Source organism: Phacochoerus africanus, chromosome 3 (assembly GCF_016906955.1).
Source record: "Phacochoerus africanus isolate WHEZ1 chromosome 3, ROS_Pafr_v1, whole genome shotgun sequence".
Classification (NCBI taxonomy): domain Eukaryota; kingdom Metazoa; phylum Chordata; class Mammalia; order Artiodactyla; family Suidae; genus Phacochoerus; species Phacochoerus africanus.
Genome location: NC_062546.1, coordinates 80,248,864 through 80,375,938, shown reverse-complemented (window position 1 = coordinate 80,375,938; position 127,075 = coordinate 80,248,864). Strand labels below are relative to the sequence as shown.

The 127,075-nt window shown below is 39.3% G+C and overlaps 1 protein-coding gene across 1 annotated transcript; it reads right to left on the bottom strand.

Moving 5' to 3' along the window:
* Nucleotides 1-35,717: 35,717 nt before the first annotated feature.
* On the bottom strand, nt 35,718-112,953 carry DARS1 (aspartyl-tRNA synthetase 1). The gene is made up of 16 exons (XM_047772027.1): nt 112,721-112,953; nt 110,384-110,441; nt 105,504-105,596; nt 82,979-83,081; nt 63,294-63,396; nt 59,194-59,274; nt 58,147-58,206; nt 56,019-56,130; nt 54,487-54,621; nt 49,952-50,099; nt 43,495-43,641; nt 42,108-42,150; nt 40,502-40,582; nt 39,470-39,581; nt 38,949-39,020; nt 35,718-36,367 (listed from the first exon to the last, which is right to left on the bottom strand). Exons 1-16 carry the CDS (start codon nt 112,784-112,786, stop codon nt 36,276-36,278), a joined length of 1,506 nt encoding a protein of 501 aa, XP_047627983.1. The 5' UTR covers nt 112,787-112,953; the 3' UTR covers nt 35,718-36,275.
* Between the last annotated feature and the right edge of the window lie 14,122 nt (nt 112,954-127,075).

The window sequence follows — 127,075 nt, the reverse complement described above, 5'->3', positions numbered from 1 at the left end:
CCAAAAAAAAAGAAAAAGAAAAAAGAAAGAAAGAAAGAAAGAAAGGTTTCCTTGCAAGATTGGCTTTTGGCTGGCATTTGGGAACTTGACTGGTAAACAGTTCCCTACACTGATATGATACTTTCTCTAAATGATAAGGATGGCTCACTGTGCCTAAAAGGTTTTTACAATGTGGTTGATGGGGAATATCTTCTGAGAGTCTGGAATCTTGACATGTGGTAGGTAGAGGGTGCATATGTGACCAGCCCCCAGTAACAATTCTGGGCTTCTCTAATGAGCTTTCCTGGCAGATACTATGACATGTGTGTTGTCACACTTTGGTGCTAGGGAGGAATTTAGTGCATTCTGTATGACTCCATATAGAGAGGACTCCAGGAAGCTTGTGCCTGGTCTCCTCTGGACTTTGACCTCTATGCCTTTTCCTTTTTTTTTTTATTTTATTGTCTATCCTTTTGCTGGAATAAATCATAGTTGTAAAAGTTGTAAGTATGATTAGATGCTGAGTCCTGGACTCTTCCAGCCAAATCACTGAACCTGAGGATGGCTTTGAGGACCTCCAACACAAAATAGATATTTTTTAACCTTAAGAATAGAGAATTTTGGAGTTCCTGTCATGGCGCAGTGGTTAGCGAATCCGACTAGGAACCATGAGGTTGGGAGTTCGATCCCTGCCCTTGATCAGTGGGTTAAGGATCCGGCGTTGCTGTGAGCTGTGGTGTAGGTTGCAGATGCGGCTCAGATCCCGAGTTGCTGTGGCTCTGGCGTAGGCTGGCAGCTACAGCTCCGATTAGACCACTAGCTTGGGAACCTCCATATGCCTCGGGAGCAGCTCAAGAAATGGCAAAAAGACAAAAAATAAATAAATAAATAAATAAATAAATAAATAAATAAATAAAGAGTAGAGAATTTCAAACATACATAAATGCAGACAGAATAGTATTATGAACTTCCATTATATAGCCCCAATAACCAACAACTGGTGGCCAGTCCAGTACCAACCATGCACCCCATCTGTTTTTCCCACTCCATTATGATTATCTTGAAAATTTTATTTTAGAATAATATCTTAGAGTAGTCCTGCAAACGGTAGTACAGAGTTGTATATTTTTGTGCCCCTTTTTCCCTGTTGAGAACATCTTATATTACTGTAGTACTTTGTCACAGCTAAAGAACCAACTTTGGTACTTTGGTAACCAACTTTTGGTAAACTCTTTACTTTGTTTGGATTTCACTAGTTTTCCCCTAATGTCCTTTTCCTCTTCCAGGATTTCACTCAGGCTACCACGTTACACTAAGTTGCTCTGTCTCCTTAGTCTTTTCTGGTCTGTGACAGTTTCTCAGACTTTTCTTGGTTTTGATGACATTGATAGTTTTCAGGCATACTGCTCAGGTAATTTGCAAAGAAAACTTCAATTGGGATTTGTCTGATATTTTTCTTATGTTCAGATTCCAGTTAAGAGGTTTTGGGAGGAAGACTACAGAAGTAAGGTACAATTCTCACCACTCCCTTATGATTTTGAAGCAAATCCTAGATGTACCATATCAAATGTAGATATTTCAGAATAAATCTCTAGGAGTTCCCGTCGTGGCGCAGTGATTAATGAATCCGACTAGGAACCATGAGGTTGCGGGTTCGATTCCTGCCTTTGCTCAGTGGGTTAAGGAGCTGGCATTGCCGTGAGCTGTGGTGTAGGTTGCAGATGTGGCTCGGATCCCACGTTGCTGTGGCTCTGGCATAGGCTGGCAGCTACGGCTCTGATTAGACCCCCTAGCCTGGGAACCTCCATATGCCGCGAGAGCGGCCCAAGAAATGGCAAAAAGACAAAAAAAAAAATCTCTGAAAGATAAGGGCTCTTTTTCCTGAGACATATCTTTAGCTGGACTGTAGCAATAAGAGTTGAGGATGCTGATCCTTTTAAAGCTTACTGTAGTGTTTTCCTGGATTACCAACACTTCAACTTATTTATTTATTTATTTTTTGTCTTTTTGCCATTTCTTTGGGCCGCTCCCACGGCATATGGAGGTTCCCAGGCTAGGGGTTGAATCGGAACTGTAGCCACTGGCCTACGCCAGAGCCACAGCAACGCAGGATCCGAGCCGAGTCTGCAACCTACACCACAGCTCACGGCAACACCGGATCGTTAACCCACTGAGCAAGGGCAGGGACCGAACCCGAAACCTCATGGTTCCTAGTCGGATTCGTTAACCACTGCGCCACAACGGGAACTCCTCAACTTATTTTAAATAAAACCAGCAGGTTAAAATTTTGCATGGTTTAAGTGGTGTACAATATTCAATAAGATATTTGCCAAATCACATAATGAAATATTTTTGTTCATATAAAGTCACTCCTCATCTAAAAAAATATTTAATATATATAGCCTCTTATTAGCAAAATCAGAAAACTATATGTTAGCTTCTGACCTATGTAGGGCTGATTTGGTGAAACTCCCATTTCCAGAGACCCAGAGACCCCTTGCCCATGAGGCCTATGTGTCCATTATGATTAGACCTGTCTCCTTGCTAGTCCCAACTCCTCTGTGAGGCTTTCTGGCCTCTCCACCTATGGTTTTCTCTTCTTTCTCTGACCTCTGGAAACATTCCATCTCCCAGTTGGCACATGTAGTTTTCTGCCTTGATTAGATTGGTTTTCTTTTCAGGCTGTTATCTTTTGGCTTGATAGCAAAGATTATTATTGACTGACTAAAACTGAGAATTTGGGGAGACTTAACAGCTTCTAAGAAACTAACGGGCACTATTTCTTTATTTTTTATTTTTTTGCTTTTTAGGACTGCACCTGCAGCATATGGAGGTTCCCAGGCTAGGGGTCTGATTGGAGCTGTACCCACCAGCCTACACCACAGCCACAGCAATTTGGGGTCTGAGCCACGTCTGCGACCTACACCACAGCTCATGGCAATGCTGCTGGATTCTTAACCCACTGATCAGGGCCAGGGATCCAACCAGCGTCCTCATAGATACTAGTTGGGTTAGTTACCACTGACCCAAGATGGGAACTCCAGCTTTTTTTCTTTTCTTTTTTTTTTTTTCCTTTTCATTTTTGACTACCCCATGACATATGGAGCTCCTGGGCCAGAAGTCAGATCTGAACTACAGTTGTGACCTATGCCAAATCTGCAGCAATGCCGGATCCTTAACTCACGGTGCCTGGATGGGAATCGAACTCATATCCCAGTACTCCCAAGACATCATCGATCCCAGTGCACCACAGCTGGAGCTTCTAAAAGACAGGCATTCTTTTTTTTTTTTTTTTTTGGTCTTTTTAGGATCGTATCCAGGCACATGGAGATTCCCAGGCTATGGGTCCAATCGAAGCTGTAGCTGCCAGCCTACACCACAACCACAGAAACTCAAGCTCTGAGCTACATTTGCGACCTACACCACAGCTCGCAGCAACACCAGATCCTTAACTCACTGAGTGAAGCCAGGGTTCGAATCTGCGTCCTCATGGATACTAATCAGGTTCATTTCTGCTGAGCCGCAATGGGAACTCCAAAGACAAGCGTTCTTTTTTTTATATATATATCATTGAACTTTATGTACAAAATCATTTGATTTCAAATAAACATTTAATGTAAAAACAAACGTTCTTTTAAACTGAATTTTTTTTTTACATCTACTGTACCATTCAAATGCTTTATCATCTTACATGATTTCTTCAAAATCTCTTATCAAGGGTACATATAGAAAAGCATTTTTTTTATAAATAGAAACAAAAGGATTTTTTTCAGCTTTTATTATAAGATGACATAAAAAGTTTACTCAACAGAAGTAATTTCATTACATTTGGGGGAGGGAATCACCAACCTTTTGTGCAAACAATGCTAGCCTTCTTTTAAGAATTAAGAGCATAACTGCTTAAGAAATGACATAAGCAATAATTCTACACCTACATCTCCCCTAAAATAATCTATTTTTTTCTTTTTTTACATATGTGCACAGCAAATTAAAGCCCGAGAGAAATGCTCGAAATCCACTATCCAGAGGCATAAACGGAGTTTACTGGAACTCATCATTTGGAGAGCTTACTAATCAGGGAGTCTGTAATGAAAGCTGTAGTTTCCCTCTCTCCTGTTTTTTTAACACAAAAATCAATGACTAAGAACTTACTATTGGATGACAAATCACATCCACACCATTAGTTAAATAGCCTCACAGTTAAACACATCTTAAAGACCAACCAAATCAGTATTTACATTTTATAAATTTCTGGACACCATTTCTGCCTGCCTACACCACAACCACAGAAACGCAAGCTCCGAGCCATGTTTTTGACCTACACCACAGCTCACAGCAACACCGGATCCTTAACCCACTGAGTGAAGCCAGGGTTTGAACCTGCGTCCTCACGGATACTAATCAGATTCATTTCCGCTGAGCCACAATGGGAACTCTGAAGATAAGCATTCTTTAAAAAAAAAAAAAAATTACAGGTAGTTCCTGTTGTGGCTCAGGAGAAATGAACCTGACTAGTATCCATGAGGATTCAGGTTCAATCCCTGGCCTTGCTCAGTGGGTTACGGATCCGGTGTTGCCGTGAGCTGTGGTGTAGGTCACAGATGTGGCTTAGATCTGGCGTTGCTGTGGTGTAGGCTGGCAGCTGCAGCTGAGATTCCACCCCTAGCCTGGGAACTTCCATATGCTGCACATGCCGCCCCAAAAAAAGACAACCTCTCCCCACAAAACCAGCCTCTATTAGATGCTCTTATGCACCCCTTCAGAGCCTCACCTGTCTTTCATTCCAGTACCCTGAGGGCTCTGAGCTGCTCTATGGTGTCTTCTGCCCTTTGTGGCCCTGAGGTTTCCCTGTTGTCACCTCTGAGGAATCAGCTCATGCCTCTTAGAAGCACCTTGGAGGACAGAGGGAGTCAAGGCCACAGAGAATCTTTGATGGTTGGAAGAGAAAAGTTAGTCAGTGGTTAAATTGTTTCCCCCTATGCAAACTATTATATTTTAGAATGGATAAGCAATGAGCCCCTGCTGTGTATAGCACAGGGAACTATATCTAATCACTTGTGATAGAAAATGATAGAAGATAACATGAGAAAAAGAACATATATATATATATGTATTACTGAGTCACTTCGCTGTACAGCAGAAATTGACAGAACATTGTAAATCAACTATAATAAAAATTTTTAATAAATAATTTTCCCCTTAATCAATCCCTTACATATGAGTCTTCAACTCAGGTTAGATTTTCTTATCCCCCTTTCTTCCCCTTGCCGCCCCCCCCCCCATTAGAAAAAACAGTGTAATAACTATCTTTGTATGGGTGTATTTATGGGGGATAAATTTCTGGAAGGGCTGGTTCTAGGTAAAAGGGAATGACTATTTTACATTTTCACGAACTGCCAAATTGCTTCTCAATAAGGTTGTACCAATTAATATTCTTATTAACACACAAGGCATTTTCATTTTAAGTGAAATAAAAACCTTAAGGCAAATGGATTAATTTCTGATCTTAGAATTACAGGTTGCAGCTGGCCAATGGGGAATGATTATTTGGGTAACAGAAGCTACTTGGTACCCCCAAAATTTCAGCAATCCCCAAACTTTGCTCCATTCATTCATTTATTTAATCATGCAACCACTATTTAGTGAGAACCTACTATGTGTCAATACCAAAGTGTTAGGTGGTATCTGTAATCTGGAGGGAGAATACAAAATAGAGAACGTAAAACAACCATACCATCAAGATTCCACCCAGGCTCCAGACACGATTTTAGCTGACCAAACCAACAGGAAACAGACTCCAGTATGGATGAAGGCCCCTGGACCAAGATAATTTAAGGAGCTGTTAAACCTCAAAATAAACAGAGCCAAAAGGACTGTTAAAATTCACACTTAATGATCTAAATCCTCCTTTCCTGTTTCCAAAGCCCCCTTCCCTTTTTTCCTTGAGACTATGTGGCCTAATATATGAAACCCTAATTATAAAGAAGCCTTTGCCCCAATAGCAGGAAGCCTGAGTTCCTTCCAATCAGCTCTCCTGGCCACTCTGTTGGTCGGTAAAGCTGCTTGCAATCTCATTGCTCCAGCTTCTGTTTCTCTCAACTCGGACTCCACCGACCTAACACAAGGGACTAGTGAAACTGAAGGGCCTGTTTGTTGTGGAGCTTACATTCTAGAGGGCCAGGCAGAAGTGGAACACAGTGAAGACTTGGATATAACTCACTCCTCTTGCTATTGAGCCTCAGTTTCTGTTACAGTTTAAGGTCCAATAATTACCCAATGTTTTATAAAGAGATAAAATCCATCTCCTTGGCTTGAAATTGAAAAAGGAAATTTCACAACCCATTCTTCAAGACAAAAAAAGATTCATACTCCTCATGAGTAGTTGTGACAGGCTGTGCAGTCGTCATGGGGCCAATCATCCATCTTTTATTGGCCCCAGGAGACTCATCCTGGACCTAGCAGACAGGTGGGTTGACAGACAGCTCAGAAAGAGGCACTTACAAGCAGCTCAGATGGAACCAAATGAAATACTTTTCTGATCTGCATGCAAGTCCACCAGGTTATCCTAAATAATTAAACAAAATAAAACCAAAAAACAAACACAAAATCCAAAAGAGCTCATGCTTTTTTCAGCTGTTATAGAGGATTTTATGACTGATAGCAATATTTTAGAAAGCATTGGGTTGCACAGTATGTGGGAGGCAATAAGGACAGCTAGTCTAGTTCCTAGCATGATTTCAATTAGAATATCTGATGGTGTGGGGCATGTGTGGGTTTTGTTACATTTTTAATTAACAAGAACAAAGGTCTGTCGTGCCTCATGCTGCCACTGGTTCCTTCTGTGCTTTGGCTCAGTGTATGCATCCCGTCCTTCAGTCATTAGTCTGCTGGGGTATCTTGCAGTGGGCAGACATTTTTGTAGCCAGCTCTCTTACAAACTTACAACCTAATGATGAAGGCAGGATACAAATACACTACAAACTGCAGAAAAATCCAAGTATACCAAAATACATAATGTATAAAGTGATACGAAAGGGAGGTTTTTTGTTTTTTTGTTTTTTTTTTTTTTTTGCTTTTTAGGGCTGCATTTGCAGCACATGGAAGTTCCCAGGCCAGGGGTCAAATTGGAGCTACAGCTGCTGGCCTACACCACAGCCACAGCAACGTGGGATCCAAGCCGTGTCTGCAATCTACAACACAGCTCACGACAATGCCAGATCCCCAACCTACTGAGTGAGGTCAGGGATCGAACCCGAATCCTCATGGGTCCTAGTTGGATTCATTAACCACTGAGCCACGAAGGGAATTCCAAATGGAGGATTCCAGTTAGGATATTTTCTGTAAAATGAGGTAACTTATTAGGAGACAAGAATCATTGATTCCTTATTTTGTAGTAAATTACAATTTTAACAATTGCAATTAATACATAGTCAGAGGGGTATAGATAAATAAAGGCAGATAAATGAAAAGATTTGATACAAACCACCCCAAACTATATCACACAGAAATATTATTGGTTAATCTTTTTTTTTCTGCACCTATGGCATGCTAAAGTTCTGGGCAAGGGATTGAACCCATGCATGGCAATGACCTGGACTGTTGCAGTGACAGCACCATGTACTTAACCCACTGCATGACAAGGGAACACCTCAGTTCATATTTTCATGATGTAGGAGTTCCCTTCGTGGCGCAACAGAAACACATCCGACTAGGAACCATGAGGTTGCAGGTTCAATCCCTGGCCTTGCTCAGTGTGTTAACAATCCGGCGTTGCCATGAGCTGTGGTGCAGGATGGTGGCAACAGCCCCAATTAGACCCCTAGCCTGGAAACCTTCATATGCCACCGGTGAGCCATAAAAAGACAAAAAAAACCCACATATATATATATATTTTTTTCATGATGTATATCCTTCCATGTGAAATATATGATTTTACAAACAGGTTTTTTTAAACAGCTCAGCAATATATCATTAACATCTTTTCAGTTGATAAATGTATTTCAGTATTTTTTTAATAGCTATCTAGATTACTATAAATTTCAGTCACACAACATTGTAAATCAACTATACTTCAATAAAATAAATGTTTTTCTTCTTTTCTTTTTACAGCCGCACCTGCAGCATATGGAAGTTCTCAGGCCAGGGGTTGAATTAGAGCCGCAGCTGCTGTCCTACACCACAGCCATGGCAACATCAGATCGAGGAGCCTCTGTAACCTATGCAGCAGCTTGTGGCAATGCTAGATCCTTAACCCATTGAGCAAGGCCAAGGATCGAACCCAAATCCCCATGGACACAATGACAGGTTCTGCTGAGCCATAACGGGAACTCCTCAAAAAATTAATTTTTTTTTTTTTGCTTTGCTTTTTAGGGCTGCACCCATGCCATATGGACGTTTCCAGGCTAGGAGTTGAATTGGAGCTATGGCTCATGGCTTACACCACAGCCACAGCAACACCAGATCTTAGCCGCATCTGTGACCTACACCACAGCACATGGCAACGCCGGATCCTTAGCCCACTGACCGAGGTCAGAGATCAAACCCAAAATCTCATGGATCCTAGTTGGGTTCATTAACCCCTGAACCACAAAGGAAACTCCCTCCAATAAAATTAATTTTTAAAATATATTAAAAATAAATCTATCCATGTAATATATTTTTACAAATTTAATTTAAATCTTTAGATAATTCTTTTTTTTTGTCTTTTTGCCATTTCTTGGGCTGCTACTGCGGCATATAGAGATTCCCAGGCTAGGGGTCCAATCAGAGCTGTAGCCACCGGCCTACACCAGAGCCACAGCAACTCGGGATCCAAGCCACGTCTGCAACCTACACCACAGCTCTTGGCAATGCCGGATCCTTAACCCACCAAGCAAGGCCAGGGATTGAACCCACAACCTCATGGTTCTTAGTTGGATTCATTAACCACTGCGCCACGATGGGAACTCCATTAAATCTTTAGATAATTTTTTGATGAAGAAATTAATGAGGAGGTCCCATCGTGGCTCAAGTTAACAAATACTCTTGATACTGCTGCCGAACTATCCTCTAGAAAAATTATACACTCTCTCCAGCATTATGGTAGTATCACTGCAATTTTTTCCCTCCTTGCCAATTTAAAAATGAAATAAACGAGATCGTAGTTTAGTTTCTACACGTTTTCTAACAATTTCCTAGGGCACTTTACCAGCTTTCAAAAACTGGTTAGTTCAGTGGATTGCACTAAACCTGGATTTCTTTGTTCCATTATGGCTTATGCAAGGGTGTGTTCTCCTGTTGAATTTCACACAGAGGGAGAAACTCTTGAGACTACAACTTCCTTATTGTCTTTGTCCTCAGAAAAGGACTGTGGCACATAGATTTCTGTGCAAGGGATTTATGGGGGATTGCTCTTGGGATCAACACTTAGTGGAGTCACAGAAAGCACACCTGGGTAGAGGGAGAAGTTAAACTGTGATGCAGAGACCTCAACTGATCCCTCAGGGAGCCCTGGGAGTTAGATGGTCCCTCAGAGTTGTACCAAATCAAGGCAGGGGACTGGGCCTCTGATCGCAGCATCAAGCACTCATTGGATGCATGCTTCCCTTGGGGAGGCAGTGTAAATTTAGGCGAAGCCACTTCCTTGCATCAAGGGCAATTCTTAGAAAGGGTTAAGGAAATGAGCCTTCAATAGCCAGCACTCCTGCCACCGGTGATTAGGGTTTGTGTTGGGGTGTGTGGTGGCACATCACAGCATCCACTACAGCCCACGCTTGCACCTCTCAGCTGCACTTGCTTCGTGTTGTAAACTCTGCTTCTGGGAACAGCACCTCCAGGATCCTGGTTGGCTCTTTTCCTGGGAAAACTTATGAGAGGAAGGTTAGTAGGATGAAAGATAGTCCTTAGAGCTGAAGCTGATCTTGAGGCCACAACTGATATTCATCATGATCCCTCCTCTACCACTCATTCTAGATTCCCCTCGCTCTCAGCCAGTGCCGTTGCTACAGGTGGCTTACTTCGTGGGGTAACACAGACCTGGTGGGGTAATGTGCCTGAGGGGCCTGAACTTTGGTCACCATACCTTTTTCAGGTCATGGCTGAAACTGGTTAGTAGATGTATGAGGAGAAACCCTACTGGATTATCTGACATTGGACATTTTCTTCCATCCCACTGTATGACGGCTGCTTTCATTACTCCTGCCAATCAGATCAAGTAAACCTGCCAATACTGTGACTCTCCCTTGCCTCCTGGTTTCTGGCATGAGGAGCCTGAAATGGCAGAATAGCAGCCATAATTTCAAGTTTATGGGGCTCTACTGTGTCTCCTGGTGGAAGTGTTAACTCTCTGGGAACCAGGACATCTAGATCCACACAGTCTCATTCTGTGGGGAAGGGATTACTAATTTCCTAGGTGGACTGCTGGAAGAGATTGTGAGCAGGGTCACGCCTCATACCTCTTGTATCCTGGGCCCTTGTGTTCCACTGTACATCTTACAGTGCTTGCTGATTTAAGGTATATAACATGTCCTGGATGTGGCGTCCCCTCCTCGTACAATATCTCCACACTAGCACCTTGGTCAAGCATTCAAAAGGCCCCTTTATCGTTCTATGGGCTTGAAGATTCTAGGGGGCGAAGTATGTCATAGATCAATGTCAGGAGCTCAGCTGAGTTGGGAAAGAGCTAAACTGTCAAGTGTCTGAGCTGCTGATTAATTAGATAAGCCAAAAAATGAAAGAGCTAAAACTTTAAGCACTTTGCCTCAATGGTACAAGCAAGAAGCTAAAACCAGAGTAAGCAGATTCCTCTGTTCCTTTTCCCCCATGGAATGATGAGTGGTGGATGGTCAGGTGCAGGCAGTAAGGTCTCCCTCATTGTTGAGGGAAATACGGACAAAAAGCTCTGGTAGTTTTAGGACCCTGAGGTGGAGGGTGGGATTGGGGAAGGGCTAGGAGGGAAAAAGTCCTGAGTACTGAGTCGGAGTGGAAAAAGATATCTTCTTTGTCCTCACAATTTTCTACAAGATTTCAGCAAAGCTGCCTAAAGATTTCTGCCCAAGGCCTCAGGTAGTGAGACTTAGGAATGGAGGTGCCTGGACTAGGTATGTAAATATGTGAAGAATATGACCAGCTAAACGCTCTGTATCCTTGACTGCATATCCCTTTAGAGACTACAGTGCATTCACCATGGACCAAGTCTAGCTGAAGGTAAATCTATGGGCCTAAAAAACCACCCATAGATTAATTCAGTTCAATTTAATTTAATTCTATTCCAATTTTTTCTTTTTAGGCCATGCCTGGGGCATATGTAAGTTCCCAGGCTAGGAGTCAAATTGTAGCTGTGGCTGCTAGTTTACACCACAGCCACAGCAACACCAGATCTGAGTTATGTCTGTGACCTATACTGCAGCTCATGACAACACTGGATCCTTAACCCACTGAATGAGGCCAGGGATCAAACCTGTGTTCTTGGGGACACTGTGCAGGGTTCTTAACCCACTGAGCTACAACACAAATTCCATGATTTTAAAACAGCAGCCATACTCCTCAATCAGCAGATCCTGTGGTGTTGTGCCTAATGCTTTGCTGTAAAGTAGGATCCTTACTTTGAGTTGTAGTGTGGGACTCAGTGTTGGTAGATCAAACTTTATAAGCCCCTGGATACTGCTACTAGATGCCATGTGGGTAGGAAAGGAAAACCCATAAACTGATGTACGCATTGAATCAAGTTAAGGTGAACTGCTGCCCTTCACAAGGTAGAAAGGTCTAAATGAAACTGACTTGCTAGAAAGTAAATGGCACTCCAAGATATGGTGCCATACTGGGGCTCAGTGTTGATTTCTGTGCTGCCATATAGGACATTTAGCTTAGCAGTGATTTACAGGACAATTAGATCAGCCTTGGTGAGTGAAAACTCATGCTGGGCTCAAAGCATCTCCCTGCCACCTGGCTACTCGTTCATGAACCTACTGTGTCAGACTTGCAATGACTGATGACAGAAGCTGGCTCTAATCAAGTGGCCAAAACAGTCTGTCTACTAATGCGTCTTCCATGGTGAAATGTTCTCTGGTAGGCATTAACTTCTGATACTAAGATTTTTACACTTTTGTGCCTACTCCCACAGATCTATCCATATACCTTTTCTGTAAACCTCCTTATTCTCAAACTTCTCATCTTTCTTCCTTGCTTCTGACTGATCAGCCTAGGCATTCACTAATGCCCATGAATGTTATGTATGGTATTACCTTGGATCACCTCTCTTTCTGTACAAAATGGAGAGCCGCAGGTACTGTCCATTGGGAGGATTTCAAGCCTGTACAGACCAAACTTGAGTGGTAGTAGTGCGCCAGCAGCAGCCACTGGCCAAGTCCGCCAACCATGAACCAAACATGGCCCCTTTCCTCCTCTGCCAGCTGGTCCTAAGGAAGTTCCCTCATACATGGCCATAAATTTCAGAGAGGAGAAGCAATGAAGCAACAATGGTGGGGGTCCTGCTTACTCAGCCTACTTGGCCTTTTTTCTATTCATGCCTAGTCCCACACATACCAACCAAAGTCTTATGATGGGTTGCCTTGACTCTTATGATTTGGTGGCTCTGATAAGACTCAGCACATAATAGGAAGGTCTGGCTACATGGTCACTTGATGTTCTATAGTCAGGTGCTCTATCTCCACCAGGGCCCTGTAGCAAGCCAGGGGCTGGTAATTGAATGGTGTGTAGTTCTCTGCTGCAGATGGCATGGCCTTGCTCCAGAAGCTAACAGATTGTGATTCTCCTACTGGGTCCTCCTATAAACTCCACATGGCACTTTTCTCCTCATTGATACATACCATTACAACCACAGGTTCTGCTGCTTGAACCACAGCATGGACCTGCTTTAGAGCCCTCCCCTGTTTTAGGCACCACTCAAACCTGACAGCATTCCATTTAAATGGGTCAGAGTGGTATTCTGTGAAGTATTTTGTTCAATAATTATTAGTTTCAGGTATTCTAGACTTGGAAAGTAAAAATGAACTAGGATATTACTGTTATTATTACGCTTTCTGAATGTCTTATAAAAAGTGGGGCAAACATAAAAAATGTTATGGAGGAGGAAATCTCTCTTTAATCTACAATCATAAATCCAGCACAGAGCCTTCTTCAAGTACTGCTGTATAAACTGTCAGGGCAAAGGGAAGGAATTCCAGTGAACAGATCTCCTTTTAGGAACTTCTCTGATAGGTTTCTTTTTCTTTTTCTTCTTCTTTTTTTTTTTGGTCTCTTTTTGTCTTTCTAAGGCTGCACCCATGGCATATGAAGGTTCCCAGGCTAGGGGTCCAATCAGAGCTGTGGTCACCGGTCTACACCAGAGCCACGGCAACGCAGGATCTGAGCCGCATCTTCAACCTACATCACAGCTCATGGCAACGCCGGATCCTTAAAACACTGAGTGAGGCCAGGGATCGAACCTGTGTCCTCATGGATGCCAGTCAGGTTCATTAACCACTGAGCCACAACAGTAACTCCCCTGATAGGTTTCCTTAAAAACATTCAAGAGGGAGTTCCTGTTGTGGCTCAGCACTAATGAACGTGAATAGTATCCATGAAGATGAGGGTTCGATCCCTGGCCTTGCTCAGTGGGTTAAGGATTCCCAGTTGCCCTGAACTGTGGTGTAGGTCGCAGACTTGGCTCAGATCCCGCATTGCAGTGGCTGTGGGATAGGCTGGCTTGGGGTAGGCCGGCAGCTGTAGCTCTGATTCGACCCCTAGCCTGGGAACTCCCATATACCTGTGGCCCTAAACAAACAAACATAAACAAAAACAACCTCCCCAAACCCCACATTCAATAAAGTTTTTACTTTCTTATCAACTTAAAATAAAAATTTAAAAGACCCCAATTCGAACTTTCAGCATTTCAAATGATAAAGTCACACATGCACTTTCAAAATCCATTTTGTGTACGTGTTTAGCTTCACCACGGTCTACTTTGCCTTGTTAAATATTCTGGCAACAGCAATAAGAAAACAAAAGAACTTTGGAATTAGCATTTTAATGCTTCTCACAAGAGGAAAATTCAATTAGGTGTGGTTCTGAGGTAAATATTAAGTTGGATATGTGGAAACTATGATTAATAACTAGTCAGAGCAGCAACAAAGCTATGTGTGCAAGTCAATGTTTTCCTACAAATTGGAAAGCATTAGCTATCCCAGATTGGATGGAGTCTTGGTGCAGGCATCTGTTAGGGCATAAAGCATGATCTGAGTTACCCTATTTAAGAATACAGACAACTAATATCATTTAATTTTAAAACTTGTCTCTGTTCAGCAACTTCTTAATATGAACTACTGCATGATCAACTAACTCTTTGTTAGAAGAGCTTTAAAGAACACTCATACAAAGATATGTCTGGCTGGGTATGTTAAAAAATAGACTGGCTAAATTGGAAACATCTATAAAGATATGATTAAATTAGAAAAATGAGTAACTACTTTGAAGTTCAATGCATGTAATCCACTTATTTCTAAAAGCAGACAGGAGAAAGGCCAAGGGCTAAAAATGGTATTGTTCATATCCTTTAGGACTTCTCATTGAATGCATATACATATTTGGATAAATACATATGATTTTCCATAAACAGTGTGACATGGTATCTAGCTTAGGGTCTTGATGGGAAACATGATACATTTTGCAGAGAGGCCATAAACAAAGGTTGGGAAGCTTTAAAGGAAACCAGAAGGGATTGGGAAGCACCCAAGAGCCAGCAACTGTAGGAAGCTATTATCACCTTTAGGCATGAAGGGGCAAAGACAAGGAGCAGCAATGGGATCTAAGAAGCAGCTGCGGTTGTAGAGAGGGAGCTGTGACCTACTGCTCCATGGACGCTGTAGACTTCATGTACAAAATGTGGCCCAAGAGAGATGAGAAGTAAATAAAATGATCTTTCTCTTCTCCCTCCATCTGACCTCCATAAGGGGCAAGTAACGTCCAGCTCACATGAAGAGCTTTCAATAACAATGAATATACATATCTATATACAGTCCTAATTGTGTGATTCTGATAAATACGACTTTCAGTTTGCACCATCTTGTTAAATTATACCAGTCCCCTAACAACATGGTTCAAATTTTTGTTACTGTAAAATACAAACGTGGAGTTCCCATTGTGGCACAGTGTAAATGACTCTGACTAGGAACCATGAGGTTGTGGGTTTGATCCCTGGCCTTGCTCAGTGGGTTAAGAATCTGCCATTGCCATGAGCTGTGGTGTAGGTCACAGACATCGATCAGATCTGATGTTGCTGTGGCTATAGCATAGGCTGGCAGCTATAGCTCCCTAGCCTGGGTCCCTCCATATGCTGAGAGTGTGGCCCTAAAAAGCAAAACAAAACAAAAACAAAAGTCACTGTCAGTGCTGGCTCTTCAGTCCATACATCATTCTGTAAATAACAGATGTTTATCACGATCACCAGTAATGATAAGTAACACAATCATGTCACTTCCTTCAAAGTTTGTCAGTAACTGATCACTGCATGTTACTGAGTTCAGACAGATAACAAAGCATGTAGTTGTGTCGCTTCCTTGTCTCCTATTGATGAACCCAGGTGACATTTTACAAAGATAGATAATTGAAAGAGGGAATGGTCAAAAAAAAAAAAAAAAAAAAGAAAGTGCAGCAAAGAAACAAAAAGCAAAATCTCAATCAAATGTAAAAGGATTTAAGAGGAAAAAAGAACATGGGAGTGTTGACACTGCCACTGTTTGAGAAGCTCCAGATATGCAGCCAGATGAATTTGACATCAGTGAGGAAAGTGGCTGTGATGGAAGGGATGAAACTATTTCAGAAGTGACAACTACAAAAAACTTCACAGTAAGGAACTCTTGGCCATGTTTCATGATGTTAAAAGTGCAAAGGGTAGTATCAAAAGCTTATCTGAACTTCAGAAGTATGACAATTCAACAAAGTGAAATGTTTACTTCATACTGAAAGTTATACAAGAGGGGAAACATTGTTCAAATTACTTGATAAATTTTTTTTTACAAAGGACTAAAACACTTTAATTCTTAATGTTTCTAATTTTTTCTTTCTTTCTTTCTTTTCTTTTTTTTTTTTTCCCGCAACATGCAGTGGCTTGATGTGGGATCTCACTTCCCAGACCAAGGAATGAACCCAGGTTGCAGCAGGGAAAGCGCTGAGGCCTAACCACTAGACTATCCCAGAACCCTTCTAATGTTTTAAATTATAATGTAAAATAAATATTGGTTTTACTATTTTTTATTTACCTATGCACTTATAACCAATACTAAGAGAATTTTTCTCTCTCTTTTTTTTAAGGGGCACACCTGGGGCATATGGATGTTCCCAGACTAGGAGACAAATCAGAGCTATAGCTGGTGGCCTATACCACAGCCACAGCAACGCCAGATCTGAGCCATGTCTGCGACCTACACTACAACTCACAGCAACACTGGATCTTTCACCCACTGAGTGGGGCCAGGGATCAAACCCATGGATACTAGTTGGATTCTTACCACACTGAGCCACAAAGGGAACTCCTTTAGAATAAATTATAAGGAGTTCCTGTTGTGGCGCAGTGGTTAACGAATCTGACTAGGAACCATGAGGTTGCGGGTTCGGTCCCTGCCCTTGCTCAGTGGGTTAACGATCCGGCGTTGCTGTGGCTCTGGCGTAGGCTGGTGGCTACAGCTCCGATTCGTCCCCTGGCCTGGGAACCTCCATATGCCATGGGAGTGGCCCAAAGAAATAGCAAAAAGACAAAAAGACAAAAAAAAAGAATAAATTATAAGAGTGTATAGGCTCATAGACTCTGCACATTCACATCTTGATGTATATAGCTATACAGCTTTCCAGAAAGGCAGGCTGAGTGCCAGTTTACACTCCACCAACAGTGCCTCAAAGTTCCCAATTCTCCATCCTGTTGCAAACAGTAAACATGTCTTATCATCATTGCCAGTTTGTTATCTCCCTGGTGTTTCAATTTGATTGCCAGTGAATTTGAACATCTTTAAGAGATAAGGTTTTTAAAAGTTATCTGGAAAAAGAGTTCCCTAAAGATATTTGTAAGTAGAGCATTTACTTGCTCTAGGGACATGGTAACATCTTAATCTATGATAAGCAGCAGCTACTAGTCCAACTTTCTGGGCAGCAAATAAGAGTCCAGCTCATTTTGGTTAAGCAAAGTACTAACAAACAATGATTTAAAGAGAGAGTACGTAAAAAATTAGTAACTCTTTGCAAACTGATGGCTACCACTGTTAGCCAGATGGCTAGTCTTTATTTTTAATTTTTTTCTTAGAAAAAGATTCCTTTTATTTGCTTAAAGAACACCATCCAGGAGTTCCCATTGTGGCTCAGTGGTTAACAAACCCGACTAGTAACCATAGGGTTGCGGGTTCGATCCCTGGCCTTCCTCAGTGGGTTAAGGAACCAGTGTTGCTGTGGCATAGGCTGTCAGCTGTAGCTCCGATTAGACCCCTAGCTTGGGAACCTCCATATGCCGTAATTTCGGCCCTAAAATGACAAAAGACAAAAAAAAAAAAAAAAGAACACCATCCATTCCAGTTCTTATGAACGTTGGCCTGAACCTCAGATGCATTTTGAAATTCAGTAGTCTTGAGGCAACAGAAATTTTAAAAATTAAGCCATTACAAACTGGAAGAAAATAAAGGTAATTATTTAACTGGTAACTAGATGGAAAAATGCATTCTAGCTATAAAGTAATAAGAAACTATACAACATATATGTACATATGCATACATATTCCTTACACAAACACATATAAGGAAATATATATCTATATATTAGACTAAGTAAAATTTAAAACTCATATCAAAATATAAACAAAATTATTAACTCTTTGGTGGATTTGTTGTAAATATGAAAGACAACAAGTATGACAAAAAACTATTTTTTTTTTTTTTTTTAGGGCCGCACCCACGGCACCCATGGCATATGGAGGTCCCCAGGCTGGGGATCCAATCAGAGCTATAGCTGCTGGCCTACACCACAGCCACAGCGACACAGGATCCGAGCCGCCTCTGAGACCTACACCACAGCTCATGGCAACACCAGATCCTTACCCACTGGAAGAGGCCAGGAATAGAATCTGCAACCCCATGGTTCCTAGTCAGATTCGTTTATGCTGAGCCACAACGGGAACTTCACAAAAAACTATTCTTGTTGTATAATAAACCCATACAAATCATGAAGAGAAATACTAAAATTGAATTAAAAATATGCAAAACACACATACACAAAACACTGACAAAGAATTATAGATGTCCATGGTACATTTTCTAAGAACACTTTCCCAAAATGATGTGGCATTTTTTTCATAAGGATCCACATGAGGACTCTTTCCCAGGTCTCCAATTTTTCTAAGCAAATTTCTCTGTGGACTATATAGCTGATCTTGTGTCCTTGTTTTTCAGTGATTACTGAGGAGGTCAAAAATTATCCTTAGAATGGGTAAAAGATCTTAATACCACAGCAGCCACAATAGGGAAAAAACAGTATTTTCAATAAATGATGGTGGGAAAACTAGATAGCTAAATCTAAAAGAATCAAACTGGACTACTTTCTCACACCATATACAAAAATAAATTCAAAATGCTTTAAAGACTTAAATCTAAGACATGAAGCCATAAAACTAGAAGAAAACAAGGACAGTATACTCCATGACAATGGCCTTAGCAATATTTTTTTGGGGATCTGTCTCCTCAGGCAAGGGCAAAAAAGCAAAACTAAAGAAATGAAACTACATCCATTAAAAGGAACGAAATACCGGCATTTTTAGCATCATGGATGGACTTAGAAATTATCATGCTAAATGAAGTCAGTCAGACAATGAGACACCAACATCAAATGCTTTCACTGACATGTGCAATCTGAAAAAAGGACAGATGAACTTCTTTGCAGAACAGATATTGACTCACAGACTTTGAAAAACTTATAGTTGCCAAAGGAGACAGTTCGGGGTGGGGGGGATGTGCTGGGGTTGTGGGATGGAAATCCTATAAAATTGGATTGTGATGATCATTGTACAACTATAAATGTAATAAATTCATTGAGTAATAACAAAAAATCTAAACAAGGCAAAAAAACAATAAAGAAATGAAACTACTTCAAACTAAAAAGTTTTGCACAACAAAGGAAACTCTTAAGACGGTAAGGCTGCCTACTAATGGGAGAAGATAATCGCAAACGATATATTGATAAGGGATTAATACTTAAAATATACAAAAACTCATACAGCAACAAAAAAATCTGATTAAAAAATGGAGAGGGGAGTTCCCATTTTAGCTCAGTGGTTAACGAACCCAACTAATATCCGAGAGGATATGGAGGTTTGATCCCTGGCCTTGCTTAGTGGGTTAAGGATCTGGCATTGCTGTGAGCTGTGGTCTAGGTTGCAGATGAAGCTTGGACCCCATGTTGCTGTGGTTGTGGTATAGGCTGGCAGCTACAGCTCTGATTCAACCCCTAACTTGGGAACATCCATATGCCGCGGGTACAGCTCTAAAAAGACAAAAAGACCAAAAAAGAAAAGAAAAGAAAAAAGCAGAGGATCTCAACATTTTTCTAAGACACACAGATGGCCAACAGACACATGAAAAGATGCGCCACATCTCTAATAATCAGGGAAATGCAAATCAAAACCACAATGAGGGGTTCCTGTCATGACACAGTGGAAACGAATCCAACTAGGAACCATGAGGTTGCGGGTTCAATCCCTGGCCTTGCTCAGTGGTTAAGGATCTGGCATTGCTGTGAGCTATGGTATAGGTCGCAGATGCGGCTTGGATCCAGAGTTGCTGTGGCTGTGGTGTAGGCCGGCAGCAATAGCTCCTATTAGACCTCTAGCCTGGGAACCTCCATATGCTGCAGGTGCAGCCCTATAAAGACAAAAGACCAAAAAAAAAAACCCCAAAAAACCCCCCAAAAACCAAAAACCAAAAACAAACCAAAAAACCAAAAACAAACCACAATGAGACATCATCTCATACCTGTGAGAATGGCTATTATCAAAAAGACAACAAACAACAATGTTGGAGAGGATATGGAGGAGAGGAAACCCTTGTGCACTGTTGGCAGGAATGTAAATTATATAGCCACCATGGAAAGTATAAAGTTTCCTCAAAAAATTAAAAACAGCGAAGTTCTCTTGCAGTGCAGTGGGTTAATGATCTGGCATTATCACTTTAGTGGCCATAGTGGCTTAGGTTGCTGCAGTGGCATGAGTTCAATTCTTGGCCTGGGAATTTCTATGTGCTATAGGCACAGACAAAAAACAAATTGATAAATAAAATTGAACCACCACATGATCCAGCAATTCTACTTTCGGATATTTCCCCAGTGAAAACAACACCAGATTGAAGAGATATATACATCACTATGTTCACTGCAGTGTTATTTATAATAGTGATGATATGGAAGCAACCTAAGTGTCCATCAAAAGATGAATGGATAAAGAAGATGTGGTATATATACACGATGGAATATTAGCCAGAAAAAGGAATAAAATCTTGCAATTTATGACATGATTGGACCTGGAAGATATTATGCTAAGTTAAGTGAAATAAATGAAACAGAGAAAGACAAATACCATATGATTTCACTTATATGTGAAATCTAAAAAACAAAATGAATGAACAAAAAACAGAAACGGACTCAGACAACTGAGAACAAACTGGTGGTTGTCACAGGAAAGGGGATGGAATGGTGAGTAAAACAGTTGATGGAAATTAAGAGGTAAAAAATTTGTTATACATGTATTTTAAAAAATTTTTATTTATTTATTTATTGCTTTTTTTGGGGGGGAGGGCTGCACCTGTGGCATATGGAAGTTCCCAGACTAGGGGTCAAATTATTGGAGTAGCTTCCAGCAACACTGGATCCTTAATTCATTGAGGGAGGCCAGAAAGTGAACCCACATCCTCATGGACACTATGTCTGGTTCTTAACCCGGAAATCACAATGGGAACTACCACTAGTTTCTTTGCATTTCATCTGGGTTCACTTTTCTTCTTACTCAAGTACCTTCCTTTAATATTTCTTTAAGTTAAGATATGTTTATTATAAATTCTAAAGTCTTATACTCTTGAATGATACTTTGGCTCAGTATAAAATTCAAGGTTAGCACAAATTTTCCCTTACCACTTTGAAATATTACACCATTAAGTTTTCTTATTGCCTATGAGCAGTTTGCTGTAGTTTTTTCCTTTAAAGATAATCTGGCCTTTTTCCTTAGAGTTAACATCTAAGTTACCTCTTTATCTTTGATATTCTATTAATTCTTTATGATCTGTTTGACAGTTAATCATCTTGTTGAGTATTCAGTGTGCTTTTTGTCTAGGACTCATGTCTATTTTCAATTTACCATTTTATCCATTTTAAAAAAACCTCCAAAAAGCTGATATTGGGCCTCTAACCATTTTATTATGTCTCGTATTTTTCAACTTTGTCTGTTTTATAGATGAGCTCCTTAATCCTGTCTTCTAATGTACTTAAATATTTTTCAAATATACCTAGTCTAGGCTGTGATGATGGTTGTACAACCATAAATATAATAAAATTAATTGAATTAAAAAACCCAAATATACCTAGTCTAAAATTAACTTCATTTGTTGCATTTTTTATTTTAATGACTTATTTTCTAATTAGTTTTTTTCTAATTTATGTCTATTTTTGTTCATTCATTCTTTGGTGGAGATTATCCATTTATATCTTTAATTTTTTTTTTTTTTGTCTTTTTTGAGGACTGCACCTGCGGCATATGGAGGTTCCCAGGCTAGGGGTCTAATTGGAGCTATAGCTACCAGCCTATGCCAGAGCCACAGCAACACCAGATCCTTAACCCACTGAGTGAGGCCAGGAGTTGAACCCACAACCTCATGGTTCCTGGTTGGATTTGTTTCCACTGCACTACAATGGGAACTCCTTCTTTCAGGAAATTTTGTATTATGTTACTCTACAAAATACTTTTGCCTTTCTCCTTTTTTGTTTTTGTCTGTTCTTGACATGTGTTCACATAGAAGGGGTTATCACATGCAAACTCACAGGACCATCTTTAGGAAGAGGATTATATATGAAAGAAGAAAATAATATTTAAACAATGAGTAGATGCTATCTCCTAGTCTAGTAGTTTTTGTACTAAATGTTACAATTAGACATTTGCACTGTCTGAGTGTAGCAGGCTCAACAGGAAGTTCTCTTTAACTGTTGCATGGAGAACAAAGGGTTCTGCTACAGTAAAGCCAAATTTGATTCAGGCTTTGTCATGGACCATCTCTTGCATTGCATAACTTCCTGTACTTGAGACTTTTTTTCTTCTTCTCTTTAACTTATTTATAGTAACAGCATGTTCTGAAGTAAAATTTTGTTAACTGAAGCTGAAACGTGCTTGAGACTTAAAAAAATGTTTTTATTTTTAAATTTTAGTTTTTAAAATTTATCACTGACATATTAGTTTCAGAGGTACAACATACTAAATATTTTCATAGATTACAAAATGATCACCAAGATGTCTCGTTACTATCTGTCACAATAAAAGGTTATTATATTCCATATGCTACACATTACATCCTCATGACTTATTCACTTTATAAATCAAAGTCTGGAGTTCCCATTGCAGCTCAGCAGTAACGAACCTGACTAGTATTCATGAGGTTGCAGTTTTGATCCTTGGTCCTGCCCAGTGGCTTAAGTATCTGGTGTTGCTGTGTGCTGTGGAGTAGGTCACAGACAAGGCTCGGATTCAGCTTTGCTGTGGCTGTGGCTAGCAGCTGCTACTCTGATTTGACCCCTAGCCTGGGAACTTACATATGTCATAGGTGCAGCCATAAAAAGAAAGAAGGGAAAAAAAGGATGTTTCAGAAGTTCTCTTCTGGTGGAGGGTGTTAAGGGTCTGGTGTTGCTCCAGTTGTGTTGCAGGTTGCAACTGTGGTACAAGTTTGAGCTCAGGAACTTCCATATGTTGTGGGTGCTGGAAAAAAAAAAAAGGGTGCAGGGGGAAGAGGGGTATCTCATTTCATGAACTGGAAGACTCATTACTATTAAAATAGCAATTGTCAGGAGTTCCCGTCGTGGCGCAGTGGTTAATGAATCTGACTAGGAACCGTGAGGTTGCGGGTTTGGTCCCTGCCCTTGCTCAGTGGGTTAACGATCCGGCGTTGCCGTGAGCTGTGGTGTAGGTCGCAGACGCGGCTCGGATCCTGTGTTGCTGTGGCTCTGGTGTAGGCCGGTGGCTACAGCTCTGATTGGACCACTAGCCTGGGAATCTCCATATGCCGCAGGAGTGGCCCAATAAATAGAAAAAGACAAAAAAAAAAAAAAAAAAGCAATTGTCACCAATCAATCAACAGAGTCACTGGTATCCAAATCTAAACCTTAGTAGGCTTTTCTAAAGAAACTGACAAGATGATAAAACAGGGAAAGGATAGTCTTTTCAACAAATGGTCTGGATCTATATGGGGGTGGGGCAGAACATGGGCCCTTGAAAATACCGTGGACAAAAGTTAACTTGAAATGGATCATAGATCTAAATGTAAGAGTTCAAATTACTAAAATTATGTATGATAACATAAGAAAAAATACTTGTAACACTGGATTAGTCAGATATTTCTGTAAACAACAATAAAATTAAATCTTCTGCTCTTTGAAAGGCAATTAAAAAAATAAGAAAAGGAAAGTCACAGACAGGAAGAAGCTAGCTGTCAAAAATACATCTGATGAAGGCCTCATATTCAGGATGTATAAAGAGCTCTTATAACTAAAGTAGAAGAAAATCAAACTGATAAAACAAGCAAAAGATATGAAGACACTTCAAAGGTAAACAAGTGGCCAATATGCACATGAAAAGATGCTCATTGTCATTAATCACTTGGGAAATGCAAATGAAAGCCATAATGAGACACTACTACAGAAGTACAAGATTAGTTTAAATTTAAAAAGACTGACAATTTGGAGTTCCCTGGTGGCTCATCTGGTTAGGGATCTGGCATTGTTACAGCTGTGGTGTGATTTCACTCTCTGGCCCCAGAACATCCCCATGACCTGGGTGTGGCCAAAAAAAGACTGACATCACTATGGTGATGATGTGGTCTAGCTTAAACTCTTATTTACTGTTCATGGAAATGCAAAATGATACAGCGATTTAGAAAACCAATATGGCACTACCTTATAAAATTATATATACTTGTAATGTTTTTCAGAATTTTCACTCCTAAGTATCTACACAAGAGAATTAAAACATGCCAGTACAAAGACCTATAAGCAAATGTTCATAGCACTGTCATTCACTACAGACTAAAAACTGGATGCTGGAGTTCCTGTTGCGGCACATCGGAAATGAAGCTGACTAGTATCCATGAGGATGTGGGCTCAATCCCTGGCCTCAGTCAGTGTTTCAGGGATCTGGTGCAGCCTTGAGTGATGGTAAAGGCTGACAGTTGTAGCTCTGATTTCACCCTCTAGCCTGGGAATATCCATGTACCATGGGTGTGGCCCTAAAAGCAAAAACAAATAAATAAATAAAAACAAAGCTATTTGCACTGCGTTTTTTTTTTTTTTGTCTTTTTGTCTTTTCTAGGGCTGCTTCTGCAGCATATGGAGGTTCCTGGGCTAGGGGTCTAATAGGAGCTGTAGCTGCCGGCCTACACCAGCCCACAGCAATGCTGAATCTGAGCGACATCTGCGACCTACACCACAACTCATGGCAATGCCGGATCCTTAACCCAGTGAGCGAGGCCAGGGATCTAACCTGCAACCTCGTGGATACTAGTCGGATTTGTTTCTGCTGCACCATGACAGGAACTCCTGTGCTGTCTTCTTTTCAAAAAAAACAAAAAACAAAAAACAAAAACCAAAACACCTGGAGATGGGATTACCATGGTGGAATAGAAGGACTGGAGTTCAATTTCTCTCCTAAAAACAACAAAATTCACAACTAAAGCCTGAGCAATCTTCAACCAAATGGACCGGAAACCTTAAAAAAGATATCCTAATCCACAAAACAAAGAGGAGGCCACATCAAGAGGTAGGAGGGGTGATTATGCGATATAAGAAACCCCATCCTTCCCAGTTGGGAAGCCCCACAGACTGGAAACGAACTGGTTCACAGAAACCTACAGGAGTGAGAGTTCTGAGCGCCACACCAAACTCCCACGTGTGGGGATCTGGCACTGGGAGGAAGAGCCCCTGGAGCATCTGGCATTGAAGGCCAGTGGGGCTTGTGTACAGGAGCTCCACGGGACTGGGGGAAACAAACACCCCATTCTAAAACGGTGCACACAGACGTCACCCTGGGTCCTAGGGCAAAGCAAAGTCTCCATAGGAATCTGGGTCAAACATGACTGCAGTTCTTGGAGGACCTCCTGGGAAAACAGGGGTAAATGTGGCTTGTGGTGGGAAAAGGACACTGGAAGCAAAGCTCTTGCGAATATTCAGCAGCAAGCCTTTCTCTGGAGGTGGCCATTTTGGGAAAATCTGGCCCCAGCCATCAGCACTGAGAAGCCCCAGGCCAAACAGCAATCCAAATGGGATCACAGCCCTGCCCCTCAGTAAACAGACTGGCTAACCCCTCAGGCACACAGCCACCTCTAATCCCATCCAGATACAAAGCCCCACCCACCAGAGGGATAGGAATCAGCTCCACCTACCAGTGGGCAGGCATCAGTCCCTCCTATCAGGAAGTGTACGCAAGATGCCATACTAACTTCAGCCACAAGGGGGGCAGACACCAGAACTAAGAGAGGCTACAACTCTATTATCTGTAAAAAACATGACCACACCAAAAACCTACCAAAATGAAAAGACAGAGAACTATCACATGAGGGAGAAAGAAAAAAAACCCAGAAAATCAGCTAAGTGATGAGATTCTCAGCCTCAAGGAAAAAGACTTTAGACTGTTGATGCTGAAGATGATGTAAGACATTGGCAATAAACTGGAGGCAAAGATGTATAACTTACAGGAAACACTAAGCAAAGAGATACAAGATATAAAACTTAAACAAACAAGAAGAGATGCAAAATACAATAACTGAAATATAAAATTCACAAGCAGCAGCTAACAAAGAATACAGGAAGCAGAAGAATGAATAAGCAAGGTGGAGGACAGATTAGTAGAAATTACCAATGTGGAACAGAAAAGAGAAAAAAGATTGAAAACAAATGAAAAGTCTCAGAGAACTCTGGGACAACATTAAATGCATGAACATCCATATTATAGGGGTGCCAGAAGGAGAAGAGAGAGAGAAGGGGACAGAAAAAATATTCCAAGAGATAATAGCCAAAAACTTCCCTAACATGGGAAATTTGAACCACTCACTCAAATCCAGGAAGCACAACGAGTACCATACAAAATAAACCCAATGAGGAATACCCCAAGACACATAGTAATCAAACTGACCAAAAGTAAAGACAAAGAGAAAATCTTGAGAGGAGCTAGGGAAAAGAAACAAATAACATACAAGGAAACCCCGATGAGGTTATCAGCAGATTTTTCAGTAGAAAATCTTGCAAGCCAGAAGGGAGTGGCATGGTATACTTAACTTAATGAAAGGAAAAAAACTCCAACCAAGATGACTTGACCCAGCAAGGCTCTCATTCAGATTTGAAGGAGAAATCAAAACCTTCACAGAGAGAATTCAGCAACACTAAACCAGCTTTACAACACATACTAAAGGAACTTCTCTAGGCAGAAAAGAAAAGACAGCAACAGGAAACAAAAATACCGCAAATGACAAGGCTCACCAGTAAAGACATATATATACTATAAAGATATGAAATCATCATGCACAATTACACCACCGAAATCAGAAATCATGAGAAGAGGTGGTACAAATGCAGGACACCAGAGATGAACTTACAATTAAGAGAACAACAACTTAAAACAATCTCACATACATATAGACTTTTATATCAAAACTTCAGAATAACTGCAAACCAAAAATCTACATTTGATATACAAACAAATAAGAAAAATCAACTCAAATACAGAACTAAAGATACTCATCAAACCAGAAGAGGAGAAAACAAGAAAAGAAGGGAAGAAAAAAGAGCAATAAAAACAAATCCAAAGCAATTAATAAAATGGCAATAAGAACATACATATCAGTAATTACCTTAAATGTGAATGGACTAAACTCCCCAACCAAAAGACACAGACTGGAGTTCCCGTCATGGCTCAGCGGTTAACAAATCCGACTAGGAACCATGAGGTTGCGGGTTCAATCCCTGGCCTCACTCAGTGAGTTAAGGATCTGGCGTTGCTGTGAGCTGTGGTGTAGGTCACAGACATGGCTCAGATCCCGCATGGCTGTGGCTGTGGCTGTGGCGTAGGCTGGCGGCTATAGCTCCGATTAGACCCCTAGCCTGAGAACCTCCATATGCTGTGGGTATCGCCCTAGGAAAAAAAAAAAGACACAGACTGGCTGAATGGATACAAAAACAAGACCCATATACATGCTGTCTTCACAGAGAGACCCACTTCACTTCTAGGGACACATACAAATTGAAAGTGAGAGGATGAAAGAAAATATTTCACGCAAACGGGGATCAAAAGAAAGCTGGAGTAGCAACACTCCTATCAGACAAAATAGACTTTAAAATGAAGAATATTTTAAGTGACAAAGAAGGTCATTACATAATGGTCAAAGGATCAATCCAAGAAGAAGATAGAACAATGTTAAATATCTACGCACCCAACATAGGTTCACCACAATATATAAGGCAACTGCTAACAACCTTAAAAGGACAAATCGACAAAAACACTATTATAGTGGGGGACTTTAACACCCCACTTACAGCAATGGACAGATCATCCAGACAGAAAATCAATAGGAAACACAGGCCCTGAAGGAAGCATTAGACCAGGTGGACTTCACAGATATTTATAGGATATTCCATCCAAAAGCAACAGAATACACTTTCTTCTCAAGTGCACATGGAACATTCTCTAAAATGGATCACATCCTGGGCTACAAATCCAACCTCGGTAACTTGAAATCATATCAAGCATCTTTTCCAACCACAACGCTATATGATTGGAAATCAACAAGAAAAAATCTGCAAAAAACACAAACACGTGGAGAATAAACAACATGCTACTAAACAACCAATGGATCACTGAAAAAATCAAAGAGGAAATTAAAAAATACCTGGCCGCAAATGACAACAAAAATACAACACTCCAAAACCTATGGGATGAAGCAAACACCGTTCTAAGAGGAAAGTTTATAGCAATACAAACCCACATCAGGAAACAAGAAAAAGCTCAAATAAACAAGCTAACTTTACATCTAAAGCAGCTAGAGAGAGAAGAATAGACAAGACCTAAAGTTAGTAGAAGGAAAGAAATCATAAAGATCAGAGCAGAAATCAATGAAATAGAAATGAAGAATACCATAGAAAAGATCAATGAAATGAAAAGATGGTTCTTTGAATAGATTTAAAAAAATGGATAAACCCTTAGCCAGACTGATCAAGAAAAAAGAGAGAGGACTCAAATCAATAAAATTAGAAATGAAAAAGGAGAAGCAAGAATGGACATCACAGAAATACAAAGGATCATAAGAGACTACCATATGCAACTATACGCCAATGAAATGGAAAACCTAGAAGAAATGGATAAATTCTTAGAAAAGTACAATCTTCCAAGACTAAACCAAGATGAAATAGAAAAGATGAATGGGCCAATCACAAGAACGGAAATTGAAACTGTGATTAAAAAACTTCCAACAGGGAGTTTCCATCATGGCTCAGTGGTGAACAAATCTGACCAGGAAACATGAGGCTACAGGTACGATCCCTGGCCTTGCTCAGAGGGTTAAGGATCCGGCATTGCTGTGAGCTGTGGTGTAGGTTGCAGATGTGCCTCGGATCCCACGTTGCTGTGGCAGTGGCATAGGCCAGTGGCCACAGCTCCACTTAGACTCCTAGCCTGGGAACTTCCATATGCCGCAAGGAGCTGCCCTAGAAATGACAAAAAGACAACAACAACAACAACAACAAACTTCCAACAAACAAAAGTCCAGGACCAGATGGCTTCATAGACAAATTCTATCAAACATTTAGAGAAGAGCTACCACCTCGCCTTCTGAAACTATTTCAAAAAATTGGAGAGGAAGGTATACTCCCAAACTCATTCTATGAGGCCACCATCATCCTCATAACAAAACCAGACAAAGATACCACAACAAAAGAAAAATACAGGCCCATTTCACTGATGAACATGGATGCAAGAATCCTCAACAAAATACTAGCAAACTGCATCCAACAATACATTAAAAGGATTGTACATCATGACCAAGTGGGATTTATCCCAGGGATGCAAGTTTTCTTCAATATCCTCAAATCCATCAGTGTGACACACCACATAAACTAAGGATAAAAACCATATGATCCTCTCAATAGATGTGGTAAAAGCCTTTGACAAAATCCAACACCCATTTCTCATAAAAAAACCCTTTAGAAAGTGGGCATAGCGGGAACCTACCTCAAGATAAAGAAGGCCATCTATGACAAACCCACAGCAAACATCATTCTCAATGGTGAAAAGCTGAAAGAATTCCCGCTGAGATCAGGAACAAGACAAGGATGTCCACTCTCGCCACTACTCTTCAACACAGTTTTGGAAGTCCTAGCCACGGCAATCAGAGAAGAAAAAGAGATAAAAGGAATCCAAATTGGAAAGGGAGAAGTAAAACTATCACTATTTGCAGATGACATGATACTATGCCTAGAGAATCCTAAAGAATCTACCAGAAAACTGTTAGAGCTCATCCATGAATTTGGCAAAACTGCAGGATACAAAGTTAATACACAGAAATCGATGGCATTTCTATACACTAACAATGAAAGAACAGAAAGAGAAATTAGGGAAGCAATCCCATTTACCATCACATCCAAAAGAATAAAATACCTAGGTGTAAACCTACCTAACGAGACAAAAGACCTGTACTCTGAAAACTACAAGACACTGATGAAAGAAATCAAAGATGACACAAATAGATGCAAAGACATACCATGCTCGTGGACTGGAAGAGTTAATGTTATCAAAATGACTATACTACCCAAGGCAATCTACAGATTCAATGCAATCCCTATCACATTACCAAGGACATTTTTCATAGAACTCGAACAAAATATTTTAAGGATTGTGTGGAAGCACCAAAGACCCAGAATAGCCAAAGACATCCTGAAAAAGAAACATGGAGCTGGAGGAATCAGGCTCCCGGACTTCACACCATACTACAAAGCAACAATCATCAAAACCGTATGGTACTGGCACAAAGACAGACATATAGATCAGTGGAACAGGAGAGAAAGCCCAGAATTAAACCCACGCACCTACAGCCAACTCATCTATGACAAAGGAGGCAAGAATATACAATGGAGAAAGGACAGCTTGTTCAATAAGTGGTGCTGGGAAAACTGGACAGCCACATGGAAAAGAATGAAATTAGAACACTCCCTAACACCATACACAAAAATAAACTCCAAACGGATTAAAGACCTAGATTAAGACCAGATACTATAAAACTCTGAGAGGAAAACCTGGGCCGAACACTCTCTGACATAAACAACAGCAACATCTTCTCAGATCCATCTCTTAGAGTACTGACAGTGAAAACAAAAGTAAACAAATGGGACCTAATCAAACTTAAAAGTTTCTGCACAGCAAAGGAAACCCTAAACAACACAAAATGACAACCCACAGAATTGGAGAACATCTTTGCAAATCAATCAACTGACAAGGGATTCATCTCCAAAATTTATAAACAACTTCTGCAGCTCCATACCAAAAAAACAAACAACCCCCATCAAAACATGGGCAGAAGAGCTAAACAGACAATTCTCCAAAGAATACATTTGGATGGCCAAAAAACACATGAAAAGATGTTCAATATCACTCATCATTAGAGATATGCACATCAAAACCACGATGAGGTACCACCTTACACAAGCCAGAATGGCCATCATCAGAAAGTCTTACAAACAAGAAGTGCTGGAGAGGGTGTGGAGAACAAGGAACCCTATTACACTGCTGGTGGGATTGTAAATTGGTGCAACCACTGTGGAAAACACTATGGGGATTCCTCAGAAAACTAAACATAGAACTACCATTTGATCCAGCAATCCCACTCCTGGGCATCTATCCAGAGAAAACCATGGCTCCCAATGACACGTACTCCGATGTTCACTGCAGCACTATTTGCAATAGCCAAGACATGGAAACAACCTAAATGTCCATCGACAGAGGAGTGGATGAAGAAGAGGTGGTACATATACACAGTGGAATATTAGCCATTAAAAGGAATGAAATACCGGCATCTTTAGCAACATGGATGAACCTAGAAATTATCATGCTAAGTGAAGTCAGCCATACAATGAGACACCAACATCAAATGCATTCACTGTCATGTGGCATGTGAAAAAAGGGCAGAATGAACTTCTTTGCAGAACAGATACTGACTCACAGACATTGAAAAACTTATGGTCTCCTGAGGAGACAGTTTGGGGGGTGGGGGTTGTGGGATGGAAATTCTATAAAATTGGATTGTGATGATCATTGTACAACTACAAATGTAATAAATTCATTGAGTAATAAAAAAACAATAAAACTGGATGGTGTTTATATGTACATCAACTGGTGAAGAAAGCAAATTATGGCATATCCATTCTATGGAATATTACTGATCAATAAAAACACATTCTATTAATACATGCAACGGCATGGATGAATCTCAAAACATCAAGCTTAAGAAAGAAATCAATTTGTTCTCGTTGTTGCTCAGCCGTTAACATAACTGAATCACATCCATGAGGATGTGAGTTCGACCCCTGGCCTCGCTCAGTGGGCTAAGGATCTGGTATTGCTGTAAGCTGTAGTGCACGTCGCATATTTGGCTTGGATCCCGAGTTGCTGTTGCTGTGGCAAAGGCCAACTGGTGTAGTTCAGATTCAACCACTAGCCTGGGAACCTCCATATACCCCAAGTGTAGCCCCCCAAAAACAAACAAAAAGAACAAAAAAAAAAAAAGAAAAAGAAATCAAGACTATACACTGTTCTATTTATATCAGTTCTTGAAAATGCAACATAATAGTGACAAAAGTAGACCTTTTGCCAGAGGTTGAGAATGCACTCTGGAACTTTCTAGGGCAATGGAAATGGTCTCTGCTCTGATTATGGTGGAAGTTACTGACTATATAAAATTACCAAAATTCATCCAACTACACACTTAAGATGAATGGATTTTGTTGTATATATTACCAAGTTGAATTCAGGAGTACATACACAAAATACATCATGATCAAGTAGTATTTATTCCAGAAAAATATCAAGAATTTCTATTACTGTCATCTATCATATTCAAAACTAAAAGGAAAAAAAAAATTGCAGCAAATACAGAAAAAGTGCTTGACAAATTCAAGTCATTCTTAACAAAAACTCAACAAATGGAACCTTCATTAACCTGATAAACGGCTTCTTTTATATATTCATAGCAAATAACACACTTAATCTTGAGACTTTAGGAGTGTTTAAAATTAAGTCAGAAACAAGAAAAGCATGCCCCCACCACTGCTTTTATTCAATATTTTACTGAAGAGGAGTTCCCACTGTAACACAGCAGAAATGAATCCAACTAGAAACCATGAGATTGCAGGTTCGATCTCTGGCCTCACTCAGTGAGTTAAGGATTGAGCATTGCCATGAAACGTGGTGTAGGTGCAGATGTGGCTTGGATCCCGAGTTGCCATGGCTGTGGTGTAGGCCGGCAGCTTGGGAACCTCCATATGCTGCGGGTGCAGCCCTAAAAAGCAAAAAAAAAAAAAATCTACTGAAGGAAGTAAGTAATACAATAAATAAATATGACATAAGAACTAAGAGTTCCCATTGTGGTGCAGTGGAAATGAATCAGACTGGTATCCATGAGAATGTGGGTTTGATCCCTGGACTTGCTGAGAGGGTCAGGGATGTGGCATTGCCATGAGCTGCAACTGCAGATGAAGCTCGGATCCCCAGCTGCTGTGGCTGTGGTGTAGACTGGCAGATGAAGCTCTGATTCAACCCCTAGCCTGGAAATTACATATGCCTTGGGTTCGGCCCTAAAAAAAAAAGATAGGAAAAGTTAAGACTCTTCTTTATTTGCCAGACACTATTCTATGAGCCAAGCACTGTTCCGTGTGTTTCAGCTTTTTAAATTTCACAATAGTCTCATTAAGATAGAATTATGCAAATTGAGGATAAGCAAATTACTCAAGGTTATATAGTTGGTAAATAGCAAAATCAAGATTTGAATCCAGGTAGCAGAGCCACAGAATCCACACTTTTTTTTTTTTTTTTTTAATGGCCAAACGCATAGCATATGGAAGTTTCTGGGCCAGGGATTGAATCTGAGCCTCAGTGACTTATGCCATAATTACGGCAACAATGGTTTCTTTAATTCACTGTGCTGGGCCAAGGATCAAAACTGTGCCTCAGCAGTGACCCTAGCTGCTGCAGTTGGACTCTTAACCCTCTGCACCACAGTGGGAACTCTATACTTTTTACTATTATGCTAGTCTTTCTCACGTGTCTGTTTACCTTGAAAATACAAGACATTTGGAGTTCCCATTGTGGTGCAGTGGAAACGAATCCAACTGAGGTTGCAGGTTCAATCCCTGGCCTTGCTCAGTGGGTTAAGGATCCAGCGTCTGTGAGCTGTGGTGTAGGTCGAAGGCATGGCTCAGATCTGGAGTTGCTATGGCTGTGGCGTAGCTGCAATTCAACCCCTAACCTGGGCCCCTCCATATGCCATGGGTGTGGTCTTAAAAAATTGAAAAACAAACAAACAAACAAAAAAAAACCACCACCACCAACAAAAAAGAAAATACAAGATACTTAATAGAAACTTTAGAAGTAATAAGAATTCAGGAATGTTGCTGCATAAAAAAAGCAATAAATAAAAACTGATAACTGATAGCCTCTCAACAGGTTAAGAACCTAAGGCAAGCTCTGGGAGGATGTGGGTTTGATCCCTGGCCTCACTCAATGGTTTAAGGATCTGATGTTGCTGTGAGCTGTTGTGTAGGTTGCAGACACAGCTCGGATCCCAAGTTACTATGGCTGTGGTGTAGGCTAGTAGCTGTGGCTGTGATTCGACCCCTAGCCTGGGAACTTCTATATGTCCTAAAAAAAAAAAAGCCAAAAAAAGAGAAATATTTAGTTAAAATATAAAAACTTGGAAAAACTTGCAAAAGAATAAACACCCAATTTATATAGTAGTTAACACTATGGTAGGAAGGAATAGGAACAGGGTACACACACTATATTTTCCCTAAAAAAGAAAAATATTTGAAGCAAATATGGCAATGTTAAGATTTGATAAAGCCTGGTGGCAAGTACAGGGGTGTCCTTTATATCATGGTTCTATTTGGTTGGCCTGCTTGAAATACTTAATAATAAAAATAATTAAATAAAAAATTACATCATTCTAAGACTTTAAACAAATAATTTATTTTGAAAGAAGCTATAATTCTCTGTACTTCAGAATAGCTCCAGGGCTATTATTATCATACTATTTTGGGGTTTGGAGATTATGCAATACAGAAAAAGATAGTAGACTATTTTATTCTTGGTGTGGCTTAAATGTTTTTAACTATTTTGGGGTACCTACCAAACTCAAGATACTTGGGAAGGTTATGAAAGAAAGATAAAAATTAAGTCTCTACACTTAAAAGACCTCATAATCTAGATGGTAACATAATTAACTTTCAAAAATAATGGGCAGATGTTCTTGATCCACAGGTAATGTCCTACCTTTCTGACCCTCTTTCTTTGCTGTATTGTTTTTCCTTTTCCTGTAAGGAAAAATATTTGCATTACATTGTTTTGTTCCTGACCATTACATGTGGATCACCATAAAATTAACATGAACATCAACATATTTAATAATTGAGAGTTGAGAGGTAAAGTGTTTCTAACTGTAATTCTTTTTTTTTTTTTTTGGTCTTTTTGGCATTTCTTGGGCCACTCTCATGGCATATGGAGGTTCCCAGGCAAGGGGCTGAATCGGAGCTGTAGCCACCAGCCTACGCCAGAGCCACAGCAACTCGGTCCGAGCCAAGTCTGTGACCTGCACCACAGCTCACGGCAACGCCGGATCCTCAACCCACTGAGCAAGGCCAGGGATCGAACTCACAATCTCCTAGTTGGATTCATTAACCACTGCGCCACGACAGCAACTCCCTAACTGTAATTCTTATATAAAAATTTATTTCGGGGAGGGAAACAGGAGTGCATTTTAGTGACTTCACTAAATACTAGTACCAGTTAAAAACAAAAAGAGAAAATTATGGAGTTCCTGTTAGGGCCCAACATTGTCTCTGTGAGGATGCGGGTTTGATCCTTGGCCTGGCTCAGTGGCTTAAGAATCTGGTGTTGCTGTGGCTGTGGTGCAGTTGTAGCTCCGATTAAGACGGCTGGCCTGGGAACTTCCATATACCACAGGTGCAGCCATAACAACAACAACAACAACAACAACAACAAAATTCTGCAGTGTTTTGTAATCTATGTAAAATAAACAATTAAGCAACCCAAGCTGTCAGCTTTAAGAACTTTCTGAACTTATACCTTAGTATGAATACATGTTATGAATATATCAGTTTTCATTTGCTCTTAGGCATTTACATAAACTGTTTGTCAATTTTTTCTTTTCCCAAATTATAAATGGCAAGAACCAGTTGTAAAATCATATTGCCATGAAGTTGCACAGAGACTATAATTAGTTTTAAAATTTTATTGAAATTCAGGTTCAGAATTAAACAATTTAATACAGTATATTATTTTCTAACCAGTATTCTCACCTGCTTTACATGATTCCTAGGCACGATTTTTAAAATTGATTATCTGCTGTCTAATTTTCCATGATATGCCAATTATACACTCATTAAAATCTCAGATATTTCTCCAAAATTGTTCTATCTCCATGTCAGAATTAAAAAAAAGACCAAATATTGAAAATTTAATATATTAATATTGTAGCCACTGTAATATAGAAAAGAAAATTTATACAATATTATCTGTTTAAAACTGTTAACATTTATTGTGGTAATGCAATACGAACTTTTAACAGTATGAATTTTTCATTAAAATGTTCAACCATTTCCTACTGAAGCATGTCCAAGGTTATAAAAATCTTCTCTTTTAGTGACCTATACTGAATGAATCCAAAGGTAATTGTGGCACTTTAGATAAGACATTTATTCTATTGCATATTTTGAGTTATCTAAGGTACAGCCTGATCAATAGCAGGTTACTGGAAAGAATACAAAGCAACACTTTAAGGAGTGAGTCTTTTGGGATCACGGGGAAACATTGAGGTCTGACGAACATTGTGCAAGCCCAAAAACAGCATAGTTACTCGCTCCAACCCTAAGGAAAACAAAATAATTATTAATTCATTTTTTGAAAACCTCTCGGGGTCTTAACTTATTGAAAACTATCAAAATAATATCACTGATCAACAAAATACTTTTCTTTGTTAGGAAGGAATATAACTTCTATTAAACATGGTGTTTCCTAGCATAAAAGATTCTGTAACACAGTACTATACTAAATGTTTTGAGTGCAGAAGAGTCTTACTTTGATATGTGACTTAAATACTATATACTTAAGCAATGAGATCCTGCTGTATAGCACTGGGAACTATATCTAGTCACTTGTGATGGAGCATGACAATGTGAGAAAAAACAATGTATACATGTATGTGTAACTGGGTCCACCTTGCTGTACAATAGAAAATTGACAGAACACTGTAAACCAGCTATAATGGGAAAAAATTAAAATCATTTAAAAAATTACTATATTACTGACAAGAATGAAGAAAAGTACCACCTAAGAAGCAGAGCAAAAGTAGCAAATGAAACTTTTTCTTTTTTCTTTTTAGGGCCACCCCTGTGGCATATGGAAGTTCCCAGGCTAGAGGTCGAATCTTAGCTGCAACTGCCGGCGTATGCCACAGCCATAGCTACTCAGGATCCAAGCCTCATCTGCAACCTACACCACAGCTTGTGGCAGTGCTGGATGGATCCTTAACCCACTGAGTGAGTCCAGGGATCGAACCCACATCCTCATGGATACTAGTTGCACTCATAACTTACTGAGCCAAAACAGGAACTCCTGCAAGTGAAAATTTTTGGGTGTAATTTGTTTTCTATTTCACTGAAGTTGCAGCGGGACAATACGTCACACAAAGAAGGCACAGTCAAAGGACATTTTTATATAGCAAAAACTTTGAAGTTTAACGGAATATATTTAACATCTAAAACAGTACTAAATAAAAGAATTAATATTTGTATTGTTTTTCCTTACTAAAATACATCTGTAGATGTAAATTTGAACCTTGTATTATAGTAATCTAACATTACCAAAAAAAAAAAAAATCACTATATCCCATCTTCCTCTCAAATGTTACTTATCCAATATAGGCAGTATTAGGAGTTCCCACTGTGGCGCAACAGAATTGACAGTGTCTCTAGAGTACTGGGATTCAGGTTTGATCCCCAACTTGGCACACTGGGCTCAGTATCTGGCTGCGGTATAGGTGCCACAGCTATGGTGTAGTTGCAAATATGGCTTGAATCTGATCCCTGGCCAGGGAACATCCATATACTGCAGGGCAGCCAAAAAAAAAAAAAAAAAAAGGTAGTATTTTGACAATCACTGAAGTGTCCTTCATAAGCAATATTTACATTGTCAATTAGTCACAAAAGTTTGTAGAATATCATGCAAAAGGCACATTACTCACAATATTCTAAGAGAAAATAATTACAAATTTCCAATTAAAACTTAAACTATGTATATATTCAATGTAGCATTGTTTATAATAAAAAAAGCCTGGTAATAGCCAACACGTCTGCTAATAGGAAGCTGGTTAATAATGCATCCTTTTAATGGATTCTATGTAGTGATAAGAAAAAGAATGAAAAAGTTCTTTAAGTATTGATAAGTACTGACACTGCAAGGTACTGAATGGTTTACACTATACACTAAAATTTGCATAAAAAATATTTTAAAAGGGATATGTAATTTTGCATATGCAAAGGTCATCTTTACTAAGGTCAAGAGAAAACTAGAAACAATAGTTTCCTCTAGGGAGGTGGATGTACATTCTTCTGCACGCTCAGAATTTGAAATTTTTATAAGTATATTACCTGTTCACCAAAAAACTCCAAACAGGAGTTCCCATCATGGCTCAGTATTAACGAATCCGACTAGGAACCATGAGGTTGCGGGTTCGATCCCTGGTCTTGCTCAGTGGGTCAAAGATCCGGCGTTGCCATGAGCTGTGGTGTAGGTCACATACGCAGCTGAGTTGCTGTGGCTCTGGCGTAGGCTGGCGGCCACAACTCTGAAAAGACCCCTAGCCTTGGAACCTCCATATGTCACAGGTGCGGCCCTAAAAACACAAAAGACAAAAAACAACACACCCCCCCCCCCCCCCCGCCCAAAAAACCCCCCAAAACTCCAAACAAATAGAAACTTCACAAAACTATAAATTCAGAATGCTTTTTAAGAGTTTTTTACATGGACATCTAAAAGTTGAGTTAATTAAATATTTAGTCATTTTAAATCACAGAACAATATTTTACATAAACTAGAGAAGTGGTCCTAAAAGTCAATGAAGTGTTACATTTCAACAAAAACATTTAGCAGCAATCTGACATAAGTGAAGGGAGAACTTTAATTTGGACTAAGTTAAATGAACTCATGAATACTGAAAGTTAACATATTCAAAATTAAACTTTCATTTAGTCATAACTCACTTTAAAAAAATTCTTGTAATTCAAGTTTGTATTAAATTAGCACATATGGACTTATTTATAAGCAATAACAATATACGAAATTTACTTTTTAGAATCTAGTACTTAAGAAATTCAGTCAAAACTGAATGAGCACTTTGCCAAATGAAATCTGGGTTAGAAATATTGCCATACTATTAAAGGAATATTACCAATGCCTCCACCAGCATGAGGAGGGGCTCCAAAACGGAAGGAATCAATGTATGCTTTAATTTTCTCCAAATCTACAAAACAAACATGAAACAAAGAAATGTAATTTTCATCGTATTACCTTAAAAAGTTGTAAACCCAATTACTGAACAATGAAGGTTAAAACAAATGATTGTGTTTCTTAAAAGTCTTTAAAACATATTGTTTTTAGAATTTACATGACTCTCAGAGTTCCCTTCGTGGCTCAGTGGAAACGAATCTGACCAGCATCCATGAGGACGCAGGTTTATACTTGGCCTTGCTCAGTGGATTAAGGATCTGGCATTGCCATGAGCTGTGGTGTAGGTCACAGACATGACTTGGAACTGGTGTTGCTGTGGCTATGGTGTAGACTGGCAGCTACAGCTCCAATTTCACCCCCAACTTGGGAACCTCCATATGCCATGGGTGTGGCCCTAAAAAAGATAAAAACACACACACAAAAAAACAAACAAACACAACCTCTGAAATGTAAGTTGCTTACCAATTCCATGATGTAAGGCTCTCTCTGTTAGCAGCTGAGGATCATGTATTCTTTGAGCTCCTGAGAGTATTTCTTCTCCCCTCATGAACATATCATAAGAGTTGGACTGTTTCTGCAGGAAAAACAAATAAACAAAATACCACTCTGGAGTTCCTGTTGTGGCTCAGTGGAAATCCGACTAGTAACCATGAGGTTGCAGGTTTGATCCCTGGCCTCATTCAGTGGGTTAAGGACCAGTGTTGCTGTGAGCTGTGGTGCAGGTTTGATCCCTGGCCCCAGAATTTCAGGATGCCATGGGTGTGGCAAAACAAACAAACAAACAATCAAAAAACAAACAAACAAACAAAAACCCTCCAAGTGATTCTGATGTCCATTAAAGTTTGGGAGCCAGGGCAAAGGAAAAACCGCAAAAGGCCACAAGATATTATTTAGATTAACTACCAAGACAAAATGTGAACTCTTAGTTCAAGTTCAATGATAAAATGATTTGGTAGTTTTCAAATCTATTAATGCTACTTATTATTTATATGGTGTTTCTTCCTCATATCTTTAAAAATGACATGTGAGGAGTTCCCGTCATGGCTCAATGGTTAACAAGTCCGAGTAGGAACCATGAGGTTTCGGGTTCAATCCCTGACCTTGCTCAGTGGGTTAAGGATCCGGCGTTGACGTGAGCTGTGGTGTAGGTTGCACACAGCTGGCATAGGCCAGTGGCTACAGCTCCGATTCAACCCCTAGCCTGGGAACCTCCATATGCTGTGGGAGCAGCCCAAGGAATGGCAAAAAGACAAAAAAAAAAAAAGGACATGTGAAAATGATTTTTTAATATAGGTTTTGGGGACTAATTTGCTAGAATATTAAAATTTCACAATATTATTCTGACTTGAATTGACAGAAACTAGTAGTAATACATGTAACAATATGTTCATCAAAACTGCAAGTTACTATGAAAATCATTATTCCCATTGTACAACTGACATGGTGACAATAAAGATATCCCCAAAACAGGTTATTTAAAATCAAATTACTTACAGGATTTCTTGGGTCAGGCATGGTATAGAAAGGTCTTACAGCCAATGGGTATTTATCAAGAATATAAAAATCTGTATCATACTATAAAAAGAATAAATGATTAAAACAGATTTTTAAAAAGTTTAATGAAAGTGAAAAGGCAAACATTTTAGTGATTATCTTTTTTATACATAAGTTTTGTTCTTCAAAATTACTATAATTACACTCTATATGAAATAACCAGTTTCTTAGTAACATTTGTATCTTATAGCTTCTTGCTATGATGTTATAAATTCTTCCAATATACTTAATTCTTATGAGGTGATGACTATTCATAATTCAAATATGCATTTTTCTTTTTTTTTTGGACATGTAATCTTTTTCCAATTTCTCCCCCAAAGAAAATTATGGTGTGATAAACTTGATTTTCATTTTTTTTTCACTGCAATTAGAGCTCAGTTTTTTAGATGCATTTTATAACTGCTTTTGCTAAATTATTCTAAATCTCATTGGGTTTTACAAAAGCTACACTGAATCTGTAAAGTATTTTGGGAAAAACTGGTATCCTTTACTATACCGATCTACAAAAAACCTTATTTCTCTAATAATTTAAATTTTCTTTTAGATACCTAAAGTAAATTTGGTAGTTTTCCTTAAGTGAAAACTAAAATTGAAATAAAATAACATTAACATGAAATTATGACATTTTTATTAGAATATTTACTATGTGGCCTACATTTACTTAAAAAGAAACCAATCACATTTTAACTATTTCAATGTTAAACATATTTCCTAAAAGCAGAGCACTGAGGCATGTCAAAAGAGCTGAAAATTTGGAGTTCCCGTCGTGGCGCAGTGGTTAATGAATCCGACTAGGAACCATGAGGTTGTGGGTTTGGTCCCTGCCCTTGCTCAGTGGGTTAACGATCTGGCGTTGCCGTGAGCTGTGGTGTAGGTCGCAGACTCGGCTCGGATCCTGCGTTGCCGTGGCTCTGGCGTAGGCTGGCAGCTACAGCTCCGATTCGGCCCCTAGCCTGGAACCCTCCATATGCCGCAGTAGCGGCCCAAGAAATGGCAAAAAGACAAAAAAAAAAAAAAAAAAAGAGCTGAAAATTAGAATCAGCCCTACTGAAACAGCATTTTAAAGGTAAAAACTCTACTGCGCAGTTTCACCAAGTTAGTTCCCCAGTCACTTGAATAGTTTTCAGTGCAACCAGCAGGAGGAGCTCAAGGACTGTTTTCATTCAACAACACAATTCTTTTAATTTCTTTAAAGATCACACTAAGTTTAGCTTTTCTCTGGCTGGAGTTTTGGGAAATGAGATAGGAAAGTAACTTTCACAAAAGAGGCAGGAAGGAAATTCATTCACCCTCTAGTCCCAAGGGTACTCAGGGAAGACCACTTCTAAATAATTTCAAATCATCTTGAGGTCCTTTCTAACTAAACTATCAGACCTAGAAATCACTTTTAAAGATACCTCAGTACAACTTAATACAAAAATAAAATACTGAGTTAATCAAACACTAAGCTAATTTTTAAAAATACTGTCCCCCTTGCAAATATTCTTCAGTACCAACATATATTTCAGATTTAGAAAAAGAAATTCAGCATGAATAGGAGTCCTACCTTCTCCTTTACCAAACGACCCAATAGTTTTTCATTTGGTGTACTGAAAAAGAAACAGGAAATCAAGTGTTTGAAGATCAAACAGCAACTTCAAAAAGTTTTAAGTTGGGGAGTTCCTGTCATGGCTCAGTGGTTAACGAATCCGACTAGGAACCATGGGGTTGCTGGTTCGATCCCTGGCCTCGATCAGTGTGTTAAGGATCTGGTGTTACTGTGAGCTGCGGCTGGCTGCTACAGCTCCGAGAACCTCCATATGCCACAGGTCCAGCCCTAAAAAAAGAAAAGAAAAAAAGAAAATGGTCTTATCTTTTTGTTACTCTTTATCAAAGGTTTATATTCCCAAGTAAAATGTAATAGTGTTTATATAAACCAATTACATTTCTATAGCCAGGAGGCTGTTACTTTATCATCTATTTAAGAAAAATTCCCAAAATAGATGAGAAAATAATGTCTATCTTAAAGTAATTATAGAATTTATGGTTTTCCTTCAAATGTCATCTAGCAATGTATGGATATTTAAAACAATATATATGTATACACACACAGATGTGTATGTTAAATAAAAGTAGGAGTTCCCATCATGGCTCAGTGGAAACTAATCTGACTAGCATTTATGAGGATGCAGGTCTGATCCCTGGTTAAAGATCTGGAGTTGCCGTGAGATGTGATATATAGGCTGGCAGCTACAGCTCCAATTTGACCCCTAGCCTGGGAACCTCCATGTGCTGCGGGTGTGGCCCTAAAAAAAAGAAAAAAAAAAGGAAAAAAATTAAAGTAAATGAAATGTTTTTAGGGAAAAACTTTTTAAAATCTTAAAACATAACAATAATCATCTCTTCCTACATTGATATGAGTTGTTTGCTTAAATAGTTTAATGTAAGAACCCTTGAATAAAATATAAGTAGCTAACTTCTAATCTTCATCAAACTACATAATTCATTTCAAAATTACAAACCATTTGATCTGAATTTAGATAATATAACATAGTATGTTGAATAGAGAACAGTGACTTCTAGAGATTTTAAAAGTTTTATACTGTAATCCTGTATAGCCTCTCTTAGCACCACTGATTTAGAAAGAGAGGTAACATATTAGATGATAAAATCACAGGCAAAAAGGCCTATATTCTTTAAAACATTATGAATATGGGGAAGGGATTTGGAGAAAACGGTGTTCATAAACAAAAATATTGAAGCTTTGGCAAACCATATTAAATGATATTTTATTTCAGATCACAACTCAATGAAATAGCATCCTACTATATATACCAAAGTTAACAAACTGAAGTTCATCAACGGGGTGAAAAAATACCATTCATTAATATATCCATTCTTTTATATCTTAAATATAATTACTAAAGTATTAAAAATCACAAAGACAAACAAACCTTAGGTCTTCTTCATCTCCCATTTCAATTCCTGCTTCCCTAAGCATAGCCAGTGCTTCACAATACTCTAGTCTTAAAGTTGGCTCCAAAAATTTGAATGGCTCACAGGGGAACTGTTTATTCACCATCTGAATTTCAGTTTGAAACCTATTGTACAATGATGAAGAGTCAATAAAAATTTGTGAAATAAATGTTTTCCCCAAGAGGTCACTGTGTCAATACATATATTAAAACCACAAAAAAATTTTTTTCAGCTACTACTGCTTAAACAGGGAACATACAGTTAAAACAAACAAACAAACAAACAAACAAAACCAAAGAACGAACATTTTAAATATTACATAGGAGTCACTATATATGCAATGATGAGGAAAAGGCAATCTGGGCAGATTCCGCAGTGGAAACGAGCCCCTTTTCCAGCTGATTCCACGCATCGGCACAGACCTCTCCTAGCTATCTAAAGGGCCCTATACTCAAGCAGCCAGTTGACATGGACCCAAGAGCCCACTGTACATCCTATTAGTTGCATGGTTTCACTGATAACAATTTTTTTTTTTCACTGATAACACTTTTGAATTCAGAGATAACTCAAAAAGAAATGCTTTAGAGCAAAACTGTAAAATCAGCCTCAGTGAAGAAACTGCCCCAAGGACTTTTAGGCCCTTTAGTAGCAGTGACAGCAGCTAAGAAAAACTGTCACCTGTTTATGTCACATAAAATCATTCTTTGAATCGGTATATGCAGCAGAAAAAAAGTGTTACCAAGAAGTTATTTGTTAAAAAACAGAATGCAAATACTTAAAAACATTTAACACCATTTCTAAATTTCATATTTGTCACCACAGTGGCATTAAAGGATGAAAAACTTTCTTTATACTCATATCAGCTAACATTGTTAGAAACATGTTTAATGTTAGAGACATTAAAAAAATTTGACTTTTCACTCCTTTAAGGATACCTGTCATCATCAAGGAAGACCAAAGTAATGAATACTTGTCTTATTTTCCCCCATTCCCATTATACTATAAATTTGTTTAGGAGAATGCCCATTTCCTTCCCATTTTAGTAATCACTATAGTATACTGTCTACCTTCTATACAGTAGGCACAAGATAAATGTTTACTGTACTAAACTGCCACTGTAGAGGATAGTAAGATGCAACAAGAAGACCTAACTATTGTAAATATACATGCACCCAACATAGAAGCACCTAAATATGTAAAGCAAATTTCAACAAACATAAGGGAGAAACTGACACTAACACTGTAACAGTAGGAGACTTTGACACCCCACTCACATCAACAGACAAATTATCCAAACAAAATCAGTAAGGAAACACTAACCTTAAAGGATACATTACACCAAATGGACGACATGGAACATTCTCCAGACTAGAGCACATGTTAAGTCACAAAATAAGTCAAGCATCTTTTCCCACCACACATGAGACTAGAAATCAACTACGAGAACAAAAAACTGCAAAAAACCACTAACACACAGAGGCTAAATAGTATGGTTCTAAATAACCAATGGGTTACAGATGATATCAAAGAGAAAATAAAAGAAATACCTGATGACAAATGAATATGAAAATACATCAATCCAAAATCTATTTGATGCAGGGAAAGTAATTCTAAGAGGGAAGTTTATATCAATATAAGCCTATCTCAGGAAATAAGAAAAATCTCAAACAACCTAAGCTTACACCTAAACAAATTATAAAAAAAAACAAAAAAACAAACAAAACCCAAGGCTACTAAAAGGAAAAAAAAAATAAGTGAAAATATATGACATAGAGACTGCAAAAAAAAAAAAAACTAATAAGAAAAATCAATGAAACTCAAAGACGTTTTTTTGAAAAGATAAAACTGATAAAATGTTAGCCAGATTCATCAAGAAAAAAGAGAATACAAATCAGTATCATCAGAAATGAAAAAAGAGAAGTTACAATTGACACCACAGAAATACAAACACCAAAGGATCAAAAGAAATTACTATGAATAGTTATATGCCAATAAAATGGACAACCTAGAAGAAATAGAAAAATTCCTAGAAATGTAAAAATCTCTTAAGACTGAATAAGGGATAAAAAAGAAAATGTGAACAAACCAATTAACAGTAACAATATCGAATCAGTAATTTAAAAAACTCCCAACAAATAAAAGTCCAAGACCAGATGGCTTCACAGATGAATTCTACCAAATATTTAAATAATTACACTAATACTTCTCAGCCTATTCAAAAAAATTCCAGAGGAAGGAACACTTCTGAATTCATTCCATAAAGCCAGCAATGTTACTAATACCAAAACCAGACAAAAAGAAAGAAGGAAAATTATATGCCAGTATCCCCGATGACTACTCAGATGCAAAAATCCTTAAAAAAATATTGGCAAACTGAAATCAACAATATATTAAAAAGATCATACACCATGATCAAGTGGAATTTACCCCAGGAATGCAAAGATGATTCAACATCTGCAAATCAATCCACGTGACATACCACATTAACAAAATGAGGAATAAAATAAATTATAATTTCAACAGATACAAGAAAGCTTTTGACAAAATTCAATAACCATTTATGATAAACATTTAAAAAATGCAGGTATAGAGGGAACATACCTCAATATAATAAAGGCCATAACGACAAGCCCATAGCTAGTATCATAATCAAAAGTGAAAAGCTAAAAGTATTTTCTTTAAGATCAGGAACAAGATAAGGGTGCCCACTTTGCCACTTTCATTCAACATATAATTGGAAGTTCTAGCCACCACAGCAATCAGAGAAGAAAAAGTTCTAAAACGAATCCAATTGGAAAGACAGAAGTAAAACTGTCACGATGCAGATGACATGATGTTATATATAGAAAATCCTAAAGACGGCCCCAGAAAAATTTATTAGAATTCGCTAATGAATTCGGTGAAGCTGTGGGATACAAAACTAATATATACAGAAATGAGTTTCATTTTTATACAATAACACTGAACTACCAGAAAGATAAATTTAGAAAACACTCCTATTTACAAGTGCATCAAAAAGAATAAAATATTTAGGAACAGATCTAACCAAGAGGTGACAGACCTGTAGTCAGAACACTGTAAGACACTAATGAAAGAAACTGAAGATGACATAAATAAATGGGAAGATACACCATGTTCATGGATTGGAGGAATTAACTTTGCTAAAATGACCATGCTACCCAAGGCAATCTACAGATTCATCCTAACCTCTAGCAAAATACTAACGGCATTTTTTTCACAGAACTAGAAAAAGCAATTCTAATATTTGTATGGAAATGGGAGTTCCCGTCATGGCTCAGTGGAAACGAAACAAACTAGGAACCATAGGTTGTGGGTTCAATCCCTGGCCTTGCTCAGTGGGTTAAGGATCTGGTGTTGCCGTGAGCTGTGATATAGGTTGCAGAGGCACCTCAGATTCAGCGATGCTGTAGCTGTGGTGTAGGCCACCCCTAGCCTGGGAACCTCCATATACCGCCAAAACCTAAAAAAAAAAAAAGGGACAGAGGATGTGAATAGACATTTTTCCAAAGAAGACACACAGATGGCCAAGAGACAGATGGAAAGATACTCACCATCACTAATCACCAGGGAAATGCAAATCAAAACCACAATGAGATATCACCTCATACCTATCAAAATGGTTATTATCAAAAAGACAACAAATAACAAGTACTGGCGAGGATATGGCGGTTAAGGGACCCTTGTTTACTGTTGGTAGGAATGCAAAATAAATACCACCACTACGGAAAACAGTATAGAGGTTTCTCCCAAAATTAGAAATAGAACTACCATTTGATTCAGCAGTTACACTGCTGGATATTTTTCTGAAGAAACAACAAAACACTAATTCAAAAAGATATATGCACCCCTATGTTCATTTCAGCATTATAACAACAGCCAAGATATGGAAGCAATCTAAGTGTCCACTGATTGTGTGTCTAAGTGTGTGTATGTATAAAGAAGATATATATAATAGGATATACATAAAGAAAAGCTAATATATATATATATACACAATGAAATATATATATGATGGGATATTACTTAGTCATAAAAAGAATGAAATATTGTCACTTTGCAACAACATAGATGGATCTAGAGACATAAGTCAGATAAAGACAAATACTGAATGATTTTACTTATCTGTGGAACCTAAAAACAAACCTAACAAAACAGAAACAGACTCGTAGATAAGAAGTTACCAGAGCGGAGGGGGTTTGGGGGATGAGTGAAATGCATAAGGGAGATTAAGAGGTACACATTTTTAGTTACCAAAACAATGACTCATGGGGGTGAAATGTATGGCATAAGGAATATAGTCAATTATATTGTAAAAACTCTGTATGGTGGCAAATGGTAACTAGACATATCATGGTGATCAATCTGTAATGTACAGAAATATGGAATCAGTACATTGTGCATTGGAACTAACACAGTGATGGAGGTCAACTGAATCTCAATTTAAAAAAATTCATACACACTGGAAGGAAATGAATCAAAATGTTAATAATGGTTATCTCTGGGGAACAGGATTATGGGTGACTTTATTTTATGCTTTTATTTTTAGTTGTCTGTATAACTTGTAAAATCAGAAAGAAAACATTAAATGTTATTAGGGGAAAAAAGGGCTGTCTACAATCAATTACTCATCAAAGGTATAATGCAATGAAGAAAATGCCTGGAAAATATTGGTGCTATGCTGTGGTATTTTTATAAAGTCAATGATTAATTTCTGCATTCTTGAAATTACTCATTAGATGTGCAATGGAGTAAATAAGTTGTATAATATTTCTAAACTCTTTAAGTATCACTGAAACATATCCAAAAACATTAATTAATAGTTAAATCAGTGGTCTTCAAATAGAAATTTCAAATACATGCAGTTCCCGTTGTGGCTCATGGTTAAAGAATCCGACTAGGAACCATGTGCTCATGGGTTTGATCCCTGGCCTCGCTCAGTGGGTTAACAATCCGGCATTGCTGTGAGCTATGGCGTAGGTTGCAGACGCGGCTAGGATCCTGCGTTGCTGTGGCTCTGGCGTAGGCCGAAGACTACAGCTCCAATTTGACTCCTAGCCTGGGAACCTCCATATGCTGTGGGTGTGGCTCTAGAATACACGCACAAAAAAAATAAAGTGAACACTTTACATAATTCAATTATCTGAATACACAGAATGTGTCTAAAAATTTTCTATAAATGTGTCAGTTCACCAAGCCCAGATAAGCTGAAAAGTCCTTTCAGTATATTGGAGTTTCCAATCTCTATTGAGCACTTAGTGTGAATATAAATTGATCTAAAAATTAAACATTCCTGACCAAGCTTAATTGACAGATTCAGTAAAAATTAAAAACTGAAAGACTAAAGGGACCCTTTTCCTCTGAGGTATATAATAATATTATCTTCAATTATAAAAGTGGAGGAAACTGGGAGTTCCCATTGTGGCTCAGTGGTTAATGAACCTGACTAGTATCCATGAGGATGTGGGTTCGATACCTGGCCCTGCACAGTGGGTTAAGGATCCCGTGTTGCCACGAGCTGTGGTGTAGGTCGCAGATGCGGCTCAGATCCCAAGTTGCTGTGGCTGTGGTGTAGGCTGGCAACTGTAGCCTCGATTCAACCCTTAGCCTGGGAACATCCATATGCCGTGGGTGCAGCCCTAAAAAGACAAAAAGTGGAGGAAACGGAGGCATAGATTAAGTAACTTGCACAAAGCCCACATCGATATACAGCAGAGCTGGGGTATGATTCCAAGCTATCTAGATCTAGCTGAATCCAAGCTCTGTACTACCCCATACTACCTCCCAATAATAAACTGCTATAAAGGTAACATGGGCTCTATTTCTTTCTTTCTTTTTTTTTGTCTTTTTGTCTTTTCTAGGGCCGCTCCCATGGCATATGGAGATTCCCAGGCTAGGCGGTCTAATCAGAGCTATAGTCGCCAGCCTACGCCAGAGCCACAGCAACGCAGGATCCGAGCCGCGTCTGCAACCTACACCACAGCTCACGGCAACGCCAGATCCTTAACCCACTGAGCAAGTCCAGGGATCGAACCTGCAACCTCTTGGTTCCTAGTCAGATTCGTTAACCACTGCGCCACGACGGGAACTCCAACATGGGCTCTATTTCTGAAACAATCAAGACATCAGTATAGAGGAAAAGACAAATATAGTTAGGTTATTTATAATCTGGTAGATTTCCCCACCAAAATCAGGTTAATGAGCTGCAGCCCCAGTTGTTGGATTCACAAGTACTACTGTGAGTGTGGAGTTTTCCAGTAACTGATCATCTAACTGGCAAGTCTTTATTTATCTTTATCTATACAATATTTTTTTCAATAAACACTCAGTTTACAAGTTTCAAGAACTGCTTTATTTTGAAGAACTCAAACAGTTGAAATTATCTTCATCTAAGGATATCAAATATATACTTTTTACCTTTCCTGAAGTCCTTTGAATATCTGTACTAAAGTGTCGGCAATTTCTTCCACAACTTCATGGTAATGGTAATTAAAAACCATTTCAATATCCATACCAACAAATTCAGTTAGATGTCTATGGGTATTAGAGTCTTCAGCTCTGAATACTGTAACATTAATAAAAGAAATACATAGTAAATTCTGGAGATACTGGGATTTAAACAGAAAATTATATTTACTAGTACTCCAATGATACTATTTCCATTATAATTATAGGGTTGGAAAAACCTTAGATAAGCCATCTTTTTCTGCATTCTCTTGGACAGCAAGTTCACTAAAAATTCCTATGGTCCCATAAAAGTTGTAACAAATGTAAATCAATAAATGATGAGCATGAGAATCTCAAGGGAGTGCAAGATCCTGAAGTGCCTTCTCAATAATTAAAACAGATCCAATATAGTGAGTTCTTCTCAGTTGTGTTAAAACTTGACTCAAGCTAAATGAAATCTGTGAAGATGAAATAACATTATATATATTCCAGCCATTACCTCAGTCCAGCTCTTATTATCCTCAGTGCACTTTCCTCCTTTCCAGTCTCTCTGAATCTAGCACTGCACCATTTTTCATATCACTGCAAAGACTGATACTCTCAAAACACATCCTTGGAGTTCTCGCTGTGGTGCAGTGGTTAACGAATCTGACTGGGAACCATGAGGTTGCGAGTTGGATCCGTGGCTTTGCTCAGTGGGTTAACCATCCGGCACTGCCATGAGCTGTGGTGTAGGTCACAGACGTGGCTTGGATCCCGCATTGCTGTGGCTCTGGCGTAGGCCAGCAATTAGACCCCCTAGCCTAGGAACTCCCATATGCCTTGGGAGCAGCTCTAGAAAAGGCAATAAGACAAAAAAACAAACAAACAAACAAAAAAATTAAACCAAAAAACAAAAACACATCCTTGTTCAGTAACACAATGGTTCCCAAATGACTATCATAAGATGTAAAATAACAAAAAGTCTAAAACCTTTATGCCTTCATAATTTAATCTTATCCCTTTATTTCCCATTTCTTAATACTAACTAGTCCTATTTTTATTTTGTCTCATGCTCTTTATTCATCCTGCTTCTGCTGAGCAGAATGCCATCTCTGTCTACATCTCCCATTCTGTCCTTAGAGCCTACTTCAGTCTGAATTCTATTTTTTTTTTTTTGCCTTTTCTAGGGCCGCTCACGCAGCATATGGAGGTTCCCAGGCCAGGGGGCGAACTGGAGCTGTAGCCAGAGCCACAGCAACGCAGGATCCTATCCGAGTCTGCAACCTACACCAAAGCTCACGGCTACGCCAGATCCTTAACCCACTGAGCAAGGCCAGGGACCGAACCCGCAACCTCATGGTTCCTAGTCGGATTCACTAACCACTGAGCCACGACAAGAACTCCCTGAATTCTTTTTGTTATTGTTGTTCCTTTTTAGGGCCACACCTGTGGCACATGGAGGGTCCCAGGCTAGGGGTCAAATTGGAGCTACAGCTGCCAGCCTACGCCACAGCTACAGCAACACAGGATCCAAGCCACATCTGCAACCTACACCACAGCTCATAGCAACACCAGATCCCTAACCCACTGAGTGAGGCCAGGGTTCGAACCCACAACCTCATGGTTCCTAGTTGGATTCGTTTCTGCTGCAACATGATGGGAACTCCCAGTCTGACTTCTCTTTTATGGTGACTCTAGCAAATTCCATCTTCTCCTTTTTATACTATCTATACTACATAAACACCAATTTCCTGATTGTATAGCACAATTTGATTGCGTGCTGTGAAAATCAATTGATTACTCCCTGGGACTAATGTATGTGTGCATGTCTTATTCTGTCTTGGGACCAGGGACAATGTTTATTCCCCGTTACTCAGAGCATAGTCTGTCAGCAAATCAGCAGCATCAGGAGTAGCTGGGAGCTTGTGAGAACTGCTGAATCTCAAAGCCTCACTTCAGACCTAGTGGTTAGAACCTGCATTTTAGGAGTTCCAGTAGTGGAGCAGTGGTTAACGAATCCGACTAGGAACCATGAGGTTTCGGGTTCGATCCCTGCCCTTGCTCAGTGGGTTAACGATCCAGCGTTGCCGTGAGCTGTGGTGTAGGTTGCAGACGCAGGCTCGGATCCCAAGTTGCTGTGGCCCTGGCGTAGGCAGGTGGCTACAGCTCCGATTGGACCCCTAGCCTGGGAATCTCCATATGCCGAGGGAGCGGCCCAAGAAATGGCAAAAAGACAAAAAAAAAAAAAGTTAAACTCTTTACTTCCATGGTGTGCTACTATTAAAAAAAAAAAAAAAGCTAACTCTAAAAAAAAAAAAAAAATCTGCATTTTAACAAGATGCCCAGATGATTTGTACACACCTTAACGTTTGAGAAAAGGTGGTTGGTTCTTCTTTCATGTACATGGTACTAAGGGCAAGGTTGTATATGCAGCAGGTATTCAACAAATAACTCGTTAATAAATTCAGAAAATTAAGAAACTTAATGATCTTGCTAGTTTCTCTATTAGCAGGTATTTAATTTTTATTAAGCTATCAAAAAAACCTACATATATAAAACAGCTTGGTTAATTTTATTTTTTATTTTTGACCTGGCCTATAGCACATGGAAGGTTCTGAGCCAGGGACTGAATCCACACCACAGCAGTGACCTGAGCCACAGCAGTGACAATGCCAGATCCTTAACCACTGGATCCTTAACTGCTAGGCCACCAGGGAACTCCCTTGATAAGTTTTAAAGAATGAAGTAAAGCTGGGTTTTGCCTATAATTAGCTTCATAAAAGAATTTGCCACATGATTATGTGTCTGCGCTTGGCTTATAACATCTATATCTTAAAATTATGTTAACCGAGGAGTTCCCATAGTGGCTCAGTGGTTAACGAATCCAACTAGGAACCATGGGGTTGCGGGTTCGATTCCTGGCCTTGATCATTGAGTTAAGGATCCGGCATTGCCATGAGCTGTGGTGTAGGTCACAGATGCAGCTTGGATCCCACATTGCTGTGGCTCTGGTGTAGGCCAGCAGCAACAGCTCTGATTTGACCCTCAACCTGGGAACCTCCATATGCGGCAGGTGTGGCCGTAGAAATGTCAAAAAGACAAAAAAAAAAAAAATTATGTTAACCGGGAGTTCCCGTCATGGCTCAGTGGTTAACGAATCCAACTAGGAACCACGAGGTTGCAGGTTCGATCCCTGGCCTCCTCAGCGGGTTAAGGATTCAGCGTTGCTGTGAGCTGTGGTGTAGGTCACAGACATGGCTTGGATCTCAAGTTGCTGTGGCTCTGGCATGGGTGGATGGCTACAGCTCCAATTAGACCCCTAGCCTGGGAACCTTCATATGCCGCGGGTGCAGCCTTAGAAAAGACAAAAGGCCAAAAAAAAAAAATTATGTTAACATAACAATACTAAGAACTGTACAAATAATTAAAGAGAAGCAAAACAGCTTTGGAATAAAACTGGTAGCAAAGTACACAGCGGCACATTTGTGTAAACTTACAACAGTAATAAAGGGGCTATCAAGGACAAAAAATGTATTATTTGGAAAATTGCAACTACTTCTTCTTAGTGTTGACAGTGAGTTGAGAGGACAGTCCAAATGGGAGCTAATTCTGTTCTAATTATACTTAAGAATAGTAGGAGTTCCCGTCGTGGCGCAGTGGTTAGCAAATCCAACTAGGAACCATGAGGTTGCGGGTTTGGTCCCTGCCCTTGCTCAGTGGGTTGAGGATCCGGTGTTGCCGTGAGCTGTGGTGTAGGTCGCAGACACGGCTTGGATCCTGTGTTGCTGTGGCTCTGGCATAGGCTGACAGCTACAGCTCCGACTGGACCCCTGGCCTGGGAACCTCCATATGCCGTGGGAGCGGCCCAAGAAATGGCAAAAAGACAAAAAAAAAAAAAAAACAGAATAGTAAAATAAAACATTCAGGTATATTTCAGAGGGTATATGTTTTCAAAGTATGCATTTTTAAAATGAGATATTTTTCTTCAGCATTGATCTACAGGAATATATAATGGTTATAATTCCATTTACATGAACGATGCTCAATTATTTATTTATTTATTTATTTATTTATTTAGTCTTTTTAAGGGCCACACCTGCAGCACATAGACGTTCCCAGGCTAGGGTTTGAATTGGAACTGTAGCCGGCTGGCCTACATCACAGCCACAGCAACGCCAGATCCCAGCCATGTCTTTGACCTACACCACCAGCTCAAGGCGAAACAGGATCCTTAACCCACTAAGCAAGAGGCCAGGAATTGAACCTATGTCCTCATGGATACTAGTCAGATTCATTTCCTCTGAGCCACAATGGGAACTCCAACGCTCAACTATTTAAAGAACTACCTGAGGATATAACTTTTTTTGAAATGTTGACCCAAGCACACTATCATTTTTACCACAAAGTCTACTATTTATGTAGATAGCATATAAAAGGATTTAAGCTTTCAAAAAGTGTTTATAAAACCATTACTATGGTATAGTCAATGAATTTTGAGAAAACTGTAACTGTCAATACCTTACCTGGTCCAATACAGAAAACCTTCTCAAAATCAGCACAAATACACATTTGCTTGTAGAGCTGTGGAGACTGAGCCAGATATGCATTATTTTTAAAATAAGAAACGGTAAATACATTGGCTCCTCCTTCACTGGCAGCTGAAAGTAAATATTTATGTTATAATCAATCATAAGCTTGTCAATGCAAATTTCTAGTAAAAACAGTTCATACTTTTGACTCAAGTAACTTCATTTTAAAAAAACTGGAAACTAAGAATTGTAGAAAAATCATTATCTATATATGTGTTATACTTGATTCTAAACAGCTTATATTTAGGACAGATTTACTTCTTTGGTTATACCTTCAATTTTACTCTTTTGGATATATACACTCCCTTTCTGCATCATTTTCAAATCTATTAAAGCTACTTTGGAGTTGTAAAAAAAATTTTTTTTTTTTTTTGCTTTTTAGGGCTGCACCCATGGCATAATGGAAGTCCTCAGGCTAGGAGCTGAATCGGAGCTACAGCTACAGGTCTACACCACAGCCACAGCAATACGGGATCCTTGTCGCGTCTGCGGGATCCTTGTCGCGTCTGCAAACTATACTGCAGATCATGGCAATGCTGGATCCCCAACGCACTGGGGAGGCCAGGGATTGAACCTGAATCTTTATGGATACTAGTCAGATTCGTTTCCACTGAGCCAGGACAGGAACTCCCAAAAAAATTTTTTTAAAGAAAGATTTGGGGAGTTCCCGTCGTGGTGCAGCAGAAAAGAATCTTTCTAGTATCCATGAGGGCAAAGGTCTGATACCTGGCCTCACTCAGTGGGTTATGGATCCAACGTTGCCGTGAGCTGTGATATAGGTCCAAGACGCAGATAGGATCTCGTGTTGCTGTGGCTGTGGTGTAGGCCAGTGGCTACAGCTCCAATCCAATCCCTAGCCTGGGAACCTCCATATGCCACAAATGCGGCACGTAAAAAAAAAAAAAAAGAAGATATGATATTCTTAATAACTTTCTAATTATCAATAATACAATGTTTGATTTTTAATTTATAATTAAGCTATTCATAACATACTTTTTAATGTTATTTAAGTAACTAAAAAAGGCTAAAATGATTAAAATAAATTTGTCATCAAGAATGAGAATTAATGAGATTTTTCCCTCTCTAGTATTTAGTAATGTTTTCATGTAGTTTATACAAAATTACAATACCAATTTAGAAAGAAATCTACATAACGAAAGTAGCTTCAAGTACATTTATATTAATAAAAATCTTGCTTTATGTGTTACTGCCTCATTTTATAATCATTATCACATTAACAACTCCTGAAATAAGAGTATTTAATATTACTGATGTTAGTGATATGTGGCTGGTGGTAAACAGCATAATCTTCAAAATAAACAGTCTCAGGGAAATAAGCTTTAAAGAATACCTGGGATCCGCAAAAACAAAAAAACAAAAAAACAAAAAACCACAACACTAAATTAAGAAACTTAAGGGAAAACAAATTTATTTTTTAAAATTAAGAGAAATATCTTAAAGCATACCTGAGATAATTTTAGGAGTTTGGATCTCCACAAAACCCTTGTTAATTAAATTTTCTCGGAAAAGATGGCAAATGCCAGACTGGAGACGGAAGACTGCCTGACTAGTTGATGTCTATAAGACAATAGTAAAAGCTAATTAAATCAATTTGACATTAAATAAGATGGAATATTTTTTAATCAGGCCACCTGCCTGCAAAGTTCATAGAGAAACAACTGATTACAGGAGAGAAAAGTCAGACTACATGACAACATCAGAATAAGGATATATCTTAGAATTTTTCATATTACAGAAGAAGAATGACAACTTTGTCCTTTGTTTCCAACCTCTCCATCTCTTTGTTAAGCAAAGGGTCTAGAAAAGAACTGGACTGGGGTTATTACACGATAGTTTAGATAAGCAAAGATGTATAAAAGATTTCAAGTTACTAATGAACGGAATGCTTCCCAAAAATGTAAACTCAAAGTAAGGGTTAAAAAAAGGTAAATGTTTACAAGGGCCAAAAAACATAAATAGAGTGAATGAATGGTACTTTCCAGCAGAATGCCCTGTCTAGAGGTGATGATGTTGCCATGCAGGCCTGTTATTGATGTGTTTATCTCTAACTTTTTAATAAAAGCCACCTAGATTGATTGATTGACTGATTTTTACGGCTGCACCCCCCCAAAAAACACCTAGATTTATTTATTTATTCATTTATTTGGTTGCACCTATGGCATATGAAAGTTCCCAGGGTAGGGGTCAGATTGGAGCTGCAGGTGCTGGCCTATGCCACAGCCACAACAATGCTGGATCCTTAACCCAGTGAGTGAGGCCAGGGATCAAACCCCCATCCTCATGGATACTAGTTAGATTCTTAACCCAATGAGCCACAATGGGAACTCCAAGCCACCTAGATTTAATGGAGATTTAAATCCTCCATTTTTCAATGATGGCAATAAACTTGACCAAAAAAGATGTGAGTAAAATTAAAAAAATAAAAAACTCTTAAAGCCAAATATTAAAGGCTTAACCAGTAACTTGTGTGAACAAACAGCAAATACAGTATGATGGCTAACTACTGTGGCCAAAATTATGAAAAACCTGAGGTTTCTAGGCAGTATCAAGAGGACTTTTGATTACTGCTAGTCTTTTCTGTATACTATAAATTAAAATGGAAAAAGTAAAAACAAACAAAAACCAAATAATTAGGGGAAACATCAGTGTACAATAAGGGCAGACCCATATGACTACAGAAAAGTTGGAAAGAACTCTTAACGTGACAAAGGATTTAACCTTTAAGTAGATTATTTAAGTAAAGGGGGAAGATGTGGTCAAAACATTAAGAAAGGGAGATGACAATGGTTTTACTACAATGATGAAACCAATGAACTCTTTCACTTGCAACCAAACCAGAAAGGGAAACAGAAGACCCATGAGATTACTATATACACTACCGGGGCCATCTACTTCTTTATTACTAATTTTGTGCTAGATCTAATTCAAAGGATTGAGACATTAACTACTAATTTCCATCTGGCTGTAAAATGTGCACACAACTTCTTTCACAATTTTGTAGTAATATTTATGGTCCTATTTTCACTTGCTAACTTGTTTGAAAAAAGGCATCACCTGGAAGGAAGCCAATTTATTGGCTTCACATTCCTTTGTAATTTTATTTATTTTTTGCCTTTTTTAGGGCCGCACCTGCAGCATATAGACATTCCCAGGCTAAGGGTCAAATTGGTGCTGCAGCTTGCCGGCCTACACCACAGCCACAGCAACATGGGATCTGAACCGTATATAGGACCTACACCCCAGCTCATGGCAACGCCAGATCCTTAACCCACTGAGTGAGGCCAGGGATCAAACCTGCATCCTCTTGGATACTAGTCGGGTTTGTAACCCACTGAGCCACGATGGGAACTCCTCCTTTGTCATTTTAAAACAAAGCAAGTCAGTATCCTGTGAACTATTACTTGATTGTCCTTGTTGACAGCAATTCTCCTTTGGGGAAGGGTTAGTCAAAAAGGTAAATTATTTCTTGTATTATCATATTACCTATATGTAAATACCAATTAGTTCTATAAGCCTGAGACAGGTATGGTATCCCTGCCCACCTTGATTTCAGCACAAATGAATAAGGCATACCCTAAGATCAATGATTCTGTTGTCTAATCTTGTATCCTGGTTAACAGTAGCTCTTCCTTCCTAAAAAAAAAGTTGAAAAAGCAGATTTTACTGATTTTTTTAAAGTACAAAAAAAATTTTTAGAAGCCATGTTAATTTTTAAGTAAGAAGAGGTATGTTCATGTGTGTTAATGTTACACCCCCGAATCAAGGATTCAAGAAACAAGAAGTGGGGCCAGAAAGGTTACTGTTAAAAGAGAGATGGAAAGAAGAGAATGAGTTGAGGTTAAAGCTTTTTTTCTACTTCCCATTCCCCAACTCCCTGACTCATTACTGGGATGTCAAAATAATTAACTTCCCACACCTTCATTGATTCCGGGGTTTTACCTGCTAGTTCAAGACTGAAGGAACAGATAAAAGCTGACATAGAGCAATCAATGGTTCTCCAAGTATCTTCTGGGCACCAGTGAAGGTCCCCAAGATACTTTCAGAGTCTGTACGTCAAACCTATTTTTTCATAATAATACCTTTCACTCTCACTTTTTTCTTGATGATACTGAGAAGTTTTCCAAATGTGCATGCTGTCACAACAGAATGATTGCAGAGGCAGATAACAAAATTTAATTGTTGTCTATTGAGCCAGACATTACTAAGATTTGTAGATATGTAGTATAATATCACTCTTGACATTAAATTACTTTGTTTTTGAAAATATTTTTCATAAAACATTATTGCTCTTTTTTATTATTTATATAGGAATAATACATACATATTTATATTATTATTTAATTCATAAATATTAATAAGTTTGTTTTAACTTCTAATACTGTAAATGTTGATAGATATACCTGCAAAAACTAAAGCTTGTGGGTTCAATTATTTTTAAGAGTGTAAAGGAATTCTGAGACCAAAGAGTTTAAGAATTGTTAATTTAAGAGTATTTTTAACTAAAAATGAAACTCAAATTAATTCACAGGTACCCTTTCACACAAAAGCAGGACATCAAGTAAATGTTTTGCAAACTAAACACACAGAGGAAGCACAGTATTTCAAAAGTATAATTTTTACCTCTTCTCCTTCCACCTCAGGCCGAATAGCATCATCCAGCTGCAGGGGCAGGCGGGGCTCAGCTGAACTGATCACATAAATCTGAAAGTGAGAGATTACCAAAAATATCAGAAGCACACACAACCTGCTATCTTTTCTTAAAAAAACAATCTACAGTTGACTTAAATATGAAACAATGTTTGCATACATCTTTAACTGAAACTCTTTGGTAAAACTGGATGGTACAAGTTTTTTTCACCTATAAAATGCTAATAATAATATTTGCATATATCCCTGGGTTGTTAAAACAGTCAAGTTAAGACAACATATGTCCAAATACTTTGTAAACTCTAAGGTGATAATAACTGGAGTTGAGAGGTCTGGCTTAAGGCTTCCTTGTCACCTAAAAGCTACTGTTAGGCAAATCACTTTAACTAAAGCTTCAATATGCTTCTGTAAAATGAACTTGGTGGTAAGACTCAAATGGTGTAACAAATATGAAAACACTTTGCTAATCTGAGGGGCCACTAACAAATATGTTATGATAATTAACAGATTTGACCATTTCTACCACTAGGATCAATGTCAGTCCAACTCTTCTGTACCACTCCTCCTTCTTTCCCTCGTTCTTTTGCCAAATATCTCTTACTGTCTTCTATTGTCAAGCATGTTATAACTCATTTTCTGTAGCTCTCTTGGTTGGGAGCTGCTCTAGAAGGTGTTCCTTTAATGGTGTTAAAATCCCTCAATATGCACTCACACTAATTGCACATTTTAGTTCTTAAAAAAGCCATTAGGTCATAAAGAATGAGCTTGCATTTTTTTAGCTGCTCTTAAAATACATGTTACCCTATTAGTTATCCCAAATATGTCTGAAAAACCTACTAATGTACAAGAGGGACATAGATCTTATTTAGTTAACTTAGGAAAGGAAATTATATTCTAAGTTGGTAAATCACATCTAGCATTCAGCTCAGACATGTCAAGAAAAGTGTCATAATGACACTTTAGTGCTCCTCACAGTAAAATACAATTATTTGCCACCATCCCTTACACCCAAGTTTGTAGTGTTTGATGAGTTAACAGAAACCTGATCTCCAATGCAAAGCTAGAGAGCTGGACAGCTACCTCTCATTTTTGTAACTAGCAGAAATTCATCACCTCCTTTATTAGGTTGTAAGAGCTTTCATCCCCAGAAGTTCACAAAATGCTCAGAACAAATATACTCTGTTATTGCTGGCTGAATAAATAAGAGAGACTCATTGCTTATTACAAGATTCTACTTAGTAATATAATATTTTATGCTTTGTGAGATACTTTATAATTATCTATTATTAATTATTTTCATTAAGGCAAAATTTGTAAGTTCTTTAGGCTTTATATTTAACATATATTAAGGTTGTGCTGATTACCAGATAATTATTTTAGAAATACACCTACTTGTTCCAGTCACTAAAATCTTATTAAAGTATTGAAAAAGACGTTATTTGTTTTTATTGGTCAGCATACCTTCAGGTTAGTTTGCCTTTACTAGGCTGCAGACTAACTGGGGTGAGTTAATTTGAAAAAAAACTTACACAAAGAGAACAAAGTAATTTGACAAGTTACATCAATACAATATTTCAGTTAAATAGAACCTTACTCCCAAATCAGTGTGTATGGATCAATGTATCTTCCTGTCCATCCGCTTGAGTGTTTCATCTTATAGATGCTCACACACATGCACACACACACACAGGGGTGACGGTGGGAAAGGGATTTCTCTTAAGGGACTCCTCCTTAACAGAAATTCAGTGATGAATATTATAGACTCAAATTAAGCCTGGATTTGAGACTGCAGGTTCAGAAGTACAGGGTTATTTCTTTTTCTTTTCTTTTTGGCTGTGCCTGAAAAAGTTCTGGGCAGGGACTGAACCTGTGCCACAGCAGTGACCCAAGCCATAACAGTGATAACGCCTGATCCTTAACCCACTGCTCCACTTATAAGTGAATATATATGAATTCATTTATAATATTTTAAAAGTCAGTGATAATCAATGAGCATTTCTAGTTTTTGTGTCTAATAAAATAGATATGGGATAAATCTCTTTTTTTTTTTTGTCTTTTTGCCTTTTCTAGGGCTGTTCCCGCGGCATATGGAGGTTTCCAGGTTAGGGGTCGAATCGGAGCTGCAGCCGCCGGTATATGACAGAGCCACAGCAATGCGGGATCCGAGCCGCGTCTGCAATGTACACCACAGCTCATGGCAACGCCGGATCCTTAACCCACTGAGCAAGGCCAGGGATTGAATCTGCAATCTCATGATTCCTAGTCAGATTCATTAACTGCGCCACGACGGGAACTCCATGGGATAAATCTCTTATGGAAAAAAGTTACTGCTGCAATGTAAGCTCAATACAGTATTGTCCTTTTTGACTTCTCCGTACTGGAAAATATCAGAAATACAATGATTATAAGGAAATGTAATGATTAAGAATTAGTATAACTCATCAACCTTTAGAAGTATATCATCAGGAGTTCCTGCTGTGGCATAGTGTTAATAATCTGACTTTTGGAGTTCCCGTCGTGGTGCAGTGGTTAACGAATCCGACTAGGAACCATGAGGTTGCGGGTTCGGTCCCTGCCCTTGCTCAGTGAGTTAAGGATCTGGCGTTGCCGTGAGCTGTGGTGTAGGTTGCAGACGCGGATCGGATCCCGCGTTGCTGTGGCTCTGGCGTAGGCCGGTGGCTACAGCTCCAATTCGACCCCTAGCCTGGAAACCTCCACATGCCGCGGGAGCAGCCCAAAGAAATAGCAAAAAGACAAAAAAAAAAAAAAAAAGACTTCTGTGGCTCCAGCTGCAGCAGCATGAGTTAGATCCCTGGATCAGCACACTGGGTTAAAGGATCTGGTGTTGCTGTAGCTCAGATTCAATCCCTGGCCTAGGAACTTCCATATGCTGCAGGTGCAACCATTCCAAAATTTTTTCTTAAAAAAGGACATCATCAAAAGAAAGTTCACAGCAAAATAAGTTCATAATAGTGAATGAAGGAGTTCCTGTTGTGGCTCAGCGGAAATAAATCTGACTAGCATCCATGAGGGCACCAGTTCAATCCCTGACCTCACACAGTGGGATAAGGATCCGGTGTTGCTGTGAGCTGTGGTATAGGTCGCAGACATGGCTCAGATATGACGTTGCTGTGGCTGTGGTATAGGCCAATGGCTACAGCTCTGATTCAACCCCTAGCATGGCAACCTCCATATGCCATGGGTGCAGCCATAAAAAAAGCAAAGAAAAAAAAAGAAAAAAAAATTACTGAATAAAGGTCTTTTTTTCTTTTTTAAAATTTTATTGAAGTATATCTGATTTACAATGTTGTGTTAATTTCTGCCGTATAAGAAAGTGATTCAGTTATACATATATATATTCTTTTCCATTATGGTTTATCATAGGATACTGAATATAGTTCCCTGTGCTATAGAGTAGGACCTTGTTGTTTATTCATTTGAATAAAGCTTTTTAGAGGTGTTTATATTTTTGTATATGTGACTATGGTAAATGCACCATATCAACAAGTCTGGGCTAGCCTGCTGGATGAGGAGGGATGAGAGGCCACAGGGAGATGTCCCAGAAATATCAGGTGGAGCAGATGAGCCATCCCAGATGGGCTGACCTTAATTCCCTAATTGCACAGAACTCTGAGCAAATGTTTTTTAAGTCACTAAATATTGAGGCAGCTTGTTATACAACAAAAGCTAACTGATTCAGTAATTAACTTATAAACCTCAATATTTTATGTATCAATTCAGACTTGGAGTTCCCGTCATGGCTCAGTAGAAACGAATCTGACTAGTATCCCTGAAAATGTGGGTTCGATTCCTGGCTTCTCTCAGTAGGTTAAGGATCTGCTATTGCCATGAACTGTGTAGCAGGTGGTAGACATAACTCATATCTGGCGTAGCTGTGGTGTAGGCTGGCAGCTGTAGCTCTGATTCAATCTCTAGCCTGGGAACCTCCATATGCCATGGCTGCGGCCCTAAAAAGACTGAAGAAAAAAAAAAAAATAAAATTCAGACTTGATGTGAATCATAAGTACTCAAATCTACTTTTGTACACAATTTTATATTTTGAAAAAAATTACCTTTTGAACATGTAACTCTACATCTTGCTGTGTACAGCTTCCAATTTTCTGATTCACTTTTCTCACAACACCTTCCACATCTACGATGCTCTCTTTGTTGATGCTGTCAAAAAAAAAAAAAAAAATTCCAACTTTAATCATCTCATCAGAGGTGTCAGAACTCATTTGGTGTTGCAACGTTAAAGCTGAACTATACTAAACCCTTCTCTAACACAGTAAATCACTTGAGAGATAAAGCCAGTCTATTTAATTTACTTCTAATAGACTACTATGTAGCACACCTTGTGAGATTTCCTGAAGACATGATTTTTCTAGATCCCGTAATTTAGTTACCATTTTTAAAGCACTCTGGACTTAAGATGTAAGCGGATCAGCACTGAATTGGTAAAGTCTTTCAATTATTATTTTTGTCTTTTTAGAGCTGCACTTGCAGCATATGGAGGTTCCCAGGCTAGGTGTTGAATCGGAGCTGTAGCCGCTGACCTACACCACAGCCACACCAGATCTGAGCCACGTCTGCAACTACACCCCAGCTCACAGCAACACCACTGAGCAAGGCCAGGGATTAAACCTGTGTCCTTATGAATGCTAGTCAGGATTTGTTTTTGCTGAGCCACGACTGGAACCCCAAGAATACTTCCCTCACTATAGCTGAAATTTACTAAGATCAGCATTTTCTATAAGGAGAAACAATGGCTTCAATAAATGTAATTACTGGTATGCAATGTAGTTAAATAGAAGGTCAACTGAGATTTCAAAGTAGTAAGAGGACATTAGGGTGGCTTCAATTAAATCTTCATTGCCTATAGTTTCTGGGTACACACTATCATTGGATTTGTGCCAGAGGGCACAAATGTATAATTCCATTTAAGAAGCTGGAGTTCCTCTGTGGCTCATAGGGTTAAGCATCTATCTGGTGTTGTTATTGCTGTGGCTTGGGTTACTGCTGTGGCTCGGGTTTGATCCTTGGTCCAAGAACTTCCACATGCCATGGGTGCAGCACAAAAAAACAGTCTATATGAAGCTTAATATAAACTTATTAAGCCTATTAAATATAGAGCGAAATAAATGCATATCCTTAGCAGTTTAATTCTATAACAAATTTGAATTTTGAACACAAGACACTCCAAATTCTGAAATATAAAATTCATGAAATGGCTTATTAAATTCACCAATTGATTATTTTTGAGCAAGGAGTGTAATATGAAATGGTGGCTCCCATACAAAACATACCAGTTCTACTTCTGTGTATATTCTTGTACTGGACAAAATGTGTCAGAGCATATTTGTGGAAAAGGAAAAGATACAACATTCAGATCTTGGAATGATGTCAGCATGATGTTGGCTCAGCTGGCCAAAGGCAATTCCCTATGTAAAACTATTAATTAAAACTCTCAGGTGGTAACTGAAACCACAGAAGTGATCTGAAAAGAGAAGGAAGAAAAATGCCAAAGTGATAACTGGGAGAGAGTGGAGTTCCTGAGGCAGTTGGCACAATACAAAGGGCAAATACGTATTAGGAACATGTCCTGGACTCCTTGTTTATCTACTATCATAAACCCTAGTTAACTTACATATTAAGTTCTCATGGCTAAAGTCCCTAGCCAAAATCTTGTAAAACTAATAACCAGAATCTAAAGAGTTTAAAACAAAACAAAAACAAAAACATTTAAGTTTCATAAGAAAAATTCTACTCATTCTGATAAGGAACTGGGTCCTTAGTAGTTGTGGTGTTATTTGACAAGATTCCAGAAATCTAACAGTGCTTATTTTACAGAGGAGAACACCACAATCCATTTCAATGAACATGTGGGTTTGGAAAAGGATCAATATGAGGATAATAGGAAAAAGTGGTGAAGAAAGAAACATTTTCATTTCCCTTTGCTACACTGCCAAGAATTCGATAATGTCTGTTACCAACTGCCTTAGAATGAAAGATATCAACAGTGAACACATCTCTTGCACTCTCTCTCGTGTACTAGAACTATCACCTAGTATCTGGCAAGAAATCTTGTGTACTGAAGAAACTCAGAATTTATTATGGTTAAGAGGTAGCTGGTAGGGCGTTCCCGTCATGGCTCCGTGGAAACGAATCTGACTGGCATCCATGAGGATGCAGGTTTGATCCCTGGCTTTGCTCAGTAGGGTAAGGATCCGGCATGGCTGTGAGCTGTGGTGTAGGCCAGCAGCTGCAGCTCCCATTCGACCCCTAGCCTGGGAACCTCCATATGCTATGGGTGTGGCCCTAAAAAGACAAAAGACAAAAGACAAAAAAAAAGGTAGTTGGTGAACTGAGATAAAGCTCCTAAGACCTGAAGGGATCAAGAGGCTTCAGTTTATTGTTAAAAGGGCTTTCTAATACTGGCAATCTAAAGTTGTTGAATCTTTCTTCACTGTGACTGCCACCCACCACTGTTATATCTGTTTGTATGGTAAACTTGATACCTGAGTATATAATTTATGCCTTGTGAGAATTCTGTTGCTTATCTCACATGTTTCCACGAGGAAGGTTTGATATATGTGATCAGTGTATTGCTTCAAGGAGCAACCTGACCTGCCCCAACTAGAGCTCCCCCCTATGACTGTCCATCTCTGTCCCTGGCCCATTTGGTTCTCTTACCTCACTACCCTGGACTCCCTAGTGGGAGGCCTTACATTATTAGAAAGTTTTCTTCAAGCAAACTCAAGTTAAACATATCTACTTTCAATGACTAAACAAGTATCCTGCCAGAAAGAAGCTGAAATGTGGCCAAATACACTCTGCCGGAGGCTAGCCAAAAGTCTAATCAAAGAAAACAATATTTTTTCTTCTTTCTCTTTCTCAAAAGTAACCAGATGACTCTTTTTTTATCCAGCACCTGAACCCTGGAACTAAGTCTATCTTTAGTATATTAATTCAGCAATATTATGTGTTAAAATACTTGATCGGTTAGACTAGAAAACAACCACTGATTTTAATACTTTCCAGTACTAAACAACTCACAAAAGGACCTTTGAAAGTCTGATCTATTTCTTAAACTAGGCGCGAAGCTAAACTTGTGCTATCACAAATTGGTCTACTGAATAAATCAGAAAGAAGATAGGATTAACTAGATACATAAGATTCTTATAATTAATTTTTGCTTGGCCAGGTGCCCATGGCATGTGGAAGTTCCTGGGCCAGGGATCAAACCCATGCCACAGCACTTAAAATTTTTTTTTCAGTATTTCCCTTATTATTTCTAGTAGCTATATGCTAGTAACAGAATAGCAGACGTAGATGTTAGTAAAACCATTCCGTAATTTTTTAAATCTCAGATAATTTAGTTCTAAAATGTCTATCTCTATTATATCTGTAGATATATATCCCTACTGTGGACATGAATGACTTCAGAAGAAAAAACATTAAAACAATTTAAAAAGGTCAACTTTGTGAAAACAGGGTCAGACTAGAACTTGCTAGTTAAAACTAGTAAAAGGTTACATGAAAGTTTTACATGTATGTGTGTGTGTATAGTTTGAGTCAACACAAGAGGGACAGGAATACTTGAATAAGCTAACTGCCAACAGAAGGCTAAAATTCCACTTTGTAAGAGTTCCCATCATGGCACAGCAGAAACAAATCCCACTAGGAACCATGAGGTTGCAGGTTTGATTCCTGGCCTTGCTCAGTGGGTTGAGGATCTGGTGTTGCCCAGAGCTGTGGTCTAGGTCACAGAGGCAGCTTGGATCCGGCAGCTGTAGCTCTGATTAGACCCCTAGCCTGGAAACCTCCATATGCCACAGGTGCAGCCCTAAAAAGCAAATAAATAAATAAAAATAAGTAAATAAATAAAATTCCACGTTGCAGAAAAAGTTTATTTAACATTGATTTTAACTAATACTGTATGTGTAAGACGGTTTAACACTTTACAGTACACTTGACTGCTGCCATAAAGAGGCCCTATTAAAAGTTTGTTTTACATTTGGGAACTAACATGCCAGCATGCTGCATTTTGAAAGGCAGTAATGTCTAACAGGCAACAAAATGTTTTCAACTTTTATGGAGGATATAGCAGAAAAAAAAATCCATGATGAAAAACAGAGGAAATCCTGGGAACTACCTTATTGTAGGAGAAATGGGCGAAGTAAATTAAATATATCTTTTCAAGAGCAAAGTCAGCTATTTTTATTACCAACACTTCCCTTCCAAACACATTATTACTGCATTGTTTTATACTTCTTTCATTTTCCAATCACCTTTCTGTCCCTAAACATAAGTAATCACTCGACAAATAAATTAGAAGAAGCATTACAATGCTTTAATAGATAGAACAGACTTCATGTCATCCGTTAGGAACTATCAATGTCAATTTAATTAGTTTTACTACTAACGAACTGTCTTTAGGGAAAAAATTGTAAAAAGCATCATTCTTCATATAAAATATTTTATAAAAATATTTTAGGCTATCAAGTTTTTTTGTTTTTTAAACAAATGATATGGAGTACAAATAACCCAATTACAAAACATGCACCTTGGAAGAAAAATAAACAGTACTCGGTTATCTGAAGGAATAAAATCCCATCTTCCCAACATGAATGCCATACAGTTTACTATTAGTAACCACACAGATATTAAGTTTACCTTAATAACCCCACGGATACTTTCACTATCTGTACTTCTTATCAATCTTGACTCTAAGTTTTCATGTCTATATTACATAAGAAAACAACAAACTTAAAAAGTGTTGGAACTATTAGAATAAAGAAAAATAAAAATAAGAAAGTGGGAAACAACACATAGCTATCATAGTAATAGATGTTCACTGTGTCATTAAGAAAAAGTTAAAAAAGAAGAATGAATAAAATAGGTTTCAAAGATTCTGTTAAAGTTGTCAAAATAGTTTCAGTACTTACTGAAGGGAGTAAGCTTCATGATCTAAAATAACACACTAATGAGTAATTCCTTAATGCTGCCAACACTTAATAAGTTAATTTGTATGTCATTGAAACATGGTGTGTATTATGCATTGTAAAGAATTTTTGAAAAGCAGATATACTAAATTTAATCATGAAATATTAGAGTTGATTTCTTATCAAATACAGAATTTATCCATCCAGGTGACTACTTTTCAAAGTGACTACTCAGAGGAAGGAAGGGTTATAAACACATTTCAAAATCAGGACTGCCTAAAACAATCTTAAAACAACTTATCCGTAATTACTTCTTGGTTTTTCACACAAATCAGTTTTTTTGGAGGCAGATATCATTCATACATACCTATTGTTTACTATCCTTCAGAAATTTTTAAGACAATGATAGAACTCTGGGAGAGAAGAAGAGACTTAAAAAAAATTTAAAACAATAGTATTAGAGGTGCAAGGAAGTAACATGTTTGAAAAACAAGAGACTATTTGGGAGTTCACCTTATGGCTCTGAGGTAAGAACTCAACTAGTATCCATGAGGACTTGAGTCTGATCCCTGGCCTTGCTCAGTGGGTTAAGGATCTGGCACTGTTGTGAGCTATGGTGTAGGTCGCAGACACAGCTTGGATCTGGCATTACCGTGGCTGTGGCGTATGCTGGCAGCTGTAGCTCCAATTTGACCCCTAGCCTGGGAACTTCCACATGCTTTCGGTGTGGCCCTAAAAAGACAGAAAACAAAAAAGGAGAGACTATTTAATATATTAACTACAGAGTTAATACAGGTAGAAAGACAGTAACCTCTATGTAGGCTTAACATAGATAGTTGTAGATAGTATATCAACTACAGGACTGAAGAGCTGTCTCCAAACATTTTTGGTAATTTGATTTACTCTACCAGTAAAAAATGGGTGTATATGCACCCCGATTTATTTATTTTAAAGTTACATACATTTATTTTAAAGTTACATACTAAATTTAAGTATTACCTTAGAGTAAATATAAACTTGGGGTGAAATTCATAATTAGCAATAGTGATCTGTACTTAATGCAATAGCAAATCTATACTTCACTTACTTTTCCTGATAATTTCTAGTTAGGGGAATACTGAAATCCTGTCAGATTTGATTGGACTATCATTTAAAAAAACAAACTTCAAAATGTGGCTGATACAAAGATCTTACACTATTAGTAAAAGTGTCAGCACTAACATTTTCATGTTTTTGCTTATGTTTTAAGTTTTAGCTTCAATCTATAGTCTCTTGGTAGAAATCCTTTAAATCCACTTGTCCATTTTCTTTCTTTCTTTCTTTTTTTTTTTTGTCTTTTTGCCATTTCTAGGGCTGCATCTGCGGTACATGGAGGTTCCCAGGCTAGCGGTCTAATTGGAGCTGTAGATGCCAGCCTACAACAGAGCCACAGCAACATGGGATCCGAGCCATGTCTGCGACTTGCACCACAGCTCACGGCAACACCAGATCCTTAATCCACTGAGCAAGGCCAGGGATCGAACCCGAAACCTCATGGTTCCTAGTCAGATTTGTTAACCACTGAGCCACGACAGGAACTCCCTCTTGTCCATTTTCTGAGGGTCACTTTATCATCTTAATAAATATAAAAAATGTAATCCCCCAAACCAGTTAACCAGGCACAATAAACTGCAACTGGATACAGTATGCTGAAAGTGAATCAGAGTTAGGGTACCAGTGTCAGGTCCTTTGTGTTAATGGAATCTTGCAGTCTTTCTTCAGAGACCACACATGCTATGGGTGACATGTGACCTTCTGAGATCTGAGTGATAGGCTCAGTGTTTATCTATAACTTAACTATTAGAAAAACTCAAAAATTTCCCCATACTTTTAGATAAAAAAGGAAGGAAAGAAAGAGAAGTTTATTTTTCTTTTCCTCAGGTAGGTAACCTTGAGCAAATCACCCTTTGGAGACTACTGGGATAGAGTACAAGAATCAAAATGACTGAGAAAAGACTATTGGAGCAGGTGATTTGTAGGTGAAAAGTATTTAACAACACATGACTCTAGTGAGACCACCATCTGGCATGTATATGATGGAGGAGTAGATCTGGGAAAGAAGTACTTCATCCATCTCTTGTTGTTGAGTCCCAGTGTGAGATGCTGACTCTGGCAAATCCTCTCTTAGAGAACAAAGAATCACTCCCAATTCATACTGTCCCTCACTAGGAAATGGCACAGTTTGCTCTTCTATTTTTGTCATTTTTAATTATAAGAATATACTTATTAAGAATTCCATTGTCAAATAACATGTAAATTTAAAAGTTTGTTTCCCATCATATACCCAGCCTATACTTTACTTCTCCCACATTCTTCTCATTTGCAAAAAATATGGAGTGCATTATAAATTTTGTGTCATTCTTCAACATCAGTTTTGTTCATTTTCTTCAAAGTTGAAGAAGCAATTGTTATAGCTCAAAGGAAACTGACCTTGATATATATAAATACCTAAAGTATTATTATTCCCATGTCACTTCAGAAATTTCCTTTTATGTACTTTATACATATATCATCTCAGTTAAACCTCACAAAGACCTACAAAGTGGGTATTACTACCATTTTACTGTTGGAAAAACTGAAATTCTAAAAGGTCAAGTAAAAAGCCCAAGATCACACAGCTACTAAGAAGAGCACATGCTGGTTACTACACTAGTTGTGTTACAGACTCACAAATAAGCACCAAATTTTAAATACTCCAGAATGCATCAACAGCTCACTCTGAAATAATGCATTCTTATTCTTAGAAGCTCATGAGCTGCCACATTAGTGTATGTGAAAGAAACTAGAAATAATAGGCCTTTCACAAGTAGTTTTCAAAATGCCCAAGAATCATGCTGCCTTCTCCACTGATACATCTTGATGTCCTGCTGTTGTTGCCAGCCTCAACAGAAATCAGAATCTTTGTATAAACATAATGAAATTATTAAAGTTACATTTAACTTAGAAGAATTAATCCTATAAATTGGGAATTTTTGACACTAGACTTTAGATACACTTTTAAAGCATATACTTATCAAAGTTTTCAGTACAAATGTATAACTGGACAAGGCTGAATACAGAAGTTCTGTAATCCAATAGATAAGAGCCTCATTCCAACAAAGAGGTATAATAAACCATCTAGGTGTACTGCTGCTCAAAGAGTTGCAATCTAATGACCTAGCCCACATTCACCAACTTATCCACATGATGCTCAAGGGGCACACTAATGTCCTATCCTCTGGGCTTCCACTGTAGATGGAGGCTGTAGATGAGATGTATATATACTTACACCACAGGACCTGTAACATACCTCTGATGCAGTTGTTTAGGTTTGCTCTCTCCCCAGATTAAATTCCCTATGTGATAAATGGTGTCAATGTTTATCCCAGGCCCCAAGAGTACCTGGAGCAGAGCGGGTGCTAAATCAATGTTTCCTAAATCAATGAGCCTTCTTCTGAGTATTATTTTGTTATTTAACAGTTCTAAAAATTAGTGTGCAAACTGAATATTTAATCTACCAACTACATAAAAGTTATTTTTAAATGAAAGATCTAGAAGGGAAAGAAAATAAACAAACAAGCTCGTATGTAGCTAGGTGACTCACTAGAGAATGAGAAACATACTTGTGATTCATCAGATACCAATAAATCACCTAACCACAATGACTAATATGAAGAAAATAAAATACATATGTACACAAACAGCCTGAATAAGCCTTTTTTTAGAATCTAAATATCTCTGTGCTAAGGGTGTGACATAAGCACAAATAGCAAAATGCAATTTTTAACTTTAACATCTGCTATTTGAATGAAGTATAGGCCTTTACATTAGTCACTATAGCTTAATTTTAAACTTTAAAACCTGTGTTTACATTCACTATAGTCCTCAATAGCAGTCAATACAGAAAGGCCTATACAGCTGCTTTTAAAAAAACTTGTCTTTATAAGACTCAACTATAACAGACTACTCTTGTTTATTTTAAAATGGCACTAAATAAACAATAATTTTAAAAAGAAAAAAAAGGGATGACTTCTCATCTCAACTCAAACAACATCTACTAAATCTTAGAACATTAATATCAACATAAGATGGGGGATCCAGAAACAGTGGCCTGGATAGGTATCCTCTCTTCTTGCTTCCACACACATTTCATTTAAAGACCTCAAACCATTTCAGATACATAATTAAGAACCTGTTTTTAAAAATCTCTAGGGAATGAGATGTGCCAACCTTCCTATGTGACTCATTTAGATGTTTTATTTCTATATGCATTCAACCATAAGGAAATTGATCTTTCCAACAAATTGATTAAAATAATGTGCTGAAGAGTCCTGTGGCACTTAAATCCAATTAGTGAGTCAACTTTTCGGGGATTAGTATATTGATGAATTGGATATTCCTAGGGAAGATAATTTGCAGAAAACAACTGTCTCCATATTGTGTCAATATTGCTCTTAAGGAAAATACTAAAAGCTAGAAACTGCCAGCAGTACAATCTAGTCAGTAAGGCCAAGGTAAGCAATTCAGATTTAATATCTAAAGTAAATGTTACGACAGTTATCTACTTAAGATATTAAAAGTGACCTCATATTTTGCCTTTTAAATGATTAGGGAACCCCAGCTGGAACTATCTGATTTGGTATTTTTAATAGTGGAGTCCTTGCTTTTTTCCACCTGGTATATGGCCAGAGGGAATAGAGTTAAATGTAGGGCCTCATGGAATTAACATATAAATACCACTATTTCTCTCACTTTGTTGTGTAGGAGTTCACACATTTTAAATGTCCAGTCTCTTTGGGTTGCACTATTCAAAATGGAAACACCTTGAGAATAAATAAACTTATTTATTAGGCACTCTGCTAGTACTAGAGATCATTACAAGCATTTATATAAAGATAGCTTTAAGACAGAATGAAAATTAAATGAGGATTAGGAATGGCCTTTTTCTCAGGGACATATTTCTATGCTATTTTCCAAACTAGAGATTCTAGCAGAATGGTTAGTTGGCTCACTAAACTGCTAGCCTCCCAAAGTGAATGTTACTAAATATTCATCTGAATTACTGCTTGCTTCACTGATCTTCAAATTTCTAAAGTATGCAAAAAACATCTATAAGATTTTTGCTTTAAACAACAGAATCCACTAGAATTTATATATTATCATTCATATGTTTTTAATCATAATAGAAGACTGATAATATATTAAGCAATGGAACTCAACTATTTTCTAAATTTTTATTTTACAAAAATTATACTCAGAAACTAAGGGATAAAGAGGAATGAGATCCTGAAGAATTCAGTGAAACAATGAAAACAGAGATAGCCTATAAACCTCTACTTTTACTTTAAAGTAGTATACTGAACCAGCTGAGGAATAAAAATCAATTGTTTGCTACAATAACACAATACAATCTTTAAGGCTGGTGCTAGATTATGGGGTCAGGAGTGTATGGGACAAGGAGTTGGTAGGGCATTTGCAGGGCAAAAGAAACAAAGAGAGAGAAACAGTGGATAAGGATGCAGTCAAAGTAGTTTTAGGAATAGAACTAGGATTGTGAGGTCAAAAAGGGACAGAAAAGAACTAGGAGAAAATGAGATTGTTAAAACAAAAAAACCTAGAGGTTGGAGTTCCCACTGTGGTGCAGCAGAAACAATTCCAACTAGGAACCATGAGGTTGCGGGTTTGATCCCTGGCCTTGCTCAGTGGGTTAAGGATCTGGCATTGCCATGAGCTGTGGTATAGGTCACAGATTCGGCTCGGATCTGGCATTGCTGTGGCTGTGGTGTAGGCCTGCAGCTTTAGCTCCAATTTGACCTCTAGCCTGGGAACCCATATGCCAAGGGTGTGTCCCTAAAAAGCAAAAACAAACAAAAACCCAAACCATAGAAGTCTTGGAGTTCCTGCTGTGGCACAGCAGATTAAGGACCTGGCATTGTCTCTGCCATAGCGTGGGTTTGACCTCCAGCCGGGTGCAGTGGGTTAAGGACCCAATATTGCTTGCAGCTATAGCTCAGATTCAATCCCTAGCCTGGGCACTGCAGCCAAAAAAAGAAAAAGCAAACAAACAAACTAGAAGTCTAGATGTGGTCCAAGAGAAGATTAGGAGGCAACAGAGGTAGAAAGGTGGAAATTATGGTTAGAGAGAATGGCCACTGGAGTTTAAAATGAAATTCTCAGGCAAAATCCAAGCTGTGACTACAGCAGTGAGTTGTTAAAGTGAAGTAATGGTGAAGATAGTGGGAGAAAAGTAAGGAGTTTTAAGGCCAAATTGTTCCATAGCTACTTGAAAACATTTAGAATGAGAGGATGACTTGGAATGGGGGAAGCAGAATCTTAACAGTCAGAAAAATAAAACGGTTCCAGTAAAACAACCTATTTTGGGGAGTTCTCACTGTGGATCAGCGGTAACAAACCCAACTAGTATCCTTGAAGACAAGGGTTCTATCCCTGGCCTCACTTAGTTGGTTAAGGATCCTGCATTGCTGTGGCTGTGGTGTTGGCCAGCAGCCGCAGCTCCTATTCAACCCCTAGTCTGGGAACTTCCATATGCCACACGTGCAGCCCTAAACAAACAAACACAACCTATTTCAATCTTTGGGCTTTTCATCAATTCAGAAAGCTGGAACTTCTCTCCAATTTACTCAAGCAGTAATAAGCAAGTTTGGGAGATACTCTGGGCTGTCTGTACAATCCACTCACCCTTTCTTCTTTGCTAACAGAGCCCGACCCCTGTTCTAGTATCCATACCAGCCAAGTGCTCCAAGGGAAGGAGATATCCCAGCTCCAGAGAGTGGTGTTCAGTCCCAGCCCATCGTGGGAATTTACCCAAGGTTGATGGTGTTCCTTTCACATAGTTCCTCAAATTAGAAACTTTTAAGTCATTTTTCACTTCTTTCTTTGCCTCACCTCCACACATAAGCAGCCAGCAAAGAGATAAGATTCTTAAGTTTCCACCCGCTCACTATGCAAACATCACTATCTCTTTTAAGAGTATAGTGAGTTTTGGGAGTTCCCTTGGTGGCCCAGTGGTTAATAAACCTGAATAGGATCCATGAAGATGAGGATTCCATCCCTGGCCTCACTCAGTGAGTTAAGGTCCGGTGTTGCTGTGAGCTACGCTGGAGGTCGCAGACACAGCTTGGATCCTAGAATTGTTGTGGCTGTGGCGTAGTCTGGGCTGTAGCTATGATTTGACCCCTAGCCTGGAAACCTCCATATGCCGTAGGAATGGCCATAGAAAATGGCAAAAAGACAAAAATAAATAGATAAATAAAATAAATAAAAAGATAAAAAAAAATTAAAGTCATTATCACTCTCAAGAAGCAAAATAGGGAGTTCCTGTCATGGCTCAGTGGTAAGGAACCCGACTACTATGCAGGTTCAATCCCTGGCCTCCCTCGGTGGATTAAGGACCCGGCTTTGCCAAGAGCTGTGGTGTAGGTCACAGACGTGGCTTGGATGTGGCATTGTTGTGGCTGTGGTGTAGACTGGCAGCTGAAGCTCAGATTCCATCCCTAGCCTGGGAATCTCCATATGCCACAGGTTCAGCCCTAAAAACCAAAAGCAAAAAAAAAAAAAAAAACCAAACAAAAAAAACCCAAAATCACTTGAGGATATTTATCCAGAAAAAAACTATACATCTAGAAAAGATATTAGTAAGGCAGAAAGCAATGGGACTTCCCTTTCCCAGTCACTAATATATTTCACTGACCTTAAGGTTGTATTCTATGTGAGCTATATATATTGTGGAGGGTTTGAACTAATATCCTTACACAGTCTTAGGCAGGATGACATAGAAGAAGCACGGGCCCTGGAGGTCAAAGAGACCTTAGTATTTTATTTTATTTTGCTTTTTTAGGGCTGTACCCATGGCAGATGGAAGTTCCCAGGCTAGGGATCAAATTGGAGCTGCAGCTGCCAGGGTATGCCACAGCCACATCCACAATGACACAAGATCTGAGCCATGTCTGCAAACTACACCACAGCTCATGGCAATGCCGGATCCGTGACCCACTAAGCGAGGCCAGGGATTGAACCCACCGCATCCTCAGGGATAGTAGTTGGATTCGTTTCCACTGCCCACGAGAAGAGCTCCTAGGATCTTAGTATTTTAACTATCAATGTCCGTATCTGTAAAAACAGACAAGAAAAAAAAAAAAAGACAAAATCCTATCTATACTTAATACTGCTGCTATGAGGATCAAGGGGAAAAATGCAAGTATGGCACTCTGCAGCTCCATAGTTGATGTATAGTCATAGTTAGCTATTATTGCTGCTATTGTTATATTATAATTTGTTATTTTCCCTGTACATGAGAAAAGGAAGCTATTGGTGATCATCGCACTGAACTTTTACTGGGTTGCACCCCATAAATAAAAAAATTCATGCTAGATACTGAAAAGCTTGGCAAGATAAAGCAAGGGTAATCAGCATACCAACTTTTAATTACAGATACTTTCTTAAATTTTAAAAATATTTCACATGCAATAAAAGTTCAGGTGTGTGTATAGGGAAGAAGGAAGCTTATTTCCATGGACGTTCCTCTAAAAAAATATATGGTACCTTTTGCAGAGGTCACTGAAGGTATCCCATCATGATTCATATAATCGACTGAGTATACCCAAGATAATGATGGAAAGTTGGCAGCATAAGCTTTGTATGAATACTGGTTTTGCCCTTTGATTTTATATTGTTTTAGGCACCACAAATTTAAGCCCCTCAAAGTGCTTAATTATACTAGATTGTCACAATAAAGGCCTAAAATATGTAAGAAATCCTATACAAACATATGCTGTTACTTGTTAATAGTAGAGATAAACTTGGAAGTTGGTGAAAGCTAAATGATGACCAAAATTATAATTTTAGGCAGGCATGAGCTCATATTTTTCAAAACGATTCCCATTTTATTCCTATTTATTTCCTCTTCCCCTTCCCCCCAAAATCAATAATGATTAAAAACACTATTCTAAGCTCTTCTTTCTGCATATTTAGATATTCTAAATAACAAAAACTCTTAAAATTTAAACACTTAAAGAAATGTGAATACTGAAAGTATTCAGCAAAACTGCCAACAAGTTTGAAAGCTTTCTAGATGTCAGAAATAATTTGCTGAATCTTACTGTACTCAATGAGAAATGTGCTCCACAGATCTATATAACTGCCCATATTCAACTTAATAATTTTTAAATCCTGGGCAAGGTATAACAAGAGTAGTTGAAAAGAGAACAGGCTATAAAGTTGCTACACACTAGTTTTTTTTCCGTAATATACAAACACAGAGATGCTACAATGCTGTAAATTAAATATATAATGCATTGGAGTTCCCGTCGTGGCACAGCAGAAATGAACCCAACTAGTATCCATGAGGTTGCAGATTAGATCCCTGGCCTTGCTCACTGGGTTAAGGATCCGGTGTTGCCGTGAGCTGTTGTGTAGGTTGCAGATGCAGCTTGGATCCTGAGTTGCTGTGGCATAGGCCAGCAGCTGTAGCTCCAATTCCCTAACCTGGAAACTTTCATATGCCACAGGCGCAGCCTTAAAAAGCCAAAAAAAAAAAAAAAGCATTATGGTAGAGGACTCAAAATGCTTGAACATGAGAAACTATATATTTGCCAGTTAAACAGCATCTAAAAAACACAAATTATGTAAGTACTTTTAAAAATAATAAACCACCTTTTGATAATAAAAATCTATATTCCTATTCTAAGGCATGCACAAACATGGTTTATATGTCGAGTAACTATTTACAGTTACAGTGAATTAGTACCACATCCAATCTCAGTATTTCCCAGGCCAGAAGAAATAAACATGTTCAAAGAAGGGTCTAGTTTTAAAGAATGAAGTAAGACTAACACACAGTAAACAATTTATGAAATCACATGCCTAGTTAGTAAGGAGCCAAGTCCCTATGCTTTCTGGCCCTCTATTACACTGGCACATTGTAGAAATTAAACGTTTAAATCACCCTAGTAGTTCTATGATGACTTATTTTGTGAACTCATTTTCCTCACCAAAACCTCAAGAATTTTAAGTTGAAAATAAGCTTGGTAGGACTTAAGTACTACTCAACAGACGTATATCAGTGGGCTCTCCTTAGTGGAACAAACAATATCAAGGACCCTCAGTGAATACTTAAATTAGTTTTATCATGTTAAATACCTACAAATATAAAACTAATAGAAAGGCCTTATGATTACAGCCCTTAATTTTAAATCAAAGCATATTTTTAAAGAAAATAAAAACAAACACTAAAAACAAAATTCAAATTAACAATATTAAAGTTTCCTAAAACTAAATTGCCGACATTTAGTTTACTAAAAAACTCTACCCTCAGATCCAGTTCTAGATTTAATTTTTCCCTATTTTTACTTTAATACTAGTAATATGAAGAATGTTTGTTCACAAATTACATAAAACATTAACTCTGAGGTTGGTTCGGGATAATTAGGCCTCATAATTAACCAAAGTTCTGCAAAGAGCAATCCAAGAATGACCATTTAAATACCAGTTGGGGAGTTCTCTTCATGGCTCAGTGGTTAACAATCCCAACTAGGATCCATGAGGATGTGGGTTCAATCCCTGGCCTCGCCCAGAGGGTTAAGGATGCAGCAGTGCCGTGAGCTATGCTGCAGGTCGCAGACACAGCTCAGATCCTGCATCGCTGTGGCTGTGGCATAGCTGGTAGCTACAGCTCGGATTCAACCCCTAGCCTGGGGACTTCCCTACGCCACAGGGGCAGCCCTAAAAAGCAAATAAATAAATAAATAAATACCAGTTGGTAATTTTATAAAACATCCCTTTTCAGTGAAAGTCAACAATGTACTATTATTAATTGAAATTTTAATCAAATAGGTATCTAATCCGATCACTATAAGAACTGGAAATGGAAACATTTTCCCTTGTATGGAAACTATTGTACTATTAGTGATCTACTGCCCTCAAACAGATGAAAATAGATTTCAACAAATCTGCTTGAATGACATAGGCTTTTAAAGTTCAGAATAGCTCTTAATTACCCAATACCACCTAGTAACCCATCTCATTTGGCATGTCACTATTCAAACTACAGTGAGGTCTTCGTTTGTACACAACATGGACATCACTGGCTTCAGTTGGCATGAACAAAATTGTAAATATGACAGTAAATGCTAAATGGAAGTAATGAATTTACAGAGTTCTATGTGTAAGTTAGCTAAAAAGTAAAAAAAAGGGGGGGCTTAACAAGCTAAGTGACAAAGAATGAGGATTTAATGAATAAAGCCAAAGCCTTTACAATAAGAAGTAAAATAAGAAAAGCAATCCTTGTAGATGTGGAGAGACTGCTCAATCTGAAGCGTGTATAACTGAGAAGTAGTGGGAAATAACAGGGGGAGCTAGCAGACAGAATTAATATTGGACATGGTTGGAAATAGGAAACCATTAAAGATTTCAGATAAAAACAGCACTTGGGAGTTCTCTTGGAGGTGCAGCGGTTAATGAATCCGACTAGGAACCTTGAGGTTGTGGGTTAGATCCCTGGTCTTGCTCAGCGGGTTAAGGATCTGGCATTGCCGTGAGCTGTGGTGTAGGTTGCAGACTCGGCTCAGATTCTGCGTTGCTGTGGCTTTGGCTACAGCTCTGATTCGCCCTCTAGCCTGGGAACCTCCATATGCTGTGGGAGCGGCCCTAGAAAAGGCAAAAAGACCAAAAAAAAAAAAAAAAAAAGAAAATTAGTACTTTGTAATTCCCACTGTGGCTTAAGGAGTTAAGGACCCAATGCAGTCTCCATGAGGATGTGGGTTCAATCCCTGGCCCCACTCAGTGGGTTAAGGATTTGGCATTGATGCAAGCTCTGGTGTAGGTCACAGATGCGGCTTGGTGTTGCGGTGGCTGTGGTGTAAGCCTCAGCTGCAGCTCTGATTCGCCCCCTAGCCTGGGGACTTCAATATGCTGCAGGTGCAGCCAAAAAAAGGGGAAAAAAATTGGTACTTTGAATACAACATCATGCTACTGGCTTTCTGTCACAAAGGACATGTGCTTTAGACATCCATTACTAAGAAAGATCAGGATTTCTGAACTACCTTAGAAGTACTGTAAAGTCAGGTAAAAAAGACAAGCTGACTGACCTATCAGAAGCAAGAAATCATGATCCTAAGAAAATTATTTTATCAACCAGCCACAAAAATTAAAAACTCATCATTTTTTTTAACCACAGAGAATCATGAGAATTTTCCTTTTTCACATGATAGCAAAAGCTATTAACACATTTATTCTTCATCACTCAGGCTAGATACCTTAACACATCTGTAGTATCAAAAGTTAAATAATCATCCTTAAGTACCACATGTTAAACCTATTGTATAAAATTGGCTCCATTCACTTGCATATAACCAGTCAAAAGCTTTAATAATTTGCAACAGCTCTATTATGAAACCATTTTTTCCCATACATTACTAAAGTCCAGTTTTAAGAGACTAAAAATAGCTATGTAGTCTTTCTTTGCTTTAAAAAGAAAAGAAAAACAAAAGGAAGTCACAACTTAATTGTTAAGCCTGAATTCAGATTAAAATCTAGATCTTGATTGAGTTCTACTTCAGGATTATGAAATCCAGGCTAAATTATCTAAAATCTTCCCTTATCTTAAAAAAAAAAATCATTCACACACTATCCCATTTAGATTAAAGCCTTTCTTTAACATATATTATAAGAGCATTAGTGAACTAAGTTCTGTATTCAAGAGCTCTCAGCCCAGCAAGCCTTGGTTGACATCTGATAATGGCCAACTGCTGCTGATCAAGCTCCAGGAGCTTCTGAGAAGATCCAGAATAAGAAATAACTATTTGTGGACTACTTTAAAGCGTCTACCTCTAAGGACATCAAATGAATTGACTATTCTCTTGACAGCAGAATGACTTAGTGAATGTTAAGGGTAAATGGGATTTCCAAAACTTTTAGGCTATAATTTTTTAAGACTGTAACACTGAGGTTATAATGCAGTTTAAAGAAAAATACATTCTACACAAAAATGTCAGCCCTGGGAGTTCCCATCATGGCACAGTGGTTAACGAATCCGACTAGGAACCATGAGGTTGCGGGTTCGATCCCTGGCCTCGTTCAGTGGGTTAAGGATCCGGTGTTGCCATGAGCTGTGGTGTAGGTTGCAGATGCAGCTCGGATCCCAAGTTGCTGTGGCATAGGCTGGTGGCTACAGTTCCTATTAGACCACTAGCCTGGGAACCTCCATATGCCATAGGAGTGGCCCTAGAAAAGGCAAAAAAAAAAAAAAAAGTCAGCCCCACACATTAGTTTTCAGAACCAATTTAACATATAAAAGATCGAAGCCATAAAGTTTGTTTGTTGATTTGAAGCTGACCTGACTTTTTCCCAGTTATTTTCCCATACTTTAAATACAATTTAGCATATACATTTGTGGTTTTCAGGGGCTCTTAAAGAAGCTTCCCTGTGCAGACAAAATTTATTTCCAGGATCCAGGTTTACTATGTCCCACTTCATAGGATATAGACTGACTTTAACAGAGTAGGTGACAAAGGTACCTCACATGGATACACCTTTAAGGACTAGAAATGAAAACAGCCATCCTAATCACAAAAGTTCCAGGCAGAAGAGATGAAACTGAGTCTCCAGACAGCAGGACTGGGAGATAGGGAGAGGTGGGCCTAGTAGTGCTAGTAGTACTGATATCTTTGCTCATCGTTAACTAATATAATTAATGGCATGGAGTCTAAACCAGAGGGCAGACATTGATAAGATAACAATAAAACTAAATTTCATAAACAAATCTGTAAACCAAAACCAGCTGTCAGGTATCTACTCTATGTAAAACACTGTGCTGAAGGAGTCAGGGAGGGCCCATACATAAATTAAGATAATAAATTGGATCTTTTTTTAGTTTCTTTCTAGTTCTAAAATTGATAATACTACCCATATTAACTTATCTTTGAAAGCATATATATAAAGAACAGAGATAAAAATCAACAGAAAAAAATGTAACATTTACTCACTGAATTTCTTAAAACATTTTGCCTAAGAATTGCATAAAATGTAAAACTGCCCATTTTTCCAACTCTTCTTTGATCATTATTATGGAAGTAAAACTTGAAATAAATTGAGAAAAACATACAAACAAAACTTAGGCACATCACCAATGCTTATTACCTGAGAGCTCTAGCATGCATAACCACTACACCATCTCTATATTTTGCCCCTTGCAAGCTGACAAAACAGTGAGCTTCTACAGGAACCCTGAGACAGACTGAAATGCTTTTGTGGAGGAAAGAGCAGACTTTATCCTTTCTTTAAAATAAAATAAAACCCTTCCAGTTGTCAAAGTGAAAAGTTATAACATGTCACATCTGTTTTACTTTCTTCAGGATGGACTCATTTGCAAAATCATACTCTTTTATTTTAAACACTTCTATTATTCAGTTAGAAAACTTGTTTAATATTCAAATCTCAAACTGGGGGGGTTGGGGGGGAAGCAGCTCAGGAAACACAACAAAATAAAGTTGCTTTGCTATGTTGAGACTGCCAGGCTTTTTGTTACTCTACTTGAAAGTAAATGTGACTTGTCTGCAGAAAGTGCTGCTTCAGCAGTTCCAAATGAATTTCAAGCTTGTGCTCCATATTTTCTCTTTTGTAAGTTTAATGTATTCAGCAACACTGAACTGACAATTTAAATAACTACATTTTTAAACAAACGAAGCATTGATGTTAATGTATGAAAATGGTCCAAAGCCCTGAGAGTCCTGGTTCCCACCATTGTTTATTCTGACAACAGGATATAATTGCTTACTTACTTGGCAGCAAATTTAACCATCTGCTTGCTTGCATGGTCTCCCACCGCCACAAGAGCCTGGACGTTAAACTGCTGCTGACGAAGGACTAAGAAACACTGCTTCCCTAAATAAGACAGAGAACACACAAGTGTATTCAAGTGTATTAAGGACATACTACTTCAGGTTTTACAAAGAAGAAAAATGCTTCTCTACTTCAAAATTGGGCCAAAATTTACTATATTCAACAGAGACATACACATGTGTATCTGGCTTCCATAACCAAAATACTCACATTCAGTTGAAAAGCTTTAAAGAAATCCCAGTTCCTACTATGCTTAAAAAAAAAAAAAAATGGTTTTAGGAGCTCCTGCCATGGTGCAGTGGGTTAAGAATGTGACTGCAGTAGCTAAGGTTGCTGCAGAGGCACTAGTTTGATCCCTGGCTCCTCATAGTGGGTTAAAGGATCCAGCATTGCTGTAGCTGCAGCTCAGATTCAATCCCTGACCTGGGAACACCATATGCTTTGGCTGCAGCCACTAAAAAATAATAACAAAAAGTAAAAATGCTTTTAATGTGTTTGTTATGAGAACAAAGGCAAATAACCAATTTCTAAAAATATTATAAATAAAGAAAATTATTTTGTTATTGTATGGACTTATTAAACAAATTTCAAGTAACTTCAGATCACTTTGAACATTCACTCAATAGCTAGTACATTCCAGAGGCAAAGGTACTATGTTAACCACCACAGGAGCCTCAATGCTGAACCATAAAAGTACTAACAAAGTGCTCGTTACCAAGAACATAAACATTCTATGGGGGTGGTTCATTTTATTTCTTACCAAAGTACATTTTAAAGAACACTCAGGGAGCTCCCTTCATGGCTCAGTGGTTAATGAACCTGACTAGGATTCATGAGGATGCGGGTTCAATCCCCGGCCTCACTTAGTGAGTTAAGGATCCAGTGTTGCCAAGAGCTGTGGTGTAGGTCGCAGAAGGGGCTCAGATCCTGAGTTGCTATGGCAGTGGTGTAGGCCAGCGGCTATAGCTCTGATGTGAGCCCTAAGCTGGGAACTTCCCTATGCCAAGAGCTCGGCCCTAAAAAGCAAAAAAAAAGAAAGGCACTTAGAAGAACAGGCTATCTTATTTTATGTTCTAGTTTCCTAATTTTTCCTTTATCATCTTCATCTTGTGTAAGTTCCACCTTTTTTTTTACTCCAAATAGTTTACTTTGTCTATAAAAGATTATCCCCTTTATGCCCTATAATCAGTTTTATTTTTACATCATTCTGGGCCTCTTAATTCCCCCTCCTTTCATTCCTTATTCATAATCTTTTGAAAATATCTTTTATAATAGATCAGTCACTATCCTTGTAGTATCTCTTTCTCCCAAAGCAAATCCTTTTTAAAAGTCTCTGATCAAGTTTTGGGAAACTACTTCCTCATAAAACAAGTTGAATCTTTTTTTTTTTTTTGTCTTTTTGCCTTTTCTAGGGCCGCTTCCCGTGGCATATGTAGGTTCCCAGGCTAGGGGTCTAATCGGAGCTGTAACCGCCAGCCTACGCCAGAGCCACAGCAACGCGGGATCCAAGCTGCATCTGCAACCTACACCACAGCTCGAGGCAATGCCAGATCCTTAACCCACTGAGGAAGGCCAGGGATCAAACCCACAACCTCATGGTTCCTAGTTGCATTCTTTAACCACTGCACCACCAAGAGAACTCCAAGTTGAACCTTTTCTAACACATTTCTTATCAATTTTCTTTCAAACACCAAAAGATTTTGGTTTTTACACTGAGAAGGTTTCTTTGCCTCCCTCCACCCTAGAAGCAAAGCCGCTAAGCAGACTTATATTTAACACTTTTAACATACAGTTTGGGAGGTTTTTTTTTGTCTTTTTTTTTCTCTTTTATGGCTGCACCTGTGGCATATGGAGATTCCCAGGCTAGGGGTTAAATCGGAGCTGTTGCTGCTGGCCTACACCACAGCCACAGCACTGCAGGATCCAAACTGTGTCTTTGACCTACACCACAGCTCACAGAAACGCCGGATCCTTAATCTGATAAGTGAGGCCAGGGATCGAAACCGTGTCCCCATGAATACTAGCTGGGTTCGTTCCACTGAGCTACAATGGAAACTCCTCAACATACAGTTTTGAAATGTAAATTGTAACAGCAATCATGAGGTTAAAAAAGAAAAAGTTGCAGAGTTCCAACAAAGACACAATCTATGCACTTCCAAGTCATATATGATTAACAAATTTTTGCTACTTAACAGACACTATTTTCCTTTTCCTTTAGAGTATAATCCAGGCATCAATAAAAATCTTAAAAAAGAAAGTTGCATGAACTGAACAAATTCAAAGGGATTTTAAGATGCTGAATGGATAAAGATTGTTACTGTAAAGAAATCTGCAGATTAATCAAATGACATTATCCCAAGAACTCCTGAAACCACAGCCAGATATTAGCCCACTTAGAACAGAATGTTAGGGAGTTCCCGTCGTGGCGCAGTAGACATGAATCCAACTAGGAACCATGAGGCTGCAGGTTTGATCACTGGCCTCGCTCAATGGGTCAAGGATCCATCGGTGCTGTGAGCTGTGGTGTAGGTCACAGATGTGGCGTGGATCTGGTGTTGGTGTGGCTATGGTGTAGGCCAGCAGCTATAGCTCCAATTAGACCCCTAGCCTGGGAACCTCCATTATGCCACAGGTGCGGCCCTAAAAGGACAAAACACACACACACACACACACACACACACACACACAGAACACAATGTTAGTGTGAAATGGAAGGTAATGTGCATGATTTATTAAGTATTTTAGCTGCTCTAGTAGTGCAGAGAGGCAGCACTGACTTGACTGTACCACAATCTTGTGATGAACTCCAATGCTACACCAAAGAGAGAATGGAGAGCTCTATAGGACTTAAAAAGTGTAAGCACAAAACAAACAAACAAAAGAAAATATTTACATAAAGGAAAAAAAGCATATGGCTATAAAAAAAAAATCTATTACATTAGCTTCCAAAAAGCTTAATTTGCTGCTTTAAGTAGCTGTATACTTCAAAGGAGTATAGTTTAACCAATATTACATAATTTCCTTTTCAAAAAAATAAAATAAAAAAATAAAAACGGTAAGCACAGGAAAGTGTCTTTAGGACAGCACTAAGGGGTAACATTTAATCTAAGGTAAAAAGTAAAAGTGGGTTTTTAATCAAGACACAGTATCATATCCTTACTATCTCTTCCTATGAAGGGGTCTACAGGAAAATTATTAAACCACTTTATGCCTCAGTTCTTCATCTGCAAAATGGAAAAATTACAAGTATATTACTCATGGGGTTTTCTTGAGTCTTCATGTAAAATCTTAAGGATTATGTGAGCAATATGTTTAGAGTTGTGACAATCTCCCAATTAATGTTAGCTCTGAATTAATGTTAATTATTATTACTATTAACAGCACTGCTGCCACTGCCTACTTATTTGAGGACTGATTACCATTTCTACTTCTCAGCTGGATCACTATGTCCAAAAACTATGGTGGGTGCTGGGAACACTAAGTAAATATTTGTTAGACACTCATGAGAGATGATTATGTGAAAAAAGTGATCCAACCAAATAGAGTACAATCATAATTTTGTTTGTATAAGAAGTATATAAAAATTGACTGTGTAAGAAAAAAACCACTAGAATGGGATATTGATTGTACAGGAAGAAAAAACATCAAAATGTGGCTACTAATGGACAGTGAAATTAAAGAGAATTATTCTGTTCTTCGTGTATATTTTCTTATTTTCGTTTGTTCTTTTTCTTTCGTTCGCTTTTTAGGGCCACATCTTTGGCATATGGATATTCCCAGGCTAGGGGTCAAATCAGAGCTGTAGCTGCTGGCTACACAAGAGCCACAGCAATGCCAGATTGAAGCTGAGTCTGTGACCTACATAATGGCTCTCAACAATCTGGGATCCTTAACCCATCAAGTGAGGCAAGGGATCGAACCCGATCCTCACGGACATCAGCTGAGTTCATTACTGCTGAGCCACAATGAGAACTCCTCTTCTCCGTATTTCCTGAGCTTTCTATAAGCATGTATTACTTTTTTTTTTAGGGCCACACTGGAGGCATATGGAAGTTCATAGGCTAGGGGTCAAATCAGAACTGTAGTTGCCAGCCTATGCCACAGCCAAAGCAACATAGGATCCGAGCCGAGTCTGCAACCTACAACACAGCTCACAGCAACACCAGATCCTTAAACCCACTGAGTAAGGCCAGAGATCAAACCTGCGTCCTCATGAATGCTAGTCAGATTCGTTTCTGCTGAGCCATGACAGGAACTCCTACTTTTTTAATCAGAAAAAAAAATATTTTTTCAGAGACAATACAATCAGAGAGATAGGTACAGAAGAACGGTAAGGACTGAAAGAAAATCATGGCCATGCTCCAGATTCAACACAAGCAGTAAGTAAGACTGGGAAGTTCAAGAGGCTAAACATAGAAGCAAACATATTCCTAACATCTGACATGCCTGCTAGGGAAAAGAAGTCATGAAATCAATAGCTATGGGTGAAGTGAAGAATGTTCAGTGTTCTCTTTTAATGTTTAATGTGTTTATTTATATAGTTCTAAATTTAAATTTTTTCATTTTTAAAAAAGCCAACAGAGGGGAGGGGAGGGGTAAAGAGTCAAGCCCAATACCATCAGCATATTATAAACCTATGGTAAGTAAAAATGTACAAGGAGTTCCCATTGTGGCTCAGTAGGTTAAGAACCCAACCAGTATCCATGAGGATATAAGTTTGATCCCTGGACTCACTCATTCAGTGGGTTAAAGGATCCCACATTGCCCTAAGCTGCTGCGTAGGTCACAGATGTGCTCAGATCTGGCATTGCCATGGTTGTGGTGTAGGCCAGCAGCTATGGCTCTAATTTGATCCCTAGCCTGGGAACCTTCATGTGCTGCCAGTGCAGCCCTAAAGAGACCCAAAAAAACCCCAAAAAACAAAAAAAACAAAACCCCAAGAGAATCAGCCAGATATATGTATGAAGCATAAGAAAGAACTGACAAGACTCTAATAAAAGAGATTCTAATTTTAGATGGAATTCAGGAGATAAACTAAAAAACTTAGTAAAAAATGGAAGTGAACATTAAACTAAACAATAGAAAAGGGAGGTCTAAGTTAAAAAATTAGAACATCTATATACAAAAAAACCACTGGGAAAAGTATCTGCATAATCTATGAGTTAATATCTTTAATACATAAAGACCTTAAAGATTTATGAGTAAAGAACACAGTAAGCCCAATATATATATATAGGTAATAGACCACAACAAATAATTTGAAAACAAAACAAAACAAAAAAACCCCATAATAAATAAATATAAGGAGAAAAATGTTATGGGGAATAAAGTAATGCAGGTTGAAGCAAACAATGACATACTATACTTCTCATATTAGCAAAAATTTTAAAATACACAGTATTATCCAATGCTTGGGAGAATTAAGTGAAACGTGTTCGTTTCCACTGTGGCGCACTGGAAATGAATCTGACTAGTATCCATAGGGAGGCTGAATCCCTGGCCTTGCTCAGTGGTTTAAGGATCTGGTGTTGCCATGAGCTGTGGTATAGGCCACAGACAGGGCTTGGATCCTGCATTGCCGTGGCTGTGGTGTAGGCTGGCAGCTGCAGTTCCAATCTGACCCCTAGCCTGGGAAGTACAATGTCTGGAACTACAATACCCTATGCCTCTGGTGTGGTCCTAAAAAAACAAAAAAAAGAGAAATACACTTCTTAGACTATATATTAAGGAAATGAAATATTCAAAGATGAGTGACAAAGATATTCTTAACATCATTTATATAAAAGAACTTAGGTTCTATTATCATTCCATATTTATGTAGTCTTCACTATTAGAACAGATCTAGATTATGACTCTAATGCTATGATCCCAAATTTTCTGTGTTCAAAGCCCTTTCAAATATTAGAACCTTGATGGTACACTCAAAAAGATTTTTAAAAGACCTAAAAAAACCCCAAAAAAAACCCAATACTGGTTTCCTGGTAAACAGAACTATCTGTTCAGACTACTTCTATCAGGTACATTTTTTGGCTGTATCCATGCCGCAGCTAATATCAGAGCCACAGCAGTGACAATGCCAGATCCTTAACACACTGTGCCACAAGGGAACTCCTACAAAGCACATATGACACCAAGTTCTTGAAAGGTGTTATTGAACAAAATTGTTCTTTCTTTGGCTCTGGTCAGTGATATATGGCACTGCATGATCTATACCGTTCAATGTCTTGTAAGGCATTTCCTTATAGATAGTAATGAATGATAACAAGGAGAAGTGTGTGTGTGTGTGTGTGTGTGTGTGTGTGTGTAAATCCCTTTTACATAAAACAAAGGATAGGTGTTCCCACTGTAGCACAGTGGGTTAAGGATATGGAGCTATCTCTGCGATGGCTTGGACTCAGTCCCTGGCCTGAGAACTTCCATAGGTGGTGAGTTCAACCAGAAAAAACAAAAAAAAGAATATATCCATGCTATTTATAAATGCATTTTTCCCAGAAAAAATACACAAGACAAAAAATGGTTATATTTGAGACTTCTACTTTTCTCCTTTTTTTAAATTGAAGCACAGTTGATTTAAAATAATTGATTTAGTTCCAGGTATAGAGCAAAGTAATTCAGTTTTTTTAATCCTTTTTTTCAGATTATTTTCCATTATATATCATTACAAGACAGTGAATGCTGTTCCCTGTGCTAATCAGTAAAACCTTGTTGCTTACCTATTTTGTATACAGTAGTGTGCATCTGTTAATCCCATACTCCTCTCTTTCCTCTTTGGTAACCATAGTTTGTTTTCTACCTCTGTGAGTCTGCTTCCTTTTCATAGTCATTTGTAGTATTTTTTAGATTCCACATATAAGTGATAACATATTTGTCTTTGTCTGGCTTACTTCACACTTAAGTGTGATAATGTCCAGGTCCATCCATGTTGCTGCAAATGGCATTTTATTTCGTTCTTTTTTATGGCTTGAGAGGTAATCCCGTGTGAGTGTGCATGTGCATGTGTACGTGCGTGCCTATGGCACATCTTTATCCATTCTTCTGTCAATGAACATTTAGGTTGCTTCTGTGCCTTGATTTATTATAAATAGTGCTGCTATGAACACTGGGGTGTATATATCTTCTGAATTACAGATTGTGACTTTTCCAGATATGTGCCCAGTAGAATTGTGGAATCATATTGCAGCTATATTCCCATTTTATCATTTTTGATACTATTGGAATTTAATTTTTACTATTTTCATATATTATTTTATTATTCTAGGGAGCAAATACTTAGAATAAAATAAAAAGTGAAAAAAGTGGTCCAGGAAACCAGTGACGAGGCCCTGCAACCGAAGAACTTGGCACCCGAGGGACAAGGACCTTGAGGAGCCCTGGAAAAGCAGGCAGATGAAAGAAGCAGAACAGGTGAAGAAGGCCTTGTTGAGACTTAATTGACTGGCCGGTAGCTGCTGCTGCAAGATCTTTTAAAGCAGAGGTTACGGTTTGGGCTTTATCGCTGCAAAGGACATCCAGTGAAGCATTTTTAACCGATGATGCAGTATGTCATGTTATATAATATTTGAATTTTCTTTTTTTTTTTGTCTTTTGTTGTTGTTGCTATTTCTTGGGCCGCTCCCTCGGCATATGGAGGTTCCCAGGCTAGGGGTTGAATCGGAGCTGTAGCCACCGGCCAACGCCAGAGCCACAGCAACACGGGATCCGAGCCGCGTCTGCAACCTACACCACAGCTCACGGCAACGCCGGATCGTTAACCCACTGAGCAAGGGCAGGGACCGAACCCGCAACCTCATGGTTCCTAGTCGGATTCGTTAACCACTGCGCCATGACGGGAACTCCAATATTTGAATTTTAAAAGGGTGACAGGCAAGCAATGAGGTCCTGTGAATGGCACAGGGCCACAACTGTGGCATAAGGAAGTTCACAGGTGGATGGTATTAAGATGGTGGAATATAAGAACTGGAACTCAACTTCTCTCCTAAAAACAACAAAATTCACAACTAAAGCCTGAGCAATCTTCAACCAAATGGACTGGAAACCTTAAAAAAGATACCCTACTCCACAAGACAAAGAGGAGGCCACATCAAGCGGTAGGAGGGGTGATTACGCAATATAAACAACCCCATACCACCACGGTGGGAAGTCCCACAGACTGGAAACTTAACTGGTTCACAGAAACCTACAGGAGTGAGAGTTCTGAGCCCCACATTAAACCCCCATGTGTGGGGATCTGGCACTGGGAGAAAGAGCCCCTAGAGCATCTGGCATTGAAGGCCAGTGGGGCTTGTGCACAGGAGCTCCACGGGACTGGGGGAAACAAAGACCCCATTCTTAAAAGGTGCACACAGACATCCACATGACCTGGGCCCCAGGGCAAAGCAAAATCTCCATAGAAATCTGGGTCAAACATGACTGCAGTTCTTAGAGGACCTCCTAGGAAAACAGGGGTGAATGTGGCTTGTGGTGGGGAAAGGACATTGGAAGCAAGGCTCTCAGGAGTATTCTGCAGCTGCCTTTCTCTGGAGGTGGCCATTTTGGGAAAATCTGGCCTCAACCATCAGCACTGAGAAGCCCCAGGCCAAACAACAATCCAAATGGGATCACGGCCCTGCTCTTCAGTAAATAGGCTACCTAACCCCTCAGGCACACAGCTCCTCTAATCCCATCCACAGACAAATCCCCACCCACCACAAGGATTGGAATTAGCCCACCTACCAGTGGGAAGGCATCAGTCCCTCCAATCAGGAAGCATTCAGCAAACCCCCATACCAACTTCAGCCACAAGGGGGGCAGACACCAGAACTAAGAGAGGCTACAACTCTATTATCTGTAAAAAAAAAAAAAGACCACCACACCAAAAACCTATCAAAAAGAAAAGACAGAGAACAATAACTCAGATGAGGGAGAAAGGAAAAGCCCCAGAAAATCAGCTAAGCAATGAGGAGATTCTCAGCCTCCAGGAAAAAAACTATAGACTGATGATGCTAAAGATGATGCAAGACATTAGAAATAAACTGGAGGCAAAGATGGATAACTTACAGGAAACACTGAGCAAAGAGATACAAGATATAAAACTTAAACAAACAAGAAGAGATGCAAAATACAATAACTGAAATAAAAAATTCACTAGAAGCAGCCAACAGCAGAATACAGGAGGCAGAAGAACGAATAAGCGAGGTGGAGGACAGATTAGTGGAAATTACAGATGCAGAACAGAAAAAAGAAAAAAGACTGAAAAGAAATGAAGAGAGTCTCAGAGAACTCTGGGACAATGTTAAACACACCAACATCCATATTATAGGGGTGCCAGAAGGAGAAGAGAGAAAGAAGGGGACAGAAAAAATATTCCAAGAGATAAGAGCCGAAAACTTCCCTAACATGGGAAAGGAACCACTCACTCAAATCCAGGAAGCCCAACGAGTATATAAAAAATATATAAATATATTTATAGAAATATAAAATAAACCCAAGAAAGAATACCCCAAGACAAATATTAATCAAACTGACCAAAAGTAAAGACAAAGGGAAAATCTTGAAAGCAGCTAGGGAAAAGAAACAAATAACATATAAGGGAACCCTGATAAGGTTATTGGCAGATTTTTCAGCAGAAACTCTTGCAAGCCAGAAAGGAGTGGTATGATATCCTTAACATGATGAAAGGAAAAACCTCCAAGAGATTAATCTACCCAGCAAAGCTCTCATTTAGATTTGAAGGATAAAATAAAACCTTCACAGATAAGCAAAAGCTGAGAGAATTCAGCAACACTAAACCAGCCTTACAATACATACTAAAGGAACTTCTCTAGGCAGAAAAGAAAAGACAGCAACAGGAAACAAAAATTCCACAAACGACAAGACTCACCAGTAAAGACATATATATACTATAAAGATATGAAATCATCCATGCACAATTATACCACCAAAATCAGAAACCATGAGAACAAGAGGGTGCAAATGCAGGACCCTGGAGATGAACTTACAATTAAGAGAACAACAACTTAAAACAATCTCACATATATATATGGACTCAGATCAAAACTTCAGAATAACTGCAAACCAAAAATCTACATTTGATACACAAACAAATAAGAAAAATCAACTCAAATACAACACTAAAGATACTCATCAAACCAGAAGAGGAGAGAACAAGAAAAGAAGGGAAGAAAAAAGAGCAACAAAAACAAATCCAAAGCAATTAATAAAATGGCAATAAGAACATACATATCAATAATTACCTTAAATGTGAATGGACTAAACTGGCCCAACAAAAAGACACAGACCGGCTGAATGGATACAAAAACAAGACCCATGTATGTGCTGTCTTCAGAGAGAGACCCACGTCACTTCTAGGGACACATACAAATTGAAAGTGAGAGGATGGAAGAAAATATTCCATGCGAACAGGAATCAAAAGAAAGCTGGAGTAGCAATACTCCTATCAGACAAAACAGACTTTAAAATGAAGAATATTTTAAGGGACTAAAGAAGGTCACTACATAATGATCAAAGGATCAATCCAAGAAGAAGATATAACAATTTTATTTTTTTGTTTCTTTTGTTTTTGTTTTTTGGTCTTTTTCTAGGGCTGCTTCTGTGGCATATGGAGGTTCCCAGGCTAGAGATCTAATCAGACCTGTAGCTGCCAACCTATGCCAGAGCCACAGCAACGGGGGATGCAAGCTGTGTCTGTGATCTACACCACAGCTCACACCAATGAAAGTTCCTTAACCCACCGAGCAAGGCCAGTGATTGAACCCGCAACCTCACGGTTCCTAGTCAGATTCATTAACCACTGTACTACGACGGGAACTCCTAAGATTGAACACTTTTAAATATCTACACACCCAACAGAGGTTCACCACAATATATAAGGCAACTGCTAACAACCTTAAAAGGACAAATCAACAATAACACAATAATAGCGGGGCACATTAACACTCCACTTACAACAATGGACAGATCATCCAGACAGAAAATCAATAAGGAAAAACAGGTCCTGAATGAAGCATTAGACCAGGTGGACTTCATAGGTATTTAAAGGACATTCCATTCAAAAGCAACAGAATACACATTCTTCTCAAGTGTACATGGAACATTCTCTAAGATGGATCATATCCTGGGCTACAAATCCAACCTCGGTAACTTCAAGAAAACTGAAATCCTATCAAGCACCTTTTCCGACCACAACACTGTACAACTGGAAATCAACAACAAGAAAAAATCTGCAAAAAACACAAACATGTGGAGACTAAAGAACATGCTACTAAACAACCAATGGATCACTGAAAAAATCAAAGAGGAAATTAAAAAATACCGAGAAGCAAATGACAACAAAGATACAACACCCCAAAACCTATGGGATGCAGCAAACGCCGTTCTATGAGGAACATTTATAGCAATACAAGCCCACCTCAGGAAACAAGAAAAAGCTCAAATAAACAAGCTAACTTTACATCTAAAGCAGCTAGAGAGAGAAGAACAGACAAGACCTAAAGTTAGTAGAAGGAAAGAAATCATAAAGATCAGAGCAGAAATCAAGGAAATAGAAACAAAGAAAACCATAGAAAAGATCAATGAAACGAAAAGCTGGTTCTTTGAATAGATTAAAAAAAAATGGATAAACCCTTAACCAGACTGATCAAGAAGAAAAGGGAGAGGAGTTCCCGTCATGGCGCAGTGGTTAACCAATCTGACTAGGAACCATGAGGTTGCGGGTTCGGTCCCTGGCCTTGATCAGTGGGTTAAGGATCTGGCATTGCCATGAGCTGTGGTGTAGGTTGCAGACACAGCTCGGCTGTGGCTCTGGCGTAGGCTAGCAGCTACAGCTCTGATTTCGACCCCTAGCCTGGGAACCTCCATATGCCGCGGGAGCGGCCCAAAGAAATAGCAAAAAGACCAAAAAAAAAAAAAAATAGAGAGGACTCAAATCAATAAAATTAGAAATGAAAAAGGAGAAGTGACAACGGATATCACAGAAACGCAAAGGATCATAAGAGACTACTATATACAACTATTCGCCAATAAAACGGAAAACCTAGAAGAAATGGACAGATTCTTACAAAAGTACAATCTTCCAAGACTAAACCAAGATGAAATAGAAAAGATGAATGGACCAATCACAAGTACTGAAATTGAAACTGTGATTAAAAAACTTCCAACAAACAAAAGTCCAGGACCAGATGGCTGCATTTATCAAAAATTTAGAGAAAAGCTAACACCTATCCTTCTGGAACTATTCCAAAAAATTGCAGAGGAAGGGATACTCCCAAACTCATTCTATGAGGCCACCATCATCCTCATAACAAAACCAGACAAAGATATCACAACAAAAGAAAAATACAGGCCCATTTCACTGATGAACATGGATGCAAGAATCCTCAACAAAATACTAGCAAACTGCATCCAACAATACATTAAAAGGATGCTACATCATGATCAAGTGGGATTTATCCCAGGGATGCAAAGGGTCTTCAATATCCACAAATCCATCAGTGTGATACACCACATTAACAAACTGAAGAATAAAAACCATACGATCCTCTCAATAGATGCGGAAAAAGCCTTTGACAAAATCCAACACCCATTTCTGATAAAAACCCTTCAGAAAGTGGGCACAGTGGGACCCTACCTCAACATAATGAAGGCCATCTATGACAAACCCACAGCAAACATCATTCTCAATGGTGAAAAGCTGAAAGAATTCCCGCTGAGATCAGGAACAAGACAAGGATGTCCACTCTCGCCACTACTCTTCAACACAGTTTTGGAAGTCCTAGCCACAGCAATCAGAGAAGAAAAAGAGATAAAAGGAATCCAAATTGGAAAGGGAGAAGTAAAACTATCACTATTTGCAGATGACATGATACTATGCCTAGAGAATCCTAAAGAATCTACCAGAAAACTGTTAGAGCTCATCCATGAATTTGGCAAAACTGCAGGATACAAAGTTAATATACAGAAATCGATGGCATTTCTATATACTAACAATGAAAGAACAGAAAGAGGAATTAGGGAAGCAATCCCGTTTACCATCACATCCAAAAGAATAAAATACCCAGGAGTAAGCCTACCTAAAGAGACAAAAGACCTGTACTCTGAAAACTACAAGACACTGATGAAAGAAATCAAAGATGACACAAATAGATGGAAAGACATACCAAGCTCTTGGACTGGAAGAGTTAATATTGTCAAAATGACTATATGACCCAAGGCACTCTACAGATTCAATGCAATCCCTATCACATTACCAAGGACATTTTTCATAGAACTCGAACAAAATATTTTAAGGATTGTGTGGAAGCACAACAGACCCAGAATAGCCAAAGACATCCTGAAAAAGAAACATGGAGCTGGAGGAATCAGGCTCCCAGACTTCACACCATACTACAAAGCAACAGTCATCAAAACCGTATGGTACTGGCACAAAGACAGACATATAGATCAGTGGAACAGGAGAGAAAGCCCAGAATTAAACCCACGCACCTACAGCCAACTCATCTATGACAAAGGAGGCAAGAATATACAATGGAGAAAGGACAGCTTGTTCAATAAGTGGTGCTGGGAAAACTGGACAGCCACATGGAAAAGAATGAAATTAGAACACTCCCTAACACCATACACAAAAATAAACTCCAAACGGATTAAAGACCTAGATATAAGACCAGATACTATAAAACTCTGAGAGGAAAACCTGGGCCGAACACTCTCTGACATAAACAACTACAACATCTTCTCAGATCCATCTCTTAGAGTACTGACAGTGAAAACAAAAGTAAACAAATGGGACCTAATCAAACTTAAAAAGTTTCTGCATAGGAGTTCCTGTCGTGGCACAGTGGTTAATGAATCCAACTAGGAACCATGAGGTTGCAGGTTCGGTCCCTGCCCTTGCTCAGTGGGGTCACGATCCGGCGTCGCTGTGAGCTGTGGTGTAGGTTGCAGACATGGCTCGGATCCCACGTTGCTGTGGCTCTGACCTAGGCCAGTGGCTACAGTTCCGATACGACCCCTAGCCTGGGAACCTCCATATGCTGCGGGAGCGGCCCAAAGAAATAGAAAAAAGACAAAAAAAAAAAAAAAAAAGAACTTTTTGGCACTCAGCCAAAAAAAAAAAAAAGAATAAAATAAAAATTTCTCATTTTAGCTGACTGCTTAAGGTAATACGGCAACTTTATACGACATTAATCAACTGCTAAATATCATTTACTTTTCTTCATGGAACTCCCCAATCAGGAGATAGTTTATAGGAAGGAAATGAAAGTCAATGTTCAAAACAGCAGAATGAATACATTATTTTTAGATATTTTAAATTTAAGTCTTTTGGAGCTCCCAAAATGGCTCAGCAGTTAACAAATCTGACGAGCATCCACAAGGATGCAGGTTCAGAGTTCCCATCTTGGTGCAGGAGAAACGAATACAACTAGAAACCATGAGGTTGCGGGTTTGATCCCTGTCCCCACTCAGTGGGTTAAGGATCCGGTGCTGCCGTGAGCTGTGGTGTAGGCTGCAGCCATGGCTCAGATCCGGCGTCACTGTGGCTGTGGTGTAGGCCAGCAGCAACAGTTTCTATTAGACCCCTAGCCTGGGAACCTCCACATGCCAGGAGTGCGCCCCTTAAAAGGCCAAAAAAAAAAAAAAAAAAAAAAGCAAAGGAAAAAAAAAGCAAGTCTTTAATAGTTAAAAACTTTTTTTTGATTCTTAAATTTTTAGAAGAGGCAGTTTATGTCTTTTTTTTTTTTGTCTTTTCTAGGGCCACGCCCATGGCACATGGAGGTTCCCAGGCTAGGGATCTAATCAGAGCTGTAGCCACTGGCGTACACCACAGCAACTCAGGATCCGAGCCACATCTGCCACCTAAACCACAGCTCCCAAAAACACTGGATCCTTAACCCACTGAGCAAGGCCACAGATCGAACCCGCAACCTCATGGTTCTCAGTCGGATTCGTTAACCACTGAGGCGCAATGGGAACTCCTTTTTCTCAAATTTACACAAGACTGTTTTAGAAAAATGTAATGCTGGAAACCTTCCTTTATAGCACCAGATAAAATATTTATTTCTAAACTAAAACCAAAAATTGTAGTCAGGACAAAAGGTTTACCCTCATTTTCATTTTGGTGATGGCTTAATAAGGAAGTGAGCCTTAGTGGGAGAACTAGGTTATCAAACACACGAGGCAATCATATATTTTCAACTTTTTCTAATGTCTTTCAGCTTGCCAGGGTCCAGAATCTTTTTTTTTTTTTTTCAAGGGCCACCCCTGGGACATATGGAGGTTCCCAGGCTAGGGGTCAAATCAGAGCTATACCTACTAGCCTCTGCTACAGCCACAGCAATGCCAGATTCAAGCCTCATCTGCAAACTATACCACAGCTCATGGCAATGCTGGATCCTTAACCCACTGAGCCAGGTCAGAGATCGAACCTTTGTCCTCATGGGTACTGGTCAGAATTGTTTCCACTAAGCCACGATAGGAACTCCCAGAATTTATTAAGATAATGTACCTTCACTTCCTAATTAACATTTAACATTTTCCTTCATTACTTATGTTAACCAGTTGTGGAATAAACAGCAAAGATCTAAATGTTTTAAAGTACTTCTTATTTGTCATTTTCCCTAAAATATTCTTGTGTGGATATAAGCTGTGGTTCTGACCACTGATATTAAAAATTCTGAACTATCTGACTACCTAAACAAACCAGCTATTGTGGAGGTATAAGTTAAGTTTTTAGAAAGAATATGAAAAAGAATTATCTTCTGCCAATGACTTCCATGTAGTATGTATAAAACTTGAAAGGAACCACAGATATTTCAATTACTCTTTTAACATGCAGATTTAAGCTCACAATCTTTCACAATCAAAAGAAACTGTTAAACACAGCATTTTTATATTGTCCCTATATAAAATTCTTAATTTTAAGGATGTGATACATAAGCTTACTATAAGAAATCTGCCTTTTAACCTTTAAAAATATGTAAAACACTGCTTTTACTTTGAGGGAAAATATATAGATATTTGGGCTATATAAACAGACTGAGTTTGAGTGTTTTGGGTTTTTTTTTTTTTTTTTTTTTGCTTTTTAGCGCTGCACTTGCATCATATGGAGGTTCCCAGGCTAGGGGCCTAAACGGAGCTACAGCTGCCGGCCTATGCCACAGCCACAGCAACACCAGATCTGAGCCATGTCTGCAACCTACCTCACAGCTCACAGCAACGCCAGATCCTTACCCCACTGAGCACGGCCAGGGATTGAACCCACAACCTCGTGGTTCCTAGTCGGATTCCTTTCCGCTGAGCCATGACAGGAACTCCGGGTTTTTTTGTTTAATAGGATTCTAGTTGTCATACTTTCAGCATTATGATTTAGACACTTTCATTTCCTTATTCATAGTTTTTCAGAACTTTGCTTTGTTTGATATTGCCAGCATTGGTTGTTTTTCCAAGTCCAATTTTAACATGTTACTCCTTCTGGGTTAAAACACATGAATGATCCCAAATTTGCCATATTTCTTGGCATAATTTTTCCATGTAAGAAAGAAAGGAAGAGTAACAGTCAGGGTTCTAAAAATTCAAAGCACAAGATTTTATTTATTTTCTCAGATAATCTTCTTTGGCAGAAATAAAAAAACTTGTCATTACTGGCAAGAATGTGGAGAAAGTGAGTGGTACAGTCACATACTTGTGGGAGTATGAACATAGCTCTTTTTTTCCTTTTTACAGCTGCACCTGTGACATACGGAATTTCCCAGGCTAGGGGTAATTGCAGCTGCAGCTGCTGACCTACGCCACAACCACAGCAATACCACATCTGAGCCTCGTCTGTGACCTAGGCTTCAGCTTATGGCAACGCCAGATACTTAACCCACTGAGCAAGGCCAGGGCTCAAACCGGCATCCTTACTGACACCATGTTGGGTTCTTAACCTGCTGAGCCACAACGGGAACTCCTGAGTATAGCTTTTCTGACAGGTAATCTGGTGTTACATAGAAAATGTTAATACATATAATGCATAGCAATTTCACTTTTAGATATTTATCTTGAAGAAACACTGCCGTATGTAGATCTATGACTAATATGGAAATAACCTCAAGAAACAAAACCTGTATGTGTGTATGTGCATGTTTACATTAAAAAAGACTTTTGGAAAGACACTGAACAAATCATTAAGTAGAAGAAAAGGCTGGGGCAAATGGAAGAAAAGGGAGTATAATTTGTGTATTCTTTGAAAAATTTTATGCAAAAAAATAAATGTATTACTTGAGTAACTTACAAGTTAAACGCACACATATAAATTTAAAAACAAAGCTTTCGGGAGTTCCCATCATAGCTCAGCGGTAATGAACCTGACTAATATCCATGAAGGCACCAGTTCCATCCCTGGTCCCACTCAGTGGGTTAAAGATCCGCTATTGCCATGAGCTGCAGTGTGGGTTGCAGACGTGGCTTGGATCACACATTGCTGTGACTGTGGTAAAGGCTGGCAGCTGCATCTCCAATTCAACCTCTAGCCTTGAAACTTCCACATGCCAGGGGGTGGCCCTAAAAAGCAAAAAATACCTACACCACAACTCGAGGTAATGCCAGATCCTTAACCCACTGAATGAGGCCAGGGATTAAACCCACAACCTTATGGATACTAGTCGGATTCATAACCCACTGAGCCACAAAGGGAACTCCAAAAAAAATTTATTATTTAAACTTAGGAGTTCCCGTCGCGGCACAGTGGTTAACGAATCCGACTAGGAACCATGAGGTTGCGGGTTCGATCCCTGCCCTTGCTCAGTAGTTAACGATCCGGCATTGCCGTGAGCTGTGGTGTAGGTTGCAGACGCGGCTCGGATCCCATGTTGCTGTGGCTCTGGCGTAGGCTGGCAGCTACAGCTCCGATTCGACCCCTAGCCTGGGAACCTCCGTATGCTGCAGGAGCAGCCCAAGAAATGGCAAAAAGACAAAAACAAAACAAAAAAAAAACTTAACTTAGTATTACACTAAAAAAACTCAACCCACACTTTTACCAGACAGTTTATTCCAAGAATCCAAAAATGATTCAACATTAATAAATCCATTACTGCCAAAACATGAAAACAATCTAAATGTCTCTTGACAGATGAATGGATTAAGATGTGATACATATACAAATGGAATACTACTTGGCCATTAAAAAGAACAGAATAATGCCATTTGCAACAACATAGATGCAACTAGAGAGTCTCATTCTAACTAAATTAAGTCAGAATACAAATACCGTATGGTATCACTTACATGTGGAATCTAAACTATGGCACGGATGAACCTATCTACAGAATAGAAACAGACTCACAGACATGGAGAACAGAGTTATGGTTGCCAAGGGGGAGGAGGATGGGGTGGGATGGACTGGGAGTTTGAAGTTAGTAGATGCAAACTATTACATTTAGAATGGATAATCAATGAGGTCCTGCTGTATAGCATGGGAAACTATATCTAATCACTTGTGAAAGAACATGATGGAAGATAATATGAGAAAATGACAGAACATTATAAATCAATTATATTTTACTCAAAAAAAGAAATTCATTATTGTAAACCACTACAATTACATACAGTTGATTCTTGCTATTTGTGGCAGTTACATTTTATAAAGTCACCAGGAATAATGAATTAGTGGACACTGAACCATTGCTCCTAGAGGAAATACGAGATGAGGTTTTCTGTCTACGTCTGGCCACAATATTTTCATTATTCATCAATACATAGACTTGTTCTGTGTGTATTTCTGTTAAAAGACAACTTATTTAGTATACATTGTTGATTCATTAATACAGAACTCATGGCCAACAGCACTATAACTCACACTTGAACAAAGCTTATCTAACAACTTCTATTTTCCCCCTAATGCATTACAGTCTTCCTGCACTTTGGAACACTAGAAAACACTTTAGCACTATGCTCAGTGGGCCATTTTAAACAGTCAAATCACCAGCAAAAAGCAAAAAACTGTGAAGCAGTTAAATAGACTGGCGTTAACTGTGGCATTAAACAGACTGTGAAAAGGATACTTGTTTATGAGAGCTGATACAGTGCAGAGCTTCACTCTGACGGCAGCTGAAAATAAGTGCACTGGGAGAAAAATTTGTTACTCTGCACATGTGTTTATCTTGGCACATCCGTGAATGACAGTGAAAGCACTGCAAATACTGGTTTTGGGGTTATATATACGTTAGCAGGTAGGTGACTGGCAAATACAAAATCTGTGAATAATGAAGATCAGTATATTTAATTGTTTCTAATGTGGAAAATCTTAACCAAACAGAAGAGCAAAGAGAATAGTACAACGAATATATATATATATATATATATATATATATATATATATATACACACACACACACATACTTGGGAGTTCCCGCTATTGTGCAGAGGAAATGAATCCCACTAGAAACCATGAGGTTACAGGTCTGTTTCTTGGCCTCACTCAGTGGGTTAAGGATCTGGCAGTGCTGTTAAGGATCTGGCATTGTCTGTGTAGGTTACAGACATGGTTCGGATCCCAAGTTGCCATGGCTGTGGTGTAGGCCGGCAGCTGTAGCTCTGATTAGACCCCTAGCCTGGAAACCTCCAAATGCTGTGGGTGCAGCCCTAAAAAGCAAATATATATATATATAAATATATATATATATTTTTTTTTTAATTAAAAAAAATTTTTTTTGAGATATATATACACACACACTCAACACAATGATAGTTTGAGGGAAAAAAATTCTGGAAAAGGTCTGATAAAATTGAACATCTATTCCTAATTACAGAAAACTTAGAGTAGAACAAAATTTCTTTTAACCTACTTTTTAAACTTTGGCACTGCTTTGTAGTAGCATTTTATGCATAACACCTAATGCCATGAAATAACTCAGCTGGATTTTACACCTCTGCCCTTTGAAAAATTCCTGTGAGAATCCCTGCAGTACTGGGAATTTACTAATTACTGCAGAGAGAAATGAGAAGAAATGAGATAAACATTTGAAAGAAAAGGACAAAAGGATCACACCAATGCCTATCTACAATCTCCATGTACCTCATTAATTATGAACTCATGGTCATTCTTGTTTCAGCTTTGCCCCAATCCACTTATCCCTTAGTTCCTGTGCTATTTTGAAGCAAACACCAGCAAATCCTCTATTGTATTTCATCTGTACATAATTCAGTATGGATCCCTAAGAGGAAAGATCTATTTAAAAATAATGTTACCACAGTGCTATTACCTCAACCAAAAAAAGGAAGAATTTTAAAATACCAAATATCCAGTAGATTTTCAAATATCCAAGAATCTCAGTGGTTTTTTTGGTTTGTTTTGCTGTATATTTAAATTAGGATCTGGGAGTTCCCATCATGGCATAGTGGAAATGAATCCGACTAAGAACCATGAGGTTGCAGGTTTGATCCCTGGCCTCACTCAGTGGGTTAAGGATCTGGTGTTGCTGTGGCTGTGGTGTAGGCCAGCAGCTGTAGCTCCATTTCAACCCCTAGCCTGGGAACCTTCAAATGCCACGGGTTCAGCCCTAAAAAGACAAAAAGACACACACGCACACACAAATTAGGATCCAAATAAGTGATTGGTTGAGAGATCATTGTTTTTGGCCACACCCACAGCACATGGAAGTTCCTAGGCCAAGACATGCCAGGGCAGCAACCTGAGCCACAATAGTAAGAATGCCAGACCTGCTAAGCCACTAGGGGAATCAACTGGGAGATATCTTAAATATTTTAATCCATAGGTTCCCCCCTCCCCTTTCAATTTATTTCTTGAAGAAATGAGGTCGTTTTTGCCTAGTGATTTACTATAGTCTAGATTTTATTAATTGTATCCCCCATTGTCATTTAACATATTCCCCTGTCCTATAATTTTCCTTTATATTGGTATTTAGATGTAAAGGCCTAATGAAATTCATGTACGATTTGTTGGGCAAGACTACTTAACTGTGTGGTATTGTGTTCTTTCATAAATAGACATAAAATATTTCTGGTTGTCTATCATGTCATAGGCAATCACTGACGATTGATTGATACTTACTGGGGGCAAAATAATGATGTTCTAATAGTCTCCATTTTATTAGCTGGATACTTCTCTAAAGAGACATGTCCCCATAACTGGCATTTACTTGGTTAGCCAATGACAGACAATACATACAGAAATGGTACTTCCACCTTAGTATTTACCAGTTTTGAAAATAATGAACTTGTTCCATTGGGTCAGGCTTACATGCAGTGTGCATTCCCTTTTGTCTTTCTGTCTTTTCTAGGGCCGAACCCGAGGCATATGGAGCTTCCCAGGCTAGAGGTCTAATCAGAGCTATAGCTGCTGGCCTACGCCAGAGCCACAGCAACTCAGCCGTGTCTGTGACCTATACCACAGCTCACGGCAACCCTGGATCCTTAACCCACTGAGTGAAGCCAGGAATTGAACCTGCAATCTCATGTTTCCTAGTCTGATTCGTTTCCACTGCGCCATGACGAGAACTCCCATTCTATCTTTTAATTCACTAAATAAATAACTATGTTTAAGAAACAAGGTGCCAGTGTGAACAAAACAAAGGTTCCTAATCTGGTGGGAAAATGACAAGTGAAGGATTACATTAAGATGAGATTATCTGTAGAACAAATGGCCCAACCTTTCAGGAAGGCAAATTTACATTTTTTAAAAAAATTTAAGGAGTTTTCATGTGGCTCAGTGGAAACGCATCTGACTAGTATCTATGAGGATGTGGGTTCGATCCCTGGCCTTTGCTTACTGGGTCGGGGATCATCCGGTTTTGCCGTGAGCTATGGTGTAGGTGTCAGATACAGCTCAGATCCCATGCTTCTCTGGCTGTGGCACAGGCCGGCAGGTGCAGCTCCAATTCAACCCCTAGCCTGGGAACTTCAATATGCTGAGTGTGAGGCCCTAAAAAGCCAAAAAAAAAAAAAAAGTTAAAATTCTACCAGTATTCTTCTCAATCAGTATTCATCTATTTGGAGGGGGATACTGGAAGAATAGGCCAACTCTTAACAGTATTGATTCTGAGACAGTAAGATATATATGTATAAAATGCTGGAATTTTAAAAGTGGGCCTATATTAATTCTATAATACATAGTTTATTTATTTATTTATTTATTTGTCTTTAAGGGCTGCACCCACAGCATATAGAGGTTCCCAGGCTAGGGGTTGAACTGAGCTACGGCTGCCGGCCTATGCCACAGCCACAGCAACACAGGACCCAAACTGCATCTTTGACCTATACCACAGCTCACGGCAACGCCGGATCCTTAACCCACTGAGCGAGGCCAGGGATTGAACCAGAAACCTTATGGTTCCTAGTTGGATGTGTTTCCACTGCACCATGACAGGAACTCCTTTGTTTTGTTTTTGAAGATTTACTTTGGTCCGTGAGGAATTTGCAACACAAAAAATTCAGTCCTTATCAAAAAATCTGTAACCATATAATCAATCTTACCTTTAGCTCTGCTTGTATGAACCCTTGCACGCACCCAAACAACTTCATCAGCTTTTTGTACTGTCAAGTCACTAACTCGAACCAAAACTCGATCTGTAGCAAATAAGTGAAATAATTTTGTAACTCAAAATTTACAAAGAAATCAAGATTATTTTGGTTTGGTTTGGTAGCTAGCATAAGCACGTGGTATTATCTTAAGTGATTCTCAACATCTAGCAACACTTTCTTTTGCTTTTCTTTTTATTGGTTTGTAACAATGGTTTATAATATAAATTTCATGTGTATGACATTATATTTCTACTTCTGCTCACACTAAAGTGTGTTCACTATCAAAGGTTTAGTTTCCATCCATTACCATACACTTGAATTTGTTACCCATTTCACCCTTCCCACCATGTTCTTTCCCCTCTGGTAACCACTACTCTGCACTCTGTCTCTATGTGTTTATTTTTGGAGGGTCATTTGTTGCAAATGGCATTATTTCATTTTTTTTTACGGCTGAATACTATTTTGCTCTATAAATATCCCACATCTTCTTTATCCATTCATCTGCTGATGGGCACTTAGGTTGTTTTCATACTTCGGCTATTGTAAATAATGCTGCAGTGAACGTAAGGGTGCATATATATTTCTGATTAGTGTTTTCATATTCTAAGGATAAATGCCTACAAGTGGAATTGCTGGCTCATATGGTACTTCTACTTTTAACTTCTTTAGGAACCTCCATACTGTTTTCCATAGCAGCTGCACCAATTTATAGTCCTACCAACAGTGTATAAGGGTTAACACCTTCTTTTCTATTACCTTCCATATGCAATCTGGACTCAAGTTTTATGAATTTACATCCTATGTATACCTCTAAAGTCTACCCAATTCTCTTTCATCTTCACTGTCACCATTCCAAACCAAAATACTATGATATCTTACCTAAGCCAGAGCAAAGGCCTTCTCTTTTATTGCTTTTTAGGGCCACACCCATGGCATATAGCAGTTCCTACGCTAGGGGTCCAATTGAAGCTATTATTGCCGGCCTATGCCACAGCCAATGCAACTTGGGATCTGAACCGCATCTGCAACCTACATCACAGCTCAGGGCAACTTCAGATCCTCACTGAGCAAAGTCAAGGATTGAACCTGAATCCTCATGGATCCTAGTCGGGTTCATTAACCACTGAGCCATGAAGGAAACTCCCAAAGCAAAGGCTTTCTAACTGACAATCTCTGACACCCTAATTCAGTGTACATTGGAATTAAAGAGATCATTTCAAAATGCAATTTCTGAATACTTCAATGACTTAGAAAGCCAAATGCAGCCTGTCTTCACCAGCCTCTGCCTAAGTGGACATGGTATTTTTGCTTGCCTGCCACAACATGTAAGTCAGGGGTGGAGAATGCACAGGGGTGGATTCTCTGCCAGGCCTGGGAAATCACAGTACCCTGATCCCTAGGGCACAGTGATCCCTAGGGCATGTTACTCAAACTGAGCTAATCAAAGTCCTTCTCAGGGACATAATATACAGACACTGGGAATGAAGCTGTCCTCCCTGGGGTCACTGAACAGAGATGGTAAAGGCCCAAGTTTACAGCCACCATCTTTCCTACTACCTGAATTTGCAGGATCAGAGAATAAGGTCAATAGCCTAAAGAAAGCAAAACCAACAAGCAGAAACAGAAAACCCTGAAGATAACGTTTAAACCTCTATATCCAATCATGTCTATGCCACCTCACACTGTTTCCTATAGTTATGTGAACCAATAAATTCCCATCTGGGCTACAAGTGAGTGCCAATAATTATGCCTCGCAATACTAATAACGAAGTCCATCTAGAATTCCCCAAACAAGAAAACTGAAACAAAACTATTATGGGAACATAGTGATACAGAGCAATCATGATCCAGAAATCATTTTGTTATTGTTCTAAATATGCAATTTGAACATTTAAAAAATGATTTAAGTATTAATTAAAAATATTTTAATAGACATGATTCCACATCACAAAAAAAGATCTCAATTCTCAAGGGTTATGCTGCTTAATTGTAACCAAATTTGTCAATATCACATGCAGTAAAACCTTGTTACCATAATGCTAAAAATACCTTTGTGGTGTATATCATAATGAAATCAAATTATATTTTATCTATTTTATCTAAATGTATTTATAATTTGTCTCTTGAAGATACAGCTTAGAGAGAATTTGATTTACAGAAGAATATGATGGTTCCCATCACCAGAAATGAAGAGAATGCATGAGAAATTTTCCGGCACTGGGCAACACAAGAGAATTTCTGCAAAACTCTTTCAATGGTCCTAATGTGTTAATCCAACTTCCACGTCTGATGTGTAGACGAGACAAAATAAAGTGTTGAAAGAGAAGACAGACAAAGCGACATAATATTTTAAAGATAGATCTGAAAATGTCAATATTGAAAAAGCAAATGAGGTGTTTCCACTGTGGTGCAGCGGAAAGGAATCCAACTAGGAACCATGAGGTTTCGGGTTCGATCCCTGGCCTCACTCAGTGGTGTTGCCATGGCTGTGGCGTAGGCCAGCATCTGTAGCTCTGATTGGACCCTAGCATAGGGATCTCCACATGCCAGAGGTGTGGCCCTAAAAAGCAAAAAAAAAAAAAAAAAAAAAAAAAAAAAAAGCAAAAAGAAAAGAAAAAAAAGGAAGAAGAAGAAAAGAAAAAGCAAATGAATTACTAAGGAATCAAAACTCAAAACCAAACCCCAGAATAATGTAAGTCTAAATGAAGACTTACATATTCACACATACTTGAGGCATATGTCATACTCCCATCAGTATGACTGGCTGAGGCAATAGGGTTTCAGTTTGATAAATTATAGCCTCCTCCATACTTAAGTCACTGGTATTAAAATGAAGGAATTTTGAGAAATGGAAGCAGATAGGAAAGAAAAGTTTATGTTGAGCAAAGCATTGATTTTAATATAGGTAAAACCAAAGACAGAATTTTACTCTTATTTACTGTAATCAGATTACAGTTTATCCTTCCTTTTGGTGGACAGAGCTTATAACTGGAAGACATTGTCTGGATTTGCCAGCCAAATGGGAACAGTAATTACGGCAAAGGGTGCCCCAAGCATATTTAAGAAACAAACTCCAGAGAGATTTTTTGTGTTAGAGCTCAAGAAGTCCAATCCAGGAAGACAGTTAAGCTGAAAAAAAAAGTCTCATAAGGTCTCTCCTGCTTATTCTGTACTGCTTATATCTCATTTTATATTCAATTTTTTTACTTTATCATCTTAATCTTTTGGAAATGGTTTATTCTTATCGAACTATTTTGGTCTTTCATTGCATACTTTCCCAACAAAGTTGGGAAGGAAAAGTGTCTTCTGTGATGACAGAGTAAGTCAAATAAAAAATGACAACAAAATTGACCTGGGGGTATATTATTTCCAAAGCATAAATATCATAGGCGGGCATCTAAATTAGAAGTACTTGGGAGTTCCCGTCCTGACGCAGTGGTTAACGAATCCGACTAGGAACCATAAGATTGCGGGTTCGATCCCTGGCTTTGCTTAGTGGGTTAAGGATCTGGAGTTGCCGTGAGCTGTGGTGTAGGCCACAGATGCGGCTCGGATCCAGAGTTGCTGTGGCTCTCGCATAGGCTGGTGGCTAGACCTCTGATTAGACCCCTAGCCTGGGAACCTCCATATGCCGTGGGAGGCGGCCCTAGAAAGGGGAAAAAGACAAAAAGGCCAAAAAAAAAAAAAAAAGAAGTACTTAATTCTTCCAATGCGCCAGAGCTTAAAGGTCTGCAGTTGTATCAAAGTTTGAAAGACATAATTTGTAATGTCCACCAAAAGAAAAATGATTATTAGGATGAATTTGTTGAAATTGCATATATAAAACAGAAACAAAAGGAAGACAAATGTGTAAAAATAGAAAACCTACAGGTCTGAGAAAAACAATTAACAAGTCAACTTCAAAGAAATATAAAGGAGTTCCATTGTGGCTCAGTGGGTTAAGAACCCAACTAGTATCTATGAGAATGTGGGTTCGAACCCTGGCCTTTCTCAGTGGGTTAAAGGATCTGGTGTTGCCACAAGCTGCTGTGTAGGTTGCAGACTTGGCTTGGATATGGCACTGCTGCGGCTGTGGTGTGCGAGAGCAGCTACAGCTCCAATTCTACCCCTATTCTAGGAACTTCCACGTGCCACAGGTGAAGCCCTAAAAAGACAAAAACAAAATAAGAACAAACAAACAAAAAACACAAAGAAATATAATAAAGTCAAGCAGGAAAGTAAAGGAGGTAGCTTTAGAAAGCATGCAAAAAGGTTGTATATGACGAAGGCAGCTCTTATTAACTACTGTTTATGTCTTAGGCTAGAGTTAAATCTTTTACCTAATCACTTAGGAATATCTTTTAAACATAATTTATCATTTAAAATACACTAATTTAATGTATTTTCTTCCCATTCTGGATTAGGGACCCTAAAGTGACAATGTTTACTTTACAAGAGGTTATAGCATCTGCTTGTCATTTAAGCTTTTCAAAGCTATGCCTTCAGAGTTATGCCTTTAGATATGTCAACCTTCCTTAAAACGTCACTGGAGTTCCTGTCATGGCTCAGTGGTTAACAAACCCGACTGGTAACCAAGACATTGAGGGTTTGATCCCTGGCCTCGCTTAGTGGGTCAAGGATCCGGCATTGCCGTGAGCTGTGGTGTAGGTCACAGACGCAGCTCGGATCCCATCTTGCTGTGACTGTGGCATAGACCGGCGGCTACAGCTCTGATTGGACCCCTAGCCTGGGAACCTCCATATGCCGTAGGTGCGGCCCTAGAAAAGACAAAACTTCATGAAGAGCTTTCCTTGAATTAGAAAGAAAAAAAGCTTAACTTATGAACTACTAACCTGGTTTTTCTTGTGATTGTATCATTGAAGATACCCCATATCTCTCTTTTGCAAAATCCTACAAAAAATATTTTTGCATTATGACTTTTTAAATACTAACAGCATAGTAAACACAGAAATACAAATAACAGAAAATAGAAATGAATTTATTTTAACTTTCAGGACCATTTTATTAATCCAGAGTCAGTATTTTTAGAGTGTGCAAATCTGTCTTTTCATTTATAAGAAATAATAGAAAAAGGATAAGCACCCAGTTTCTGATTAGTTTGTTTTGAACATCACCACCCCTGGAATGATATGCAATACACAACAGCATACCCAAAATTTACTCACATGCACAACACATCTTAATTACCTTCTTCAAAAGGGAGACTAAACTACTTCAAAGCAGGGATATAAATTTCCTCTGTGAAGGGAGAAGGATGAGGTACCACAGTTTTATTTACTTCCTACTTCTTATTATAGGAAGAGATGTTGAAAGAGAACCAACATTTAGGGGTAAGCTTTCGGAGTACCAGATGTCCAGTTTTCAAAAATCAGAGATGTTTGGCTATAAGCTAAGCACAACTTTCTTTTAGTAAAACATCATCAAAAAATACACCAGAGGAGGAGTTCCCATCGTGGCGCAGTGGTTAACGAATCCGACTAGGAACCATGAGGTTGTGGGTTCGGTCCCTGCCCTTGCTCAGTGGGTTAATGATCCGGCGTTGCTGAGAGCTGTGGTGTAGGTTGCAGACGCGGCTCGGATCCCATCTTGCTGTGGCTCTGGCGTAGGCTGGTGGCTACAGCTCCGATTAGACCCCTAGCCTGGGAACCTCCATATGCCGCAGGAGCGGCCCAAGAAATAGCAAAAAGACAAAAAAAAAAAATTCACCAGCTTCCTGTTTCTAGAAACCATCTTCATAATATCAGGTTGCAAGTGGTTTGTCACTGACAATATGACACCAAAATTGTTACAGATTTTAAGTCAGGAACAAGAGAAGGGAGACCTAGAGTCCAGACTATTATTTAACAAACTATACTTATTAAATTAGTAAGTGGCCTTTATTTCAATCTCACTTTATTAAATGATCTCTAAGACCCTTCTAGCTATAAAAATGACATAACTCTGTCACAATGGCTACCTCATAACTAGACTTACACTATCTGCAAAAGTGCACTGCTAGTTTATATAGACAATCAGGTCCAGAATACACAAAAGTAGCTTCCTTAAATTTTAGAAGGTAACTTAAGATGTGGATGAAACAGTTTCTGCCACTATAGCTGTCTGTTGGAATTCTCATCTTCATTAGACCTGAAGGATGTAAGATTTTGTGTTTATACTAAAACAAACCAAACAACGTATTAAGGTGCTTACTAAAGTTTTTTTGTTTGTTTTTGGCAAATAACAAAAAATACACCTTAAAGATATTTAGTCCTAATAAAAAGATAGTCATACAATGTAGCAAGACCGCAGCATAAATAAGTTACAGCATGTGAAAAGAAAATAAGAGGTCACTTATTAATACCGTTCATATTTCAGCAAACCTTATTCCATCTAACAGTCTTAAGATAACCTATTCCTTAGGTAGTTTACGATAAATTCGTATTTCCTCAACAGAAAAATTAGGAGCCAGATAGGGATCTCAGTTTTACCAACAGCACACATTAACTTGTAGGTTTCAAAACTTTCATTTCCAGATAGCACTGAAGGACCACAAGGCATTATGAATTACACAGATGATTTTGGGTCACTTCATCTCAAATGCATTCTCTGCAAACTTCCCTACCTACCTCATGGGTTACTTAAGAGAAAAAAGGAAATTTTAAAAATGACAAGTGTTCTCTAAAGCTGTCGCATGGAAAACGGCCATTAAACATTTTGGCAGATCGTTTTACTAAGTACTGTCATAACTTGAAACACATTAGGAACACACGGGCTGTGAGAAAATCGATTATCAGTGGACATTAAAATTTTCCGGGGAAAGAGATGGATTACGTGAAGGACGTGCCTAACCCAGGGAGGTTTAAGTGACCTCGCCGCTCCTACTTCCGGGGCACTTGGTACTTCAAGTCCACCCCAGCCCAGCGACACGCTTCTCCTAGGCCAGGCCTCCTAGGCGCCGCAGTGAGAAATGCGATCCGTAGTGGTTCTGGCCACGTTGCTCAGACAAGGACCTGGGAGGCCCGGTGAGCGTTCTAAGAGCGCGAACCTCAGGTATGCGGCCTGTAGTCAAAGTGCCGATAGGGATCCAGAAGTCAAAGCCCCGCTAACCCTACTCCCTCCCTCCGCGCGGTCCCGCCCGGGGCGGGGGGGGGGGGGGGTCTGCGCTCCCAGGCCCGGGAAAGAAAACCCACTTCCGCCGCGTCCATGATGTCCCGCGGCTTCTCCTGACTCTTGCGGCTGGCGCTGGCGCTGGGCATCTGGACAAATGGACAACTGGACAGGGAAGCGATCGCCACCCTCCCTCGCAGGCTTCCGTAGAGCAGGCCAAAGGGGCTTCTCCCTCCCGCAGTCTCCGCCCTCCCTGCACTCCAGTCACAGCACACACGTTCGTACTCCGCGTGGAGCGTCGGCTGCGGAAAGATCGCGAGAACTGCAACTCTCTCGAGATCCTGGAGCGCTGGGAGGCTGATAGCGTGCTCCAGTGTCGTCTTCTTGCCCCGCCCTTATGGGTGTTGGGAATCCCCGGGAATTCGTTATAGTCTCGCGGGAATGATTCTTGAGTAGAGGAGTCTTAAAGCCTTAGTTGGCGCAAACTTGAGTCCTTTCGCTTTTCAGGCCTATCCCAGCTACAACCTTTACTGTGTCGTCTTTTCTGCCCTACTTACTCTTCTTGGCTTTAACTGCAGACTGTTCACCAAAACATCCACCCAACTCGAGATACGACTTTTCCTCTCTTGGACTTATCCGCCTCCAACACTGTCCAGTGGGAGTGTAGGTGCCTGGACTCATGGGAGACCTCTTCTCAAAAAGCTGCTCTGTGTACTGGGTTATAGGCAGTTGGCTTGCTAAGGTAGGATTGGGTACTGGTACCCAAGTTAAAAGTGAAGCTGGAGTTCCCATCGTGGCGCAGTGGTTAACGAATCTGACTAGAAACCCTGAGGTTGCAGGTTCGATCCCTGTCCTTGCTCAGTGGGTTAAGGATCCGGCATTGCCGTGAGCTGTGGTGTAGGTCACAGACGCGGCTCGGATCCTGCTGTGGCTCTGGCGTAGGCCGGTGGCTGCAGCTCCAATTTGACCCCTAACCTGGGAACCTCCATGTGCGGTGGGAGCAGCCCAAGAAATGGCAAAAAGACAAAAAAAAAAAAAAAAGTGAAGCTTAAGCACAATGGCAAAAATCCCACATAACTGCCTGATTGCCTGGACCTGTTGCATCGTTAGAGGCAATGCATAGTGTTGCTTGTCCAATGAATGAATCTATAGTTCGGCTTTTTTTTTTTTTTTAATTGTCATTCATAAGCCGCTTATTGCAATTGAAAGTAATTTGGGGGCTTAGTTAAATGCCGTCTCCTCTGCTAGCCGTCTTTGCACTCCGTCAAGTTTTAACTACCTTACTAGTCTTAGCCTGGGACAAAGTGGCAGAGTTTTACTTGTTCAGGAGTGCAGATAGACCCCAATGCAAATGAAAGGGCTCTAGAGGCTACCACGTTCAGATCCCGGGGTACAATAGTGAGGAGACACATAGTCCCTGCCCTCAGCTTACCTTCTCATTGCAGGTATGAAGTAGAGGTACCAAGTACTATGCAAGTTTTTTTGAGGGCATTTACCTCAGACTTCGCTGAGGAAGTGATACTTCAGCTAAATTCTAGAAGAGTCAGCCAGGTGAAATGGGGCCTAAAGAATATTCAAGGCAGAGCGGGTTAGGAAGAGAAAGATCATGGCTCAATTACATTCAAGGGGAGAATGTCCAGGTAACCTTTGCCTTTCTGAGGTCTGGGCTACAGATGTATGTTTCACATACACTAACTCATTTAATTCTTACACCAGGGAGGTAATATTGTAATCTTTTTGAATATGGGGAAATTGAGGCAGAGAGTAACTTGCCCATGGTCTTAGAGCCATTAAATGATGTATTTCAAGTCAGATAGTGTGGTTTCAGAATCCATGTCTTTAACCACTGTACCTCTGACTACCTTACCTGTCTTTAGATATGAGAAGTTTGGATGAGAGGAAAAATATAGGTGGTAACTAATGGGGAGTAAGTCAAGTGAAGTTTTATTAAAGAAAAGACTTGAGTGCATTAAAACCTAATAGGAAAGGAGTTTCTGTTGTGGTGCAGCAGAAACAAATCCAATTAGTATCCATGGGGATGTAGGTTCTATCCTTGGCCTGGCTCAGTGGGTTAAGAATCCGGCATTGAGGTGAGCTGTGGTGTAGTTCGAAGAGCGTGGCTCGGATCCGAAGTTGCTGTGGCTGTGGCCAGCAGCTGCAGCTCTTATTCGACCCTTATCCTGGGAACTTCCGTATGCCCATGGGTGTGGCCCTAAAAAGCAAAAACAAAAAAAAAAAAAACCAAAAAAAACTTTTAGGAAAGATTTATGAAAAGGAAGATGAATGTGCAAGACAAGGATTAAGAGATGGTAAGGTTGTTTTTTTGTTTGTTTTTGTTTTTAATAAGGGAGAGATAGGGCTCAAAACTTAGGCGATGGGACAGGGGAGGAAGGACAGTTCCTCTATCACAGCTGGAGGCAACGAGGCTAAGATAGTTGTAGATGTTCAATTTTAGGAAAATGAGAGAATTCCCATTTGATGTATTCTCTAGAGGAGGAGGCTAAATTATGAATGATGGGGTTAGGGTCTAGAGGGGAGGGAGAAAAGTGAGATTAGTGATTTTGAGAAAAATGGGAAAGGTTAAAATAGTCTTGTTGGTTTTTTGGTATTTGGTAATATTTCTGGGCATTGTAAGGACCCATTTACTAAAGACCTATGAATTGGTCATGAAACTGAGACTTCTCTAGCAGCACATGACAGGTATGGTGCAGTCACAGAAACACAGATAGTTGCTTCAGTCAGTGCGGAGATCCTGGTGCTGACACTACTCTGCAGAGGGGAGCCCGTAAGAGAGCTGCCCTGAGTCTTGACAGGAACTACCAAGTGTGTCCATTCCACACTGTACTTTTAGGGACCAGGGTAATGACTGCGGGTAGCCCCTCTGGATCCATTCTAGGTGTTGCTGTTAGGCGGTGTGAAGCACCATTGTGATTCCTAATCCTTTGTATGTGATTCTTTTCCCATGGCAAAAAAAGAAGTTGCAGGATATCTGCTAAGTAAGTTAGCACTGGTCTTTTGTTCCTAATTCTCTGAAATTTCACAACATGTGGGTCTAAATTCAACCTTGTGCTGTATACTCAGCGGGCCTTTCAATCTGGAAACTCACTTAGTTCTGAGGCATTTTCTTGAAAAAATTTCTTTGATGATTCTCTTTATTTCCTCGCTGCTTTCTTTCTTGAATTCTTATTATTCAAATGTTGGCCTTTCTGAGTTGGTCATCTTATTTTCTTATCATTCCACTCTATTTTCCATCTCCTTGCCTCTTTGAACTGCTCTTGATTTTTTTCAGTTTAATAACTTCTAATTTTTCAACTGAGATTTTCTCATTTCTGTCGTCTTGTTCATAATTTCCCAAAGCACCATTTTGTTCTCTGAATTGTTCTTTAGAAGAATAGCACCCTGATCTTTTTGCATGAGTGCAATATCCTAACTTCCCGAATATATTAATAAGGTGATTGGGAGGGGGTAAGTTTTCAAGTATTCTCTCTGCATAGCCCATTTCTTACAAGTTGCTTTTTGCTTGTTTAGTTTTGGTCTGGGTCCTCCATGTTAGAGACCCACATCTGCTGTCTGGTGAATTCTTATTTATTTATATTTCCTATATATTGTGATATTTTAACATTCATTCATTCACTTATTTATTTAAGGGTGAATCTTAGATTGTCAGCGAATGTTAAAAATGGGAACTAGGAGTTCCCGTCATGGGGCAGCAGAAATGAATCCAACTAGGAACCATGAGGTTTTGGGTTTGATCCCTGGCCTTGATCAGTGAGTTAAAGATCTGGCTTTGCTGTGAGCTGTGGTGTAGGTTGAAGATGCAGCTTGGATCTGGCATTGCTGTGACTGTGGCATAGGCCAGCAGCTGTAGTTCTGATTCAGCCCCTAGCCTGGGAACCTCCATATGCTGCAGATGCGGCCCTAAAAAGCAAAGCAAAAAAAAAAAAAAGTGGGGACTAAAAAGCTAATTAGAAGCTCTGAACATTTGAATGCAGTTTGCCAGTTTCACATTTTACTCCGTAATGATCTGGTTGGGCCATTTGATGGGCAACTGTAGGTGTTAGTATCTTTAGATCTTTCCTCCTGAATGCAGATTGTTCAGGATAAAATTCTTCCAGTTTCCTGCCTGAAGAGTAAAGGTCTGCCAGTGTTCTGGGAATATTGAGCATGTAACACATATTCGGTCACTGAATCTCCCTCGTTTTGGTAAAGTATCTAGTTCCTAAGGCCCAAGGACCCACTCTTTCACTCTCCCTGAGACCACATTATGTCAGGTAGGAGAAGCCTCTTGCTCAAAGAGGGGAGTAAGCAGGGATGCAGGGATCAGACTTCACATGTAGCTTCCCCCAGTTTTTCTTATTATAACTTCTACTTCCCATCTCCGTTTCCAGAGCTACCAGATGCTGCTTGCCCTGAGTCTTTTGAGGTTTCTATGGTATAAATTAGTTTGAGTTGCAGCTTTCCTGACCTGTGCTTCAGCTTTTCATATCTGCAAAGTCGGTTACCACTGGTCTCTTTGTGCTCCAGCTTCCTGCATTTTGGGGGCATTGTCTCCCCTTTTGTTCTCCCATCCTCTTGATTCTAGTGTCTGTAGGAATAGGGGCAGCAGCAAAACTGGATTTGCCATCTTAGCACAGAAGTCATTTTTCATATTTTTTTTATAATGTCATTGCATATAAGATTTTTATCTAATGACTAGTGATCATTCATTCTTTTAACAAATAGTTATTGAGTGCCAGCTGTATGCCAGGCATTAGTCTAGGTGTTAGGAATAGACCAGGGAACAAAGTAAAGATTCCAGCTCTTCTAAATCTTACCTTTTAGAGGCGGGGAGGCAACTGATAAACAATAAACATAGTAAGTAAGTTGTATAACATGTTAGAAAATGATAATAAGAAAGAAAAAGTAGAGCAAGGTAAGGGAAAGGGGAAGTGCTGAAGGGCAGGAGGACGGGGTAAGTTGCAATATTAAATATGGTGGTCAGGGTAGGTCTCATTGAGAAAGTGATGTCTGAAGATTTTTTTTTTTTTTTTTGGTCTTTTTGCCTTTTTCTTGGGCCGTTCCCATGGCATATGGAGGTTTCCAGGCTAGGGGTCTAATCGGAGTTGTAGCTGCCGGCCTACACCACAGCCACAGCAACATGGGATCCGAGCCACGTCTTCGACCTACGCCACAGCTCACGGCAATGCCGGATCCTTAACCCACTGACCAAGGCCAGGGATCGAACCTGCAACTTCGTGGTTCCTAGTCGGATTCGTTAACCACTGAGCCATGATGGGAACACCTGAAGATTTTTTTTTTAATGATTTTTATTTTTTTCCATTATAGTTGGTTTACAGGACATTTGAAATTTTTTTTTTGGTAATAAAAATAATTTATTTCTGTCAAGAAGTTAAATCATATAAATTAGCAAATAATGCCTTCATTGGCACAAAAATAGAGGCAGAAAGATGACAGTTTCATGGCTCACAAGATTATACTCCTTAACAACTCCCATCATTTATACTGAATCAGTAGTAGTAAGTGACATGGAAATACATTTGATTCTCTCGTTACATAACAACAGCTACAACCAATATATTTACTAAATGAAAAATTATTCTGAATAGCAGTAACAATAGCAAATGCACATATAACAAAGTCTTCAGGCTTTACAGTACTGTTAAAACATTTGTGTTTTATTCACCTTATCTTACTGACAAGCAGAATTTAATATAATGCATATATGGTAGTTGATTCCAGAAGTTCATTACCACCCTAATTTATGGTGGCAAAATTGTGCAAAAATAATTCTATACAGTTCTACATTATATAAATTAATAATCATGGTCTTTTATTTTATGTACATAATATACACCATATACATCATCATGGAAGACATGCCCCTTATATACAGATAGAACATAAGTAACTGCCAGGTAAATGGGCCAAAAGTAGTACATGTTATTAAGGTTCGGATTTCACCTTCCTTTCACCTTAAAAGGCACTACTGGATCCGACACATTTATTTTAACTGTGTGCAATAGACAGGCCCTGCCAAGTCAAAGTGCTTGGTTTTCCAGGGACCTGTGGCTGCTCCTGCCTCAGCTAGACATTTGAAAATTTGAAGACAGTGAGAGATGTGACCATGCACATCTGGGGAAAGAGCAGGCAGGGGAGTAGCCAGTGGGATTTAAGGTAAAAGGAACAATGCCAGTGTTCTATACAGAGAAATGTTTTGGGGGCTTCTAAAGTGTGGGCTTAAATGACTCCAGTTTGCTAAGCTATTTTTTTAAATTGTGATTAAAAAATCACATAATGTAAAACATAACTCTCTTAACCTTTTAAAAGTGTACTATTCCTTAGTGTTAACTATATTCACATTGTTGTGTGATAGATCTGTAGAACTTTTTCATCTTACAAAAAACTATACTCATCAGGAGTTCCCGTCGCGGCGCAGTGGTTAACGAATCCGACTAGGAACTATGAGGTTGCGGGTTCGGTCCCTGCCCTTGCTCAGTGGGTTAACGATCCATCGTTGCCGTGAGCTGTGGTGTAGGTTGCAGATGCAGCTCGGATCCTGCGTTGCTGTGGCTCTGGCGTAGGCTGGCGGCCACAGCTCCGATTAGACCCCTAGCCTGAGAACCTCCATATGCCGCAGGAGCGGCCCAAGAAATAGCAACAGCAACAACAACAACAACTACAACAACAACAACAACAAAAAGACAAAAAAAAAAACCAACTATACTCATCAAAGAACAATTCACCATTTCCCTCTCCCCAAGCCCCTGGAAACCTGTTTTCATGATTTTAACTACTCTAGGTATTTCATATAAATGGAATCATCCAATATTTGTCTTTATGTGAATTGAAAAGTGTTTTGAGTTCTTATATTGCACATTTATTCTGGTTCCAGCCTTGCTGTCCTTCCTGTTATTACTTTCATGACTATATGGAATTCAAATGTTAGTGCTCCTGTTTCCCAGCTGAATTAGATAGGATGCCTTTGGCTGCAAGGATGAGAAGCCTAACTCAGGCTGTTTCTAACAGTAAGGAACATATGCTCACATACTACAGAGTTTAGAGAAAGAGAGTTCAGATTTGGTTGGTCCAACCATTTAGTATTTCCATCAAGGACTGAGCAGTTCTTTCTTTCTCTCAGCTTTGCAGGTCTCATCCTCAGCCTGGTAGCAAGATGGCTGCAGCCTGCAGCTAATCCAGTCATGACAATACCAGATCTTGTTCCCCTTACTTCTTTCCTTCCTTCCTTCCTCTTTTTAGGGTCACACTTGCAGCATATGGAAGTTCCCAGGCTAGGGATCGAATTGGAGCTGTAGCCTCTGGCCTACATGATAGCCACAGCAACACCAGGTCGGAGCCTCATCTGTGACCTATATTGCAGCTTTTTGCAACACCGGATCCTTAACTCACTGAGCAAGGCCAGGAATCGAACATGTGTCCTCATGGCTACTAGTCGGTTTCTTAACCTGATGAGCCACAATAGGAACTCCCCAGAAACCTTTCCTTAAAATCCTAGCATGAAGCTTTCCTTCACATCTAATTGGCTAAAATTAGATCACATGCCTGAACTAGATACTGGGGTGGGTTGGGAATGTTGCATGGATGGATGGAATAGAGGTGGATACTAAATAAAATCACATTCTGTTAGAAGGAAGAGGAGAATGCATACTGAGTAAACATTTTGATAGTTTGATAGAGTAAGAAATATGTTTGGTCTTCACCTCTGATTCCTGGCACAGAACTTCTAATAGGCTTGGAATTTACTGAGTGATGGAGGTAATAGGAGTGTCTTTTGTTATTCATAGCAAGCCCTTTTTGTTGTTGACACTCTGCCTCTGTCCTATTCCATGCCAAATAGAAACAGAAACAGAGTTTTGAGCAAAGGAGAAAAAATAGCTTTATTGCTTTGCCACAGCAGGCTAATGCCCTAAAGACTGTGCCTACCTTTGGGAAAAAATAGAAGGGGGGTGGTCGTATAGTTTGGGGAGTGGAAAAGAGGGCCACAGATAAGGATCAGGGTAGATGCAAGCTTTTATTCTTCTTCAGGGTTGGTGTTTAGTGGCCCTGGGACTGGTCCAGGTCCTCCTTTCTGGAATGAAGAATACTTCGAGTAGTTAACATCTTCCATTTGTTGAAGGTCTTAGTTCTATTGAAAAAAATCAAAGATAACTGTTATGCATATTCCTTGAAGAGGAACTAGGACCCTGCTCCAGGGCTGCACTATTGTTTCTTGACTGCTCCTCCCTGGTCTCTGCATCCCCTCCCTTCCCTGATTAGCAACTGTTTGAAACTGTCCTTTGGAACTCAGAGAAGGCCCTGGAGGCTGAATGAGACCTATTTCCTAAAAACAAGAAATGGGGAACACAGAAAGGCTTGTGCCCAGGAGCTCCACACAATCCTGCTCGGTTTCACTTTCAACCACACCTGGGTTTATGTTAATGAGACGACTGGTGGCTGAAAGTCCCTAGGTAGTTCCTGGATAGGGGCTGGTTGCCAGAGGAACCAACCAGGTCCTTAGAGGGTTGGAACTTTCAGCCCTTTCATCCCCATCCCTGACTTCTGGGGAGGGAGGAGGGTTTAGGGATTGAGCTAATCACTAACGGCCAGTGATTTAATCAACCTGCCTACGTAATGGAACCTCCATAAAAACCCTAAATGAAGGTGTCTGTACAGCTTCACAGTTGGTGAACACATCCATGTGCCAGGAGGATGGTGCCACCCAACTCCATAGGGACAGAAGCTCCTGGGATCAGGATATTTCTCGACCTTGCCCTATGTACTGCTTCCTCTGGCCCTATTCAGATGTAGCCTTTATAATACCATTTGTAATATAACAGTGATAAGAAGCTTCCCTGAGTTCTGTGAGCTATTGTTGCTGAAACTCGGCCTCTGTCTGCCACTGCCGAATCGAAATGTGGAGACAGGAGTTCCCATCATGGCGCAGCGTAAACCAATCCGACTAGGAACCATGAGGTTGTAGGTTCTATCCCTGGCCTCGCTCAGTGGGTTAAAGATCTGGCATTGCCGTGAGTTGTTGTTAGGTAGCAGACGCCTATCTGGTGTTGCTGTGGCTCTGGCGTAGGCTGGTGGCTACAGCTCTGATTAAACCCCTAGTCTGGGAACCTCCATATGCCGTGTGTGTAGCCCTAAAAAAGACAAAAGACAAAAAGAAAAAAAAGAAGAAAGAAAGAAATGTGGAGACAGAATTTGGGATGAAGGAGAAAAAGATAGCTTTATTGCTTTGCCAGGCAAAGGGGGACACATCAGGCTAATGCCTTCAAGACTGTGGCCCCCTTTGGAAGGGATTAGGAGGTGATTTTGTAGAGGCAAGCTTACATTGTCTTCCTTCCTTCCTCTCCTCCTTCCTTCCTTCCTTAACTGAATGAATGTTATTACATTTATAGTTGTACCATGATCATCACAACCCAATTTTACTGCATTTCCATCCCAAACCCCAGTCCATCCTTCCCCCCACCCAACCTGTCTCCTTTGGAAACCATAAGTTTTTCAAAGTCTATGAGTCAGTATCTGTTCTGCTAAGTTATTGTATCCTTTTTTGAGATTGCACATATAAGTGATAGCATGTGATGTTGGTGTCTCACTGTCTAGCTTCACTTAGCATAATTTCTGAGTCCATCCATGTTGCTGCAAATGCTATTATTTCATTCAATTTAATGGCTGAGTAATATTCCATTGTGTAAATGTACCACATCTTCTTTATCCACTCCTCTTTGTTGAACTTTTAGGTTGCTTCCTGTCTTGGCTGTTGTATAGAGTGTTGTAATGAACTTTGGAGTACATGCATTGTCTTTCAAAGCTGGTGTTTAGTGGCCCCCAGGAGTGGTTCTGGTGGTTCTTCTGGGAATGCTTCATCAAGTATTCTTCCAAGTGTTGGGGGTTTTAGTTCTGCAGAAAGGCTCAAAGGCATTATGTATATTCCTTAAGGAGGAACCAGCACCCTTCCCTAAGGCTACACTACTGTCTCTTGACTGTTCCTCTCTGGTGTGTATCCACTCCCATCCCTGATTATCAACTGTTTGAACTTGCCCTTTGGAACTCAGGGGAAGGTCATGGAGGCTGAGGCTTATTCTCTGAAAATAAGAAATGAAGTACATAGGAGTTCCCATTGTGGCTCAGTGGTTAACCAATCTGACTAGGAACCATAAGGTTGTGGGTTTGATCCCTGGCCGCGCTCAGTAGGTTAAGAATCTGGCATTGCGGTGAGCTGTGGTGTAGGTCACAGACATGGCTCAGATCTGGCGTGGCTGTGGCTGTGGTGTAGGCTGGTGGCTACAGCTCTGGTTAGCCGCCTAGCCTGGGAACCTCCATATGCCACAGGTGTAGCCCTAGAAAAGACCAAAAAAAAAAAAAAAAGAGACAAAAAGGAGTTCCCATCGTGGCGCAGTGGTTAATGAATCCGACTAGGAACCATGAGGTTGCAGGTTCAATCCTGGGCCTCACTCAGTGGGTTAAGGATCTGGCATTGCCGTCAGCTGTGGTGTAGGTCCCAGATGCGGCTTGGATCCCGTGTTGCTGTGGCTGTGGTGTAGGCCTGCAGCTACAGCTCTGAGTAGACTCCTAGCCTAGAAGAGGCAAAAAAAAAAAGACTAAAAAATAAAAAAATTGATTGTCATCTGTTTAAAAAAAAAAAAAAAGGAATACATAGAAAGGCTTGTGTGCCTAGCAGCCCCACAGGGCACTAGCTTAGTTATACTATTATAGTGAATTATCAAAATTGAGAGAGGAGGTCTTAGGAATTACTGATTTGTAGCTAGGAAACAGAAGTTTGGGTAACTTGGAAACCCACTATTTTCAATATCTGAAGTAGGGGGCAGTCTTGTGGTACTGGGCCCTTAACTTGTGGGTTTTGTGCTAACTCCAGATAGTATCAGAATTGAATTGAAAAGCAGGACACGCAATTGGTGTCTGCAGGGAATTGGAGAATTGCTTGGTGTGGAAAACCCATATATTGGGTGTTGTGGGCAGTGACCAGTTGTCTGGAGTAGAGGGTGGTAAAAAAAAATCCACTCAAATCAGGACTGAGTAAAGAAAAGCAGGTTTATTGTAGGTACCAAGTGGGCAGGGGCACATAATGAGAGGTGTCTGCTCCCTTTGGGGGTTGTCTTTGGGAATGTTCTCTCCTGGTTCCTGCCATGCAAATAAAGGATTGCAACATGGTGATTTTGGAGTTTCTGTTGTGGCTCATCAGGTTAAGAACCCAACTAACATCTATGAAGATTCGGGTTTGATCCCTGGCCTAACTCACTGGGTTAAGGATCTGGCTTTGCTGTGAGCTGTGGTGTAGGTCACAAACATGGCTCAGATCTGGCGTTGCTGAGGCTGTGGCGTAGACCTGCAGCTATGGCTCTGATTTGACCCCTAGTGTGGGAACTTACATATGCCTCAGGTGCAGCCCTAAAGAGCTCAGAAAAAAAAAAGCAAAAAACAACAAAACTAACAACCCCCCCCAAAACATGGTGGTTTTGGTTGGTTGATATTTGAGGTTGCTCATTGGTCAGTTGGAGGGTAACACAAAATGGCTTTTATCATATAAGATGGCTTCCACAGTTCCTGCTAATGGTGTGGCTTGTCTCTGGAGTGTTGCTGGTTTGATCCCTGGCCCGGGAACTTCCAATATGCTGTGAGTGTGGCTGAAAAAGGAAAAAAAATTATTTTGAAGTTCACGCTATGGTGCAGCAGGATTGGTGGCATCTGCAGGTTTGATACCTTGCCGGCTCAGTGGGTTAAGGATCCAGCTGCATCATATGTTGCAACTGCAGCTCAGATCTGATCCCTGGCCTGGAAACTCTAAATGCCTTGGAAAGGCTGGGGGCAAAAAAAAGATAACCATCACATTTGGTATTAGAAGTGTTGTGAGTAAGAGTTCCCATCGTGGCGCAGTGGTTAACAAATCCGACTAGGAACCATGAGATTGTGGGTTCGATCCCTGGCCTTGCTCAGTGGGTTAAGGATCTGGCATTTCTGTGAGCTGTGGTGTAGGTCGCAGACTCTGCTTGGATCTGGCGTTGCTGTGGCTCTGGCGTAGGCTGGCAGCTACAGCTCTGATTGGACCGCTAGCCTGAGAACCTCCATATGCCGCAGGTGCAGCCCTAGAAAAGGCAAAAAAAAAAAAAAAAAGGAAGTGTTGTGAGTGGAAATGGGTCATAGTAGTAATAGTACAGACAATAGTGTCCACTATACCAGCTCTGTGATTTAAGGAAAATCATTTAGCATCTCTGATTCCCAATTTTCTTGAGAAAATGAGGATAATGGTATTTTTCTCACATGAGGATTAAATGACATAATAATTGAAATGCAAAAACATACATAAATCACTCAGGACAGTCCATGGCACATAATATTGACTAGTTCAATAGTCCTGAAATTACCGTCTCTGGACCAATAGTATCAGCATCAGCATCAGCATCACCTCATGTTATGAATTATATCTCTCCCCCCACCCCCAATTCATATGTTGAAATCCTTACCCCTCCTCAGAATATGACTGTATTTGGAGATAGGGTGTTTCAAGAGGTAATTGAATTAAAATGAGGTCAGTAGAATGAGCCCTAATCCAATACAACTGGTGTCCTTATAAGAGGAGATTGGGATATTGAGACACACAGAAGGATGATCATGTGAAGACACAGGGAGAAGACGGCTATCTGCAAGCCAAGGAGAGAGGTCTCAAGAGAAAACAACCCTGCCTGCACTTTGATCTCAGACTTTAAGTCTAAAAATTATAAGAATATATAAAGTTTTAAATGGGCCGCTCCCGCGGCATATGGAGGTTCCCAGGCTAGGGGTCAAATCAGAGCTATAGCCACTGGCCTACACCACAGCCACAGCAACTTGGGATCCGAGCCATGTCTTCGACCTACAACACAGCTCACGGCAACTGAGCTGGATTCTTAACCCACTGAGCAAGGCCAGGGATCAAACCTGCATCCTCATGGATGCTAGTCAGTTTCATTTCCACTGAGCCATGATGGGAACTCCTTAAGAGCCTTTTAGATGATTCCGATGTGTACTCAAATTTGAGAGGGTCTGCCTTAGTTGTTCAGGATGTAGGAACCCGACTAGCTTGGTTCATATCCTAACTCATCCACTTATTAGCTGTGTGATTTTGGGTACTTTCAACAACCTCTCTGTGTTTCAATCACCTCCTCTGTAAAATGGGAATAATCTTAGTCCTTAGCCTTAAGGTTGCTATAGTGATAAATGAGTCCATCCAGGTAGAATTTAGAACAGCACTTGGTGCATAGTTAACATTCAACGAAGTGTGAACTATTATAGTGGAAAACATGTAAATGTTGAATCTGAATCCCATCGGTTTTGGGAAAAGATAGCAGCCAAACATATTGGAATTAATTTTAGAGTGGGGACCTGGGGACTCCCTTGAGTAAAGTTGAATACTTCCACCTCAAGTTTGGCTGCTTTTGAAACACTTTATTTATTTTTTTTATTTTTTATTTTTTTGGCTTTTTGCTATTTCTTTGGGCCGCTCCCGAGGCATATGGAGGTTCCCAGGCTAGGGGTCTAATCGGAGCTGTAGCCGCCAGCCTACGCCAGAGCCACAGCAACGCAGGATCGGAGCCGAGTCTGCAACCTACACCACAGCGTTAACCCACTGAGCAAGGGCAGGGACCGAACCCGCAACCTCATGGTTCCTAGTCGGATTCGTTAACCACTCCTCCACGACGGGAACTCCCCCCCCCCTTTTTTTTTTTTTGATTCTTACTTCCTGGTTTATGACTGTGATGTGGAAAATGTAGATGGTGCCAAGTTCTTTGGCGTTTATGCAGATAATACATAGCACACATTGTTATGTTGCTCTTCATCCTCTATGAAGGCCCATTCATTGCCATCAATTTTATATCCTGTTCCCATGAGAACTTTACCTTTTTCTCTTAGCATTCTTTCTTGATGGATTGTCTAGTTTCTCACTTAGACAACTTATCCTCTTTCCCTGACAACCCATTTAAAACCCCCTTCTATTAAAAAAAAGTTTTCCATTGAAGCATGTATATACTCATTTCCCTTGTTTTTTTGTTTGCCTTCTAGCTGAGATGATTCTAGTTGTTTTAGTGTGCAGCTGCCACTAGATACTAATGATATTTTCACTGGGTGAGTTGCATTTACCATCCTTGTTTCTGTATATTTGATTGTCTTCAGGATTTTATGTGAGTTGTGAACACACTGGGTAGAAACAACTCAATAAATGACAAACAGTACAATGAATAATAAAAAGTTATAGTTTCATAAAAGGAGAATGAGTGGGGGCCCTTTCCCAAATAGAAGTAAGCCAGGGATATCAGTATGTATGAAAATACTGGCTAGCTGCTACTTTGCCTTAAAATATTCTTTCAGTCACAAACTTGCTTTTGTAATCTTCACCTGCAATATACAATTCACTTTCCCTTCTACTCACCTTCTCAATC

Coding starts and splice junctions, on each gene's coding strand:
- DARS1 (XM_047772027.1), bottom strand. CDS start 112,786: ATGCCCAGCGCCAGCGCCAGCCGCAAGAGTCAGGAGAAGCCGCGGGAC. Junction 110,442..112,720: donor ACATCATGGACGCGGCGGAA/GTGGGTTTTCTT, acceptor TATTTTTTGTAG/GATTTTGCAAAAGAGAGATA. Junction 39,582..40,501: donor TGCCTGACCCAAGAAATCCT/GTAAGTAATTTG, acceptor TTTTTCCTGCAG/AAACAGTCCAACTCTTATGA.